The sequence below is a fragment of the Ruditapes philippinarum genome, unplaced genomic scaffold (genome assembly GCF_026571515.1).
Source record: "Ruditapes philippinarum isolate M1 unplaced genomic scaffold, ASM2657151v2 ctg260_1_1_1_1, whole genome shotgun sequence".
Taxonomy (NCBI): domain Eukaryota; kingdom Metazoa; phylum Mollusca; class Bivalvia; order Venerida; family Veneridae; genus Ruditapes; species Ruditapes philippinarum.
This window is the reverse complement of record NW_026861537.1, coordinates 324,540-468,718: the sequence shown is the minus strand read 5'-3', so window position 1 is coordinate 468,718 and position 144,179 is coordinate 324,540. Positions and strand designations below refer to the sequence as shown.

At 32.4% G+C, this 144,179-nt stretch overlaps 1 protein-coding gene across 4 annotated transcripts; it reads right to left on the bottom strand.

Annotated features, from left to right (window-relative positions):
- Positions 1-43,051: 43,051 nt before the first annotated feature.
- LOC132715987 (lactadherin-like) lies at positions 43,052-131,830 on the bottom strand. 4 transcript variants are annotated; one of them, XM_060699111.1, is made up of 12 exons: positions 131,597-131,830; positions 89,241-89,328; positions 69,227-69,432; positions 62,402-62,524; positions 62,035-62,173; positions 61,595-61,729; positions 59,369-59,541; positions 57,452-57,529; positions 54,833-54,977; positions 47,574-47,621; positions 46,808-47,053; positions 43,052-46,540 (listed from the first exon to the last, which is right to left on the bottom strand). In XM_060699111.1, the coding sequence occupies exons 2-12, from the start codon at positions 89,323-89,325 to the stop codon at positions 46,260-46,262; spliced, it is 1,659 nt and encodes a 552-aa protein (XP_060555094.1). In that variant the 5' UTR covers positions 89,326-89,328; positions 131,597-131,830; the 3' UTR covers positions 43,052-46,259. The 4 variants fall into 4 exon arrangements, with proteins under 4 accessions (XP_060555094.1, XP_060555096.1, XP_060555095.1 ...); XM_060699113.1 differs by having other exon boundaries at positions 89,253-89,328; XM_060699112.1 differs by lacking the exon at positions 131,597-131,830 and having other exon boundaries at positions 89,253-89,956.
- Positions 131,831-144,179: the final 12,349 nt, after the last annotated feature.

Here is a 144,179-nt window from a genome sequence, read left to right as displayed (position 1 = left end):
CATGAGTTAGTATGGGTTTATTGATAGGAATATAAAAGCACATTGGTGGATCAGACGAGGTTTCTGAAGCAATTCAACGAAATATTAGATTGACCTCCCAATAAATCAATGATGATCTCTAGCATGCCTACCAAAGTTCATGATGAACAATGTCTTTCGTCCGCCCATTCATAAATGATAAACAATTATGGTAAAATCCAATTAACCACTGAATGGTTTATTAGAATATCTGGTCATCAGATGTCTACTAGTTCATCTTCACTTGCTGCAGTTTTTTTTCGATGCTTTGCTTCGGTGCTTTTCTTGTTATATCATGTTATACCATTTGCCGCGAAACATGTAACGGGCATTTTGGAAAATAAAGTCGATGAAAGTTTTTGTTTAGTGTATATGGATTTTTTTTTTTTCATAATTAAGTGTTGATATTTGTAAAAAATGAGTGGCATTATAGGTGAGAAAGTAAATGTACATGCTTTGATATTTTTTATAATCTAAAATTACGACAGTAGTGACACAAACAGAACAATGTTGCAATGTAGCACTTCTGTCATGTCACATTACAAGTCTTGTAAGTCTTGTTTGTATTGGAATTACTTTCCTAACCAGGTAGGCACCAGGGAAAGCACTTTTTTTAAATTTAATATCTGGCAAGTGCATACGATAAGTATAATTTTGCAAATTTAAATGATTTACAAAACATCCGGAATAATGTATAATAGTACTTAATCTAAATAGAAAATGACCTGTGCGTAGGAATGATTTTGTAACGTATCTGTAATGAGCGCATTTTTTGCGCGGAGCTTCTCAACTGCTGCATATTTCAGCAAAATTTATACTTGTAGAAGAAAAATCAGTGTCAAAAGTTAGGCTGTGAATTGGTGTTTTCTTTGATAGACAGTTTTCATAGAACCTCTATCCCGCAGTGAGGAGAGCTCCAAGGGTAAATTAAAGGCAAAGCTGCATAACAACTTAATTAGTACGAGAGCTGTTCCATAAAGTCGTGAACAATAGCTGTAAAACAAAACTTAAAATAATTTTTCACAAGCGTATCTCTATCAACTTCAAGTAAAATAGATAACGAAATTAGATATTAAAGCATTAATATAGGCCAGAGTTGTGTGTATGCGGCCTAAGCCAGAAATCGTCATTTTACAAACTAAACATATATCAGTGGTCAATAGCATAAGAAAGCTCATATAACAACGATAAAAATCGCGACGTTTGACCCAGAAAATTTCACAATTCTGAAAGCGATGCGGATTCTAATCTTAACAGCCAGAGAACCAATACTGAGTAGGTAATTTTCACGATTTCGAGAACAGACATGGCGTTGTCCATATCGCCAGAAGGTTAACTGTCAATACAATCTTGCCCAATTAAAATTGAGTCTATTATTTCCAGTTTACTTGTTTCAAATTTCTTCAAACAACTTTTTTCTAGCAAAAATCAACAATTTGTTTTACTTCCGCGGACAAAAATAAAATCCTGATATTTGGTCTAATTCCTTTCTGTAAAAATCGGTTTGACTGTATGGCTAAAAATAGCCTTCTCGAGAAATCCGAAAATAGTAAGGCGAAACATATACGGTGGTTATCAGACCTACATGTAAGAAATAATTAGATCTCGACTTAAGTAAGATTAAGGTATCTGTTACACAAACAAACTAAAACACTGTTCAGTGCATAAAGGGTCTACTGCACCTGTGAAATGCACCAAATGTGCATTTGTAGTGCATATCATGTGCATTTTGGGTAACCTTTAGTATAAACCCAACTGTACTTTCTATTGCAAAGAGGAGTATCAGAAATGTATATAATTATGAAGGTTGACAAAATTACTAGTACTTAATTTTCTCTATCGGTTCTTCAAAGGAAGGAAATTTTCTCTTGAAATATAGATGTCATGGATTTTTAGAGTGAAGTCAGATAAAACAATATGCTTTATTAGTTTCTGATAATTAATACCATAACTGATAATTTCACATTCTCTTAAATGTTTAAGAAAGTTAACAGCTTGTTTTGTAAGTATTTTGTCAATGATTTAAAATTAACAGCAATGTTGTAAAATGTAACAATTAAAAGCTTTTAATTAAGCTTTGATAGTAAATATAACTTGATCTCTGACACTTTGGTGTGTACTTACAAAATACGAAATGCAAAGACTGTATCATAATATTATAATTGTAGAATATATGCTATTGTTTTTAAATGTTTCTTTTCGTGTCGTTCTTAAAGGTCCCGTGACCGCATGACACACAAATAAACAAGTCGTTCATTTGAACATTTGCCGAAACAATGACTAAATATAAATCGGCTTCAAAAATTACAGTAACAGTATTACAAAAAGTTTGTTGAAAAATTTGAGTAGGCAGATATTTTTTTGAATTGTAAAAAACACGTATTGTTGATTAAGCAATAACCATGTACATGGTGGTTAGAATTTCTCAATAGAAATAGCGGCGTGTATAGAATATACATTGTATTGTACTTAAAAACACATTACGTGGGTACGTCAGCAGTTGATAACATTTCATTGTTCTGTTGATTTGAAATTAAAGCTTCATTTTGAATCTTTATGAGTTTTTTATGTTTTATTTCTTACCTGGCACATCTGTTTGATGCCTTTTGTATGATATTTAATATTTTGCTTGCTCCAAATAATTGTATAATTCTGCGCGATTCAAATCAATTCAAGTGCGTGTCTTTCTTGTTTCATTCATCCTCTTTAAAAATATGTATTTATTCTATGCAATGCTTGCGTCTTGTGACGTTTGTTAAAGTCTTACTAAATATCCAATCAATGGATCAATGTTGCTTGAAGATCGTTTGATAAGATTTTATTACTTTGTTATGTCTGTGGTACGTTTTTACTTGTGTAATTTCAACTTTTAAATATTAATAAGTGGTTACAATACTCTTGCATAAATTTAATCACCCTCAGAATATGTCGTCTGCTTTATAAATTTGTGTTGTGTTAAGTAGAGTTCATGATTACCTTGTAATTGCTACTGTATTTAGTGCTTCCTATTATATTCTCATTTAGCGTTTCTGAACTTATTGTCGTTTTTTTTCAAAGCATGGGCGTTTCACATTGAATGTTTAATTATTACTGCCGTATTAACACCTCTTATTTCATTATTTCATGTCATTTCTATGCTTCCCTAAGCCGTTGCTAGGTTGTGTGGGAGCTATAGTTTGTGTTACACACTGCCGTCCATGAACGTCCTACAGGACAGATCATAAGTCTTTTATGGAAGTCAAGGTCCTTGTATAGATTATTCAATTAAATATAAGTATACATCCTACATTTAATTATATTTATTGCCTGATAAATGTTCTTTTTTTTAAAGTGGTCCATGAAAATATATTATCATGATATAAAGAATTTTTTATCAATTACTTTAAAGATCATCGTGTGGTTATAAACCTATTTTCAGAATATTGCATTTTGCCTATTGATATCTTTTTAAAAAAAGTCCTTTTATTATCAATGTCCTTGAATAATTGGTTTTGAAACATAATACTTCTTCAAAAAATAGCAAATATATCTTAAATGTAACATATTTCTAATATTCATGGAGTGTTCAGTTAAGTTATGTTTAAGGAGCGAGTTGTTACCACAGAGTAAAAGAAAGCTCATCGGTTAATGTTCATAACGCGAATATAGTACATGGGTTTATGTTCATTATATGGAAATAGATCAGTGATTAATGTCTATTATACGAATAGAACTGTTGATTTATGTTATCTATGCAAATATAAGCCAGTGGTGTATGTACATTATGAGAATATAGATCATTGGTTTATCTTCATTATGTGACTACAATGTATACATTATTAGTTCATGTACATTATTCAAAAAGAGCTCATTGGTTTATGTTTATTAGGCAAATTGAGCTCAATGGTTTATGTTCATTATACGACTATTGCTTATTGGTGTATGTACATTATGCAAATAGAGCGCATTTGTTTATGTTCATTATGCGAGTATAGATTATTTGTTTATGTACATTATGCAAAAAGAGCGCTTTGGTTAATGTACATTATGCAAATAGAGCGCATTGGTTAATGTACATTATGCGACTATAGCTTATGGTTTATGTACATTATGTTAATAGAGCGCATTGGTTTATGTACACTATACAAATACACATTCAGGCAATCGGTGCGTGGATGTATATGACAATGCCCACTTTTTTGTAAGTAATTTCTTTTTCACTTATAAAATATTTTTTAATCACTTAACAAAGGAAAGTTGTTTTTAAAAAAAAAATCCATACATACAATAAATATAGCAAAGGTAAAAATGTTCGCCAGCGAACTACCGCCAGGCTTATTGTACCTCCCATATCTTTTTAATTGTCAACACTTTTTTACAAAATAAAATGCAATCTACTCAGAAATGATTTCTCTTTCGACAAATGTACAAAATTAGACCAGTTGGTACGACAAAAGATTAAATTTTAAAACGAAAATGCACTTTTTGTCTAGGTCGGTCATCGCTTCACCGAGCCGTAAGAATAAGATTTTGAACATAAATCGATCTTTTTCTTAGTAACTAACTAATGTCATGACAATTCACAAATGGAGATGGGCGTTTCGAATTGAACCAAATACGTAGTGTTGTTGAACATAATGTACAGTTTCGGGATGTGAAAGATAGAATAATGTGCACAGATGTCCTTTTCATTGATGTGTGCTCAATGATGAGTGCCAATTTTCTGGAATGTTTAAATGAAGTGTAAAATAAGCAGTGAAAAGCCGTTTGGAGGAATTCAATTTGTGCTTACGGTTGATTTCCTTCAGCTGCCTCCTGTCCCTAATCATCTGTACAATGATAGTGGATTGTTCTGTTTTGAAAGTAAAATATTTACTTCCCTTTTTTCTCACAAAATAACATTGAAGGAAGTACTTAGACAGAAAGATGCTACATTTATTGACATCATACAGCAAGTTTCTGTAGGAAATGTTACAGATGAAGCAGATAGATTTCTGCAGTTGCTATCTCGACCTTTTTCCACATCCAATAGTGTGAAACTGTTCTCAATGAATGAACAAATTGACTCATACAATCGTGGCTGAGTGTGTCATTTTTAAGAGTATTTTATACATCATAACAGCAGGTGTCAAGTGCTTGTGACAGCTGCAAAAGGTTGCCCCGTACTTCACTTTAGTGGTTTTATATTTTTCTGGTCCTTCGGGATCATTGATGCCAGCACTATTAATTGTTGAGAATTGAGTACCGCTCAAGCCAGTGCAAGGGGGAATAAGAGATATTGCACGTATTCATTATCCCTCATGTACAGACTCAATTAAACCAAGTCTGCAATTCTCTTGAAATTTTGTTGTGATAAAAGCTTCCGAGGGATCACTTTGATTCCAGATTTTTTTTGCTGAATATGAAGATGAAAGAAAACATTAAAGCAAAGTATTGGCACCTCGCATATTATGGCTAAAAATAAAATGTTACTGTGATTCTTTTAAAGCTTGTCTGAGAAACTTGTAAATGGACTTAGAGAAGAAGTAACATGTATAAGTAACTCACAGCCAGTTTTTACCTTTCCAACGATACAGAAATCAATTCCACTGGAAAAGGCTTCTTTACGGATTCTTATTTTCTCTATTTTATCGCCACATCAGCGTTGTTTGTGCCGTGTGGAGGCTGTAAAAAGTCGCCCCGTACATTCAATCAGAGATGTTATATTTCCGATCCTTAAAGATCGTTCAGCATGACATTATTGTTGTGCTTGTGGTATTTTAGTTCTTTCTATTTGGCTATTTTTCGTGTTGGGTGGTTCCAGTATTCCTCACTTGAATACTGTTGAATCACCCTAAGGATATGTGGCCTGCTTTTTTAAATTTGCCTTTTGACGTCTTATCTGTGATATGCAGGCTTCATAACCTCAGATCCCCTTTCAAAATTCCATTTTATTTAGTTTCGCCCATTGTTTTCTCGTTTAGGGCACACGCATTTTTTACTTGAAGACCATATGCCGCTTTTCATGGAATGGCACTTACGTGTCGCATTGAAGGTTCCATGATGACCGCCACATGAACACATCTGCGGATGTTTCAAAATTCTAAATTGTACCAGTTCATGTTAAATGTTGAATCTTGCTTAAGCCGGTGCTAGAGGGCGTGGACGGTAGTTTGCACTTGACAGTACCGTCCATGAACAGGGTCAATCAAACCGAGCCTGCAACATTTTTAATTTTGCCGTGTTGGGCTTTCTTTAGGGATTCTTATTTCACTCTATTTTAAATTGAACAAGGTTAGCTTTTATAAAAGCTAGTAGCGACTCGCCTCGTAATTTCTTTCCAGGGGCGTGTTTAAATATAAAAAATGACAGTTCTGTTAGCTGAAAAGACTTCAGCGAACATCAAAATAAAAGTGACATATAAAGTTAAGGAAGCCAGTTCTCTCCGTTTAACAAAGAGGAATATGAGTATATATGAAGATGCATGTAAACAGATAAAATGAAGTCCCTATGTCTATGCACATTTACTATATGGCCTGTTCACCTTGAGCAGAAAAAAATAGATAAGTAGAATTAATAAAAATGTCTCTTTATACGAAGTTAAGTTGTAATATGTTATTTAGTATTGGAATAAGTGACAGATACAACTCCTTAAGTAAACACAAGTTGTCAATCAATTCAGCCAGAAAAGCCGGGATCCTATTAAAAAAATAGGATCCCGGAAATTGACCAGTTCAAGAATATAGTTTTCAGAAAAGCCGGGATCATATTAAAAAATAAAGAGATCCCAGGAATTGGATAGTTCAAGAATATTGTTTTCAGAAAAGCTTTGATCGTATTAAAACATATAGGGATCCCGGGATTTGACCAATTCAAGAATATAGTCTTTGATTTTTCCAATTTATTAGGCATATAATTATAAGTATTGTGATTTTGTTAATAAATAGCTCTAAATATATCTATATCCTAAATTAAATCAATTTAACTTTCATTACATACAATAAAAAAACTTAACGTTTAATGGCCTTTCATTACGACAATAATCAGCACAAATATAGTTTATTAGTTTTTCCTCTATTATCTTATACGATCCCGGATCCCGGGCGTGCCGGATCCCGGCCAGTAAATACATACACTAAATACCGGAAAGGATGAAATGACCGGAAAAAAGGAAAAAGAAAAAAATGCACAGAACCAGATGTCGTTTATGTTAATTAACCAAACGAAAACTTACTACAGAGTAAACAGGACTGGTGAAATCGCTAAATCAAAAGTCAGTGTAAATATGATTTACTGAAAAGAATCCATGAAAACAAACATTTTAATCATCATTATATCTTTGCGCTCAAAACAATACTTGCTGCTTTTTAAAAATGGCGTGAAAATTGAAGGTTTTTTGACGCTATGTAAGATCAAATTTGATTGGCTGAATAATTTTGGATCCTAGCTCTGATAGATAAATTTTGTAGAAAGCTGGAAGCTAAGCTTCGATTAAATTTTTGGATGGATTCGGAGTTTTAGGTTGTTTCTCAGTAAAATCCTAACGTAATGGCGAGCCGGCATAAAACTAACTCTTCAGACGTTATTACATCTTTTTTAGATTTAAACATTTCTATCATTAACAATACTATAGTAACTAAAATCTACGATAAAAGAGATGATTTTGATTTTAATATTGTTAACTACCCACATTTAGATGGAGTTGTACCTCATGCTACGTCATATGGGATGTATATTTCTCAATTAATTAGATTTGCTAGGGCGTGCAGTCGTGTTGATGATTTTAATGAACGCAAGGTTATGACCCAATTATTTTAAGACATACCGCATGCTTGGTGTTCAACCCTTTTACAGTTGGACGCTACGCTTTCCTCTTTTGATTACATCTGACGGACCAAGTGGGAGACTCTTATGATGGACAGTTCTTAAAGCCCTTTGGGGACTGAATTGTCTTGTTGCTCTGCCTTCCTTTAAGGCATCGAGTACCTTGGTAATGGTCATTAGGCAGTAACTTTTTCTACATATTTACATAATTTTGTATGTGTTTTATTTATTTCGTCTAATATAACCATGACCATTGTTAGAATTTCACTTGGCGGGGATTAATTTTATATGCATTTTCGTGTCATTCAGGAACATATTGGGGCTAAGAGTGAGGTTTGACGCGCCTAAAACCGGTTTAAACTCCCCAGTGGTTTAACTACCACTGACCGTTCCAAGGCGGTACCCCTTTGTGTTCCTTCACGTGTTTTTCTTGTCTGTATTGTTACTTGTTTTTGGATGTTTACATGTTTTGAGATGTCTGTCTTGTTGAATTCTGCTTAAGCCGGTGCTAGGGGGCGTGGACGGTAACTTGCACTTTCCAGTACCGTCCATGAACAGGCTCAATCAAACCGAGCCTGCAACATTAATAATTTATTTAACCGTGTTGGGCTTTCTTTAGGGATTCTGTATTTATCTATTTTATGATCACATTCGTGTTATTTGTGCCGTGTGGCGGCTGTAAAAAATCTCCCCGTACATTTAATCAATGATGTTATATTTTCGATCCTTAAAGATCGTTCAGCACGACATTATTGTTGTGCTTGTGGTATTTTTAGTTTCAACTTTTCGGCATTTTCTAGTTGGGTGGTTCCAATATTCCTACTTGAATAATGTTGAATCACCCTTAGGATATGTTGCCTGCTTTTTAAATTTGTCTTTTGACGTCTTATCTGTGATACGCAGGCTTCATAACCTCTGATCCCCTTTCAAAATTCCATTTTATTTAGTTCCGCCCATTGTTTTCTCGTTTAGGGCACACGCTTTTTATTACTTGGGGACCATACGCCGCTTTTCATGGAATGGCACTTACGTGTCACATTGAAGGTTCCATGATAACCGCCGTATGAACACATCTACGGATGTTTCTAAATTCAAAATTTTACTATTTCACGTTTAAATGTTGAATTCTACTTAAGCCGGTGCTAGGGGGCGTGGACGGTAACTTGCACTTTCCAGTACCGTCCATGAACAGGCTCAATCAAACCGAGCCTGCAACATTTTCAATTTTGCCTTGTTGGGCTTTCTTTAGGGATTCTGTATTTATCTATTTTGTCGTTGACGGTAGGTATTTTCTCTTCTCCCCCCCCCCCTCCATTTTTAATCCCCCCACCTTTTCACCCGTCGGCCCTTTTCCCTTTGATTCCCTTATGGGCCTGTTTTTTGTTTATATTATTTAACATTACATGTCCCGCTCCTTTTCGCCTTTGTGTCGCACTCCAAGGTACTTGTTTGGTGCCTTCTGGGTGTCCTTGGTGTGTCCGGAGGCGGCGTCCTGTGAACGTTGCCTTTGCCTTGTTGATCTTTATTCTTGTTATTTTATGGGAATCATCACTATCGAGAGGAGATGCGCATATCGTCGGCTTGTTCCAGTCAGACCCTTTAACTCAGAGTTATGGCCCTTGATTAGTTATGTAGTATGCATATAGAGTAAAAATCGTTTCCGCGCTACTTCTCTGCAACTACTGGCTGGAATTCAACGAAACTTTATGGGAACCTTCAATATCAAGAGGGGATGCGCATATCGTCGGCTTGTTCTGGTAGGACACTTTAACTCAGAGTTATGGCCCTTGATTATAGTGGAATTGAGTCGTGCTGAATCATCACATTTTGTGTTGTAACTGCGTGTTGCTAAAAAGCTTTTTCGATGCACGTATATCGCATTAATAACTTTTCTATCTTGAGAAAATATTAGAAATGATAGTTTAACGTCTCAATTCCGACTAAAAGGGCGCAAAGAATAGAGGAATTGATAAAAGATTGACCTTGATTTTCTGTCAGAATGTTAGCCACTTTCATGGTTTTTCTGCCATCGATGGCAGCATTTAAAATAAGTATCTGCCTACAACGGCAGCATTTTTTCTTCGACCGGACCAGATTGCACGTCTGTAAAACTTTCAAGAAAAGACTCGCAGGGTAGATATTTGGCTTGCGTGACCCCAATGGATGAACGTCTATATTAATAACACGAAATCCTGCCATTTAGTTAAAACTTTAGATATTTTGAACAAGAAACAGACATTTTCTCGGATTTTTCCGAAGCTGTCACTTTTAAACTGCTCAAAATAGTGTAAAAACAGGAAAAACGAGTCCAAAATTACCTGATAGTATATCCAGTAAATGGACAATAGTTTCATAGCAATGAAATGGGCCGTATTTGTGTTATGTAATAATACCAACCAAATTTATAACCTACCTGTACCGGTAAATTTCAGGTATCTGCCATCACTGGCGCCGGTAATACGGTGTGTTGTAAAGAAGGCTTTTTGAGAGTTACATGCAAGAAATGTAAGTTTTTCCCGTGCAAATGTTTTCTGAATTAGGGAAATTAGTTTATCATTAATTAAATTATGTGGTAGTGTAGTATAAGTCAAAGCCTGGGGTTTTTTTTACTTTATTTCTGCATTTAAGAAGAATTGTCTTAGAGGGTAATATTAAATTTTTTGTTATCTTAATTCTTTTAGGGGGCGTGTGTGATGTTGCACTTATTCATTATCACTCATGTACAGACTCAATCAAACCGAGTCTGTAATTCTTATGTTATTTTGTTGTGATTAATGCTTCCGAGGGATCACTTTGTTTCCAGAATTTTTTTCATATGATTGAGGGCTCCTGCAGTACCACTTCAAGCACACATTTATCACAGCTTGAGACCACCTTCTACCACATTTTTTTTCACTGAGTAAATAACTTGATGCTGAACAAGTTCGGCCTTTTCAATGGATCCACAAGGAATTAATTTTAAGATATCATCAACTGATACTGATTTCACTTTTGCATCATTTTTGGCTGCAATAAATTCAGTTCTTGTTTTGTTTTCTTTTTCTTCATCAATGCGTTCTTTTGGTCCAGTTCCTAGTGTCGTTACTTGTTTTTGAATGTTTACATGTTTAGTGATGTCTGCCTTGTTGGATTATCATTTACGGTAGGTATTTCTCACACCCCCTCCCATTTTTGACCCCCTCCCCTTTTCACCCTTACAGCCTTTTATCCCTTTAATTCCCGTATGGGCCCGTTTTAGTTTATATTATTTCACACATTACATGTCCCTCTCCTTTCACCGCCCTTATGTCCACTCCAGGTTTTGGTTTGGTGCCCTCCGGGTGCCCTATTTGGGTGTGTCGGGGCTGCGTTCTGTGAACGTTGCCTTTGCCTTGTTGATCTTTATTCTCGTCATTTACATGCATTTAATGCACATCCCTGAGGTGTTGATAAGGGAGGTAACTTTGTTGCAGAGAATGAACCTCAGTATTCTGCTATTTCCCCCTGCACTGTTCAAGGTCTCCATTACATGATATCTGCTTTAATTTTGTATGACCTTTGTTTTCTCGATTATGGCAAAAGTAATCTTTTACTTGGGGACCATACGCCGCTTTTCATGGAATGGCACGGAAGTGTCACATTGAAGGTTCCATGATAACCGCTGTATGAACACATCTGCGGATGTTTCTAAATTCAAAATTTCACCATTTTCGTGTTAAAGCCACTGTCCTCCAGATGGTAAAATGAAAAAAATGAAATAAAATTTCAAGTAAATGGTACTACTGATCTAGTTAGGTTTATTCATGAACAGGCTTAATCAAACCGAGCCTGCAATATTTTCAATTTTGCCGTGTTGGGCTTTCTTTAGGGATTCTGTATTTATCTATTTTATTGTATAAATCCATCATTACTGACACCTTAATTCAAGAAAGAATGTTGACAGAAGCGTTAATATATCGGGTTTTTTTCCATAATCTACTACGTTACTAACGCAGTAGCCAATATAAATTGGAGAAGATAATTCATTTAACTCGGTCACGTGTCACAACAGTGATCCGGAAAAAATCCGGTATCCGGTATGCCCGGGTCGTTTGTCAATTTTCGTCAGCTAAAGGTTGAATCGTTAAATTGGTCATCATATATATGAAATAATTAATCAATTATAATTTTTAGTGCCATGAATTACTTCAAATATAAAAACAAAAGCAGTTATGTTTGATAAAATTCCGTACGTTCCGGAGCACAGGTCGCGATATTGTCCTGTACGATCACGTTATACTAGAAAAAAAACCCGGATGAAAGAATTCCGTGCTATAATTAAAGAAGGTATTTCCCGTTGGTGGAAAAGCGAACTGTTTGTTTTCAGAGCAATAATGTTAAAATATGAACATTTTGAAGTGTCATTTCGATTTCTTTCAACTATATAATGTTTTTGAGGGGGGATTTTGAAATATTAGCAAGACGGCAGTTTTCCTCCTATCTTCTGGAGCTCAGCTGCTTTAAATGTTGAATTCTGCTTAAGCCGGTGCTAGGGGGCGTGGAGGTAACTTGCACTATCCAGTACCGTCCATGAATAGGCTCAATCAAACCGAGCCTGCAACATTTTCAATTTTGTCGTGTTGGACTTTCTTTAGGGTTTCTGTTTCTCTCTATTATACAATTTCACACATTGGTATGCACTTTACAGGCTGTATAACTGTTCCGAAGCTCTCCTTGTCAATTATGAACTTATTATCAATCATTTTATTAGCAAGGTCAATATCCTTTCCGCTATTTTCCACTTTCCATTCCCCATTTTTGTGCAATACTTCTTCTTTGCAAATATTACCATTGCTTTTATGAACAAATTACACTACTGTGTATGTGTTTTGTAACTCGCATTTCTTCGATATTCAAGATGGCTCTCAAGTTTTCGAAATCACTGTCACAAAACTGAGTAACATGCCTTTTAATGTCTCCTAGAAGTTTTAGCCGGAGTCCTTTGTAATATGTATCTGTACTCTTACGTGTTCTTCTGTCTTTCAACAGAGTTGAAAACATATATCCTAAGTACATTCCGAATGTTTTCTTTGGGCATGGGCTGTCCAGATGTTCTGTTGCTTTAAATTGATAAGCTTCATACAGGGCAGTGAAGTTTATGGAACATTCCGGATCTTCTGAAAGTCGTGACACAAACCTGTAATACACGCCTGGTAAATGATAGAGCAACCTCTTTCAGAGGTATACGGTAAATTGCTCTATCGCTACTTCCAAACTAGTGCATGTCGCTAAAATTAAGTGTCAAGTGTTTTAATTTTTTAAATAATTTGTAAACTCTACACCAAATATCAAAATTCGAAGAATGCTATGCGATGTAGATTTGATTAAAGTTTCCACCCATTGTCATGTTAACAGTGATTCAAATTAAAAACAAATATGTTTCAAGCAGATATAAGGTCTAGAAATGGAATAAGAAAAACATAAGTTAATAAAGAAAATATAGGATATTTGTTCTTGGAGTGTTAATTTATAATTCACAGGCAAATCGCATATTGAAAATAAAGAAGCATGCTGTATGTATCAGGGGGTTGGTTTTCATACTCAGTCTCATATGTCTGTGTCACTGTTGATATATGTTGTTCCTCTTTTAAATCAGCTGATAAGAGTGCCAAAATACTACAGCAGCTTAGCTCTACCTAGATAGTTATGATTAACTGTGAATAATGGTTAATTTACTGTGTTCTGTGTCTACTAAAAGATGTTCATTTTCACCTATCCTGTACAGTAAAGCAGCGAATACATTGACATTAGTAATTTAAGAAACACTTGTAAATTCTTTTATTGGAATTATCTGATAGACATCATGTAAGTTATACCTGGGAGGATATTATACACGGTTATTTTTGTCCGAGGAAACTCTTATCCTATCAAGTCTAGGCCTACAATAGGTTCAATCACAGGCAGTCTGTGCGTGGCTTGTATACTAAATATTTATTTATTCAAAATGATTTTAAAACTTAAGTTTTTTGAATAAAACATCAAAAGAAAATTAGTTTTTATTTCAGCCATATAACTATTAATAAAGTCTTTATTTTAAGTACTATGTGAATAAATAAATACTTAATTTATCAAAACAATGGGAGTTGTCATGTACATGTATAGTCATCCAAGCCACGCACCGACTGTGGGTTCAATTGTGGTTAAATTTGTTTTATTGTAAAACAAACACTTAACATACGCGCACACGCACAGACACACAAACAATAACTTTACATAAACGAGATTATGTATACCTACGTAGTCACAACGGCCATTCTGTGCACTTGATTGCTGCAATGACTTGTTACGATATATTCTGAGATATATCACGGGATTGGAACCCCATATGAATCTCAAAAATGAGCATCGGTAAAAATGATATGTGAATTTCCGCTGCACCAGATGTGAAGCATAACATCAGATGTGACTGGAAAAATAGGCCGATCGCAGTTTAGTTTTCATCTTTTTAAACATTTATATAAAATTCAATCCTTTTTTTAAGAAAATCGAAATGTGATTCTACCCTCCTGACTCTCCTCTATATTGCCCCTCGTTGTTTTGAATTTCTATGCAGTCTTCATCGAGATATTCTTTCCGTCGTGGGTTCTGGAGTGTCCAAAACATGCAATATGAATGAAGAAAATGTCACTAAACGGACTCAAAAACATAGATTTTACGAAATCTCACAACAGGTCGATGTTAAACATTCAAACAAATCCTGGTTTAAATATTTATTGAGATTTGGCTTCATACAAGGGAATCGCTGCTCCAAATTGCATTTGAGCACCAGATGTGCTGAAGAGATTCATAAGTGATGAAGAAAACCATCTACAAAACTACGGACCTCTTCCATATAATCATTGAATAGCCAATGTATAGAAACAATATTTGCATCTTTGACTGAAAGTTTAATTGTAACATTAGTGTGTTTGATTACCACAGTGACAGAGCATACTAGCATTAGAAATACTAAAAGGCTCGAGTACATGAAAATGTTGACGCAGAGCGGATAGTACTCTTATGAGTACCTATCGTGTCATATAATATGTTTCTTTAATAATGTTTACATTCATAAAAATATCTATAACTTTAATATTCCACAAGTTATAGTTAGAGCGACAGACTGTTATGTGTAAATATCATGGCCTGATGCGACATCGATTGTTTTTCTTTACAGGATATGGGCCGAGGACATTGTAAGGGAAGCCCGAGATGCCGCCCCAGGTCATGATATTTCTACATAATAATCGAGTTCGATATATTATAACTGTTCTATCGCATGATAAACAGAAATGAGAATTTAAATAAACATAAAATTTCAATTTATGATTGGCTTCTCTCCATAAATTAAATTTCCCACCCGAAACCTCGGTTACTTTTTATGTAACCCATGTCATCCATAATGTCTATCTGTTCATTGCAACTGACTTTATTTATCTTTGCAAATCCTTTCTGTGGAGAACATTTCATGGGACTTAATAGTTGTGAATTGAATATTAAGCGTTTTTTCTTTGAATTGGAAAAAGTAATACGTGCACTTTCTGGTGAATTCTTGGACTTTGGAGTCTGCGATACGCGGAATCTTTTGACACATGGGGACAATTTAAAAGGCGAAAAAGGAGATGTAAGCGCTGATGACTTCCTCTTTTCACGATACACGTGACGTTTTATTCTTGAAAGTTTTAAACCTTTCTTTTTTGTGCCTAGAAAACGGCCCATTTTCCTGAAAAATAACAAAAGAAACGAATTACGAAAGTGTTTATAATTTACAGTTCCCACTGAAATAACAGTTATAAAGCGTAGAATAAGTTCAGTGATCTTTTTGCGTACATGAACATTTTCAGGAAACAATCTATGTGCATTATGAGCTACGCATGTCCGCTCAATACGGTTTAGATATGTTAAAGTTTCTTTAAAACCATTCAAAGAATTACAGAGCAGACATAAAATTCAGATAGACATTGACCCATAATTGCGACTGTGGGCATGAAGTGAACCATGTAAATATACTGCAGGGACGTTTCTTAATGTGGAAAATAAATATGCAAATCTTCTTTGATCTTTTTTTAAAAGTTTGTCACTAACTTTCTTACAGCATCATATCAAATTCAAACACGCTTCACATTACTCTCCTATTAAGCAGACAGTGCAATCGAGTGAATAATTAATTAATTAATTTAGTTAATGCATGGTGGCATAAAAAGGGAAAGATTGCAGCACACACAACGTCAATAAGTCAAAAAAGGCCTTCCCACCATATCTACGTATTTTAAAAACCTTTCGTATGCAGAATGTCTTATATCTCTTTCTATATGGATACTATGTTATTCAAGCTCGTCTCGTGAAAATGTGTCTATTTCGAATAATAGTATTTATTCTAGATTGTTGCAAATTTTTCATGCTATGCACATATGAATCTCTTCAGCACATCTGGAGCTCAAATGCAATTTTGAGCAGCGATTCCCTTGAATGTAGCCAAATCTCAATAAATATATAAAACAGGATTTGTTTGAATGTTTAGCATCGACCTGTAGTGAGATTTCGTAAAATCTATGTTTTTTGAGTCCGTTTAGTGACATTTTCTTACCCTGCGATCGGCCTATCTTTCCAGTCACATCTGATGTTATGCTTCACATCTGGTGCAGCGGAAATTCACATATCATTTTTACCGATGCTCATTTTTGAGATTCATATCGGGTTCCACCCCCGTGTATATAATGTTTCGAAAATACGCGCTAGAAAGATCCATCGGTTCCCTGTTACGCACAGTAAAAATTCAGTGAAGCTGGGTAACAACGGGGAATCCGGGTTTCTAATTATAGAAACTGTGTCGTCGTTAAAGAGCATGAGCTTGAAGTCTAACCGGGTCACAATTTATGTACATAAAATGGATGAAATGTCGGGAAATTTAAGAAGTTTTTGCAAAACATTACTGAATGTGCCTCCCTATCGACGTTTTGGGTTACATTTGGACCGGTAAGCGATAGTATAATAGCTGCCTTTTCTGTTTGCATGTACTGACATTACTTTGTTACAAGTATTAGCATTTCCAAAAATGCTTGGAATCGCCGTTCAGCCATGAATATAGAGATAATTTGTCCTTTCTTGCCTAATACTTTATTGTATGTGGTCAACACATAAAACCAACAAAAATACTCGAGATTTACTCTACCATTCCGTTCAGATTGTCAAAATATTTCGACGCGCTCAGTTAGATTCTGCTGGGTCAGAATGTAGGAGATACTCAGTATTGCAATGAGAAAATATCACAATAACTTGACTCGTAGACTACATGCGCTACTTAATAAGTACGTGCATCAATCGGCAAAAAGAATGGGTTTCTTGCGTATTTTACAACAGTTACTTGCTACACATCAAAATTGATGTCTGTGAACATGCTAAAAATGGACCGGAAGAAAGCATTTAATAAGTTTTTTTTCTTTAAGAGCAAGTTTTGGAAAGAAAACAAAATATACTCTTTAAGACTACATTCTCTAATCAGAAATGACATGTAGCAAAAAGTATTGCAATTTGCTGTGTTTATCATGCAAGAGACTTAAGACTGGTACTGAGTTCGTTCATTGGTAATGGTATTTTTCAGTTGTACTTATAAGTTACCCGACAAAACATGGCGATTGGGCGAGTCCATTTAAGCATCCCTCATTGAAGTTTTTGACGTTCATTTTGTTATCATGTGATACTGAATTATTCGCTTTGATTTGCTAAAGACAGGTGGTGTACAGGTAGAACTGTTCAAATCTTGTCAATTGTATATATCGCCGTCCAGGAACGGCGATAATTAAGAAAAAGATCGGTTTATGTTCAACATCGTCTTCTTACGGCCCGGTCAAGCGATGTCCGACCTAGACAAAAGTACATTTTCGCTCTAAAATTCCATCTTTTGTCGTACCAACTGGTCTAATAGTGTAGATTTTTCTAAAGAGAAATCGTTTCTGAGTAGATTGCACTTCATTTGGTGAAAATTGGTTGACAATTAATTAAGCTCTGGGAGGTACAATAAGGCCTGGTGGTAGGTCCGCTTGCGAACCTTTCTACTTTACTATATTTATAGTATCATTATATGGATGATTTTTTTAAACAACTCTCCTTTGTTGTTTTATTGAAAATAAGATGTTTTAAAAACAAGTTGGCGTGGTCATATACATGTATACCATCCAAGCCACGCACCGATTGCTTGTGTGCAAATATAGCACATTGGTTTATGTTCATTATGCGAATATAGCTTATTGGTGTATGTTCGTACATTAAGCAAATAGGGCTCATTGGTTTGTCCATTATGCGACTATAGCTTATATAATTATGCGAAAAGACAAGTGACAGGACGTTAAGTGTTTGCATATTTGGTTTAAGCGAACGAACTTGTTGCTGTAAATATGTTTTAATTTGCATGTCCACAAATAAAGTTCCAATACAAAAAAAAAGTTTCAATTGCAAACTTGTTTGTTTGCAAATATATTACTATTATTTTTTAATCAAATATAAAACTGCAGAAAGGTTCAATGAATATCATGTTTATTAATCACAGATATTTCCTTGACAAGTGTATACTATTGTGTTATTAGTCCCATATCGTTTGAACCGGAGGTGATTTTAGGTTTACCCGACTGTCCATCCATCCGTCCACAAAACTAGATCTTATGATAACGCAAAAAGTGCTGAAAATACTAATACGAAACTTGATATATGGATAAATGGCTGTCTGAAAATAATGCACGTCTTTTTCTTTAAAATTCGGTTGCTATGCCAACTAATAGGCATATTTAAATATGGCAAATAGAACAATAATTTTGATTACATAAATATTACTGAAAACAAACTTGAAATATGGATAGGCAGTAACAAAATTATACACATCAATTTAATATTGACTATAGGGAGTACACTGAGAGCTATCCTACACACTAAGCGCCGGGGACCTCGTCACGATTTCTGATTCAAATGGCTACTCTTTTTAACTATAAACACTTTTTTCCTCAAACTTCATAACTTCATATGTATTTTTCGGGTCACCAACCACATCATATGTATTAAGGTTTGCAACTCACGCACAAAAATTATCTGTTAACCCCACCCCCTCCCTTGAACTTACAATGTACATGAAAAAAGGTTTTTTATAACTTCTTTATTTCTGAATGTATCTACCTCAAAATTCAAATATATATTTCTTATAAGCACTCAAATAATACGTGAGAAGATTTAATATTGTAGCTTGACTATTTCCAGAATTATGTCCTTATTGAACTTAGGTTTTTGTTCTAGAAATTATCATTAATTACTTAAACTTCTTCATTTCTTATAGGATTTAATTCAAAGTCCCACATCTTAATAATATGACAAGGTTTATAAATCTAGAGTTCATATTTCCAGAATTATCTCCTCCTTAAACTTCATTTTTTATTCATTCTTTCACTTTCTTATTTCCCCATGTATTTACTTCAAAATTAGAATATACATTCATTTTCAACACTTACATCATATGTGATAAGATTTATTTGGGTTTCCATGATAATTTTCATTTTGAACCTTAAATTTAATTGTTGGTTTTTATGCGCCCGTGCATATAGTAATTAAACTGTCCGTATGAGGTTAACCTATAACAGCAAGTTGGATTTTTCATGTTTTACATGTACCTATGGCTTTATTATTTACTCACTTACTAATCAATACAAAGTACATGATCTAGGCAGGAAACATAACTATTGATCCATTTTTTCAAATAAGTGCTATTTTCAGCACTTTGAAAATGAAAATGGTTAACCTAAACCGGCAAGATGGATTTATCGTAATTCTATCTATACTTACGTTTTCATAATTTCCACACATTCTTATCAATACAAAGTACATGATATTGCCAGTGGTATAACTGTGTCATCCATTTTTCCCAGTTATTTCCCTTTTAATCACTCTGAAAATAGGGCCTTTTATGGTTTACCTATTCCGGCAATTTGAATATTAAATTTCTCCTAATTACTAATTTTATTTAATGATATCTTCCATATTTAATAGATGGATACCATTACTTGACCTATATTTTTTGTGCAGTAAGGAGTAGCTAGAGGTAGGGTCAAGGTGTCTAGTGTAAAACAACAATCATTTTTGCTAATTTGCTAATACAGCCTATATTTTAAGGTTAATGTCTTCATGTTTCATATTGACATGTTAAGGTATGTCTTCTTCCTTTTGGTTAAGTTATGGTTTATTTGGGTCAAGGTCACCAATGTCAAAAATAGAGTTTACCATTTTTACAGGTGTAACTATATTCTATTAACAGTATTTTATATTTGGCAGGAACATAAAATTGAGAAGTATTCTCCTTTGGATTGTGTTGGATGTCAGTGGGGTCAAGGTCACCAGTGCTAAGAATAGATTTTACACGTTTGCTAATACATCCTTTATTTATTGACTAATGATTTTATATTTGGTAGGAAGATAAATTGCATGTTATTCTTACCTTTGATTGAGTATGGGGCAGTGGGTCAAGTCACCAGTGATTAAAATAGATATTTACACTTTTGTCCATACATCCTTTATTTTTTTACTTAATATATCTTTTATATTTGAAAGGAAGATAACTTAGATTAGATTTCTACACATTTACTTATACAACCTTTATCTTTAGACTGATGTTTACCTTGGATGGTCTAGTGCTGGTAGTTACAAGGTCAATGTCATTTGTGCTAACATAGATGTTTTACAATTTTTATATAGCCTTTGTATTTTCGACCAATGTCTCATTTTTATAAGGAACTCTTTAAGGTAGTCCTTTAAGTTTGAATGGAGTCTGGGGTCACTGGATTCAAGGTTAAATCTGGCGGTTATATATATTTGATTTGTTAGTTTATTGGTAGGTTGAATATTTTTCAACTTCATCACAAGTCATAGAAATGACTTACCAACCTATATTTTTCACAATTACAAAACGCCATGACTTTGTCAAATTATACAACTGTGTTTACAATGTTTTGACAATTGTTCTGTCCATACCCATACGATGCGCACGCATCTTCAAAATTCTGATGTCTATATCTTCAATAACGTTGTCAAATCAGAAAGACTCTTGACAGCTGAAACCTAAAAAACGAGTGTGTCATAAACATTGTCTTAAGGAATGGGCATATTCAAAAAATCAAAATGACATATCAACCCACTTATCTGGATAAAAATACGTGCGGACGTTATAAATGTCCATGACTCCATAGTCATTTTGTCAAGTTTGTTACCATTTTGCTAACTTGAACCAAGTGTGCAACGTTATAAGAATCTGACACTGGCTGCCGGTACAGACAGGAATAACAAGCTCGAGGGTAACTGTTTACGGCGATAACGAGGCTCTGTCGAGTTTCCGCTAAACAGTTACCCGAGAGCTAGATATTCCGCCAGTGTTTGAATTCTTTTTCTTGCATATTACATATCAATTGCTTTTAGAACAGAAATTACGAAAACTGATATTCTCATTACGTACTTTTTTCTTATAGTAGCGTATGAACTTACAACTTCATTCATAACTGTAAAATGACGTCATCCTCAGAACGCAATTCATTCATAAAAGGCGCTCGTCAATGACGTCGACTTGTCTTACAAAGGGGGGGGCACCGGTGTAAACGGTAGATAACCCTGTCAGACATGCAAGAAATCATATTCTGCCCCTTGATAGAGGTCAGTGGGTTTTATTCAGTTAGTGAATAAGTATCGCTTAGTGATGTTCATAATGTGAAAAGCGTTAGGTGAACAAAGTCCACTGGATAGGTGTACTCCATGAGTAATGTTTACATAAAGAATGTTTATGCATTAATTTTTTTTTTAAAGGTATATTGATCCTTGAAAAATATATCTTTTTTACGTTTTTTGTTGCCTTGAATTCAAATTAACGTTTCATGAGTTAAAATGCTCTTCATGGAATGGACCATAAAAGTAGAAGTAAAGTTCGGATTCAGCTTATTATTTCCATAACTTATTGCATATTGTAAAAAAAGAAAAGCTCAACCTTTGTGGTCTAGCTAACACATGCAAAATAATCTTATTCTGCACCCTAAGATCATTCATTGATAGTGACTTGCCTTGTTTCTGCAAACATTTTTGAGATATCATTATCTTAATGATACTGCGATGTTACATGCCTGTAACAGGAAACCACTGTATGTAAAAGTTCTTATTGTAAATTAGTCCTTTGTATAGCTACATGTCCGTTTTTACTTAAATTGCATTACTCATAATTCAAAGTTTCCACGGTCATTTTATTATAAGGGACATAACCCTTGTTTCTAATATTCCGTGTTATGTGCATTTGTTAATTCCCTTGGATTACAATAATGCGTCACTTGAATGTAAATAAAAAACTACTTTATATACTTTCATGTTATATTAGATCACTTTTTGGGGTAAAGTACGAATCTTATTAATAGCATTCCCAGAATAAACCCATTAGTAATATAAATACTATTGTTTTAATGGCGTTAGTAACTTTGTTTACTGACTAAATGTTAATTCCCTCGCTTGTGAATCCATTGTATATTTGTTTGACGGTAATGAGTACAAATGGGTTATGCTATCAGTTCACGAAACTTCGAGATATTCCTTGAAAACTTACATAATTATATGATATAATAAAAAAATCTTTATTGCCTTTTGTAATTTTTATAACTAAATCTTAAGGATATGTCGGTTTAATGTCGATATTCTAAATGAATATATTTGAGTGTTTTTTTTTATTTTTAGTTTGCTTGTTCGTCCGTTCGTTCGATTGTTAGTTAGTTGAAATAATACTGACATGTTTATAAAACAAACATGACGCAGCTAAAAGATCATGTAACTCAAATTTGTTATGGTGTTATATCATAAATCTGATGCTTAAATGAAGATTTATCAATATTGTAAGTTAAAAAAAAACATTATTTGTAAAAATATTATAAACTTTGCATTTCAAGGTAATTAGAAAGCTATTTTCGATATAAAGTTTTAGCTAAATTTTCAATAAGAAATGAGTGCATATATTTTAATGATTATTTATAATGCGAATAAACATTTGCAGTACATATTTAACCCATTACCTCATATATACGCGAAACAAAGCACTTTCGACCCCCCCCCCCCCCCTGTTTTAGGCCTCAACTAGTGAAAAAATGTTCTATTTGGGCCCCAAACATACGTTTTCGTTTGTGAAATGTTGCTAAAAAAGTGAGAACGTTTTTTCGGTGCCGCACCCCATGCAAAAGATACATCAGGGGGTTGCCAGGAGGGGGATGTTCCCCCATTCTGTTTGGGGGGTTTGAGGGGGGGGCGATAGTCCCCCCATCGCCAAGAAACTTTTGGACTTGTGAGAGGCTAAAATGACCCCAGGTCGATCATAAGGTAACCTGTAACCAATTTTGAAAAGCCGTTGACTCTATCTCAATCCCTTGAGAAGTTGCAGCATTTGTAAATAAATTTTGATTGAAAAAATCAAGGCAAAATAGTGATTTTTGGCAATTTTGAGACGTCCCCTCGTTGCCATGGTAACATGAAATTTAAGATTGAGCATGTCGTTACAAAGGCAATGGTCCAGTCAACATTTGTGCCAAGTTTGATTAGTATTGAAGCCTTTTTCATAGTTTCATAGCAGTTTGAACTTGGCACAGGAGGCTTTTCAATGAAAACGACCATTTTTCACAATATGCTCATGAGGGAAAGGGTTAATATATTTTTGGATTTTTGGAAATTGTTTAAGAAGAATAATTAATATATACATATATAAAATTTCACTTAAGTGTTGTTACATCCTAAATTACAACATACAGGATCTTTAAACGCAAAAATGCTGTAATGTAATCTTACTTTTCTCCTACTTAGATGTTTTTTTTCATTTGTTTATATGTTTGTCAGCATGTGTACACGCCATTATTATTTATGGCAATAGACATTATGTTTGTGCCTTATCTTGTATTTTCTTAAAAGAACAATGAGTTATTTAGAACTATGCTCCTTTTTAAAGGGGCTGCACCACTGTATGTTACACATATTAATATACCTTTCATCGAAGGGTTTTTTTGTTGTTGTTTTTGTTTGTTTGTTGTTTTTTGTTTGTTGTTGTTTTTTTGTTGTTTTTTTTGTTTGTTTTTTTTGTTGTTTTCTTTTGGGGAGGGGGTGTTTTGTTATAAGTGCAAAAGTAATACTAGTCACATGTCACGTGCAAATCTATTATGCTCAATTAGGTACGACATACCGCAGACGTTGACATTCTCAATGCAAAATATAACAGAAATAATATGTTGATTGAAAATATCGCTTAGGTAATATAAAAAAGTTAATCGGGTGAATGCAGGCGCAAATTGTAACTAATGCAATAACAATAAATATATCAATTAAAACATGGTTATAATTGAAAAATATGCAATTTTCAGACACCTTATTTAAGATATGATTTTATGATTGTCAAATTGATAAGAAAAACTGTGCATTTCAAAAGCATTTTGACACAAACAAACTCAAATGTGACCTTATCAAGTGTCCACGATCTACAATGCATTTATTTTAAATTGAGAATTTTTTGTTCGTTTTTTTTTATTCAAATATTTTAAGTTTGAAATGACTTCATGTCAGATCAAACAAGTCTTGTGTCATAAAGCTACGATTAATTTTCAACCTACATATGCTAGAGTTTAGTAAGTAATATAAGCTCTTAATTCAAGATATATAGCGCTAAGTAAGTAATATAGATATTAGTTCAAGACATATAGCTTTTAAAATTGGTAAAATTTTTAGCTCTTGTTATATATAGCTTATTAGTGAGGGCCCCTTTAGTTGGTATTAGTTTTTAGTAAGTGTTACTTTAGTTTTGTGAAAATTTTTATGAGGGGATTCTTAGTTGATATAATTTTTAGTAGTGAAATTTTTAGTTGAAAATAGCTCTTTTATGGGTTTTAGCTCTAAATTTTTGATGTAGTCTTTGTTAGTGATTGCCTTAGTTAGTGATTGTCTTTTTAGGGTAAAGCTTTAGTTAGTGTATAGACTTATTTATTGATGTAGTCTTAGTAAGTGTAAAAGTTTTGTTAGTGAATATTTTAGTTATTTATTAGGGCTTAGTAAATTTTATAAAAGGGTTAGTTGTGATTAGTTTTTAGTTTTGATGTAGGTCTTAGTAAGTGATAAAGCGTTTAGTTAGTGATATAGCTCTTAGTTAGTGATGTAGCTCTTAGTTAGTGATAAAGCGTTTAGTTAGTGATATAGATCTTAGTTATTGATGTAGCTCTTAGTAAGTGATAAAGCGTTTAGTTAGTGATATAGTTCTCAGTTATTGATGTAGGTCTTAGTAAGTGATAAAGCGCTAAGTTAGTGATATAGCGCTTAGGTAATTTTAAAGCTCTTAGTTAGTGTTATAGCGCTTAGTTCAAGAGAAATAACGCTTATTTATTGATATAGCACTTAGTTAGTGATATAGTACTTAGTCAGTGATATTGCTCTTAGTTAGTGCTGTTGCGCTTAATAAGTGACATAACGCTTAGACGTTATATAGCTTTGATAATTACATAACGCTTAGTTAGTGGTATAACTTTTAGGAAGCGATAAAGCACTTAGTAAGTGATGGAGGGCTTCATTAGTGTAAAAGCATTAAGTAAGTGAAATGATTCCAAGTAAGTATAAAGTTAGTGATAGAGTGCTCAGTTAGTGATAAAGCGCTTAGATAACTACTGATATAACGCTAAGAATAGTGATAAGTTGCTAAGTGGTGATAGAGCGCCTAGTAAGTGACAGAGTGCTTATATAGTGATATAGCGCTGAGCTAAATTAGTGATATACATTTTGATTACTTTACAACAATGTGTATTTAATATACGAACGTATCCTAAATTGACATAAAACTTGTTGTTACATAAGTCAGTTTCAAACTGTTCGATTTACAACTTTCATGTAGTTATTCTTGAATTCTTTGACGTCCTGTTGATACATTTGAAACCATCAGTAATGTCAATACACGTCGAGTATAACCAGTAAAATTAGAAATAATTAAGAATTATAAGATATGGGGAACATTGGACTAATAATGAACTAATTTCTACAATTTAATCTCGTACTGGGCAACGCCATCGGGCAACGTGTCCCCATACAACTAAAGGACATAACACAATATTGCATAGGAAATACTTCATCATTAACCCTGATATCACTATTCAACAATTTTTTGCTTGCGCCATTCTAGGGCCTGGTGCGACATTGCAAGGAAGTCCCCTTTGTTTTTAATACCAGTATCATTATCTAAATAAATTCTCCCGTATCTTTGTAAAACTTGACACAACATGGCATAGGAAATAGCAAAATATTTCCCTTTATGTTACACTAGGTACGTTGTCATTGTATGCTTTGTAACATATCGTTGTAGGATACACCCGTGTTGAGTTTCAAAGGAAGTAGGGGGACACACCCTTTGTAATATATATTCTTTAATTAATTAAATACGAAACGGTACTCTTTTTATATAACATAGCACTATTAATCAATATGAAAAATCATTTTTGATAACGGTGTATAAAAACTGATGAAATTTATGACAAGTTTTTATAATGGTTATCAACGAAATCTTTACGAATTGTAGCGCAAAAATGTTAAACGTTTAAATTCAGGTGTTTTTGGATATAATAGGGGGAAACATTTGAATAATAAGTCTGTTATTCAATCTCAAGTCGTGAAACAGATATATATATTCATTGGGACTAGTTTGAAATTCATCTCGGTATTAAATCTTAATTTGTTGAAAGTTAAACCGACAAAACTTACAGAGAAATTAATGATTTTTGAAAGCTTATATCGTGAACTTGTAAAATCGCTATTATGATGGAATATTTTCGTATACCCTTTATATAGTCGGTGTGTATTTACGACATATAGCATTTTTAAAAGGGGTTTTAAGTCCAAGTAAGGTTAGTGAAATACTGTTAATTCAACAACAGCTTCACAGTCATGTAAGATGTTCCGGTTGGTGATTATTTAGACTGCTGCTGTTAAAAATCTTCTATATTGTTGCAATATTTACTTATATGGTATCGCAATAGAACTTCTTTTTTCAGATTATGTATGATAAGTCACTGGGGCAAGTAAATTCATTCGTGAAAGCAAACTGGTTGCATGAAAGTGGGCTAGTGATGAAAATCCTTCCCCACTGTTTATCCATGATGGTCTGATTATAAATATAAACTAACTAAAAGTATAAAAGGCAAACTTAATATTCATTTAAATGTTTAGCCAAAAATATTGGTTAGTATACGTAAAAGTATAAGATAGCAGCTTTAATTAAATTATTATTAATTATTATATGATATTTATACTAAAGTGACCTTGCTATTTTGGCACAATTTGTAAAATTTACTTATAACTTTTTTTGAAAAATAATGTGATGAATCACTATGCAAAAACTGTTGTTTTAATTAAGTCGATACCAAGTACAGATTTCTCTTTATAATTGTTGAAGCACGATGATTCCACCTCGCCTATTAACTACAAACAATGAGATCTCATTGGCACGGTAATTTGGTCCCCATAAATTAACATCTGCGTATTAATATTGTTTCATCATAAATAATAAAGTTTGATATTAATTATCGATTAAATAGTTTATAATTTGACGAGTTCAGTTATCAGATTTATACGTCATATCCTAGCTATTGTCTTTATTTGGATATCAACTTGTTGATATCTCGCGATATCTCGTGGGCCGTACTCGAGATCATCGTACTGTCAGTGCTTTTTTGTCGCACGTTGTTTATGATACATTCAGAATACGGGACTATTTGATTGTTTCTGATATCAGAATGATTTATACATTTTAAATGTGTTTGATTTATAGAAGTAATGCTAAATTTCATTTAATCTTTGTCGCAAACTTTGAATCATTTGTATTATAAACACCGGTACCATGTTATCATTTTGTTGTGGTTGTTGTTGTTGTTGTTGTTGTAGATGATGATCATCATCATAATCATCATCATCATGCTACTTTTGTAAAACATGCTGTTGTTAATTTTGTTGTTATTGTTTTGTTGTAATTGTTGCCGTTTCTGTTGTTGTCGTCGTCGTTCTTGTTGCTTGTTGTTGCTGTTGTTGTTGTTGCTGCTGCTGCTTTTGTAATAACTGTCGCTGTTGCCTTGCATTGTTCTTGGCGTCATTTTTTTCTGTTGGTGTTGCTTTTGTTATTGCTAACATGTATTTCTTTTAAATCAATCGTTATAACGAACACACTTGATCAACTTTATTAGTGTATCGGCCAATCATATGTAACTCGAAAGTAGTTTAGATCAGTTTCAAATGATTTGTTACAATAAGATAAGATACATTTTTAATATGAAGTTCAAATCAAACTATTGTAAATACAAGGAACATAAGGGACAAAATGAGAAAGCATTTAGCTACTTAAGTACTCTATATTCCAATGACTGTGGCTTAAGATATGTCTATTTATTTGATGGTAAAATACAACTTTTAATTGATTTTTTAGTGTCAATGCAATCTGAAAGCGTGATGGGTTTTTCAAGATTTTCTTATCTCACGGTGATGACGTACATTTTAACAATTCTTCGCTTTTAAATGTATCTTTTTTTCTTTAAATCAAATTTAATTATTTTATCTTACAATCTATAGGCGACATCTAATTCTAAACTTAGTCGAAGATTTTTTTATTTATACTGTTTATAAATTGAACCTTTGAAATTGAGAAAAGAATGGTCCCCATTCTTCTAACTTCACAAGATGAAAATAATACTAAGTTAATGAAATTTCAATGAGATTTAACCGATCGCAGACGACATGGGTAATGAGGTTTTGCGCAATAATCTCAACATACAATCCGGTTTACTCAAGGACTTTTTTTTTGAAATCGACAAATCATCAGGAATTTGATAAACCATGAAACTTGCAAGCTTAATATTCAATGAAATGCTTTTCTACCCCGTATTAAAGTGAAAAACTATCTCCTCATTCGAAAGTGATTAGGGATTTTTTTGCATGCGTTACAAAATACCGCTTGTTAGTTGAATCAAGTGTCAGCGTTTCTCTTGTTTTACTATTTTTATTGCATAGTTAAACAAAATCGGCATATTTATAATTATAGAAATAAAACGAGTCCGTTTAAAGTTTTGAAGAAATAAACGAAAGCATATTAACCAAAGATAAACTGTTGCAATTCAAATTGCTCTGTATATGACATTTATTTATAATCATATAAAATAAGAAATGATAAGAAAATCTAAGAATCACTATCTGCATGGGGTTTAAACACCGTCGGAGACAAGCCGTTGTATCATTTAGCAAGACACTTTACACTCATTGCTCATTTCTCGTGGATTCGCGAGTGACTGTTTATAAGGTACAGTCTTCTATGCAATCGAACTAAAATAAATCATGCATAAACTGTAAGTATGACGTGTAAAAAAAGTGCCAGCAACGATAATGACTTGTCTATACCATCAGTTTGATTACTCGACCAATCTGATTACCCGACCAATCTGCACACCTTAACTGATTATAAAATTTATATACCAACAACTGCTTAGTGTTAAAATCCCTTAAATAAACCATGGAAGATCCATAGTGAAAAGCAGCTTATAAGATAAATGGTATAATTGATAAACTCAATGCAAGATATTAAGACACCTTAATTTAAAAAACAGTCCCGACACCGCTAAATATAAAGTGAACTTGACTCGTTTAGAATTTGGAACTTTCAATATCTATGATTGTAAGAGGATTCAATGTTAAACGAGGCTAAAACTGAACAGATGACATTTAAACGTCCGGTTACCATGTACAAACTGGTCTGGCTAAACAAGTCATTCGAAGAGGAGAAGAGCTGCACATAAAAGTAAAAATTGCAAATCCGGCTTGATTTAATCTGTTCATAAGCAGTTTGGTGGAGGTAAAATGTAAGCGATGATTATTACTAAACAACCACTCATGGAACATAACATTGAATATCAATAATAACTGATCTGAAACAGTTTTAAAGTCTGCGAAGTAATATTCACACCTTTCAAGGGCGGCTCCATGCCTCTTTTAACTATGATTTTATTAGTAAATCGTGAACATTTTGTAGTGCATAGCAATTAAAATTGATTTCGCACAGTGGTTAATGCATTTTAGTTTTCAATACAGATCTAGGTGCCCTGACATCATCAATTTTAATCAATTTCATAGAAATTTTCGAGTATCGTTTCTTTTATCAAGTTAAGTGGAATGATTTTGATGTAAGATTTTCGTAGTTTCTTGCTATATTGTATCAAAAAATTGTTATCAAACAAAACATTGCTTTTTGCTGCTAAAAAAGGTTTAACATAGAGTCGGCTATGATGCACAAAATTGTTGATGATGGTGTGTGTGCTTTTCTGGTGTTCTTGTTTCTTTTTTATTGCCTGTGTAACAAGCCATGAAATTGTTCAAAAATTTCTCAAAACAAACAAAAATAGTCTATTTCCCCCTTTTGTTAGTAATTACTACTGTATGTGATGATGTTTTTGTTGTTGTTTTCTGTACAATTTTCTCCTAAAAAACATAAATTATGTAATGCTTTAATGATCAAATTCTACACGATATCTCATCAAGTTATTTCCCTACTGTCAATGTCCTCCCCAAAGCAAAATCTGAACATAGAAAAGAATGAAATGTAAAATAAACAACTCTTTTTGGATTAAGTCGCGAATGTTTGACAAATTCTGGCTTTTGACAACCTGTCAAAAACAGAATCAAAGATCAGCGGTTGATTGTCAATTCAACTCCACTATCATGATATCAAATACGTGAAGTCTGATATGCTCCACTAATGCGTTAATATTGTACACATCAAGCACGCAATCGTGAAAAATGATATTAGTCCTAGTAGAGTAATACATTTTAAAGTCAAATTTGAATTTAATTGATGAAAATTTATGAAAGGGTTTCACGTCTGGCTGTACGTAATTATAAAATAAATCACACTCTTCCTGGTTTTTCTAGCCCAATACACATACACTGTTGTTTTAAATAATTTTACTATAAAATACCTTAAACAATTATCCAAATTAAGCTGCGGTCTCACTTACTCCCGGCAGAGCCCAGGACCATCCCGGTAAGTTACCGGGATGATCCGGGACGATCCGGGGTTAAATTATTGTTACGGTCACACTAACCCAGGCAGCACTATGGTAATTCCCAACTAACAACCCAGGATGCGCTGCGGATCATCAAGGCAGAGCCCAGGTGAAGCTACGGTTCATGGTCTTTCCCGAATGACGCCGGAAGAGCCCCGGTTGACCCAGGCAGAGCCCCGGTCGATCCAGGCAGAGCCCCGCAGAGCCCAGGACGATCCAGGCAGAGCCCCGGTAGAAACCCGGTGGATTGAAAATGCGCGAAAATGATTACATTGATACATAATTTTTCTTTAATATAATATCTATTGTTCCAAAATATTTTTTCATGATGATTTTCTGAAAAATCATTATGCAAGACTAGATGGAAAGGAAATGGGAAGGGTTTTAATACAAACCAGTGCAATTATCGCAAATTGTCGTGATTCTTTTGAAATGAACCGGGCTTTGCCGGGGCTCTACTGGGATCCACCGTCATCCTCCGGGGCTCTGCCGGCATCCTCCGGGGCTCTGCCGGCATTCACCGGGGCTCTGCCAGCATTCACCGGGTTCTACCGTAGCTCAACCGGCAATATCATACCCCGGATCATCCCCGGTTTGTGCCGGCAGAGCTACGGTCTCTGCCGTGGCTCTGTCGGGATGTCAGTGAGACTGTAGCTTAACCTTTTACCCCATGAGCATATTGCGAAAAATGGCCGTTTTCATTGAAAAAGCCTCCTTTAACAAGTTCAAACTGATATGAAACTATGAAAAATGCTTCAATACTAATGAAACTTGGCACAAATGTTGATTACACCATAACCTCTGTAACAGCACGCTCAATCATAAATTTCTCGTTACCATGGCAACGGGGGACGTCTCAAAATTGCCAAAAATCACTATTTTGCATTGTTTTTTTCCATCAAAACTGATTTCAAAGTGCTGCAACTTCTCAATGAATTGAGAGAGAGTAAAAGGCTTTTCAGCGTCGGTTACTAGTTACCCTAAGATCGACCTGAGGCCATTTTTAGCCTGTCACATGTCCACAATTTTCTTGGCGATGACGGGGACTCCGCCCCCCTTCAAACCCCCCCAAACAGAAGGGGGCACATCCCCCTTCTGGCAACCCCCTGATGTAATATTTGGATGGCGGACGGCGCTGAAAAAGTGGTCACTTTTTATTAACAACAATTCTTAAACGAAAAACAGTGTTTGGGGCCTAAATATGGCATTTTTTCACTGTTTGAGGCCTCAAAAGGGGGGGGCAAAAAACCGTCGAAACACGCTTATATAAGGGAAAAGGTTAAGATTAGCTTTGTGCATGGTATTAACTGTATACTTGTGTTTTGTCAATAACAAATGTTTAAGTTTAGTTTAAATTGGTTCATTCAACAGATATTCATACATGTATCATAGGATGGTTTAGAATTGTATATGTATTTGTGAAGCATTCCTCACCACCTTAAATCGAAATGCTTATACTTTTTCATCGTATCTTTATTTCTATATATTTAATTGTTGTTTGCATTATATTTTAAAGTCTAAACCACTTTGATTAAAAGTCACCGACATCATCAAAAGAGCACGACATTGAAACAATAAAGAGAGAAAATGACGATGATGATTCTGTAAACGAATATGAGCAGTGTCACGACAAAACCAACATAGTGGGTTTGCGACCAGCATGGATCCAGACCAGCCTGCGCATCCGCGCAGTCTGATCAGGATCCATGCTGTTCGCTTTCAGTTTCTCTACTTGTAATAGGGTTTGTAAGCGAACAGCATGGATCCTGATCAGACTGCGCGGATGCGCAGGCTGGTCTGGATCCATGCTGGCCGCAAACGCATTATGTTGGTTTTGTCGTGACGCGGCTCATATGTTATGTTTTGTAACCACATGTTTCTTACACGATTGTATTTATAGAGTTGTCATTTCATGGTATTTAGTTCCACACACCCCATACTCCGACAATTCACCTCGGACAGGCATACTCACATTCTGTGGCCGTTGTCATTGTTAAACGCATTTCAAGAAGTTTCTATTATGCCCCGGTCACATATTTACGGATAATGCCACGGAAGAGCTACGGTCTAATCGTTCACGGATTACTACTTATATGTGAAAGTCCGTAGTCCGCTACGATTCAAGTACGGACACACAACGGTTTGAGAACGGAGTCCGACATATTTACCACCAAAAGCCCCCGGAGAGACACGGTTTGATACGGAGCGACACGAATCAGGACGGACGCACTACGGATACACTACGGTCTGCTACGGTATAAGCACGGGTTAGTACGTATTATTTCGGTCTGATACGGAGAAGAACGTATTGATACGGAGTAGAACGAATTGCCACGGATCTATACGGACCTAATACATCCGTCCACAACCTCTTGCTTGCTCATTTTCAAAATGCCTCAAAAGAAAAGAACACCTAGAAAACGAATTGAAAAGTTCAATGATTTTGGCGGAGAGGATTCAGCCTAATCGCGACCGAACCCCGATACACATCAGGTCTAATTAAAGTGAATTTCTTGAAGGACGCTGGATGCTCAACAAGTTCAGCTATGAGAGCCTCACACTAAACATGAAGCGGTCTTCGTAAAAGCCCATCTCTAGTCCACCATCTCGTCTGTCTTCTCTTACCTGATTAGATATGGACTAGTAATCATTAATAAAAATGTTGATCAATACTGCTTCTCTTTTAATTTTAAGATTTGATGATCATCTTAAAATTACATTAATTATCGTGATGTTTATGTTTTTAAAATATGTAAAAAGATTGTTTATTAATCGTAATATCACTCAATGACCAGTGTCCGAGGCTTATGAGACACTTCGTTTTATGTACATATTTACTCCATTTTCACGATCCAATGTTTGTAAAACATGCAACATTAATTGTTATTTAATTACTTATGAATTGTAGTACGGTATTAATACATTTTAACCTCTATGCATGTCATCAAGCAGCTCGACCACTGCCTCTGCATTCTGAGCCATTTCAATATAAAGTTGCAGCCAGTAAATGGCAATTATCATTAATTAAATGTTCCTGTAAATATATAATATTATGTCTGTTTTAACAAGAAGGTAGTATTTATACCCTTGAAAAAGTACATGGTACTTAATTCATCCGTACTAAACAGTGGTGGGCCGTACCATTCCGTACCGTTTCGTGTTGCAACGCAATAAACCGTATAAGACCGTGCTAATACTTGCATCTCCGTAGTACAACGTATTACGATCGTGGCTTTCCGTGACAATGCCGTATTAATCCGTATTAAAACCGTAGCTTATACGTAGGGTAACCGTACAAATACGTAGTTCTCCGTACCAAACCATGGAAATCCTTGACAAGTTGGTGGACTACTGTAACGACGTTGGTAGAACTGACATAATGAGCATGATAATATGCAAATACTTAAGTTGTTAAATTAACATAAGGGAATAGTTCCCGTATATAAGGACACAAACCACTCTCGGTGGTGAGCTAGCTTTTCACCGACAGGGTTTGTGTGCCTTAAAACGTTACACTGGACTCGGACCGGTGAATTTTCGTACTATTTGTTCTATAGTAAATCAGTCAAATTTGAGGCTTAATTCTGGATTCAACTGTTCTTGATGAATTATATACTGTCTTCAACTTTAAACATTAACACTATCTTAGTCCAATGAGGCCCAAAATATAATAGGTTAGCCATCTACTTTTTTTCAGAACTCTTCATTCTGTTGTAACACTGTTTAAATTCACCTCTTTAAAAACTCCTGACAGCTGGTGGGTACATCTTTAATCCTTCCACCAACAAATGAGTTCCTGGAGAATACACAAAAAAATAACTTTTAAAGTCATCATATAACACACAAAAACTACACACATGCAATAAATACACTTTAATTATGACCAATCTAACTAGAGATGACTTAAACTGGGCCATTTCAAAATTTTAAAGAACTTCTTTCTAGACTACAATGGGTTCGGTCTAATTCCGTACCGGGTTGAGACCACTACGAATCAGTACGAACTATTACGGTTTTCGTACGGACCAAAACGTATCAGTACGGATTAATACGGACTAGTAGGGATACGCTACGGTTGATTTTTCCGTAGCAAATTGTTGTGCATGTTCAGAAATTGTCAAGGATCGCTACGGATATACAAGGACCACTACGATTGATTACGGTTACAATACGGAGAGCTACTTACCAGTACGGGTAGCTACGGACGATGCCGGAATTAATCCGTGGCTCTTCCGTGGGCGTATTCCGTGAATGTGTGACCGGGGTATAATAACCTATAGCAAAACAGATAAACATAGCTGCAATCTGTAGGGGATTTTTATTGCATTCCCTAATTACAATGTAGTTGCCAGTGTTCTAAAATCAATTAAGAAAAACTTGATATTTTGCGTAATTTTTTACTTTTATGTATTAAATACTTAAGAAATATTGTTGAATCATTTGCAAAGAATTTAACTATGTCATATCGCATGGTATACACAAATATTCACAAGAGAAGTCAGATAGAAAAAAGTTTTAAAGATATAAAAAGAGTACCATTCAATATTTGAATAAGTTAATTAAAGCTATGTTACACCGCACTTTGGGGTCAACGCAATTCGGACCCCAAAATGCGTTTGACCCCAAAGTGCGGTGTCACAAAGCTTTGACAAATTGTTGTATTTTCTAATATTTCTCTTCATAAACCAAAACGTCATAACTTCATAAATTTGCAAATTAAACCTCAGAAATGAATGAATCCGTAAAGAAAGGCATGTATATAACATGTAAGGCATTTACAATTTAATTGATAACGCTGAGTTTGGACGTGTAAGTGAAAAACATGGTTAATTGAAAAACAAAGCTGGTATTATGACTTCTATACAAAATACGAAATCGCAATTACTGTATTTATTGTAAAAACATGGTCAGCTTTTAAACATTTATAGCTAAGTAAAAGTGGATGCTACCTAAATTCTAGCCATATTCTGTAGTTACATGGTGGCTTATTAACACCAAAGATGTAAGGTTCAGATCAAACCGTAAATCAAAATTCCTCGAACTCACAATCCATGGGCAAATTGGCAAACCTTTTTTTACCACTAGGGTGTCTTGTTGTTTTTATCGACATATTTACATTAGATAAAGTGGCTGTTTTCGTTAAATCAATCTAAGAGTCGACGCAGAAAAATACTTTTTTATTCAGTTTCTATTAGATCAGTTCCAAAGTCTGATTATTTAAATGATATGAAGTGGTAACTCTAGTCAAAGGTTGTTTTATACCGTCAATGAATTTAAGGTTACATTGCGTTATCGTGTAAATCATCAAGAAGGTATAATCTAGTTTTGCATTAATTGTTCAAATACGTAAAAAAATCCTCATAGTCCATGAGTGTGGATAAACGATATTTATTCAAATACTTTTGTTAAGTTGTTGTTTCACATTTTCTATGTGAAAACAAAATGAGACAGTGGAATAAATTAAATTCATTACTAGAATACGAACTTTCAAAATAATAATATTAATGATCAAAAATGTCTAGATAAATTTTAAATAAAAAAGAAAATACTTTATAATATTGAAGTTTTTGTTTTACTAATTAAATAATTGTAAAAACTTAAATACCTTAAAGAAAATAATGCGAATCAATGACTAATGTCTTTTCTTGGCGATTATTTTTTTCTTATTTTTTCCCTCTAATTTTTCAGTTTGATAAATGTGTTTTGAGTTAGCGTTATTCTTAACTCGGTCTGTTATAATTCTTAATGTGTAACCTTAGACTTCAGGGTAATTTCAACTCATTCTTATGAAGAAAGAAAAGTTCAAATTTCACATTAATAATTTCTTAACCGGCTCTTTTATTTCAGAAACTTTATATCTTTTAACTCTTTGATGTTAAGAAAATGCTCTTTACGCGAAAAGGTAATCAAATGAACAGTTCATTTAGAACTTTCGCATCTTCATCAGGTTGTAATTAACCAAAATACCGTATTTAGAATTTGATACTCCTATGACTGCATTCAGTGACCATGTTGAGTGATGGATCCAGTCAAACCACACAGAAAAAGGCCAAAAGTATAATCACCTTACGGAGACATTTGACTCGTGCAAGGAATTTTGCTGTGTAAATTTAGATGACGATAATTAAAAAGATGAAAAGGTAAAAGAGATAATTACCTATGCTGAGTCAGTCTAGAAGATATTTTTCCAATGGATGATATAAAATGTACATCTTGAAAACATAATTATATACGTTTGCACATACATTTCCAATGAGAGTCGTATATACATTGACTGACGTCATGTTCAATTTTAGTTGTCTGTTTTTACTTTTTACAAATATGCTAAAATGAGTATTCTTAGATAACAAAAGGCAAAAAAGTTAATGTTACTTCATTGAAGAAAAAAAGAAATCTTTTATTTGAGGGAACTTTAATGTAGATTTTATTGACTTAAGCCGGCGGCAACATTTTCAAACTTGCCGTATTGGACTTTCTTTAGGGTTTCTATTTCTCAATGTTTTACGTTCTAGCACTCTAGACTTTGCTACTATGGCAAATGTATCTGCGCTTCCATATTTCAGAAACCATTCACGATAAACATTCTGTTTTCTAAATCTGTTTTTATCAAAATCTTTCAAGGAAGCATTTAACAAGAATGTAACAATGTATACTTCGATATTTTACATCTTCAATTTCTTTGATACCAAAGACCTGGGAACATTTGATACCTGAATTCACGGGATGGGGTTAAAACATTTATTGTTGTAATGTATTTTCTGTCATTGTACATGCCAGACTTGTACGTGAAGCGGTGATATATATGTTTCACAATTGTCATATGATACTGATATACGCCGGCATTATCGTCAGGAGGGTTTTGTATCATGAAACGGCCAGCTTTACCAAATGGCATTTTATATAGCCTCAAATTTTGAGTGAAAAATACATTAAATATTCGTTATTTACTGTACGATAATATACGCTTTTATATTTGTTGTTTTTGCTGGTCATTTGATATAAAAAATGGGTTTTATTGTGACACATATAAATGTTTATGAGTTAATGGGGTACTTGATTATTGTTTTTTAAAAATGGCGGGTGGAGAAACTTTAACTTCAAAAATATTTTTTTCACTTTTTAGGTCCCGCTGAATAAGGATTTTTTTTGAAAAAAAAAATTGTGAATTGGGTTTTCATTTTTAGGTCCCCTGCCCCCTTATATTGACTACACAGGAAAACAATTAGGACATCCTATATCAGTTGATTAGATAGAAAGAAAGAGTTGAAGGTTCTTTCCCTTTCATCGTAGCTTCTTATATTTCATTTTATTCATTTAATAGAATGCATGCCAATTCCCACGATCACAGGAATGCTACATCATTCATAACAAAACACGTAACAGAGCATGTGAAATAATGAGACCCAAAACTTACTTTTCACAGATATTCTCTACAGTATTTTTATGTAATGATAATTTTCCAACCGCTGTCTATTAGAAACATATTTAGTCAGCGCCCCTGCATCTCCTCTCTGTTTAACTTCAACAATAATTTGATTAGTACAAAAACCATTCTCGTCTTTGATGTTCGTATCATCTTGCGTATATAATGACGCGCTTTCTGTTTTAGATACACTTTTTTAAACCCATTAGTTTGGCCATTAATGTTCCATTAAATTTTACAAAGCACTCTACATATCTACAAGGTTTTGTTTCGGACAAATTTTCATACAATCTTGTAATTTGTCTAGACATATTATTTAATCAACCATTTTTATTCTTCAAAGAGGTAAAACAATGATAAATTTCATCTTCAATTTAAAAAAGAACGCGTAGGAGATTTGTCTTTTATGAGCTACCATTTTTCAGTTAAGGAAAATATTTGAAGAAAAGGTATAACAGTAAGTCAATACTAAAATGCGTTTTAGTACGGTACAGCTGCGTTAATTATGTTACCCTACGTTATGTCTTGGGGTGAAATATTTTCAATCCTTCATGTGTTGATGGCAATAAGGATTGACCTATTCTGTCACCACTCCTCACAGCTATAGTTTCATTCTATGTAATTGTTTATATTAAACTTATAATAATTATATTGATATTGCAACAATATTACACTTATTGTATACTTACCTTACACTTACATTACACTTATATTACGCATAAACTAGTTATAAGGTTGGTTTTGTATACTTTTTATTCTTATGTTTCTTAATATTAATACCGCAGTTGACTTAATACATATGAGTCTAATAATACGCGGAAGTTGAAACAACAGGTGGTCGAAGAGATCTTAATTGAAAACAAATTCTTAGTGATTGAAATTGGTAAAGAAAGCTCTATCAGTCATGAATCATTCGATTTTTGTTTAATTTAAAATGTATTCATCGTACTAGAATGAAATACAAACCTAATTACTTTTTCCTCATTATCTTTGATGTTTCAAATCGAAAAGCAGTTTTTCAGTTAGGTATCAATTGGGTAAATCAGGTATTTTTATATATGCTGAGAATACGATTTGGAAAACCCAAAGGTTACTGGAATAAACCCTTTTTTAGGCAATATAAGAACTTCATGATCCAATTTGTATCTTTTGTACACTGCAATCTTATAACGAAAGGACAGTACGTGTATGCCTTTAAATATTAAAAGTGTATAAAACTATATATCTGCTGACGGAAGTTTACCAAATTAATGCTTGTTTGAAAAAGAATACTTCCAAAATAGCTTCCGACAAAAATATTTTTATATATTTCCTTTAGAGCCAATTTTGCATGTACCGAAACATTGCAAAACGATTAAATCCCTACTTCAAATATAACGTAATATTTTGTTACAAACCGTTTATTTTTTAATGTAATAATAATATTAATGGGCGTTAAAACAAGGACATCTTATGTTAAAACTTTTTCGGGAATTGACCATCACATTTTAGAAACAATATAATTTTACAATAATTACATAAACTATTTTATTAGGTATAGCTTTATATCTTTTTAATATGGTACACACCGATAATGCAGATTGGCATAGCTTTATACTCATTGCAAATGCTAGTCTCCTTTAGTTCCCACAGGTTACGGATTAACTAAGAATATCGTTCTTTCTTTTCTCTATCTCTGCTAGGCTTGCCGCTTTAGTCTGTATCGTTTCCGTGTTAACTTTTTGAGTATATATGTCATTTGCAGCATCCTGTACCAGTGCTAGGTGATTCAATTTGTACCCTTACATCATCTCAAGCATGTATATTCCATTATTTTTGTTATGTCATCTTAACGTACATTTTAAATTAAACATCAACTGCTGCAAAACATGAAAACGGCTGCATATATTTATTTCATTTTCACCAATTCTATATCCTGCACCAGTATTATCTACTTCCTTTACTGTTTGATCAAGGTTCATGTGTAACTAGAAATGTAAAAAATGTATAACTTGTCATCCTCATACACTTACCTTTAAGTATTCCCTGAAACAATAGTCATAAGTAAGCTTGTGATTCAATGGAAGGGGCTTATCTTATCTCATGTTTTACAGATTGAAATATTCGTCTAAGTATAATGTTACACATAAACAACAATTTAATTCAGTAGGATGAAATTAAATGGTAACTAAATTAAAAATGGGCCATCTCATGATATCAATTAAAGGAAAAGTTGCAAGTCATTGGACTATAATATTTCATTACAAAAATGTAGGAGAATATTATGATATAGACAATTTTATGGCCACTCATAACATTTCATGATAGGTATAATAAAATTTGAATGAAATTGAAACATTTTACATGATAAAAATAAACGATACGATTTGTAAAGGCCCAGAATGAATTTAGTTGGGCTTTATTAATGTTTAACTGAGCCCTTAATCTGATGAGCGTGTGTCATAGATTTGTCTTGATTTAATTTGGAATATGCTACTTCATAAAGTAAAAATACTAATCGTAAGTCGTTAAGAACTGGTCATACTGTGCGGATGCTAAGGCTAGTCTGGCTCTATACTGGCTAATCACATCGATTCCGGGCAAAATAAAGCTAAAATACAAGTAAATTTGATAATACCAACCTGTAGACAAGTACCTAATCGGGTTTTATTTTGGTTGCTACAGTACCTTGAACGGCTAAACTTAATATCATTCTTCTTCTTTTTTTTTGTTGTTGTTAAATCTCATATATGTTTGATACTTATATATAAATTGCAAAATATATATTCCCCTTGTTTGTAATATTATTGTAAGATGAGCATGGCACGGTATCACTTTGCATGACTTGCAGTCTGTAATTTCCCATCTGGTATCAAACAAGGAGGTCTACTATTTGGTTTATGATTTAATATAAACAGGTGTGAACATACATCTATGGTAAAGTTTATTTTCATATTGACAATTATTGTCGATGTAAACTTTTATGAGTTTCGGAATAATAAGAAAATCATGTAGGAAAGGGAGTTTACGTTTCGGGTTATGGTTCTCACGACAACTACTAGTATTCATGATTTATCTGTTTACTAAATATAGTTTTTAGCACTTTTTGTGTGCCTGTCATCAGCCAGATCGAAGCATACCACTCGATGGCCAATGAATCATAACTTTAGTATATTTAAAGAAAATAAAATGATTGTATACATAGTGCTTTTATTCTACACAATATAATCAAACATTGACTATTTTGTTTTACTTGTTACAGACGTAAATGGATGGCATCTGAATTTTAGTAAAGTTCGTAATCCAATTGACTTCATCGGAAAAAAATAATACAAATTACAATTACAATAACAAGTATACCTACATTCACTACAACAATTTTCACTGTAATTTTAATACTGTGCTTCTACGCTCAAATATTTAGTACGTATTTGGCTCAGGTCGCATACTGGCCGCATTCCTACATGATGAAGTATTTTTTGGGTCATTCTTGACCGAAATAAAGATTTAAAGATACATCAGATTTATTGTAAATTGCAAATTCTTTCGTGTTTTTATTTCTTGTGTATAAATCAAATTTGATAAGAAGACATTAGATGGCATTTGGTGACATAAACTACGTCAATAACGTGCTAAATTGTTAAAATGTTTTTCGTTTTAATTAAACGTAAACATGTTCCTTACAATTATTAAATGTTACGATAGAAAGATATTAAAACCACGTGATATTGTTATGCTCAAATACAGGCATGATATAATCTGACTTGACAGCGTGAACTTACAACTATTTCCACGTTTTATGTGTTGTATCATGTAAGTGCGTTTGATTTATTTTCAGTTGCAATATACCATATCAACAGCCTTCTATCATTTATAAGTGTAAAGCGTTTGTACTAAAGGACATTTCAGTAGTGATAATATGAATTTATGGTGACATTTTGAAAGTTATGCTGCCTGTTGTTTTGCAAGTGCTATTATTTTACAACTGTTAAATGACATTGGAAAAGGCCACATATTTCAGTGTTGAAAACTACTATAAACAGTATTCGTTCTACAGTTATACAAACAAACGACAAAAACAAGCAAAATTATGTGGTATTTCAATTTCTTTTTCACATCGAGAGTTTTTGTCCAAAAAATAAATCGAATAAACTCAGAGGAATTTCTATAGTCTAGAAAAGTTCTTCTAACGATGATTGACTGATTGCTCTATTGGTGGTCTATAGTTAAAAAATTGATGTATGAGTCAATCCACATTTATGTTGTTTAAACCAATAACTTTATTTGGGTGGTCTATTTGTATTACCATTTATTGCATCGATAATATATTGGTTTTAAATGTTAACTCACGTAAACGTCTCTGCGAAGTTTCATTTGTTTCGTTTCAAACACTTAATTAATTTTTGGTTGAAATTTTGCCTTTATTTAAATAAGATATTAGCTATAATAGAAAAGACACAACCAGTTTGCCTTAATAGTGAGAAAAGTCACAGCCCCTTTAAACACTTAATCCTTAAGTTTTAATATATCTATCTAGTCATGATTGTTTGACGGGTGATTTCAATTTAAATATGCCGCTTTAAAGACTACCCAGTACTGCTGTCATGTATGGAAACATGGTCGTGACTCAAGAACAGTTAAAACTAATGGCTTGAGAAACGGACATCTTTATCACACGGTCATCGCCACATTACCTTGAAATATCATACGTGTATGTAAAAGTATAAAATACAAAAGCATTAATACATAAACGTGTTTATAATTTATTTTTACGGTAACGTATTGTACACAAATATAACAGTATATACAAAATATGAAAAAGAACTTAAATCGAACAACACACATTTATTAATTTAAAGACAACATAATATTCAAAGTCATTTGCTCTAGTAAAACTTGCTACGTTTTACATTTCTAAAGCACTATAATTATCCGGGGTAACTATGAAGTTGTCATAAACGTCATTGTACAAATTTTGGCAGAAGGGAAAAAATAGTGCTTAAAAGTTAAATTGTCTGCTTTGTCTTCCAAATAACGAATTCTGCCCAATAATGAATTCTGGCGAAATCCTTACAGGACTAAATAAATATTTTCAGACATTTTATTTTTTTAGCGTTGTTATATTTTTTTGTTCAGTTGAGATCATATTTTAAATGATATTGTTAGATAAAGAATATTAAATCATCTCTTTACTTTGGAAATCGGTGGAACAAAAAAAATGTTTCCGAACAAAGGTCCAAAATATATAAGAATTGACTCTGAAAACAACATAGATTGACTTAAGACAAACTAAATAAATGGAGCAATGTAACAAATTATAAAATATGTTTGTCTTTGCAAAGCAGCCTGCAAGCGTTTGACGTCGAAGTGTCTTCTTAAAATAATAAGAATAAAAAGATGGTTTCATGAAATGATAGAAGAGGTATTCAAGTGACGTGTTGACACTGAACACAGTTATCTAAAATAGGTAAAAGTTACATGTCAATTAATAAAACAATTGTAAAATATCGACAAGACTTAGAACAAAGATTACTAAGCTTTAAACAAATACAGAACTAAAGATTACTTTCAAAGAAAAGTTGTCAAATTCTAAAAAACAGAAATCATTTCTGAAAGAAAAAGAGCAGAAACTCGTCCTAACATTTACTAAAATAAAGCAGACAATTTTGAATGTTTTCCCTAATGATATAGCAGCGCTGGCGACTTGATGAAAAAACTTTACGCGGGAAAACATGTATATGTGTGTATAATATCCAGTACATTATCGATTTATGTCATGGATGCTATATGTACACCTAAAATGGAATGGGTAATGAGAAAAATATGATATTTTCAAAACGTGTAAGAACCACGTGATAAAATGAAATTTCTTTGTTCAAAAATATATAAATACAAGAAAGAAAATTTAAAATGCTCTTTTATTTTGAAAACCAGAAACTGATTTGCATTAAAGCATTATTATACAGAAACAAAATTCAATAACGTCAAATTTAAAGTTCTTAACTTTAAAGAGCTTATAGCTATTTCTTAAAACATTGATGTTTCTAACATGATTTTTGTTCCATTTTAGTTATAACACTTATTTTGTTCTGAAAAAAATACTCGAAATCCTGAGAGGCTTAAAATGATTGAATATACAAAACAAGTGATGAAGATGAGATTCGATATGTTTTAACATGATTCAGAGATTCCGGGGGATTAACCATGATGTTACAGGGGCAGGGGTAGTTTCTACAAAGCAAAATCGTCCTACAATTGTATCGAATTTTACCTTTTATAATACGTTGTCTGTGAAATAAATGAAACTGGATAAACCATAGAAAAATAACACTAACGTTTTTCAAACAATTAACAAAATATATATACTATGTTTTGTCGTAAAACGCTTTGTTTAAAATAGATTCTTGGTTTTAGATAGACAAGTCAAATGTTTGTTTTTGTATCTGATCTGAACATGATTTTGACATGTGTCTGTATACAATTTGAAAGAGTCATTTGTTACTTTAAACATGTCTTGAACTTGTCAGAAAGAAATGATCTGTAACAATGAAAAAAATATACCCAAGACGAAATTTGAGAAAGATTGCGAAAAGGTACAATCACATGTTATATGCACTTTTATCTAAGTTTATCTTAATTTTAAAACGCTTGTTATTTTGACGTTAAGACATGCCAAATTAAGACCTGACATTTACACAATAGTGAAAGCAAGTTCGTTTTTCATCGCGTTTTTACTGACCATGTAATTAATTTAGTAATACACTTACAAAATATTAACTTTTTAAGATAGATGTACATTTGTAAATAACCTGTACACAACATGTGAATTGTAATATATTTTAAACAATTCAACTCCTTACCCAGCAAACACAATTGACATGTGTATGATTTTATATATATTAATCTACTGTCAACAATAACCAATTTGCATACTTAATTAACATGTGACCTATTCATTGTAGGATTAGAATAAAAACCAGTTTTTCACTTATATACTAATTAATATTCAATTTCATACGGAGCATGCTAATCTCTATGTATAAAAACAAACAGGTGAAAGTTTATATAAAAGTCTACTATTATAAACATTGTCCTATAGTCTATGTTATTCTCCTGCACAACTTTGGCATAACACGAAAATTTGAAATAAATCACAAACACATGAACTCTTGCCTTTGAGTTCTCTTACATAATCTTTTTTATGCTAATGTGTAGTATTTATGACAAAATACTGGCATTTTGGGTAATGAAAATGCCCAAACATCACAACGTTTATACTTCATCTCATATTAATATATTTGCTAGATTATTCAAATGGACTTCTTTTTCTCTAACATAGAGTTTATAATCATATTTGAACGTTCCTAGCACACACATCTGTACAGTTACAGCAAAGGCTGTCACGTGTTGCATATATATATCGTCTGCAACTTGTTTACAACTTAATAACCTCAGCACGAGGTTACATGGTAAAGTTTGTAAACATTAAATCGAAATGATAATATCGTGTTTGAAATACATAAACACAAGTGTAAAAACTTAACACTGTTTTGCTGGCCTTATATTAACTTGTTATTTACATTCTAATTGTTCCTTCGAGTAGCCACTTTTCATTTATAGTTGTCCTTGCTACTCTGAACACATTTTCAAGTCCTTTTAAGAAGTCTTCTCTTATTTTATCTGGTTCCTCATCTATGGATAGTTTCCCCTAAAAATTCTATTACCCTGTCATTATTTTTACTTTGGTACCCTACGTATATGTCTTGAAAAACAAACACGAACGTCATGCAAACAGTATTGTATACATTTATACATGAACGCAGAAGTCATTATAATATTTGTTCAATTAAATAAGAATCACAGTTGAATAATCTATACAATACAACCGAGGTCTGTTTGTTTTCAGTCAATGATAGATGCACTTTTTCTTTTTTTACTTTTTTTTCTTCGACAAATTACCCATAGATTTGTACTTCGCATAAAACGGCACTGAAAATTCTATTCCATCCGTTAAGAACATTCCAAGCTTCTATTAAAACTTTCTGTCCCTTCAATGCCCTCATGCAAGGGAAATGAAGAACCGGCCTAAACAAAGCTTCGTTCCGTCTTGAAATATGAGCGCACAATTGGGGTGTGGAGTCCGGGTCTTTCTTTTTATCTTTGCCACCCGTATCATCAACGTAAACGAGCAATTTATCTAGATTATTCATATAATCTTTGTACGCACTTACACCATCTGCAAAAAAAATTAAATACATTCAGATCAATAGGAGTAAAACAAAACAGTTACGGACACTTCCAGTATGAAACAAATGAACAAAGGGTATAGTCTTGCAATTTCACTTACAATGAAAACTTGTTTGTAAATCTATATCAAAAGGATGGTACAAGAGGTATAAAATGTTAAAGTGGTTTGAATTTATCATCTGTCATAAATTATAACGTGTCAAAATATTTATAGAAGAATTCAAACATTTTAACAACTGGATCTATAAAAACTTACCTTCACCTTCACCTTGCCATGTGTAAATAAGAACCCCATTCACATTCTGTTGCCTGCCAAGGTCAATGGTAAAAACATCACCATATAAATTATCTAGGATTGTACAGAATCTTAAACCTTGTTCGAGACGCCCGTCTACCGCCTGGGAGGCTCGTTCCTGTGATACAACCTTTGTGCTGATATGTCTCTTGTTGTGACGTGAACTGGAACTGATTTGAGCTCGTTTCTTGTATGCCAGGTTCTCAACTGAAAAACAAAAGGACTTTAAAATAATTGTGCTACTTCAACATTGTGCTTGGGGTTAGCAAGGGTTGTGGGGTAAACACATTTTTTTCTGTTATGGCTATACGGTTCACTCACTACCGTTCGAAATAGATAAATCAGCGCGCTTTTTGTCGACGTTGTTACTGTAAAATTGTGTTTGTACCCCCGGATCAGCTGGGAAAAAAACAAATATATCCTTAATTCCGGATTAAGTCTATTTGTTATGAATTCTGAAATCTCGAGAACAATTATACCTCAATGAAACAAAGGAATCTGTGACAGTTAATGAGTTAATATAAATCATCTATTATCGAAAGTAATCTATGAGATTACAGACTCAAGACTCATGGTGTTGAAAATGCAACAAAGCTAACGCTCTCTAGCACAGGTAATTGATTTCTACAAAAATATGTTTACTTATTGTACAAGCAAAAACAAAACTTTAAATATTACATCTATAATTTTATCATTTGAATTAAGAAATAAAAAAGTGTCAACGTACCACACGGAGAATCTTCGTTAACCCGCATAAATCCATCTGGGCACTTTCCTGAAATACATTATACTATTTCTGAACTTATGGTCAATTAAGAGAGATTTGCTATTGGTAAGATGTCCCGGAAAAGAACATCGTTACAATTTCTATAAACTAAACACCGCTTCAACATGTTTGCTTAGTCGTTATAAGTGTAAAAAAAGCAGTTTTAGTCAAAGAGTTCGTATAAAGGTGAATAAAATAGTCAAATCCCGTTTTATTATGTCCCCATTTGAAAAAAGATGACCAGTTTTGATTTTTATATCCGTAGCTCAAAGAGCATCATCACCTTGACCATTATAAGCTATCTGGTCCATATCTATAAAAAAAACTCTTATCTTATAGATGTTGAGGTCATGAAGTCAAAGGTCATGATAAAGTAACATCATGTGTGCAATCCTTGTCATGTCAATCACATAAAATGGAATAAATCTACGCTGTTAACTTTGGTACGGACAGTGTACTTGGCATAAAAATGTTATCTTTTAGGTTTTTTTTAGATCAATGGGTCAAAGGTCACAGTGACTCATTGTAAATTCATCGTCATAAGCATGTTTTGTTGCGTTTTTTTTTTATAAAATTGTGTAATGACCTTATCCATGGTCTGTAGGACACCCCTTTTTATCTTACACCGGTAAGATGTTGATGTATCTATACACCAAAGGTAAAAAAATACTAGATGTTGGTGATGTATGAAGCTTGATATATCATATTACTAATAAAGTATTTTAAAAGAGAGTACCCAAGGCAAAAAGACTGACCTTCAATACAGATATACAAATAATAAAATGTGATCAAAATAGACTAGGTAAACATGTTTACAAACTTTACTGAAAGAGAAAGAATATTTTGAAAAGAAGTACTTTAAATTAAAAGGGTAAAACTTGTTGTTGATTTTTTCAAATCATTCAGATAATACAATTGTGCATAGCAACCTCGATTTACGAAAATACAACAATGGGATATTTGGTAGCACTTGGCACGTTTTTTATTTGAAATATGAGATCTTCAACAGAGACGCTTGCAATTTTACCGTCACATATCAGTGCCTTTGTTACTTAGGATTTCCCTAAACGTTAGCATTTGGTTATAAATTCATTTTAGGTTTAAACAAGATATATAAATGGTATTTAAGTCTTTTTTTACTTCATCACACTTTGGTGTGACTATTACATTTTACATATCATTCCCGAGAAGGATGAGTTGGCGAATTTTAAAGAGGATAGAATAGCAACTTTAACAGGAGCCAATTTCCCATATAATTATCCACAGCATCTGGTGGGGTTTTAGAATAAAGATTTTATAGACCAGATATCGGTATATGTGTGACAAAATCAGCACGTGGCCAGGAATGTTATAATAAAGAACTGTAAACAACTTTTATTTAACTATGTCTTTATTTGAAATCGGAACGGGCTATTACTAAAATCAATCTTCTCAATTTGACAGGTGAAAAACCTGATTTTACTAAACTTGTTGACAAAATTTAAAACTTCAAGCATCAAAGACTTCTGTTTGAAGGTCAAAAGTTAAAAAGTTTAATGTAATACTAAAAAGGAAATACATCTTAAAACATTATAGTGTTAAAGGTATTGACTCTAAAGCGTCTGATATGTCATAAATAGTATAAATCCATAAAAGCAATCGTACAATCAAAATTCTAAAGTTGATTTATTCATTGAGGTTTTTTTGATAGGACGGGACTGGAAATATTTTGCGAGAATATGCTAGTACATGTATTACCATTTCATGTAGATCTATAGAATAAACGTATATCTGATATTTTTCGCTCAATTCGTTTTTCAAAAATACTTATTTTTATTTAGCAAAATGCATCAGAAATACGTGGGTCTAATATCTGCTCATAGTATTGACTGGAAATCAGAAACTTTGCCTTTGAAAGATAATATTATTTTATATAATGTTGAACTTTAAACGGTTCAAAGGTCACAAGTTACTTGATATGAATTTTAATAAGCAAATATTCCCACAAATTTCAGCTCCTACTCAGTGTTCGTTTTGAGTATACATAATTTTCTCATAAAATATTATTAAAATTATGAAGTTTGATCGTCGAACTAAAACATTTATTGTATATAACAGGTGTAGATGATTTTAAAGGATCTATAAATAAATTTTTGATTAAGTAATTTGTTCATTTCCTTTACGTTGAAAGATAATTCATATGTTTTTTGTTTGTAAAATCATCAAAGTAAGTGCATAGCTCTTCTTTTATTATTAGTTTTAAAATCGCTTTACATTCCATTAATTTGTACATACATTATAAGTTACAGATGTAAGAGAGAACAAAAATTCTTTTGTTGTATAATATACGGGTTTTCATTTTACCGAATATGTTTTTTTACACAGTGTTTTTTCTGATATTTGATTTTAACTTGGTAATGGGTATTTGATAAAAATATACTCCCAACAAGGTATCTTTCGTTTCAAGAAATTTGTAATTAAGTGCTACTGAAAAAGTGAATAATGATAAATACGAAGTTCTTCTGATACACTTTTTATTGTTTTGTCATCTGGATTCATCTTATGATTGTCATTTAATTGTTATCTAGTAAAATTGTGAAGGAAGGCTCAAAATATCAAGAACTGTGATAGAACCGCAATGTGATCACTGTCAGACCATATAGAAAACTTAGTTTATAATCACACAGAAAAACCAAAATCGCTATTTCCAGACAGGATAAAGTACAGACGAGGGTCCTTCTACAAATAAATTATTGTATTTCTTCACTGTTCTTTCCGAACAAATATGAACTTATTTTCATGCAAAAGGACTTGCTTAATCATTATATTTGAAATTTCAAGAGGGCGTATCACAAACTGTCAAAATAAAGGTTTATTTATGGCTTTTAAAACAAAACGTCCGAATTTTATTTCAACGTAAAACTAGCAAATGTGTGAATACATTTCCGTATAACAAATTATGAATATCATAATATACTATAATGTTTGACAGTGTAGCTCGTAAATTAATAAAAAAACAGTTCATGTTGCAAGCATCATCACTGATAGAAAATGTCAAGAAGGGTGCTGATTGGTAAAGGTGGGTTATATTTAACACAGATCTATCGATGATGTTAGTACATTTTTTCTTGACTGCAAACATAGTTTATTCGAATAGTTTGGCACAAGAAGCACATGTTCAAAGGTAACACAAATTATCCGCACGCAATATATATATTCTTTCTTAGAGAAACATAAAGAATATATACTAGTTACAATAGCAGTATAATATTGAACTTTTTCCTCAACGGAATGCAATGTTGAATGCCTTACATAAAATTCTAGAATGGAAATAAGGGATTATCGTCTCATTCTTCTGTTTTCAAGAATACTTAAATAAACAAAAATATTTATGTTTCAATGTTTGAGTGTGTACTTTATTTAAGTTAATGACGAAAGCAAACTAGCATTAACATAATTTATTTCTGATTTTTAGGTAGAGCATCGCTTTTACTGAATGAGACAGCATACTTTATACAATTAAATCATTTTAATGTGCACTTTACTGTAATTATTTCATAATTCATACGAAATCAGTAATGATTTGCAAACTTTTCATCTGTATGAACAATTTTCAATCACTATACAATAACATATAAAATTTTCCCTACCCCAGTCATCATATTTTATAGATTTTATGAAGTATAACACTTCTGTTTATAACTTTTACTTAGGACGCTGTCAGACAACCTTTGATATGATAATTTGTCTGTTCTAAACTATCTTTTTATTTATTTTTTTTTTTTTCATTTTTTATATATTGTTTTATTTATTTTTTGTATCAGATAAAACACCAAACAATATTTATTAAAAACGAAAATTCTCATAGCATTCATCAAAGTATAATGAGGTGTTGCTTCGGCATTTAGAATTGATTCTTTTTTCATACTTGAAATTTTCCATATGGTATTAATGAATATTTTAATTAGGTGTAGCATTTCATTGTTCATCAAACATAACAGTTTAATTACCATCTATTTCTTATGACGTGTGTACGTAATCATTAACACAGATTGCAAAGGTGTTTAAAAGGTAAGAACAGATTGATTTTATAAGAATATTGTTTTTCATTTACATTAAATTAAAACATGATAGGTAAAGTAATGAAGTTGTTTGTAATAAAGACTACACAAACAGTTTTTTTTCTTTTCAAATTTTTATTATCCAATCATAATAAATAGCGATTAATATCTTATATTTTGCGTTTCAATAATGTACCAATTTGTTAAATGGTCACATGATTGCACACAAAACAATCACAATTTACTTAGCATGGAATGTAGATTACAGTTTATTATTTAAAGCATTGTTAACGTTCATATCGATAAGAATAGTGGGTTCTTAATTATAACACTTTACGTTTTAGTACTTAACAGGGTAAAGTTTCGTTGATCATTATTATCAGGCAATGGTTAGTATTGCGAAATCTCGCCCCCTACCACCGTCTTAGGCCTATACAGTTTGCAGTATTCAATAGCAATGGCTGATAATAGCTGAAAGCGCTGCATTTTTTCATAAACTACCGACAGAGTAACAAAATAACACTATTTTTATTTATTTCTAATTATTCCCAGACGAACTTGATTTAGCCTTTGGTAAAGAAAAATAATTTCTTTTTTTTTGTACATTTTAGGTAGCAGTCCGTGCATCAGTGAAATCGTTTATGTTTAAAGAATCATTGAGTAGGTTAACATGTCATGTTTAAATTGTCTACATCTATTCTGTCACTATGGTATCTTAATCAGAGCAATTTTTGTCCGTTTTTTTTTTAAACTTTATTTCTGACTCATTATTACTTAACAATGCAATCTCAAGAAACTTTTTTTATAAAAATGTTTGTATGAGCTAAGTTATCTTTAATGTATAGGATATATCAAGCGGATATGCAAAATGTTTTTGCCTTATAGACAAAAAGCAGAAAAAACATGGTAGGTTACTTAAATGGACTTACGGTTTTGCCTCCCAAAAAAACAATGGTTCTTTTTTAAACAGATTACATTATCAAAAAAAAACTTTAAATGAACGCAAAACGCATTTTGATCTTGTGCAGTTATTCTTTTGTATTACAACTACGGTATTGAGAACCACAAGGAATCGCTGTCCAAAACTCTGGAAAAGGGGATATCGCTCGGAAGCAACAACAAGAGGGCCATGATGGCCCTGAAGTCGCTCACCTGTATATAGGCCCCCAGAGCGGGGTCAGTTTAAAACTCCAGGGCTTTTATTTGAACAAACATGGTGAACACCCATTAGAAGATGTTTCATGCTAAACATCTAAGGTCTAGCTCGTTGAGTTTTTTCTTTACACATATAGTAAACAAGAGGGCCATGATGGCCCTGAGGTCGCTCACCTGTATATAGGCCCCCCCAACCCCCACTCCCCCAACGTTGCAGAGCCAATTTAACCCAAGGGCTTTTATTTGCACAAACTTGGTAGACACCCATAAGAAGATGTTTCATGCTAAACATTTAAGTTCTAGCTCATTGGGCTTTTTAAAAGAAGATTTTTTTTAGTTTTTACTATACACATATAGTTAAAAACAATGACACCCCTGGGGCCGGGCCAGTTTTGACCCAGGGCTTTTATTTGAACAAACTTTGTAGACACTTTACTAGAAGATGTTTCATGCTTAATATCTAAACTCTAGCTATTTGGGTTTTTTCAAAGAAGATTTAAAGTTTTTGCTAAACACATATAAAGAAAATCAATGACCCCGGGCGGGGCCAATTTTCACCCCTGGGCTTGTATTTGAACAAACTTGGTAGACACCTATTAGAAACATGTTTGATGCTTCAATATCTTAGCCATAGCTCTTTGAGTTCTTTAAAAGAAGGTTTTTTAAGTTTTTACTATATGCATATAGGGAAAATCAATGACCCCCCGGGGCGGGGCCAATTTTCACCCCAGGGCTTTTATTTGAACAAACTTGGTAGACACCCATTAGAAGATGTTTCATGCTAAATATCTTAGCTCTAGCTCTTTGGGTTCTTTAAAAGAAGATTTTTTCAAGTTTTTACTATATGCATATAGGGAAAATCAATGACCCCCGGGGCGGGGCCAATTTTGACCCCAGGGCTTTTATTTGAACAAACTTGGTAGACACACACTAGAAGATGTTTCATGCCAAATATCTAAGCTCTAGCTGTTTGAGTCCTTTAAAAGAAGATTTTTAAGTTTTTACTATATGCATATAGGGAAAATCAATGACCCCCGGGGCGGGGCCAATTTTCACCCCAAGGCTTTTATTTGAACAAACTTGGTAGACATCCATTAGAACATGTTTCATGCTAAATATCTTAGCTCTAGCTCTTTTGGGTTCTTTAAAAGAAGATTTTTTAAGTTTTTACTATATGCATATAGGGAAAATCAATGACCCCCGGGGCGGGGCCAATTTTGACCAAAGGGCTTTTATTTGAACAAACTTGGTAGACACTCACTAAAAGATGTTTCATGCCAAATATCTAAGCTCTAGCTCTTTGAGTTCTTTAAAAGAAGGTTTTTTTAAGTTTTTACTATATGCATATAGGGAAAATCAATGACCCCCGGGGCGGGGCCAATTTTGACCCCAGGGCTTTTATTTGAACAAACTTGGTAGACACCAATTAGAACATGTTTCATGCTAAATATCTTAGCTCTAGCTCTTTGGGTTCTTTAAAAGAAGATTTTTTAAGTTTTTACTATATGCATATAGGGAAAATCAATGACCCCCCCGGGGCGGGGCCAATTTTGACCCCAGGGCTTTTATTTGAACAAACTTGGTAGACACTCACTAGATGATGTTTCATGCCAAATATCTAAGCTCTAGCTCTTATGGTTTTTTAAAAGAAGATATTTAAAAAAATTTCTTTCGGTTGCCATGGCAACCAGAGTTTTGCATGGAATTAAATTCTTTGAACAATTTTTAAAGGTGACCACCAAAGGAACATTCCTGTGAAGTTTGGATGAAATTGGCTTTATGAGGAGATGTCATTTAAAGTAAAAGTTTACGGACGGACGGACGACGGACGGACGCCGGACGAAAAGCGATCACAAAAGCTCACCCTGTCACTTTGTGACAGGTGAGCTAAAAACAATACATACTGATTACTAGGAAAATACAACTGAAGTGATGTATTGGGCAACACTTGACAGCTACAACATGGCGCTTGGCACCTTCTGTGTTAAAGATTGTTTGAAGCATAATAACTACATTATGACTTACCTTTAAACGGACATCCAAGGAGCCCAACTCTCATGGCAATTTTCTTATTCCACTCTATCGGGTAGAATCTAATAAACCTTGCCACAAACGGTGCGTTTAGATAGTGGATCCTTTCCGTGTCCTTATCACTGTTCCCGCCAAAAATCTACAACAAGTATGGTAAAGATATTTGAACATGGCTCTTTCAGTCTTATAAAGTGTGCTGTGAACTTTCCGTGAAAATCTATCGGGGTATATGTGCGCAGTGTGATGGCCTAAAAACCTACGCCATGCGTTTATTATTAACTCGAGGCAATTGTTATAAAGTTGGCGTGAGTGAAAAGGACTTGTAGATAGAGTACAAGTCTTTCTTCCATTTTTTTCGTGTTTGTGCATTTTTTGAATAAGCTGTTAGCATGACGTTAAAAAGTAGTAGAAAAATGTTAAAGGGTACATGCGACTGTTAATAATATCTAGGCATTAGTCATGCGCGTGCTACATGCTACATGCAAATAGTGTAGAATTACCATTACCTCTCCTCTAAAACACTTGCTATTTTTGGATTTTGATTTCTCGAGCCGAATATAGTGAAAATAGTGCTGAAGAAAGAGAGGTACTGACGATTCGGTAGACTGAATGACATTAATTATTTCATTATGGTCTCTTTGTTGTATATTTTGTACCAAACATTATAAAATCGTTAACTTTTGTCTGAGCAATTTCCGCTCTATTTCAACGCTGGCATAGATCCATAATCTGGGATAGACTTTTTTATGTCTTTCTTCTTCTTCTTCAAATTATCTTTATCATTCATATCACTTAATTTTTAGTATATTAGTACAAGCTGTAGGTGCGTGAAGATTTATCTTTGCATGCATTTATAATCAGTCTCATATTGAAAACGAGCATGTTAAAATATTCAGAGCGAATGTCATTTTTATATCTTATAAATGCAAAATGAACTGTAGCGTGGAACATAACAATCTAGAAACATCACTTAAATTCAACAGTTTACCTGTAAAAATGATTGATTATTTTACATTATCAAGGTCCGTGCTGTATATAGCCAAAAAAACGAAAACATATTTACTTCAATAGTCAAATATATATTAAAATAACCAATTTCCAAAGCGGGGTTCTAAATAAATATCTCAAAGAAAATCTAAAAAAGCTATCCCCAAAGCACTAAACCACGTTTTTCTAAGTTATATCTTGGAAATGTTATACCTAAAACCTTGCCTGTTGACTCTCCAACCAACTAGTTTAAACTTTTATGCTATATTGACTGAAAGCTCAAAGAATCTGAATCCCATAAACTGTCTTGACACTCTGTTAATTCAATGTGTTTATATTTTTCTTGATCTTTTTTCGAATCATTTTTAAATATTTGTAATGAAACATTCCTTTTTACTGATATTCAATGGTGTTTCTTTCCTTTATCTAATAAAATCGGCCCATCTACAAGTTTTGAGAAATGCAAAATATGAAACAAAAAAGGAAGTAAAGAAAGAAACATATGCAGTAAAGTATAAAGATTAAAAAACAAATGCAGAACAGTATCAGAAAACAATCTCAAAAAGGGAAAATTTAAAAATAAATATAGCTAAAACCCATATAAACAGCAAGATTTGAAGCAACTGTACGAAATGTCAATGATAAAAGGCAAGAAAATGATGCGTGTTTTATAAACTCATTCATATTCGATCTAAACAAAATGTAGAAGTTAACTAAAATTTCTGCAGATCTTGGAAATCTTTAACCATTGTTAAAAACAGATTGCATTATATGTAAAAAAAAGAATATTTAAAAGTATATTACAATTATACTTAAACATTTTCTGTTCCCGCTCATGAAAATCTTGTGTGATTTATACTTTTCATTGTAGGAGAAATGTTGGAGAATCAAATTTAATTCTTGTTTAATTATTACTTTATTGTAGCCCTGAAATTTTGTTTTACTATTCCGACCCTTCGCACTGAATATCTAACTGCCAACGAAGCCAGTTGAAAATGAATGTAAACCTCCCTCTTTGTTCTGTTGACCAGATGTGTTATGCCGAAATAAATAAAAATGATAATTATTTAGTCATTCTCATAACTTATCTTTCACATTTACCTATTTCCCTTTCTTTGTCTTTTTTTTCACTGGTCAACAAAGCAGAAAGAAAGGAAGAGAAAAGTGCCAGTGTACTAAATAACCACTCGCCATGTTTCTTTGTTCCCTTTGAACTGTTTACTAGATTTCTTTCTCACATCTAACGTGAAGGTTCTATACATGAAAGAGTATCAGAAGTTTCGGTTTGTTTCATGCTCAAAATAATTTCAAAGAAAGTGTGTACATTCTATATATCTTTGTTTTGCGTTTGATATTTTGTTTTAAATTGTTGAGATAATAAAAGTAACATGATCTAAAGTGATTATTTACAACCAACTTCCATTTCGTACTATTATGCAACGTTTTAATCCAAAAACAAACTAAAGAGATTATATACAGATTGTTTGCTTTTGGATTATTGAAGTACTTTTCTTTCTTAACGTTACATTTGACGATGATGAAAGTGGTGATTTTTTGTGGCACTAGACGTAAGAACTGTGAAGAAAAAATGAATATATACCGCACCCATCAATGCGTTAGTCTTACCAGGCCCTCATCCGTGTACTGGTCGGGAATTAATTGTGATGTAGACGCATTATACGTCGGTGTCCATAACCACTCGTTCTAGAAATACATCAAGATTCATCAGGCATAAGAGAGATCCCTTTATTCCAAAGAAAGTGTGTCATTTATGTGACAGACATTGCATCAAAAGGTGCTGCGAAAGCACCAAAGAGGGAGACAGCAATCATGCAGCGATTCTATTTGCACCTTTCAACCTCATTGCAAACCCAGAGGACTATTTTGTGGTGATTTTTGCTATCATAACTTACAAATTGATACAATTTTGCTTTTGCTGCGTTTTCTAAAAATATGTTGGGCTTTTTTTAAACCAAAAGAACAAAATCAGAAATAAACATACACAAAATAACGGAACGAAACAAAATGTTTTACCACCACAAAATCACGTGAAAACCCACAACCACAAAAGTGAACAGGCAAACAACACTCTAACATTGTTAAAGCATGATTTTGGATTCCTTTTAAATAACTCAAAATCTGCTTGCGCTTTATTTAAGTAGTTAAAGGTAGCGTTGAAACTATTTTAAGCATTTTGATATTCCTTATGGTGGCAAGTAAACTCTGCATACATAGGGAAGTTCCAGGGTAATGTTAGTACACAACACCTTTTGGTTACAACGAATAATGATTCCATTTATACAGTATGTTTCAATGATACATTTAACATATATATGTATATACATGTACATAGTAAGTAGTAACATTATTTTAGGGGGTATTTGACAACATTGATCAAATGAGCATTAAACAGGGAGGGGGAGTTTTGTTTGTTTTTAATACAACATTTATTTGGCCACCTATACTGCGTCGTATTTTGGCAAGGGCATTGCAAAAGCGATTCACTCAAAACTCTGCAAATAAAACATTGTATTAATATCACACGGTTAAATATCAAGTTATACAACTTTATATCACGCCGAGTACAAAGTTACTTATTTATATGTAAGTATTTTAGCTTAAGCTATTGTTAAACATGATAAATTAATGCAACCTGATGCGTTCCCGTAAATGTACAAATATATCATCTGCGCAAATGTTTACTTACTTTAACATACCAATTGAATTACAGTGATTGCTCTCAGGAGCAAATTTTGCGTTAAAGCAAATATCTAAATAATGTGTATGTGTTATTGCATATCACAATAGAGTTACTCTTCAAAAGAGAATGGCAAAGTGTTTACTTTGAGTATAGAACAATCAGGTTGCATACATTTGACTTAATTATTAAACAGTATTACGGATATCAAAGCAGATTTGTTATGGCCATTGCGTAGTTGGATTGTATGTGTCGCCATTGTACTGGAGTCGACATAAAGCTTTGTTGTTGAGTGGTCTATGATTTGACCTACTCGGTGCTTCGCTTAAACTACAGCAGTGAACTTTTTATACTTTTATCATCTATATATATAAGTATGATAATAAAACAGTATAGCCCATGGTCAACAGTAAATTAATACTTCATTAGATATGTCAATTAAGCTAAAATAGATTTCACTACAGACATTTCCTTGAAGGCAAAGCTTAGGCGAAGTTGATAAAAAGTTCGAAAAATGAGTGCAATATGCGTTCTTTTGTTTAACTACACCTGGTAATAACATGCATTTACATTTTATTTTATTTTCAAAGGTTTCAACAATCTGATTGTATATTTTGCTGATAGTTCTACAAATATATCTTGCCGATTTTTTAAAAATCGAATTCGAGACAAGCATTTGAAACCAAAACTAGAAATGCACTTGGCTTTCTTTCAATTGTTTGATTTGTAAAAAGCAAGTGTTTCAACTGTTTCTACAAATAGATTTGATTTGATTTTTCATTCTATAAAAAGATCTTGTATCTAATATAGCAGAGCCTTGATGCCATGTTGTGCAGGGCACCTACCTTTGGATCAAGATGGTGGGCATCTTTGTATTTGTACCAAACAGAGCTGTCATTACTGTATGAAAGCATGAATCTTTTAACCCAGTGACTCCTCTTAGAGTCACCTCGGCCTTTAGTAATGACAGCTGTCACCAAAGTCGGTGGACCAATATCAATTTGCAGCCATTGGGCATCTGAAAGTAAAGTGAGTTCATATTTTAGTTATAATTGCCATGATTAAGTATTGCCCATTTACTTTTTTATATTATGTGGTTTTTATACAAAAATATAGTACTCTGGGACTTTGTTATCATTTTAGGTTTTTTGTAGCTAAACCTTACTGCATGACTTGACATACATTTTCTTGGAGAGCATCTGAAATATAATTTTATTAATGTTACATTTGAATAACATGGCAAGGTGGCAATTTAATGTGATTTTCGATGTAAATCGTATATGCATTCCACTTAAAATTGCTTCTGAAGTTTATATTTAAACATGGGAAGTAAACTACATATTACAATATATTGCTATGACAAAGAGTGAAAGCTTGTTGACAACAAGTTTGAAATAGATAATGAATAGACCCCTGAAGGTGACATAAATGTTGTGAAAATATTTGAAAAATTAACATAAAGAGATATTACAGTAACATTAACAACTGTTCGTTATAAGTATGACGTATCCTTTTCTATGCTTTTCCTTTTATATAAAAACATTATTTTTTGTAATTTTAAGATCAAACGCTTCGAAAATACTTAGTTGACTATCAAAGAATGAAAACTATCGCGAACGAATTGTCAATTTGATTGTTTTCGGTCTGCAAGCAAAAAAATGAATGTCTTAATTACATACAAATGATTTGAATCTACAATAAAACGGGAATACATGATAGGCTGACAGCATGCCATGTCTGAAATTTTAAATCATATCTTCTTTTTTTAAAAAGATACAATCTTTAAGAAAAGTAGATAGCATACAGTAGTCTTTAATTATCAATCAGTCCACTGGTTCTAAAAACACACGCCCATTGTTTACAAAAAAGACCTCCCCGCGGCTGGTAATAATTTAACTGATATCCAAACCATAGACACTTATTGGTTCTGTCCGAAATACGATACTCTTTACCTGTTAAAGTTTGAATTGTAATTATAATATATAGCCATATTGTATGCCCTTCTGTTTGGTTACGGTTACTTAACATTTATAAATGTTAAAAACCTTTGCCACTTAACTGTCTCACGTGAAAATCTTTGGCTTTGGCGCGCTATAAAGTATGTTCTTGACATTTTGTCCATTGTCATGCAGATAAAATGATAAACTTAATAGATATCTATTTCATAGTTTTCTACATATTGCTTTCATATATGCTAAGGGAAATGTCAAATTCTTGTCTGATTAGAAAATTAAGCAAATAGTGTTCTTGGGCGAAAAATTAAAATGTTACACAGTTAAAAAAACCTTCAGATTTTAGATTTAGCTAAGTCATGATTAAATAATTATGTATTGCCTACAGAAATAGTGAAAGCTGCAGCGCACCGCCTTGCCGCACTCCTAAACAAGCAGCAAAATACTCTTTACAAATGCCTGAACGGTAAAGTTGTTTATAAAGTAAATAAAAACCACTGCAAACATAGTTTGCGCTCAGTTGTGTGGAAAAATGTTCCGCCTTGGTAAGCAGGCAAAACATATATATCAAAAGGGTTAATATTATCTATTCAAACCACGTGATTCGGTACAAAGGATCACACTGCTCAGCCACTACATCAATTTAAAAGTTTGTCTATCAAAATTGCTGATGGATAAAAGAATCTTAAGATCGCGAGTTAAAATATGAAAATTCGGCATTGTATACCTCACTATCTTTTAAATATGTTTATTTTGTCACCACCTTATCTAAAGAGACGACCTTTGAATAAGCAATGAGAATCGCGTTACCGCGCGTAATAAATTAGCTAAAATTCTTCTTTTAAGAAATGTCTCAAATTTGCCCTACATGAGTTTAAAATAACAAATATTTCTTTAAACCTTCAATATTCAAAGCCGCTGCAATATATTATTGTGAAATACAGAGGATTATGTTTTTTTTTTTCAGTTTCACTTCAATGTCTTATGAAAATGAAATAAGTGATATACAAACGAAACGCCATAAGATTTGTCATGATATTCAAGTTAAAATTGAAGAAATGTATCTTCTTTAGGCGTCAACATTTTATCATAACAAAGTATTATAACTAAATAGGTTACTTTTCTTTTTCTTGGCACACCATCCTTTGTGGCTGAGAATGGTTCCGTCTTCCGGTTGACACGATTGGGCGCTCTTCTTGTAAGATGATGCTGTCAACTTTCCGTATGGAGGAAGTCCTAGTGGCTGCTTACACACTGAAAGTTAAATGTTCACGTAATTTTGCTGTTCTTTATGCTTCCGAGGGTTCTTTTGTTCCAGATATTGATTATTATGTAGGTATTTATAAAGACTTTTACTTGTTTCTCTCTTTAAAACATCTTTCTTTCTGATACACTAGTGATTTACAATACCATTAAAGAAGACATATATAAACAAGCATTTGGTATTCATAAAAATTACCATGAAATGTCATTGACATATTCAAAAGTCATTCTATATAAGTTTATATTCTTTCTAAAAAAGACAAGGCATACTATAAAATATATAATAAACAACTCACATTGGCAACCTAATATTTCTACTCTCATACTAGGATGTCTGTTCCATTGCACTGTATGGAATTTAATGAATCTAGCAACAATTGGTTCGTCCAGATACGAGTGCTTCACAGAGTACGAATCTGTGTTACCTTCAAAAACCTGTAACAAAACAAGACGAAATGTATAAAGAGTGTCCCTTATTCCAATGTACATTTGAATAGTGTTGTTATAATCTTATAATAAAATTTGATGTATTTTTAGAAAATAGTAGCAAAGTCCAAAACACAGGCGGCTGTTCACAAAAAGTATTTTGAGGTGAAATTATGAAAATACATTTTAAAACTCTAATCGAGTGTTTGGTAAAGGTGAACGTAATGACGTCATTACCTTTTGATTGCCGTATTGGTCATTCACATAGAACCAATCAAAACGGTTCATACTGTATGACACCATGAACGCCGTCACCCATTCGTTGCCGTCTGCTCGACCTTGTGTCATAACACCCGTTACCTAGCAAAAGAAATAATAACTATTACAATCAAAGAGTCAAAACGAGGCTGTTAAAATGGGAGCAAAAATCAACGAGGCAAAGCGATGTTCACAGAACACGGCAAAAAAATAAGAAGAAAATAACACTTTTACAGATTATGCAGTCATTTCTGAGCTCCTACGTCAGAGCGATGTTTAGTTATTGAAATATTTTGTTTATTTGTGTGATGAAATTGGCAGTATATAGTGTCTGTTTCTTTAGAATTCGTCGTAACATCAATGAACATGTTTACTTTGCATTTATTTGGTCACATTGTATTTTCTCGTGTTTAGGTTATGTCAGAACTTCTTTATGAATCCTTGATTTGATCATCTATAAAACATTCTCTTTATCATGTTCTTTCTCCAAACACTAAAACAGGGCCAGAAACATTCTTTTCACAGTTATGTGTAACATCTTTAGAATTCAATAATATATATGTTAATAAGGAAAACGTCATTTTTGATGACTTGCGTAAACTAAAATTAATTATATAGAGATAGGCTTTTCGTGGTGAGATGGGTTTAGATTGTATAAGATAGTGGTTTAATGTATTCAGTGACAATTACCATTTTCATAATGATCATTTTTCATATCCGACAATGTCATGGTATTTTTATTACTTTTTAACACTGTCAACGTATTATCGAATTCATGCGTTAACGGAGTCAAAGCGGAACCGAAAATAAAACGTTACGACAACGTCTGTAATAAGTTATATACATATAAAAGTGGTATTGTATTTGATATGAATGTTTGGCCGTGTGGTTAACAATGTCATTTACAAGATTTACAATTAGCAAGAAAAGAGAGACGCTGAACATGATGAAACGTGTGTATCAGCTTATTTACATATAAAACTTTCAGACCAAAACAATTAAGTGGCTTAAATTTTGCGAATATTTTCCTAAATGAGAAGGATATTCGCATGTTTACTTATGGAACGCCTTTGCTACCTTATTCTAATTTTAATTTTCATTTTTTAATTCAGTATAAATAACGTTACGGTGGGAACAAAAAACACGAAGTAACAATGATTTAGCATAAGTTTAAATAAACATTGTCTTTTTAATGACTCGTAAACTGATTTATGTCATGAAATAGAATTAGCCCAAAGGTACATTTTAAACTCATTGATGTAGAAGATGGAAATAGGCAATGTAATGGTGTATAAACAAAAAAGCGTCACTAGACACAGCCGTTTACCTATCTTATATACAATAAAATTTTACAATTTATGAAATCTTGTTGTTTAAAAAAATAATCACAGTCTGTTACGTACTTGCAAAAATGTCCTTATTCATCGCAGGTTGCGGCTTATATAAAAACAAAAATGTCAGGTGTTGTTGTGTGTCTTTACATTTAGTTTACATTTAGAAACAACAAGTTTTAACTAACATTTACAAAGCCGTGTTATGTTAATAAATATTCTATTTTAGACAGCAAACCGGTCTGTGGTCACAAACGTAGTTTTGAATACCATTCTTAACAAATGATTTGAATTTTATTGAAAGTCATTATAATATTTAGGGATTTCAATATCAATATACAAAACTCAAATTATAATTTTTGTTTTAAAAATGTTAGTGTAACGAACGTCAAACTGTATTCTTTGTAACATAACTCGAATGAAGTAAATACAGATTAAAATATACACATATACATTTTTTTCGCTATGAAATCATCAAGCGTTTGAATAACCTAGGTTATTTAATTTATGAAGAACGATCTACGAGATATATTCAAACAGATATTAATTACTTAAAGCAACGGTTCATAAAGACGTGTTTTTATATATTTCACAGTGAAGAACCCTGATGAACATAGATGAACTCAGAGATTTGATGGGGATGTATGGTTGAAACGAATTTTTATGTCATTAAGAGGTATTAGGTTGGCTTAATGATGGGAAAAGTTTAAGAATCTTTTGTGCAGACCATCAGGAGGTATCTACCTATCTTAGAGCCTATATCTGGGTTATATCGTGTTAGAAAACTAGACCAAAATAACGTTCATTCTCCTCTTCTCAATAGATTAAGTTAAGTAAGGGCGGTTTTAATTAAGGTCTTAATATACTTCAATGAATTTTCTTATAATCTAAATAGTTTATGACTTAATCCGATAACGGCAACAACAATCAAGAGGAGAGCAAAAGGTTACGGAGGGTGACACTTTCAACAACAAACCACGGAGGGTTCTGAGGTTAATTTCGGGAATAACTTTGGGTAACATTGGTTAATGATATTCTGAATAAACTCGTAATCTAAAGTTGATTTCCTGACGTGCACACTGTAAAATCTCACGTGTTGTTGGCCTATGTTAAATATTTATTTATTTATTTATTTTCAAACTGCAGATTGTCAGCTAATAGTACTTTTGAGAGTCAAACTTTGTCATTATCTTTTCTCGAGCTAAATTGTCTGACTTCTGTCCTTAAAACACATTTTATATGGCCATGTTCAGACAGTACTCTAAAGTTCATTTCGTACTTTTGTAACGGCGGCATGTCTGACACAAATTTATGATTTGATAATGATTTTAAACATGCTCGTACCGTGCATTAAATTAATAAATATGACATTTCTAATATGCTAAATTACAAATTAATTTTACATTAATTTCGTGGTTTTGACAATACGAACAACGTAAATGACAAACATTTAACACAATTTAGGTGTTTTCAAAATACACCGTCAACAAAAACCATTGTTTTAACATTTTGCACTTGTTTTAGCCTATTTAATGAAGTGTCTTATTTCACTATATTCAATGCACATATCATCCCGAACCACGACTCTTCTTTTTATTCTCTGAAAAGATTAAGATTGGATCCTTGGCCATCACATTTAATTTTACAACTTAACTTTTAGCTTGTGTTTCTTAAATTTAGTCTTGAGTTTCTTAAATTTAGTACGTTAATGTCTTGAAGTAGGCCTGATGGTTTTTACTTAGACGAGATAAATTGTATGACATTTTAAATATGTCACCAAGGTAAGTGAATGAAATAATTACGAGATGGAAATGGCTCGTTCGCTATTTGAGCAATTTATCAAACTATCATGTGAGGAAAGCGTCAGGTAATGGCATGCAAGACTTCATCTTTTAAGCAAATGAAATAGTTGGAAATAGTAAGAAAACTTGAAACAAGAAAGCTCCTAAAACTATTTAAATCTTAGAGAAAAAATGTTTTGAATGAAGATGTAATAAAAAGAAAACCTAACATTGGCATATAAGATGTAAGTTAATTTCTAACAAGCCACAAAATGTGTATTTGGCAGATCTGCTGTTCAAGGGTAAAGAGTTGCTGGATACGTACATAGAACCTGTCTTATGAAACGCCGGTATTGTCTGTAGTTGTCATGAAAAAAATGGTTTTAGTTGTCATGAAAAAGAAAAAAAATTGTGCTTTTTTACTATTTCACTGACAAAAAGACATGGTAAGATATACTTAATATACATACTCAATTATCCCTTCTTACTAATGTATCACTATGTTATTTGTACCTTACTAAATAATTGCGTAACGCTAATGTCGTATGCTAATTGTTTTGCGGCAGTTGTGTCATATTAAATTATACCCCTTTCCCTCCTTAACCTTTTGAACTCCTCCACTTTATAAATGCTGAGAGCTTGTGACGAAAATGACAGTCTATACATGTATATACTATATAGTATAGTGCCAAACCAATGTATTAATCTTTGAGATTTGACAAAAGCCATTTGTCGTCTGCAAATCAGTGATATTTGACTGACAAAAATTGTCGTCTGCTTCATTCTTATATTTTGATCTAAATAGAATTTGAATGCAGGTCAAGCCCATTGCATAAGGTTAGGAGAAAATATCTTAAAATTGCTCTCCTTCTATCAATTATGTCACATTAATGAATGAGCTATCCGGATTGTTATATCCTTCAACGACCCGTGAAATAATTGCTTAACTTAACTCTTTCAATGAGCCGTGTAAGTACACTGTCTAACATGTATTTCTAACTAAATCATAAATATGCTCACGTTTTTCTCTTAAAAGCTATATCGCCTAAGGTTTATATAGCTGAATGTTTAACTTCTATTATAATCAATGTTAGTTTCTTGAATAACTTTTTAGCATTTTCTCCTCCAACAAAATCATAATGTGTCAAATGGACCGGGGACTTAATTAGATGTTAAATTCACTATTCGTTCTTGAACACAAGGCGCCCTAATAACCAGTTATTTTCTTGATTTGTCATGAACCATGTAACGTTATTGTGTCGTTTAAATACTCATAACCGTATACATTAATTAGTCAGTGACCTATTCTATCTCTTTGCCAAGTTTGTAAAAATTAATTAATAAAGATCATCCTGTCGTCACGGTCATTTGTAAGATTTTATTTTCTTGTATTGTGCTCTTATTCTGTCCTACCAATGATGAGCATGATTCAATGGGAGCATGATTCAATGCGAGCATGATTCAATGGGAGCATGATTCAATGAACATGTTTTGGTGCATGCTGATGTGGATGGATTGTGTCAGGGGCTGCGCTCTGTGCACGTCGCCTAGCCTTATTGGTATTGGTTCTCATATGTGTTTATTTTTACTGCGTGAGACTAGAATCTCACCTGGTTGTACATACTTGAAAAATATGACCCTGTCTGCCGATTATAATTACTTTACAATTACTTTAAAACTTTCATCACCTGTTAAAGGAATCATTATATGATAGTTTATATGTTTCTCAATCGGAATAATTTAACTACCAATTGTTCATATGTCATTAAACTTCAACATATTTTTTACAGTCAAATGAATTTTGAATTTTGCCTGAGGTAAAGATTCAGAATTGCCTGAGAACAAAAACAAAATTCTCTGAGGTAAAAGGTAAGTTGAGTTTTATTGAATTAAAGCAACATGTTTCAACTTTTCAAAATATTTTGATTAAATTTTAATTAAGAATAAGCTTATTTTATGTTTTTCTCCTGCATTCAAAAAGCAATTTTAAATGCCTTATTTCATTTAAGATATTTCTTACCACATTGGCTCTCCCTCCGAGAAACTGTTCATGTGATAATGCACGGAATTCCATGCACTCCTAAATGTGTCTGTTTCAAATAGGAAGTCACAATTCAGGAATACCTTTGTTTCAAAAACACGGTGTTTTATGGGTTGCAAAATTCAAATACATTCTTGTTAACAATTTATTTCAGACGTGCAATCAATTTGAATGGTGTTACAAAACACTTCGAACATTCTTTTGGGGGAATACCTGCATATCAGAGCGTTCTAGGTTGGTTTTTAAAGAATGTTATCGTAACAAAATGTATCCCCTTTTGGCAAGAAAACAATTCGTAAACGTGACATTGTAAATAAATTTACTACCAAAGGGGAACCTTTTCTGGCAAAGAAATTGTTGATGTTTTATTGAACAGATTTATCAGTACGATTCTGATTCAACCTCAAACCATCAAAAAAGGTGAAATGGTCAAAAAATTTAAATGAAGTATCATGCACATTTCGGAATTTTTTCTCTCTTTCCCCTTTTTATAAAGAAATTTATTTATTTCTTCTCACGAATTTAAATGTTTAAATGTTGATAAATCTCAAAACATGTATTTCAGATCTTTACAAATCTAAAACTTGAAACAAACAAAGATTCACAAAGTATCCGCATTTAAAAAGTGATTCACACATAGATAAAAAGATGTAGCGAAATGTTAATACGGTTCAAGGAAAATATTTTGTATTAGCTTAACTATTTTAGAAAAAGGAATCAGAATATCTATTCTGTAAAATCTGTAAAAAATAACGTTTTAAATCATTGGCCAAAATAGATTAATGAACATGTAACCTGACCGTAAAACAAGGCCCTTGATCGTGAAATCTTCAAAGAAATTGAAAGTCATTCTCTAGACACCATGTCTACGAAACTGTATCAAAATATACGTTAAACAATTCACATCTACTCTATTTCGTGAAGCTATTCTGAGAAGGTCTATTACATTAACTTCAATTGGACGTAAAATTAGATAATCAAAGTCATAATCGATGCTTTCAAGGTTTGCATTCTTAAATTGACAGATTGAATATCCTAACAAAAAGGTTATAGATTGATTCAATTATGCCGTTGAAAAGTTTAAAATATCGTTAGTTTAATGGTTTAAATTCGGAAACTACAAACGTACGTTTTAGTTTGCGTTATGACGTCATTGATACCTTTGTTTTTGGAATGACTCAGATTTCAGAAAATGTGATACAGTTTTGGTCTGATTGAAATGTTTTACAAGAGGTTGGTTACCAAATTTTTCTTTGTAGTAAAGCCAAGAGTAAATCTCCTGGCAATCCATTTGGCGAGGATTTTTTAACGGTTTTTGAAGATGTTGGACAAGCAATGCTTTCCCTACATCATGATATTGATTTTTTGCGGCGTAACAACAAGAAATATTTCTCGAATTCATTTAATTTTTTTGTGTTTTAAGGACATCTTGTGCATCTTATAAAAAGCTATGATGACAGTTTGATTTCTTAAGAATCACTTAATTTATAACAATATCCACACCAAACTGTTCTAATTTGTCAAGGCCAACATTTGTTGGGTCTCCTCAATAGGAAAACGTCAAAGGAAAGAAAATCTGTCACTCGATGGACAAATTAGTAGTCTGGTCTGAAATGGAGTTATAATTATTAGTAATTTTATAAAGACATACCCTTGAGGCAACGCCAAGGTCAACTTGCAGCCACTCCGAGGAAGATTTATATTTAGCACACCATCCGTATTTGTTTTCTAAGTAAACTCTAGCATATTTTTCCCTGCATTTGTTGTCCCATTCATACGGGTACGCAGATGATGCTGTTATTTGCCAGTCCTTCATCTCTCCTGTAATCATACCCAAAGGCCCTGTCGTCGAACATACTGGAAACAAATGGACAACAAATTAGTTTGACCATACATAAAAATAAACATTATGTATACCTAGTATTATAATGTTATGATCTTACATGATTAAATACTGCATGATATTAGATAAATGTGTTTCCTTTCCAGAGACAAGGAGCTTAGATCTGAAAATTGCTGTCGAAATAGATCTGTTTTCTTTACGGTAAAAATAGTTACTTTAGATGCAATGGTTTCTAAATATAACTCTTCAATTCTTTTAAAATGTCATTTATCTTTTCTCGTTTCCTGTAATTGAAAGTCTTAAAGTGAATGCTATAAGTGTTTAACACAGTGCAATGGTATACAAGATTTCAAAAATATCATTTACTTTTCTTTATATTTTCTTTACTTTGTTTAGCTAATAAATTATATTATTTCTCTCTTGTTGTTGTCTTGTTAACTAAGTCAGTTAAAACAAGAAGTGCTAGCAAAGAAACGAAGGCTTTAGTTAACGTACCAATAACTGGTACAGCCATGTGAGTTTTACATATGGTTAAAGATAAGAAGAAATTGTACTTTTATTTTAAGTAGTTTTAGAATCTCAACAAAGGCATGTTCTTGCAGGAGATTTAAACATAAATCAATTGTTCATATACATTCCGGTGCCAGGAAATTAAAGAGGTACTCCAAAGTTCAGATATTTACAAAAAGGTTATCAAAGCATATCTCTTAAACGAAGTTTATCAAATTCAAACTATTAAAGTTTTTTAATTAGGTAATAAAAAGATCAAAGCAATAAGTATTCATTTAATGACATGCTTCAACCGGGACACTCGAGAATCTCTTGCAAAGATTGAGTCATCACCAATCAAAATGTAATATATAGAAAAATTCTGTTTCGGTACCATCTTCCAAAACATTGGTATTTTAATTGATGTGTTTGTCTTTTTCTAGAAATAAATATTCTTGGTAAACATTTTCGGGAAATATTTTCCGTCGGTAGATTTATTTTCTCTAAAATTTATCTCCAACAGCTATCGAGAATCTTCTTTTGCTACATAAAAACTAAGCACCATTTTTCTCTAGGAAAATCGTGTTTTAATCGTTTTGGAGGCATTTCCAAGACATTTAGACCTTATCGTTCTTCCTTTACAAATTGCCTGATATCTACACCTTTAAAATATTATTAGCGTAGATTCTTTTCAGAAAGTTAACGATTCGAAATCAAAAAAATGCACCGTACAGTATAAAGAATCAAAACGAGGGCTTACAGTATTTCACTAGAAGTCAATAAAATCCTCTACGCAAAATGATATTGCAAAAATTTCTTATTAAAAGTTATCATTACATAATTAAAAGGGCAACGTTTAATCTCGTTTTCGGGCACCAGACACGAAAATTCAGTTCATGCTCAAATTTTTCTTGTGTTCAATACCAGACTGAACTAAAATGTGTTCTACTGAAGTACCGATTAACACATCAATGTCATTTTTAATCAGACGTTAACATTGTTGGCATGGGATATCTAGGTACCGACAACCAAGATTTAATATCATATTTGGTTTTCACTAACCTTGTACGACTGGCGCTATGGAGCCGATTTTCTTAGTTTTATGAACTAATATTGCCATACTTTGACATAATTCACCGTCGGATTATACCTTTTACGTGATAATAGGGGCGTTCCGGCCATTAAATCATAATACATTAAACATTTTTCTGACATAATTATGCACACCCAAGACTATTTCTTCTTTTCATAAATGTAAGCGTTTATGTAACCCTGCATACTGTCACGGAAAAAAAACAGCCTCTTGCAAACGTTTATCGAAACTGGCATAGATTTGGAAGCATCTTGTTCTCAAAATAAAACAGCAATAAAAGTCGACCTGTAAGCTCGGTTTTGTGAATGGGACCAACCGGTGAGGTTTTACGTGATTATTTTACGTCTGCATAGCAAATGTTTTAAGTAAACTCCTGCACATTATAAATAAATGGTGAACAACGTTGTCAAAAAGCCATCGGGCACTGTGAAATCTAGAAAGCAAAAGCAGAACATTTCATCATAATTATCAAGGGTTGTGCTTAAGTGATCACCTCTTTAAAATTTAAATTAGTCTCAGTTACTTGTAAAATCACTTTCGTTCGAATGTGTTTTCCTTGAAATGAAGCGTTTAGTGTGTCTAGCCTGCTTTCGTGAACGAAGTGAATGAAGGTGTTCGTATTTGACGGTTCAAATATTTATAGATATATTATTCTTTAAACCACGGCTTTATTCTTATTTACATTTTAATGGTTTATGTGGACCTTATGCTTGTTTTAAATGTTGAACTAACACTACTCATAATGATGTGATGATGATAGTGATGATGAGAAGGGTGGTGATGATGATGATGATGTGGTGGTGGTGATGATGATGGTGAGGATGATGATGTGGTGGTGGTGGTGCTGATGATGATGATGATGATGATGATGATGATGATGATGATTTTTTTTGCATTGAAAAGGAAAACTTATCTCAACGGTTATAACTTTGAACCCCCAGGAATAAAAAGCTGTCGGCAGGCACTGGTTTCTGATGACTCGCGATAACATATGTCATGATTTTTCTGTTAACTTGACATGACATCATCTATCTTAATCCAGTACACCCCTCCCATGCTATAAATGCTATAATCCATAGCAATAAAACACATTAATCGTTCGCAATCGCTATATCCGATAGCACATTGCCAACAGTGATTTTTTTCTTTCATTATATTAAAGGCACATAGTGCATGATGTTCATGGGTCATTTCTGGTATATCAAAAATATAGGGAAATGTTTAAAAGGCATTTAATGGGTATGTGAGATAACGTAACGTTCTCTATTTCAAGGGTTTTAAGACGAAAGAATAAAAAGTATACGTTAATATAGATAAGTTTACATAAAATCATACAAAAATCTTCAGATAGAATATCTCTTTTAGTCATAAAACATTGTCTCGATTTGTTTTACTAATCTATTTTATGGATATTATCGCCGAACGTCTGAAACAAAAGGACAATTTATGCACGTTTAAGTTCACTCGAGTGCACGTGTGTGTGTGTTTGTACTTGAGAGAACAAATAGTGAATCAGAGTATGAAAACAAAAGATAAATTTATACAGCCAACGTTTTTTTTAATTTCATTTGCTTTGTTTCATTCACTTTCGTATTATTTTGTCTTCGTATTACTTCGTTTTCGCATTATTTTGTTTTCGTATTACTTTTCGTATTATTTTGTTTTCGTATTTTTGTTGTTTTCGCATTATTTTGTTTTGTTAAATGTGGTTTGTTTGTTGTTGTTGTTGGGGTGGTGGGGTGGGGTTTGTTGTTGTGTTTGTTGTTGAATTTGTTGTTAAATTTGTTGCTAAATTTGTTGTTGTTGTTGTTGTTGTTGTTGTTGTTGTTGTTGTTGTTGTTGTTGTTGTTGTTGTTGTTGTTGTTGTTAAATTTGTTGTTGTTGTTGTTGTTGATGATGACGATGATGATGACGATGTGGTTTGTTTTTCTTTGAACTGTTTTCCAAATCAAACTTTTACAGATTTTAAGATATACCTTTCCTCGAATAATCAATCATTTTTTTTTTACTTTTGATAATATACAAAGGTAATTTTGTACTTTTAGATAAATTATAAAAATTAATTCAAAATGTTTCTACAACATAATTTAATTATCAAAAAGTTGAAATAAAAGCTATGAAAATCGCCCTGAACACATTCTAAGATTAATTAGAATTTAGTTTTAATCATTGAAAATGTTTTGTTACAGATGAGGCTACAGCAAACGGATATAAAAGTGTTTGATACCAAAATGTAGAAATAGTTGCACTGCTGCCAAATCCTTTTTTCTCGAAATAACTGATAATTTATTAACGAATTCAAAAGATCGTTTAACATGAAAAAGTGATGTTTTAGCGTTCTTCAAATTACCATAATCTTAATAGAAGGTACATGACAGTATAATTGTTACAATCTTAATTGATTTATGATCCCTTTTCTTATTTTTCTTGTGTGTTTTTCTCTTATTTTTTCCTATATTGCATTCCCAGTAAACAATCTTGGCAAGCATTTTAATATTCTTATTCCAGAAAAAATAAACTCGTTTTAAAATCAGTTCATGTGCATTTATAATTGGCTTAGCATCAGACTAAGGGCACCTTTCGTGTCGTACAATTACATGGCTCAGTATTTTTCGAACAAATTGTTTTTCAAAACCTCAAAGAGATTACGCGAAAGTCATGTTTAATAAAAAGTACGGTGGCTTATTGTTGCCAAAATTCATATCACGAAAGCGCAAAACCACGAAAATGTCACTTTTTGTCGTGTTTAAATATTTGTATTTTGACGATTAGTAAGTTCACAGATGGCATTAAACAGCCACCATAGTTTTATAAGGTTAACGTTCTGTAAGCTGTATTTTACAAAAGTGGCTTGAGTTTAAGTCAGTATTTTCTTTTCATGATTAGTGACACGTTTGTCATTTTTTAATGATTTTGATCGGTGAGCTACTAATAATGACCGTTTAAACAGACATCCTTTATTTAACTTTTAAATCGTTAGTACTATTAGCAATTAAGCGTAATTATGTATTAAAATGTATTAAACTAAATCACTAATCGTACATAAGACTTGCATATAAAATGGTCTTAGCTGTTAATTCGATTGTCAAAAACATTTAACTTAAAGTTAATGCGTTCATTAACTCTTTCCTCTGTTTCAAGAGCTAAATTACAAACCAGTACTAATTATTTTCAGAAGGTGAGCTCTGGTTAACGTATTAAAATCACAGAAGAACATGGTCAACAAAACAAGTTTTACTTTGTGAATTTACGCATAGTTAATATTGCATACATTTTCATTTAAGTGCATTTACCTTTTGTAAAAAAAAACGAATCACATATCGTAAATTACTGACAATGTAAACAGGGATATCTAAACAACATACAATTGCGATGTTAAAGTTCAAACCGCAATAATACCTGATACGATTGAAATGTGGAATGTTTCAATTTGAAAATGTTAACAGTATAAATACTATAAAGTTTCAGACACTCTTTGACTTGGTTCTTATCTCGACATTTTATCTACAAATTATTCCATAAATAATCTTAAACGGAATATTTTCTATTGTTCTGCAAACGTCATCAATACCGGCAAATATTTTACGAGAGGACTTTCTGTCGCGACGCTTAAATCGTCTGTCACTTTTAACAGATCGTATTAGATTCACTTCGATTCCTTCCTGGGGAAATGAGAACTATTTTTGTGAAACATTCTGATAAATATAATGTAATAGAAGACTCGAGAACGAGAAGACTTCAGGAGAAATACTAATAACTTTTTCTGCCACAGTTTCTTCAATGTCTTTATATATTATATATTTATTTTATTGATAATCGTGTATATAAAATATTGATATCATTATGAATATATTAGTCGCTGCAATTCTTTCAATATAGAATGATCACCTATTGTAACTATTATGTTCACACACGTTTTAAGTTTTCATTAAAGCAGATATATTGTTTACAGTATTGCCTACATATAACCTTTAAATATGCAATGTTGTTGACATTTTTTACAATTCACAACAAAAATGTTGAGGGTGAAATTATTTCATTCAACAGTGCTATTTAATGTTATTCCAGGCAGTCGGCTAGACGAGAGGCCAAATCATCCCGAAATGCGAATTTTGGTATTTTGTGTTTGTTTGGATTTTGAAAATTTTTAATCAAATCAAATTTCCTTGTTTTTACCTCTCTATTTCACAATGCAATATAAATTGTTACTACGGTTGTAAAGCAAAATTATAAAAAACAGTTCACCTCTATCATCGAAACATGTGTTACATTTTGCAAAAAGCATGTTATCCTACATTATTCACAAAGTGGTTTCAATACCTTTGTTTTAGATCTGTCGGATGTTGTCTCCGTATTGTCCATGCAAAACTCGTTTGAAATATGCAGCAGTATGCCGTAACATGCTAGGATGACGTGTTCGTAATGATTTTAACATGATGTTTTTAATTTTGTGCTGCCGACAAAAACATTAATTATATTCTACATCATGGAGGCAGACCGTGAGAACAAAAAAAACTAAGTCAAAAGTTAAATTATCCGCCTGCTGTACGTCCCCTCCTTATTCCAAAGTTAGTTTGCTTTTTATTGGGAGTGGGAGAGGGGGAATGAGTGAACATTAAATTAAACAGTCCATGCTTTTGCTTAATTCCTTGCTACTTTTTAGTCTAATGTTATAATATGACATGAAATATCTGTGTAAGAAATTTGCACATTTCATTCATATTATAAAACCATATTTTTTGCTCTTGTACAAAATAACTTTTTTAATTTGAAGCACTATTTTGGTTGTGGTCTGAATTCTATTATGACCTTTAACCCTATGGCATGATATGTATACCCAAATACGTACGCGTTTATGAAAAATAGAGAAGATAACAGCGTGACGTTTTATTACCTGTTATCTTAAATTATCTCATTATTGCAACCTGATACGTTCCGATGACCTCAAATTGAATACAAAAATATAAAAATTGAAGTCGGTGTAAATCCTAATACAAACAAAACTGTCCAGTTATTGAAACGGCGATATCAAAAAAGTAAAATGTTATCAATTTTAGTAGAAAGTGACTTTATTACCTCAAACTATAAAGAGTTTTTTGGCCGAGGGGTAAAAACTTCAGCCAAATTGCACAATCTATTTTTATTTGTATACAATCAGTACCACTAGAATTATTCGACGATCGACATTCATTGTTTATTTTACGAGGTAATTTTATTACGTGAATGAATGTACGGGTAATTCTTATATCCCTGTTTTATTAGCATTGTAAATATCCGTCTTTTAACCCTACACAACACGGGAATGTTAAATAAAATCAACGGTACAAAAAAGGTGCACTTCACTACATGATAAAAATGTTAATGTAATAAGGGCAATATCAGAGCCTTAATATGACCCCCTAAATATAATGCATTTTGATGTACATGTACATTCTTAAAAATATAAGTTTATTGAACAATAAGTATAGTATGAGAGAACACAAAATGGGGAAAAAAACAAAAACAAAAACGACACGAATGAATAAGCAACGCCCCTTATGCACACGTTACAACTGTGAAAACGAATTTCACCGTTGAATTCTGAAGGCATCCGAGTTAATTCCTTTGAGTTAAAGATTCTAAAGGCAGCTTGCTGCGATCGGAAACGCTCTTTTAAAATGGCAAGTAGTATTTTCAAAGGGGTCGTATTGCATAGCCGCTCGATTTGTGGCTAATAAATTTGACATCTTACCAAATTCGTGCTAAAAAGTTGTTTTTGTCTTTCCTTAAGTTATGACCTCAATACGTACGTTTCCTTTTTGCGGTTTCTTCCAAACACAGGCTTGGCCGAGTATTTGTGAAGTTAAGCGAAAAAATACTTAAAATGTGCTAATAAGTTCAAAACTATATAAAATAACTTTAAGTGGTCTTCTAATCTTTCAGTTTACAAATGACCATATTTTCACAAGAGTGGTTTTAAAGCAATGTATACCGGTACATTTATATTGAAAACTAATGTTTTTATACATCACTGTAGAAGCACCGGTTGACGTTAAAGTTTGACTTTCCAAATATTTGTAATTTACGACAAATTTTGGCAAATAAATGTATTGTTGTTGTTTCTGTAATTGATGTTACCGCTGCTGTTGTTTCTACTATTTTAAGATAAAAGAATATACGAGAGGCAGGCTTATCATCAAATGAAAAAAAAATCTTCAAATATCTTCCATGCTATTATAGGCTACGGTTTTTTTTCTCTACGCCGTCTTCTGAAATAGCGCAGTCGCCCCTTTAACTAAAACCGTTGACTAACGCTGTCTAAATATTTATTTTTCTTGTTTGGAATTATTTGAAATGTTTTACGGGTAGTTGTCTTGCTATCATTAGCAAAGTCAATACGTTATACATACTTGAAAAAGGTCATTCCCGGTTGGTACTTAGGTGAATTTGTATGTTGATTCGATTAATAAAAACATTTTTTAAACTTGATTAAAGAAAAATATTGTAATGTTATATATTTATACAAACAGGAGCCATTACATGTCAATGTTGTAGGTTTAATTTAAAAATTGAAACTCAATAGTAACCTTAAACCTAAAATAATGTTACCTTAAGATGTTTATGTGAAGTTATTTAATGGCAGTAAGCAAATTTGAAGTGGCATTATACAGACTAATTCAGTGGGACTGACCGATGGACCCCAACGATTTCTTTGTGGCAAAACAGTTAGTATATTTGCTGGAAGAGATTGAATTTTAGACACAGGTTTTGTATTAGTTTCAAATAGAATAAAGTTGCTGTTGTTGAATAAAGGTTTTTAAGTGTGATAGGCGAGTAAATCTTTTTGTGTGGTTATTGAGCGAAGATTTTGTGAGATTATCAAATAAAGGTTTTGCGTGATCGTAAAGTAAGGGTTTCTGTGTGTTAGCTGAGCTTTGGTGTGTACTGTAAAAGTTTTTTGTTAATATGTTGAATAAAGTTTTAATACAGGTTTAGTGTAATTTTGTGAAAGTTTTTAACTATTTCGTAAACTACAGGTGATATGGGTTATAAATGTTCACAGGTTTCTATTTAAAGGTGTTTTAATGCAATGCACGTGTTTTAAAAGCGTGTGTATATTTAAAACACGGGCGGTGATTACTCAACTACCAAAAACTAATTGCTCGCACATAATTGACTATACCTGTTTTAGAGATTGTAAGTATAAAAGCAGTAGTCGTGTCAGGCAACATGAGAGATCAGATGGATGCGGGGAGAAACTTGATTGAATGGTAGGCAGGGTGAGCATGCAAAACACATTATCTCGTGCAAAATGTTACATATTTATTTTCTGTAAATGTCTTTGATGTTTTGCGGGGCCTCAAACAGGTGAAGGATCTTGCTAAACTTGCTGTAACCTCTAATACCATATATAAGTGGTTCAACACAACATTTCTGAAGCCATGACTGACAATAATAATTGTAAAAGAAATGAAAACCTGAAAAAAATCCATTGTTTTTATACGGATTTTCAGTTAGAATTTTTGTCCAACAAATCATGTAAGATAAATCGGGGGAAAAAATTATCTTAACAAAATAGTCTATTGGTCACCATTGCGAGAAGTATATCGTTGTTGTTGTTGTTGCTGTTTGCGGAAAAAAACGGTATACATGCTATATATCACATACATTAATTCCTTTAATAAGTTATCAATTGAGTGGTTAATGCATACAGTCATACAACGTTTAAGTGCCACTTGCGAAGATTTTCTCTTTTTTGCATGTTTGTGGGTGGTTATCAAATGTTGTTTTCGAAATGTAAAAGAAAATGACTGGCTTATTTTCGTAAGGTATATTTTCATACAAGTTTGAATTATCTCAGTTTCATTGAGAAGGTTGAATTATACTATAAAATGACCTCACTGTCATACAAAATCAAATGATTTCTTATGCAAATCTTCATATAATCTCCATTTAATTATACCATATTCAATAGCCACTTTAATTAGAAGTGTTCTCATTTTTATAATGTCTGACAACACATTCTTCTCCTGTTTAATTTTATCTACTAATGTACTATCTTTTAAAGCCTAATTCACAGCCATTCAAAGGCAGCAGAATCTTATTTTAGACATACAGATCACGTGTTTTTGTTGTTGTTTTTCGGAATGTTACCGGCATAAAGTTTTGTGAACAACCTGTATAAAATATTTTTGCTATAAGATATACTTTGTTTGATGGATCGTAAATGCCTGGAGTATAACGAGAAAGATAACTTTGTGATGATTTCTGTTGCTAGAACCCTGCTGGAAGTCATGGCCCCTGCAGTCTTCCATATTTTAATTGCTTTAACAGATATACTGTTACAATGTATGGTGGGGAAGGAGGCTAGATTAATTGGTTTTGGGATTAACGAAAATACCGCTCCGAGAATTCCAAGATAAGTGAAGCGTTACAAAAAAGAAATTATTTAGAAGCTCAGAAAAAAAATGCAAATAATTTCCCCTATCCACTCTTCTAAAGCAAAAATAAAAAAAATAGTATGATTTTAAATACACCCAATTCACGGAATAATTTGCTGGATTTATTCAGAGTTGTTCTTATAAGTCAATATTGACTTTAACGATTGATTTTTCAATTATTTGATATTTCATTTATGTAAATATACGTGCAGATATAAATACGCTGGGCATTCTTGAAAGAATGTTTCTTAAAATTCCATCGATTAACTTACCTAAATTAGTTGATTGCCAATATGGAAAACATGTTAAATATGTTTAGATGCAAAAGAGAACAGTCAATTGAAATGAGCCGCGCAATGACAAAACCAACATAATGGGTTTGCGACCAGCATGGATCCAGACCAGCCTGCGCATCCGCGCAGTCTGATCAGGATCCATGCTGTTCGCTATCAGTTTCTCTACTTGTTATAGGGTTTGTAAGCGAACAGCATGGATCCTGATCAGACTGCGCGGATGTGCAGGCTGGTCTGGATCCATGCTGGTCGCAAACCCACTATGTTGGTTTTGTCGTGACGCGGCTCAAATATATTACACAGACTGCAGGGCCAGTTACGCCTGTTTTAAGATAGATTATTTTCTTGATTTGTGATCATGTGCGCGTGTATTATAGTCTATGTATCAATCTCTTCTCAACTTAACTGATGAGCCAATTTCGACAAATGAACATGTGATAATTATCATTATAATTAAATGACAAAAAAAACTTTATTGCTTAGTCATAATGACCAACAGTCTGAACATTGAAATGGTGTAACAATTTTATAAAGTGCATTTAACAATATACATGGCACACAATACCTGGTGAAAACTATAAAGAAATGTAATTTAGAAACACTTAAATAAACGTTTTACTTTTATTAAAACCAAGGCATATACTCGTACATTAAACAAATGGATATAACATTAAAGTGTGCACGAAACGAGGCGCATTATGTATAGTCGTGTTGTTTTTGTTTTGTTTTTTTTGTTAGGTAGTAAAAGTTTATTTATTCGGCAGTGTGGCAAAGCAGACTTATGCCAATAGCCTGCGTGCATTTCCAGCAGTCTGACCTGTCAATTGATCATTCCAAAATCAAAGTTAAACGGGTCGTTTTAAAATATTCGGCGGGGGTCAAGGGCTGAAAGGGGTCTCTTGTAAATGTGACACCGTTAAATTAAGCCAACAAATGATGGATTTAATTAAATTAGAAGACGTCTGTTTTAAAACTTGGCCGTGTGCATGAATATTCATGGGTGTAATATGCGACAAGGTTAGGAATAAGCGAATTCATTAATTTCACGGTGTCATCTCGATTTCTTTGAAGATGTCGCCTTTAAATTGCACGTTAGTGACCTTTATATGTTAAGAGAGTAGAAAAACCTAATGTGATGACCGGCCGTTTTTGATACAAACAAATGTGAGTAAGCCCACTATCGCAGAAAATTAAGGACGCATGCGTTTTTTTACGGGACAATCTGGTCAAACGGAATAACAAGAACATGAAGAATGAATAGCTTGTCAATCTTATTAATACATAAAAAGGTTTTGGCGTTTTAATTGAATTGATAGTAGACAGCAGCAGAAATTTTCCAATGAATACCTTCAAAATTCATGCATACGGAACTTAATTGGCAGATTCGTATATGGTTTCCTTGTATAAAATATAATCTGAAACAAACAATGGGTGGACGCCGCAGATTTAGTGTAACCGTAAATAAAAATCGCAATCATAGATTGCTTTTAATATTCAAACATGTATAAAAATAAGTACACCAGTAGTCAGCATCTTAATTTTTTACCACATTTTTTATTCATAGAATATTTTTAAATTAAACTGAATTTTTCCTTGTTTTTTAAAGAACACAAATCTCGGAATTTCCAGAAAAGATCAATTACCAAAATGCTGAGATAAAGTTGTTATATGTATTTTAAGATGTTAAGGATTTAAGATAGAGTAAGTATTTCCTGTCTATGTTTATCATTTTTCTAAAGTGCCTTCAATACTCCACAAGAAGTGCCTCCGTATTTATTATTATTAATTCAAGTTGTATGAGTAATATATTCGTTATTAGCCCCGCATAAAAGATATGTCTTTAAAATTGGCTCGTTATCTTGTATATGTCGTGCAAGTCTATTTATAGATTATAATTATTAAATTGGTTGTTTTTCTGTTTATCTTTTAGACCAAACCATAGTGACCATTTCATGAAGGATGGTTGTTATTATTTTTGATTTGCATTGATTATTTAATTAAGTGAAAATGATATCCAAAGATTAGCCCCAGATTATTGACCAATGGATACAGGATATCTAGTTTTACGACAATCGCAAACGCCATGTACAGCCACGTGTTGTGTATAATGCATTGATGAAAATAATATCATCTCTATTCAACTGATGTATGAAGATTTCATTCAGTAAGAACTACTAGAAAAAACGCTTTCAATTACACACGATGTAAACGTCAATAAATTATATAAAAAAAAAACATCAAACAACTTGTACTGAAATAAGGTGTTGCATTGAAGGGTGAAAATAAGATTTTAACAATTCCTGTTTACAAACATAATTAAATAGCTGACGATTTGATCAATTGAATGTCGTTAAAATATCACTGTGTGCAGGGATAGTTGTTTACAATACAATTTAATGTTAAAAATCACAAACTTGAAGACTTTGCTTCAAGGACAATGTAATGATCTGTCAAAATGGACAATCACATAAAAACAATCGCCTTTAAATTAACCGGACATTGACAGGTGTACATATTCATTGCAAACATAAAAATCATAATGTATATATGAAATAATATTTAATGGCGGGGAATTCCCCATTCAAAATGGCGTACGAGAAATGTATACAAGTTTTGGTTGGCAACACAGACACAACATAAAATTTGCATTTCATTGAAAAATATTCAATCATTCACTGTAATTGTGATCCTGAATAAGAAATTTGCATACATCATAAAAAGCTGTTTCATGATTCTTTTGTTCGAAAAGAATAAACATGGCGCTTCTGTATTGAAGAACATTGAGGGCAAAATAAAAACGATACAAAATATATAAAAGCAAGTTTTAGTGTGAACATAGGGTATTAAAAGTTCTTTGATAACAGAGGCAATAAATAAACAGAAAAAAGTATGAATGCCCAAGGCATAATTCGGTACTTGTTTGTTTGAATAAGAGAACGCGAAGTAATTTGTACTAAATGCGCACCCATTTTTAAAATTGTTAAATCAGGCCAGGAATGTAGAATGGTGGCTAAATTTCAAAATTAAATCATTCAGTATATTCAAATCAACAGTTATTAAACTGATGAAAGCATGCATTTTGTATTTATTCTTAAATACATGATCGTGTCACTTTCATTGTTATGTATCTTTTTTTTACCTTTGTCGACCTAGTTTCGAGAGATATACAGGAAGTGACGCAATAAAAAAGGTGTAAGCGGGAAATGTGTACTTATATAAAATTTCACAAATATATTTTGAAAAGGTTGTTTTGACGATTTATAACTTTTCTGAATGTCATAAATATAACATGTGCATCTGTTTCCCATAGTCAGCATTAATGGTTTAAACTTTCCAGTTTATGCTACCGGTAAAAATCTTGGCAAAGAATTAAAACAGTATGATATTATATATTGCAGAGTATAATTTTTTCTCTCTCATTTTTGCAAATATCTGGCAGATGTTTTTATTTTCCTAAATATCAAACGTTAACACTTTTATACTAAGTGACTCTGGAATTTGCGCCCATTTCATGGCAGGCCTTTCTTTATTCAAACTTGTCTAAAACTCGTTGTGTATCTGATCGTTTTGTAAATGATGAAAAACTGAATCATCTTTGAAAAGCAAAATATTAGCAATTCATTTTCAATAGAAATGACGTAATTACGACTATCAAAAGATCTTAATTTAGATACAAACAAGAAATGAGTATTTAATAATAGTTTTTAACTTCCGGTGTGTGCGCGTTATCTTGATTTTAATACGTTTAAGAAGACAGGTTTTTTATTTAATTTCAATATCTCTCGTGCTTTTGAACTTATTAGCAGTAATTTTAACTTATAAGATAACGCGTTTGATCCACCTTGGTATAATGTTTCCTTGAAAGAATATTGTTCATAGAGATAAACCTTTCATCAAATGAGGCGTTCGATTAATTAAGAATTATTTTCATTTATAAAAAAATCAAACAGGAGTCAGAATTTGATAACGGGATACGGAAATAATGACAGTTGAAATCAAAATTACTTTTACGTATAAGTGTATGATGACTTCCTGAAATATGCTGTCAGATACATTAAAGGAACTCCGCTGAGGTCAAAAACCTTAAAACATTAAATTTGAATTTCTTACATAGATGAGCTGGGGAACTTAAAACGGAAATATATGCAAAAAATAGAAATCGTATTAAAGAAAAAACAATTAAGGAATATACACAGAAATAAATTGAATATCGTATTATTTGTGAGCAATTCGTAGCCGATTTGAGTGAAAAACATTGCAACGCTTTTTAGTTTTGGGTCTTTTTCACAATTACAGTAATTATTCTAGAAAAAAAACGGACTGAAAAAATTCAGTACCGTCATCGCAAAAAAGAAAACCCTCAGTGGAGTCCCTTTAATGTAAGACGCGCGTTCATAATTCTATTTTAGACCTTCTAGTATTCGACGAACGGACACATTCTTTTGGCAGGAAGTGTATAGCTGTAAAAATACTGAAATGATTATTGCCTTGTGATGATTAAGGAAATAGTGGTTATAAAACTCGTTGACTACTTCGGATCACCTTATACTAATAACATAACGATCTTGTTTGATCTCTTATCAAGTAATTGCTTTATTTTATTGGCCTGTTTTTCTGCCCAGAATCGTTTCCATTCCACTATGAAATAGGGATATCTTAATGAGTAACTGTAAGAGGCCAATATTACGATGCGAATTCTGGCTCAATTATCAGTTAAAATAATTTATATTTGATGAATGTTGGGCAGTTGAAGACACATGAATAAATAGACATGATTCAGCTTTTATGTACTCCTATGTTATGCTTGCAAAGCATTGCATATTAGGCATATATGAAAATGAATTTTGCTAAATAAGGGACATAAAAGCGTACTAACGCTTTTAATACAAATCGGGATGAGAATGGCACTGAAAATCGAGTTTTGATTTAATTCTCAGTATTTTTCTATATTATCTATGTTACGTGCCCCAGTTGATCTATGTAATTATTTCAAATGTTATGTTGTTAAGGTTTTGAAACAAAGTGTAACTGCGTTCATTGAAGCCAATACAAATGTATGTGTTTAAAAAAAAACACTAGAAAACATGTCCCTTTGATACTTTAATACCAACGAATGCTTTTGGAGTAAGGGAATACAGCCCCAAATACATTAAACTAAATTTAAACAATCATATTTTAGCCTTATCTTTCGTCACGATTGGCTGCAACATAACAAGTATGCACGCTTGAAATATTCGTATTTTACTTACAGAAAAGCTTAAACAATTTTGAGAAATTTGAATAAAGTAATGCATAATAAAAGGTAACCAGACGCTTTTAAAGAGTTTACCGCATCCATACGAAGACTGGTTTGAATTTTATTATGGTATGGTATTTCTAAAATGTGTCAAAATTGAAACATTTAATTTAGAGCGAGTTCTCGTTTGATATAATAAGTAATTGCGCAAGAAACAGTCGCGCATCTGTTTAATTTCGACCTGTTAAATACTCGATTAACTATACAATTCCACATTTGGCACAATGAAGAATCAAGTTCCTTCCACAAATATGTACTTAACAAAAGGTAAACAAGTACTGCAAATAGTTTATTTTGCATAGATATCAAATTTTGTCAATAAATTGAATAATTATTTCAATCTGAAACTCCTTCATGGCACAATGCTGTCGTAAAATTTATATTGACGTTTAAAGCAGACGACATGTAATTTGAAATACTCGCATACGTAGAATGATCAAAAATAAACAAGTGATACTCGGTTTGATTAGAAGTATTGCATGCAAGTTGTATAGTTGTTGCTGAGAGAGACAAATAGCAGACGACACTTACAAATAAATGTCAGAAATCGTGAGCACAATACAGTCTTTGAAATAGTGCGATATAAGTAAACGGAACTATAAAAGGAAATATGAGTGCAATATGACTTATCTCCTTATTTCAGATTCTTTCCGGAATAATTAAATAATTCATGAGAGAAAAAAAATAACATTTAAAACTTTAAATATCTCCCCCCAGACAATTGCCGACTTTAAATACACTTTTTTGAGCGTGAATAATAAATCTCGCGTTTCATTCTAATTAAATTTTGCATTTCCCCTCAAAAATCTCAACAGTGCATTGCGTGAGAATAGCACATCATGACAAAAAAGGTTGATTCGTTTATACCCTGAATATTGTGAGGTCCATGCCACAAAATCTGCAGGTTATAGACACTAGAGATGTTCTTTCCGACCACAGGGCGTGGTACCAATGTCACGCAATCTTTAGCATCGGGTTAAAACAACATTCACACGGAGTTTTCATTCACTTAAATAACTAATTGACTAAACTAAAAAGATCAGTGGATAGGAAATGCTGATAGAGGAATTCTCGCTGGCGGAATGATCGAGATAGTATCGTAAAAATAGTACTAGCTTTTTCAATGGAATAACTCCCTAACCCCCACTTAATGAAAACAACTACACTTTTTTAACAATTTTTTGCACTTGGTAATTAAACATTACTATATACACTTGCTCATTTACATTTGTCACACGATTTTTTTCCTTTTCGAAGCTTATTTTTGCACCGTTTTGATTTATTTTGTGGCTTGCGGTTTATTCAATTACATATCAATTTTCGTCTCGTAAAATTTAACGTGTTGGCATGTTACGTACTTCAGTTATAATTTGGAAGAAGCGTTTATCTAAAACAAGGAAGAGTTTAGAACTGTCATCATACCTTTGCCGACGGCTACACAAGTTCAGAAATGTCAAGGTCGAACAAAGCATGCAAATTATACTTCTGCATCGCTTCTTTTAAAAATATACCAAACGACATTTTCCTGACCTGAATGTAAACATCAAAGCAGTCTGCTGGCATGACGAAAGAAGATTTTTTTTAAAGAAATAAACTACGTCGAAAATAAGATTTTTACACTGGTTCTGAAGAGCTTTAATCTGAAAATATTAGTAAATTCTTCCATTCACTAGTTACATACACGATTCATGTCGACAGAAACTTGTCAAAACGATGACAAACAGGTGTCTCCGTCGTTCTAAATAAATGCACACGTGCATCTACTGTAAATCTGTCGTGCACAACTCACATCAACGCAAAACTTGTTAAAAAACAACATTTCGATAACAATATGTTTCCAGAATACATGTATATCACAACAGTTTTCATGCATCCGTCACCACTTTAAAAGATAACATTACGCAGTGTAATTCTGGTAGACAATACATGCAGGTAATATACATGTATTTAAGTAAAACAGCAAAGAAATGCACTTCCGGTTAATATTGAGTTATACTGAATACAAAATGTATGAATTATAAAGCTATAATGTCTTCATACTAGATTAAAGCATTCTTTCGATTCAATTTTTTTTATAGTTTTATATTATTTTTCTTCAGCTTGATAAAAAAACGAATGAAAATAAATTAACTTCAAGTTATAAAGTTTTTTATCTTTGTCAATGCTGTTAAAGTTTGTTTAACGGTAAATAGATTTATAGCTAGCGAGCAAAACATCAAAACAAAATTTAATAGACAATAACAACCTTATGTAAAGATAAAAGCTGATAAATAGATACGAAAAATGTGAACACATCTTTATCAAAGATTCACATCACATTTAGTACACTGACGCCTACTTTTTTGTTACTGCCGATAGTATTGTGTAGCCTAAAAATGTTTTACCACACAAAAATAAATTTAAAAAAAACTTTAACATGGAGTAGATTTTCTATAATAAAACAAATACAGGAAATTAGAATATTACTTAGGAGATGTGTGTGAAATATTTGATGTAGTTCGTTGGGGACAAATAAAACGAATATTTTATACTCTTTACTCGATTAACCTGTTGCTTCAACTTTTCGAAATATTTTTGAAAATAAATCAATTGTAACCCTTCACTTTAAAAGCAATAATTTGGGACAGTTTAATTAAAGGCCTAGACATTTTGGATGTTGAATTATTTGAATACCCCTCTGGTATTTACACTGATTTTACAATGTTTAAACAGTTACTCTTATGTACGTATCTACAGCCCACTGAAATACAATCAAATCTTTTTATTAGTTAATTCTCGCTGAATAGCTCTTGTTTGATAAAAAAATTCTAAAGCCCTTCTCAATTTTTTTTTCATGATAGCGGATGAAAAGTACATGCCTGGTAATGACCTAACATTTATACAAATAAATTAAATATTGATTTACCTGAATTTCAAAATTGCACGTGAGTGTTAATGAATAAATTTACTCGTGTAATGTAGATTAATCTATATTCAAACGACGTTATGGGCAGAAATACAATCATGGTTTCATTATATATAGGGTAATAATTATTGTCTCAAGGCTTTGAAATTATAAACTCCATGAAATCATATCGAAAAAATCATGTTTACTATTGTAATTTCAGATATTTAATGTCGAAAATACAAATAAAAGAGATCGAGCCGTTTAAAATAAAAAAAATGTAAACCCGTTTTAGATGGAAAACGTCGAGCATATTTCAAATGTCCTCAAATAAAATTCTATACCAGTTTTCAGCAGTTTTATCTAAATATTTGCTTTTTGCAATTTTTAAGATTTTCGTTTATTGCATACCAGAATTACTCTTTATTACGTTAGATATGTTCAACCTTTGAAACAATGCTCTAAGCGTAGGTGGCTATCTATCGTCTTAATTTTTACCGTGAAATGATAAGTTACGTGAGAGAGAGAAAACCATTTTCAAAATGTTAAAATTCCCATACAAGGCGTGTACAGAGTTTCATAAAGTTTTGAACTATAAAAACGAAAAAAAACTATTTAAGGGAAATTTAACCAACAAAAACACATGTTCAAAATATTTTCACATGATTTTGTAGATACCGAGATTTTGAATATTTGAAAATGATCGTTTATATGGAAATATAAAATAGTTTTGCATTATAAAATTCATCAGTGTATCTGTGCTTTATACCCCGTGTCCGCTCACTAAAAAGAGATGAGCACATTAAAATTATATTGCAGGATTTTTAAAACCCATTTATACGCGCATAAATTCCCCGCTTAAGGGGCAACTTTTCTACAAACGTACGTCTCAAATTCGTACGTTTAAATGCAACGCACGTAATTAAGTCTTCAACATTTAAAACAAAGCTATAAAAATGTAATTTAAAGCGAGCGTTGGCTTCTTTGTGAGCTTCGAGCAATACAACAACACAAAATACATGTACAAAATGCCCTGTCCTAAACATAATTAAGCTCCGAGACATTTTCATAAACACTTTATGCATTAGACTAAAGTTAAAATACTTTTGATTTATAGCGAAACTAAAGAAAATTTACTTTCATTGGAGAATCATTTCAAACTTGATGTAATTTCCCCTTTTTAAGAGTTTTAGACACATTTAAAATATTTTTTTTAAATAAAATGGATTTCATTTTCAATCCGAAACTAGATTCTCGGAGTTTAAGCAGTTTCTTTTTATTTGGGTTATTTGAAACAAACACTATATAAGTAAAAACGGTTAGAAACAAAAACGCAGGCATACATACATGAGTACCCACCAGCTATTGCTCGTGCGCACGTGCACAATCCCAAAACTGCGAGCACGCTTGTCAAGATCATCTTTTGGGTCATCCTCTGTAATTTATTAAAATCCACAGTTACTGAGTAAATCCAATTTTTTTATAAATAATCCAAATAATTAACACAGAATTTATATAACTCCAAAAAACGAGTGCTTAAAATATATCAACTTTGTTCTATTTTGTCTGCTGTTGCTATAATAATATATGGTTTCACATCGTCAAAAACGTTTCCTTTTTGGACACCTACATGTCAAATATATCTACATAGTAATATTTTTCTTCATTAAATATTTTTCTTTTTTGTTTTGATATAATTCCAAATGAAGTCTACGCTAATCCGAAACGAACAAAAACACACAGCCGGTTTGAAATAGTCTTCAATAGTATCCCACGACACTCACGCGCGACTCTCAAAACTTCTGTTTGCTTAATATCCTAAAATCGAACGTTATTCGTTTTATCAAGCGATCATATAACGATATTTCATTAAAACGAAAAAGGAAATTTCGTTTGATTTTATCAGATACATAGATTAATCTTTAATCCGGTTTTATAATCTTGACAGAGCGAAGGAATTATCCTAATCTACAATGTATAGCGCCGTGTATTAAAGAACCAAAAATATATATCTCCTGCGCACAGTATAATGCTATTGGAGTGTTACAGGCAAAGTGTTACCTGTATACGGTCTATATTCGTACTTTACAAAAATAAAATTGTTATGGATCCCGGCTCCAGATAGACTCTTTACATTTTAAACTCGCGTTCAACGCCGCATGAATTTTGACAATCGAGAAGCGGGAACCAGATACTCTTTCGTCTGATGCATTTCATTGCGCGCGCTGAATATTGTCACAGTCGATTTTTTATATTTTATGCTTGTTATATTTTAAAATGTTTAACAGTACGAGTTTTTTCAACACAAAGTATACGAAAAAAAGCAACACTTCCTACATAAAGCAACACTTCCTATGTATTTTTGAAACATGTGTAATGACCGTTCATCTAATCGTTATCTGAACAAACTTTGATGTTATGCTATCACATATTTGTTTTATTATGCTAATCAAACAACTAACTGATTTGTTGACATATTCATTTACCATACAATCAGTTTAATTTGCTTTGATATAAAGATAACTAATAACAAAAGTCGCCGTCCGTTATCATTTTTACAGCATGAACGTATCATTGCAAAAAGTATCTCTCATTTTCGTTTGGCATAAAATACCGTGTATATATCGTCAGCAGCCTATCACTGACTGACCACTCCTTACCTTTTCTCATAGTCTTATTACGCTCTGAAAGTGGACCTGTCCACTATTTATTTCAGGGAATTCAAGAAAAAGAGTGTAAAGTCGAGCAGCTTACACCTGTCAAAAGTCAGAGAGAGCCGGAAGCTCATGTTGGTCTGCCGGTTGAAGCTGACAGGCTTCATCTATGGCCGCTTACGCTAAGACTTGCTAAGCGGATGTGAAAATGTTAGTCTCTCAGAATGTCTGATAGCAGTTAATTCTATGTGATCGGATTTTTATGATTTTAGTTCGAATATATTAGTATACCGCAGCCATTTGGTATCCATCTGAATTGGTCATCACATGGGTCAGATGTAAATGACCGTCGTCCAGCCTGCATTAACCATTAATATCGTGAATATTGATTTCTGAATTGTCCACTTTATACTACTAGAGCTGCAGATATTTAGCAATCAAACGACATTTTCTTCATAGTAAATCTTAAATCAGCTTAACTGACTGTCGGTGGTTTTCCCATATTCACTCTCATGTCTTTATGGAACCAACAGTGATTAGGCTTTGAGTCAAAACGAGGCGATGTACTGTTGGTATCACACACTTTGTATTTTGACATTGAAATTCCCTAGACTTTGAATGGACTGTTCCAAATTTAAAATAGGCAATTCCGTTATATAAATTACGCATGTTAAGTGTTAATAATGGTAGAAATATCCACATGGAACCACTTCCCCCGTAGATGAAGTTAAAATACCGGATAAATAATGTTTTTTTGTTGAGCCATTGATTAACGACATAAACCAAAATGGTGCAAATAATATGAATAAGTACTTTTAACTCTGTAACTAACAGCGAATACGAGGCTGCAGAAAACACTTTGTTAGACCTTATTTCAGGTTTCAAAAACTACATTACAGTGAAAACGAAACGTTGGTGCATAAAAAACTAGGTTTGACCTTATTTTAGAAAAGAAAGCCTGCCATTATGTAAAAAACAATGCTCGAACTTTATCATCTGCCATTTCTTATTGCACATTTTTATTCCGTTTACATTTTTATTAAAGTAAAATGAAACTTCAGTGAAGTTTAACTTTGAGAAAGAACACGACAAAAACTTTTAAAAAACGCACTGATCAGCAAATACCTGTCACTCAGGCATGTTTTTAACTGCGTGCATTCAACCTCATTTAATTAAATTTTAAGTGCAACTTAGGTAACACTATATCATTAAGATAAAATCGCATCACTATCATTAAAATTTCTTCTCCCTAAATTTCTCGTTTGGGTTTTTTGTGTTTCGCCTTGTTCACAAATACGATCTTTGGGTTCGTTATTCCATTCAGCAAAAATAAGAATGAAACGCAAAAGCACAAAAAATATCTTATGAATTAAGATGAAATTCAAGGTCTTTACGGTCTATAAACTTTATGATCAGTTAGCGATCATCTCCATACAGTCGTAACTAAACAAACTCAAAGAAGAAGTTATGGTTTTATTGTAATGAACCTCTAATTTATCAAATAAAAATTGATTAAGATTCTCCAGAAGGCTAGTCAGTGACTGTATCATAATCATATTTATGCAACCTAAACTATAGCTACATATGTTTAAACCATTGATTTTTTAACAAATACTATAGTTACTATTCACCTATACGCAAGATGGTGTTTAGTATGTTACGTGTACTTTATTTTGATATATATAATTAATATATCAAAATGAATACAATGTAATAATAAATATATAAGAATGGATTAGAGGAACAAAATCTTATTGGACAGAAGATGGTTACTGGCATGTTCTCTACGTGCTTTTAACAACGTCTCCACAATTGTGAAAGCTAAGATAGTGACCGATGACTAGAAAACACTTTTACCAGTTATAACCCCATGTTAAAAGAAGTAACAATTGAATCAGTATTTTCATGTATATTTAAAGTACATGTACAATGTAAAACTGTTCGCACATTATTGTGGTTATCATGCTGCAAAACCATACAATGGACAGATTCTTTTTTTTTCCAATAACTGCAAATATAGTCACAAATTTAGTTTCATTTTTACGAAAAGTTGGTTTTGTGCAAGATTTAAATAGAACAAAAAAGTGCTTGAACAGACAGATAAATGTTTTGTCTTTTATGTTCTTATTTCTTTATTTTGCACTCATTTCATGATATACATGACGTAATGAGACAATCTTTAATACGAATACAGTGAGGCATGCATATTGTCAGATATATATACTGAAATGTAAGAACTTAACTCTTAAACAACCAAAATTGCTCACTACCCTCCCTCTTCTAAATTGTTTTCATTTTGAAGACTTCATTGGTTAGTCCCTCGTGTATATTGCCAACTTATTAACAACATAATAACACGTGCAACACATTAAATATTTTCAAAATAATTATTCTAAGTTATTTTAGTATAACTAGTTCATATTGTAAGCCCATTAAAGTCTAAACCATACGTCTTTCATTTAATTCTATGATATTATGTGCACATTTAATCTTTTAAAATTTCATCTTTAAGTTCTCGTTATTCTGCATTAATGCAGTTTTATTATGTCAAGTAATAATTCAAGGCAGTTTAACTTATTTTTATACCCAAGCCAGTTGCGCTGATTTTCGCAATAAGTAGAAGTTTTTTTTGTGAATACGTATATAATACGCCAGGGTTATTCCACAAAGCAGTTATAAATTAAAATCATCTTCACAACCAATCGATAACAGCTGAATACTTGCAGTTTCTTATATAGAATGCTCATCTTTTTCAACATATAATCAAACAATGATGCTAGAAGATATAAAAAAGAAAGCCTTCGTTACACAGCACCAACAATCTTAATATCGGGTACATTTACAATAACTTGCTGGCTTGTATCCATTATACTCTCTTTAATTCTGTTAAATGGCTAAATAGCAAAATATTGCAACTCATGGAAAATACCGCACGATATGCACCAGTTTGCCGGTAAAGTTATATGTAAAAAAGGTATATATAATGACGTAGAATCTTAGAAGATTAAAATTCAGTATTTATGTTTTAATACTTATATATTTTATCCTGTGTCTATGTGTATATATTTTAATGTATAACAAAGTCCTATCCTAATCCTTCCATAAAACCAGGCTGGGTCAGTTTGACCATCTAGTACACGTTATTTTGTATTAACAAGGATTATATACTGCATTGATATATTGACCAAAGATTTACTGAACAAGTATACATAAATATCTGGAGTGGAATTTATATGTGTTTATGGTCCTTCGTAAATAAATATTAGTACGATGAGTGGACTTGAAGGAGGTTTGCTGTCGTAAGATTGGGTCTATTCATTGTAGCATTGTATATTATCTACTTATCTACTTATATCACCGCCTGCTAGACGATGTCAAGCCTTAAAAGTTCTAGTATCAATCTCAATACTATTACAATGTTCAAACATATTTTTTTCAAGAAATTCACAGCAACCCTATTTTTACACCGATGGTTTAGCTGCCATTCCACGACAGTTTATTTTTCATCTACTTGAACAATACACTATCCTGTGTCAAAATCAACCAATCATATTGTTTTAGCTTATATATCTCAAACTAGCCACTGAACATAAAATGTTCGAACCTCACTTAAATTGCAAACAACATCACAATCTATTATTGTTAAAAAATCTACATTTTCAAAGAATCTGGACAAGACAATACATCGGGAACAAATGCTGTCATTGTATGTTAAACATGATGTATATATATGTTACGGTAGAACATAACGGGGGTCCGAGTGAACGTGACTGGGTCACAAAATAGTGACATTATTCTTCAGCCTTTATTTCTGTATGTATATAAATGATATATTGCATCCTTAATTTCTATACGGAACAATTTAATTGTTTGTTTGCACTTCTTTTAGTTGCCTTTATTGCGTCACAAAGACGATGACTTCTTTTCTTTATTGATAAAGGACTTTATAAAACGTCAAGTGTTTTAGAAAAATTGAACATTGCTAAGTTTAGCAACATACTAGCTCAATAAATCTTTTGTATGCAGAAAAAAATTCTCAATAAAGTTTCAAAAATCCTGTACAGTAAAACAATAATGTTCATTATTTTACTGTAGCAATATCCATTTTTGTTACTTGAAGAACTTGTATATAACGTTTCCCCTTAACTGTTAACCAATTTTGCCGAACACGCAACAAATAACACAAGCGCAACTTTATTTCGCATAAATGCTCATTTTTATTTCATCGAAACATGTGGTTTATTTTCTCTATAATTTAGAATCAGCGGTAGATCCACGTCTGCTTACCACATGATACCATTGTAAATCACTGACAATACTTTTAATACTTTCTTCCGAAAATAAGATATATTTTCCAAGTCAGATTACTCGATTAACTTTAAAGCACATGGGGGAAATAACCTAAGTTCGCTGATGAGAAATACAGATGTTCGAGAACAAATGTTTTAAAACTTTTTGGTAAAATTTGCGATGTCCTATTTCAACATATCTTTTCGAATGACCATGTCGAAAAGAAATAGGAGTTACTTTCTGTAAATAAACAGAACCACTTTTTTACTGAGATTTAATAAAATTAAAATATATTTCATATTCGGCTCAGTTACAAAATAGCCATTTTGCGGAATTTCGCAGAACTAGCAAATCTGAGAATTTGTGATCTTCGGTACAGAAACATGTTATGTTTTGTTTAAATAAAAAACAGGGTAAATAAAAAGTTCTTCATTTATCTACGACTTTTATTGATGGAACCATTATATTTTGGATCTAAGATATATCTTACGTCATAAAAATGTAAGAAGTTCTAAAAACAAAAACATTAATAGACGCTCCACATCGAGTAGTTGGGCCAATTGAACACAGCTGTATGTAATATTTTATAATAACCTCTTCATAAAACAAAATTTGCCGAGTGTAAGCAATAGCGGAAGTTAGGGGGATATGACCTTCACGCGTTTGTTTGTTTTCATTCATAATTTATCTATGATAACTTTCTCCCATTAGTTTAGTTTACCCCCTAATAATATTTGAATAAAGAAGACAACTAACTAAGTGGTATAACTATGTTTTCATTATTCAGCCTGTATTCCTATATTCCTTCTCCAAAAACATTCAACGCAAAAAAAGAAGTTTTCTTCATAAATCATAATTTCTCGGAAGGATGAAAATTCATATTTTTTGGTATAACAGCTTTCCACTAATTAAAATTCCATAACACAGTTATCAATCTATTTACTTAAAGAATAACAGAAGTTAGGCAAGATTAATTAGAGTGCGTAAACTTCTATTCTGTGCAGGTTTGTTTTTAGTGCAAATTTATGATTATTTCTGCTGCAGCCGGGAAGCAAAAGCTATTCATTGCAACAAAAAATATCCATACTACATTTGAAAAGATTAAGCACTCTAATTTATAATCCAAAAGTGCAGCAAAAAATGGCCTCATTCATTTATGTCTTCTGAATTTTGTATTGGATAAACCTGACGAGGCTGAGTGATAAGAAAATTTCAATATTCTCGGAAAATAAAAATGCATCACAACAATACTTTTTTATAACTCTCATTTCAAGTATCAATAACCAAGGTGTTACAAAAGCATTTAAAGTGCAAATACAACACTACAGACATCAGTTGCACTGACCAACAATCAACGCCCAGGTTAAATGAGTAGGGACGGACAGTATCGCCCTGGTGGACACCTGTTCTAAGACATTAACCATAGTCACGGTCAGTCCGAGGCGTGAAGACATATATTTGCATTTCTTTCTATATCATTTGAAACCGAGTCTGTCAAATATACGTAAACCTCGTAAATTTCAACTGTCACAAGTATTCTACTTGAGGTATATGATGCTCCTTGATTGACAGATGGGCAATTAAGGTAGAGGTCAATGATTTATAAGTAAAAAACTAACGAGTACTTAACACCTCTAGGTGTAATTGTTGACAGTGGACAGTGTCATCTATTACACCACACTTGTTTTAATATGATATAAATATATTAATAACAAAAGGTCCGGTATTTTTTTTCTATTTACCTGTTGACAATCAAGACATTGATGTATCAATAAGTTATAGGTTGTCAGGACAAAATGATGCTTTCTTTCTACATAAATATAACTCTAAATATAATAGTCCTGATTTTAGGCAAAATCTTGGCAGTAGTCACTTTATCAAATATTGGCGTTTTAAAGAGGTTTTGTACATTTCTGTAAATTATATCTTGATACATTATTTACAAAAAAAACAAACCCTTAAAATTCAGAATTGAGACAAAGTAAATAATAAATAACACACAAAATAACTAATGTCTGCTAATAGAAAACTGATGGAAAGTTATTCTTTACTTTTATTACAAGAAACATATACCTATATTCTTATGCAGAAGCTAAACAACTATACAGCTATATTTGATTAATATTTTAGATGTAAATAAAAGAGATGACGTCATAATTTTCTAGAATTTTTGAGTTCGAGAATTTCACATTTCAAGAGTGTTTATAATTTTAGCACCTTATACAAATAACAAAACATCCATTTAAGTACATTTAACAGAGCAATTGTGTCAGCCTAAAGCCACAGGAGTCACTGTAAAATACTCTGTAGATGACAATAAAGTGTTTTCTAATGATTCTATAATTTATATTCTAATTTACATTTAGAATTGAATATTGAAATACTTGTTCAAACAAACGTCTGTGTGTCCGTAATGTTTTGGCAAAAACTGTAATTTGCATCGCCTAAATGGACAGTTGGACAAGAAAAACAAAAGCAACTTCAAACACGAAGTGTCTAGATGATAATGATGATTAACTGGTCAGGTCATAAAATAAAGAGGTAATGACAGGTGAGATAAACATAACTGGACTTCACACGGTAGCGGGTAAAATTGTTTTTACAGTTATAACTGATATGCAACGTAAATGATACATTTTCATATTATGTAATTTTTTTTTGTAAATAACGAAAAAATTCAGGTGAAAGAGAGGGATTGTGTCAAGTTTGTTGATGACGTTGCTTAACTATATCCCATTCACGTTTTTTTATGAATTTCATCAATCTACTTCAATGGTCATGTACAAGAGAGTGATATTATGCCATTTCTTCTGATATACTAAACTATATTAGTTATTTTCATACATTTGCTATGATGTTACGTCTGCATAAAAATACTTCTGCACGATGACTGACCACATTTTTTAACCATAACCTGATTGTCTCCATACACACGAGCAAAACGTCCAAAAAGTACAAGGTGAATAAATGTTTGTAGCAATTATACTAGCCGGTGTGTTGGTTCTTATCCAACAGGGTATATTGAATACATGATATGAAAGTGTTTCTTGACATTATAAAGACGCTCGAGTTATATTTTGTGAATGATAGATGAGACGGAGGCAAGATTACTGGCGATGTGAAAATAAACACCAAGGGGCAATGTCCAGTAAAAGATGTTTTGAAGTACTCCAAAGTCATTTCACATAATGAAATTAGCGTGAAAATGTGATAGTTACATTCCTTGCGCTTACAATAGCAGGTAATTTCAGACGGCATGAGGTCGGCAAAACAATTTATCATCCTCTGTCAAAACTCCTTAAGAAGTTTAGGATTCGCAAGTATCATGCATTTATACAAGTGATTCAAGTATAGACACACGACTACTCGTAAATGATTTACAAGTAGTTTGCATATTACGCGTGATTCAAGTATGAACACATTTTTAATGATTCATGGGAATCATGCGTTTGTATAAAATGATTCAAGTATAAACATACGATTACTCGAATGCTTTAATGATTTACAAGTAGTTTGCTTATTACACGTGATTCAAGTTTGAACACAAGGTAACCGTTACAGTTTGTATGTGAGATTTTGGACAATAAATCATGTATTTTTATATCAGTAAGATCAGCATTAAAATTGATTTCATCAAAAGGAAGATGCATTTGATGCTGAATTAAATTTATAAGACTTGACTTTGAAGCCGTTTGCTTTTTCTGTTATGGGAAATGGTCAAAACTTACAACGTAGCGATAAATAGTGTATAGTGAGTGACCTTATAAATGATGGTCGTTAAGTTTTAAGTAACCCATCATTTACAGTAAAGTTGTACAACTATCCCGACATGTTACTCAAAAATGTAAGTAAAACTGACATATGTAAAAAAAAGGAAATATTTCTCGCTTAATCAGAAAATGTTATCAAATTATTGAACTATGGCATTGAATAAAATACCTTACAGGACTATAGGAGTCTGTTGGGGGCATTAGCTTTCTATTTCATATGAGTTTTGACTCATGACTTACTCACTGTACAAGATCTTTTAATAATTACACCATTTCTAGAATCATCATGAACATTTCAAAATTATATCGAAAGGGATTCATTGAACTGAAATTTAAAACGACCATTTTATATGAGAGTTTATTTAAGTATGTATTACAAAAGTGACAAGATAAGGTCATTCACCACTACCACTAGAGCCTATCCTATACTTTGGTGTTTCTTATTGTATGTCTTGAGGGCACTAAATCTACAATAGCAATTACCTATAATTTAGAGCGGTTTAAATTTGACAGCAAAATTGTAAAATTAGACCGATTTTTTCAGTATAATGGACACCGCACAAAGCTGGTCAACTGAAATGAAAAAACATAGGTACAATAAAACTGCATGGGGTGATTATGGTCAATGGTAACGGCGAGGTGGTGCTGGGAGAAATAGTACTTAAATTTATTATAAGGAGAAATTGGACTACTAAGATAGTGACGGTCTTGTTTTGATGTGGTTGATTGGTCAAATTTGCAAGTCATGTGATGAGAACACTGCAAGGTCACTGTTGTGTACTTTATGTCCGACAAAATTGTTTCAACCTTCATCTACTTCTTGTTGTCCAGTACAGTTAGACAAACAATAATATGTATCTCTTCGTCAGTATCAATCATTTAGCAGAACAACATGATTTTCAATAGGACTAATATATAAATTCGAGTAAACATAAAACTCGATCATACATGAATTCGAGCATACATCTTTTTGGGGGGAGGGGGATTTGGGGGATGGAGTTTGGGGGAGAAGTGATGTTTATTTTGTTTTTCTTTCTGGTTGTTGTGTTGTTTTTTGTTGTTGTTTTTGGTGGCATTGTGTTGTTTTTTGTTATTGTGTTGTTTTGTGTCGTTGTCGTTGTTATTGTTTTTGGGGGTCGGGTTTTTTTCGGAGGTGCGATTTGTTTTTTTTGTTTTTTTATTATATTTTTTAAATAGCTTTTTTGTTTTCTCTGATTTTTTTGGGAGGGGCGGGGTGTATGTAAAATAAACAAAGTTTCATCTTTTAATGACATTCTGTTTCCTTGACATGCACACTTTAATTTAGCTTAATGCATAATACGCGAGAGACTGATATATAGCTTAATCGATGGAGAAAAAAATGACAAAATATATATAGAAAGCGATCTATTATTATCACAATCGAATGTTAGCTTTCCATGTAAAATGTTTAATAGCCATTACAGCCGAGTAAATACACTACGTGTGTGGGCGTATGATTGTTTATTGTTTAATTACTAATTAAATACATGCCTTAATTACTAATTAAATACTTTAAAAACCCTATCAAATCGTTTAGCTTTTTTACCACCAGACGCTTGTATGCATTTTTTTAGATTTTTCAAAGCAAAATGCGTAGGTTTTGTCTTGACTGTCGCCTAAATGACAGAACTTTGATTAAAGTTTAATATTTTTTAAAACTGATTCGATATTACGTCGTGAAAATCGGTTAACGCCCAAAACACGCGCCAAGACAATGTAAACATGGCATCCAAAAATAAATATTTCGCATATAGGTGGTACCCTTGTCGAAACTATTACTAATTTTCGGTAAACATTAAAATTGAAATATTCTATTTCTGTAATTTATCGCATTCTTTAACACCTTTTTTGTAGATATTCTATTTCAACGCCTCTGACAAGATAAATCAAAACCTGCTATATCATTGTTTATGTCACGTGACGGTTAATAAGTCATTTGAACTTTTATGATGGTATAAAATTTTACAGATTGTGTATCATCCTCTAAAAAAATTAAAACAAGCGTGCCATAATCTTGCGCATTGTTGCGCAACAAGGCTTTGATCATATGATTTCTGAGTGAAAATATACGAAATGTTTTAGAAGAGCAACATTTGCACCACCTTATGATTGAGTATGTTATACGCTTAATGGAGATGGTACAGTATAGATGACATTGACGATGTTGATATTTCATTGTGAGATGATTTTTTTTATATGTGTATCACTTAAAGCACAAGCTATTCATTCGGAACACCTCGTTGCTACTACCTTATCCCGAAATGTGACGGAAAGTACCGAAAAGTTGCCATTGACGAGTTCGAAATCTGTTTACAAAATACTGAAAGTTATAACTTCAAACTACTTAATATACAAACGTTATCTAAACTTACCCGGTGTATTCATTTTTTGTATACGTATAATTATTCACTTATGTTAATATGTTCGTCTTTTCTATCTTTTCATTGAAACGAATGACAGCAGATAAACTTTATAGCTCATTGAAATCTTAAATCTTTGCACTAATATTTCACCAGTCGTTGAACCTTTTTCAGTCTGGAGAACCAGCCTCACACGGTTTCCCGTTTTTAATTTAATTAAACCATAGCCCTGTAGTTTTATTTCTTATTCATTCGATTTTCTGCTAGGAAGTAATAAGGCGGGTATGTATAGGAGAGCGTGGAACCAGAACGCACACTCGTACGGGTATGGTAATGAATTTAAACCTTCACCAAATTGACGTCTGCTTTACTCAACAGGAATTCATATTTTTATGCTTCTCTCCTTTGAAACAGATAAGCAGTTTACCTACTAAAACATTTTTTGTGGAATAAATAATGCATAATGTAGATTTATATATACATAAACTTTTACATATGTTTTATGAAAATTAACCATAACTTTAAAGTGAATTGGTCTATGATGTGATGGAAGGTATGTAGTATCAGACATAAAACAGAAATTATATGTAGAAATTTTTAGCCCATATATTTACGTATATAGTAGATAATAAAATGACCTATGCCCAAACAAGATATTATTATTATGATATCATCAAATGAATGTTAATACTAAATCACAAAAAACATAAGTTTGTCAAGCAATGTTGTATAAGAATGTCAGAGTAATACATTTCTATTGTTTTTATCAGTATTTGAAAAACTTATGGAAAATGTGCCCATTTTAGACCAATCCACTTTAAAGCAAAAAACACTGTGCTTCAAAGTGGAAGAGAATTTTTTTTTAAAGAATGATATAAAATATCTTTTGTTACTTGTAGCTGATTGTCTATATGTAAATTGACCCAAAATAGAACTAAAGAACTATTTTTTTTCAGTCCAGATAGTTGTTATTATTTAAAGTACACTACAGCGTAAAAGATGTCATTGGTTAAATGATAGATAAATGAGTTGAAATGTGATAAAATAAAAATAATAAAAATGAAGAAAATAGAATTGAAAGTGATTTAAATATAAATATACTTGTAAATGTAACACAGTGGACAACAAAAACCTGCCTCCAAGCCATACTGGCATATCATAACCGTGTATTCACCTTTATATATTAAATAGTTTCCTTACAACAATAAGGTTAAAAGTTTTCTTCATCCCATACTTGGGAATGTCAAGGTCATACATGTATAATATGTATGTCAGTATTTGGCATATTTCTGATGGTTCCGTGATTTGAAAAGGACAAATAAGCTTGTATCAATAACGAAGAAAAGCATATAAATCTTGGCAACTGACCGCATATGCATTTAATTATTCCAAGTACAGAAACTACTGAATTTACTACTGAATTTTGATACAGTAAAAGGAATTCCATAAACATTAAGCGACGGTACATCAGTAAGTTTTGAGTAATTTCATGCCTCGTATAAGCATATGCAAGTATGCACGCATATAAACATGGTCATGAAATTAGAAACTGTCTATTAATGTGGTATGACATTTTACATATATCTAATACTTGTCGTAAAATAATACAATATGTTAAGACTATAACTAAAAGTGTTATACTTTTCGGATATAGCAGCAACAGGTTGTATCGTAAAGTGACATATCTTTCGCATATTGCAGCAAATTAAATGAATATCATCACGCGTAATGATTTCTTAATCACTTAAATATAACATTATTAATGACCATTATCTAAAATCATTATACAATTGTTTATTATTTTCCATTAGGACTGATATTACCTCATTTCCGATGCCTGTCCCTTAAATTAACTCTCTTTTTTAAATCTAGATTTAAAAACTCTTTTCATTTGCTTTTCATGCATCTTGTAAATCTAGTACATTGTATAAAGTTTTATGAATTCAAGAAACAGCCTTCAGACATTAAGATCTGCTTGTGCATATAAATTTTAATTGGTGTTGTGCCTCTAAATCCTACCGTCTGTTTAAGTCCTTTTACTGGTTTTGATACATTTTTTTTCCATATTTCATTGTTTGAAACAATACAAATATATAGACCATATCTTATTTACAACGTACATTTATACAGATAAAATCAATACGTTCGGTGATTGTAAAAGCTAAACATACGAATTGCATTCCGGTCTTCCAATTGCCTCCTTCGGTGAAGTTCAACTAATATTGAGCATTGTACATGGTCGATTCTCAAATATTCTAGAAATGTGATCGCCGAAACAAGATCTTTAATAGCATCTGAAAGTATCCGGTCTACTAGTTGCCTCCTTCAATTAAGTTCAACTAATATTGAGCACTGTACATGGTCGATTCTCAAATATTCTAGAAATGTGATCGCCGAGACATGATCTTTAATAGCATCTGAAAGTATCACACATTTTTCTCGTATTTTTAAAAAAACCTTACATCATCATAAAAATGCGATTTTAATTCGTCACCTATCTATCAAGATGAGTCTGTCCATGTATCGTCCTCCATCGCAATGACACCGCACATTTTTTCCCCTAACAAACGTGTCAATATTTATGTATTTTTTATACATGACTAAAAAAGAGCTTTAAAAAAAAACCAACTTATAGTGATGAATTAAACAGATATGTATTAGTAAGTTTACAAGATACTACCTTGTTAGTGTGATAGATGAGTTTTTCGTTCACATTTGAACTTCTGAATTCTGATATACCATTGTAAACTGTTTTATGTTTACCGACTATATCTAATTATCAATCATTACACACGTGGATGATTCTTAATGATCGAAAAATTATTGTCTGAAATTAATGTTTTTCAAGTTTTAAAAAAACTGTTGCTATGGTACACAGTGAACGATTTAAATACCTTGAAATTCCACATTTTTTATATTTTATATACATCATGTTAAAAGATACTTTGGTAAACATCAATACAACAAAATATTGTTCTTAGTAACTAAACAACGAAATCGTAAATGATTCTTTGTTTTATTTGTTTATGTTTTCAGACAAGATTTGAAAGGTTATTGGCAAATTTCATGGTAAAGTAACAATATCTATCCAACTTTAAAAACTGTTTAGAATTTGTATGGTAGAGAAACTATTTTATCTAGTTCACAATGAAACAATGTGTTGTTTTTTTTTTCAGTTGAGAAGAAGTGGTGTTTTCTTTGATACACCGTATTAATAACGAGTATTCTTATAAACTTTAAATGTTTGTTAATACAGAGCATTAAATGCTTTTTGTCATAAAAATAAACTGAACTTTAAGGCAATGACACGGTTATGTGCTCAATGCATTTATCAAAATAGTTCGTTGTATAGAAGGGTTTTTTTTATTGGTTTTAACGTTCTTGCGTGCTATATCTAAATCACTTCTTTTCACTCTTCTAGGTCGATTTTGTGTTCGGTAATTATTCTCATCCCTTTTAGAAAAAAGAAATGCATCGTCACTTTGAGCATTTATAAATACATTCAACTTCTCTATATTCTGAAGTATAATAGCTTCTTAATAGAGCAATTAAAATTAACATTACAAACCGATTTAAAAGTGTTTGTTGACATAGAATATACTTTGCATGGTAAAAAACCGAGTTCATTCATGGAATGAAAGACACGCGCGCGTCTACCCTCAAAATCTAGAACGAAACAGATAATATACAATGTTTCGTGATGATGATTTCAAAGGTTTACCAATAACATGCATTATTCAAAACGATGAGAACATGTATCATTATGTCGAATAAGATATAAAAAGGTTGCTATAGTACAGGAATGCTATAGGTGACTTCCTTATATTCAGAAAGGTTGATTTTTATTTACAATAAAATAGACACGTCAAATATATTTAAAAGAAGGTTTGAATGGTATTTTACTTCCCTGACAAAATGATGCCTATGTCCAAAGGGTCACATTTTGGACTGTTTCTTGATAAATGTTTTATATTTATAATTCAATCATTTTGTGTAGCAGTTTAAACACGAAAACCAAAGAAAACGAAGTGAATTATTACAAAATTTGATTCAATTTAGCTGTTAAATATTCCTTTCGCTTCAGAATCGAACATTATCATAGTTATATCGTTTTACTTTCCAGGCACAATGCCATTCGATTAGCTCAATAGGCAGAGCGTTGTGTGTGAATCGGGCGTCCCTGGTTAGATTTCGGGACAGTACAGGTCACTTTTGTTGTGATATTTTCTACGGTCATTCGCTCTGTACCTTTGCTCTGGCATGTACAGACGTTTCAGCTCCTTGAGAAAGTGGTGGCAACTTATACTGATAAACTGCTTGACAGCCTTCCAGGAACGATGCAGAGGCTGAACTGTGCTCTAGTTAATTCAATGTGGCTCACTGCCGTGATCCGGAGTGAAAACTACCAACAGAACCTACACTTTCCAAGCAAATATTTCCCCCCTTTTTTGCTATGACATCTTTTAAGTTAACATCAAAATTTACAATCAGCATTTGCATGTTAGTAATGATAGAAAATCTATTTAGAAAATACCAACTTTTATGACAGTGTAAACAGCGATAAAGAAAATGATACATTTTACACTTAAATTTTATTAATAAGAACACACTAGTTTACGATGAACCATCAAATTTTACGTCTCTCGTTCTATCAATATTTAAAATTGCTTTAAAAGTTATACAGAAAATACAGGCGTATGATAACGATTTATTACCTACAACGTCCCCCACTAAATCAAATATTTTCTCGTAATATTTATTGTTCATTTATTATTACGGAGCATTTATAGTGTATATTATCTATGTCTGTTTAACCTAGTCAGCACAAACACTTCAGTTTTCTTCTGGTGCTAGTGTGAAGGCTTTCCCTTCAACAATACTTCTTTAGAATACTCAAGTTGCCTTTCTTCACAACGTGCAGATTAAATGACACCGCGTATCATGTCATTAAGATATTTCAAGTGTGAATGTTGATTGCATCATGAAATATTATGACCCGGTGTGCATATAAATTATTCAAGGTCTTCTAGACTTGATAACAATGCCGTTTCACCTTGCGCTGTTTTAAGAGAGGAAAATTCTTTTTATTTTCCCCAATTTTATCAGGTTTTTATATATTTCTCGAAGTTCAAAGTAGAGCAGTGCTTACTTCTCATTATGTATATACTTTTATGTTTATACGAATCGAAAGGAGGAAGAAAAAAATTCAATTGGCTTTTTCATATATACATTTTATAAACATTCTGAAAGACACTTTTCTTATTTAAACAAATCAACGGCTTGCGGATTACAGATATTTGAAAACAAGAATTTTAGATTGTATGCAATTGGAAACTTGTAGGACAAATCTATACACCTTAATGAGTGCCTTTAGCTCATGCAGTATATTCAAAATATACGGTGCAAAATTTTAGATGGTTACTTTTTGTAAAGAAAAAAAAATTGTGTAACATCTTCCTGAAAACAAACATTTGTTCAGCAAAGAAAAAACAACAACAATAAAGCTATAAAACCACGCTAAATTTCACTTCATATAATGTAAAACATTTCTTGTGGCTTACTATAAACAGAACATTTTAACAGGTTGTTGTACGTCGACTGTGTCAAATTAAACCTTGTTGTGAGTTATGGCCACATCTTCATAAATATGTTTTAACATCAACTCCACCATGTCCTTTATCAGTTTTTTTTCGTTTTAATGATATTTAAAGAATGTCCTAAACTCAATCTAAAAATTCCAGCACTGAAAAGAGTGCTCTACTTGCCATTGAAAAAGATTGTTTGCTGTCAAAGATAACAGCAGAATGTTTAACATGTAAGACATCGTGTATCGTTACGTGGTTTTAATGCCGCATTTTATAACAAAAATTACAAAGGCACCATCTATTATAGCTTTGATGTTATCATATACAATTTGTGTACATAACACAGCAAAAAAATCGCGCAAACAAGATATAAAATCCTATATTGTATGCAAATTGAAAAGGGATAGCGCTATGATGGCTTTTAAAGTTGCAGAGAAATAAAGGTGGGCTCAAAATGACTCAAACATCAGTTTTTAGACCTTTTTTTGCTGGGAAGTCGAAGGTCTTTTTTCCCTTTTGTAATAGCTAAAGCTAATAAATTAGGCTAAGGTAAAAGTCACAGGTGCTTCCCGCGAACATGTTTGTAAAACCACAACCAAATGTCTTATATTGTTGCTACATGCTTTCAAATAGGCATTGAGCAACGAAGTCGGTGTGCCGAGTTGCTGGCAGTGCCGTGCAGGAAATACAGGTTAGGCTTGTACGAAAGTCAAATGTGCTTCGAAGAAAACGCCGCAGTTGTACGGCTTGTGAAAGGAAAGTTTCTGATGATTTCTAATGGTCAGAGAAGTTAACATTTTAATGAAAAACATTCAGCATTTAAGTAAGAACGTCATTGACGATTTTATCTATTAAAACAAAATTTGCGTCAATTTATCATTAAAGTAACCTTTAGTCCTCTATTTTGTATTGTTTTCAATTGTATGAAGCTAAATTTAATTTTAACTCGTTCTTGGAAAACTTTTTCTGGCCTAGTTTGGTGGCACAAACGTTTTCGGTCAATAAAATGATTTCTCTAAATTATCTCTGACGCAGTTATGAATATCTGCGTAAGACCTTATAATACCGAGACATGGTTTACAGTGAATTGGAAATGACATTCATTCTAACGTCGGAGAAAGTTTCTAAAGAATAAATTCCCCTCGGTGATGCTACATTTAACAATCATAAGGGTTGCACAATTAATTTTACCCTTTTTGGCATTCTGTATTATTGGCAAAGATTTTTTACTTTTTCCCTTTGCTTTCTTAATGTATTATATGATAAACATCTAGTTCATGAACAAAAATCTAATAACATCTGGCTGGTGAAATAAATCAGAAATTCCTTATAAAACGAACGGAGACAAAAAAAACGGATTGTTTAATGAAATATCTTTTGTTACATCCAGAGCATAAAAAATATATATATGTGTCTTCACGGATTGTTAAAGCTCTATATTAGAGAATGATATATATTTCTATTTTTATTGCTAAAAAAATGAATGTTTTGTATGCTTAAAATAATAATAAAGTGATGTATGATTCTAACACCGCTTCGTTTAATGCTTGATATTTCGGAGATAATGTCATTTTTACACTAGAGCCGCAAAAAACATACCAGAGTCTCATTATAAACTAGCAGTGCAAAAAAAACATGGCGTTAAAACATGTTATAAATCACGGGGGACCTAATAAAACTTAAATGATAACAACAAACATTATGCTTCATCTTGTGCTTATATATTTTTGATGTTATGGGTTTCATGCAATGACGGATGTACGCACTAATGATTTTAGGCTAGTGAAGAAATGACATATGAGATGTCGTAAAATGCAAACGATCTCGTTTACGATAACAGTTGCATCTTTTAATTTTGAAGAATTTTTGGTTGTAACCTCAAAATTAAGATCGCGTTATCTTACTGATTACATTTTTCAATCTAACAAAAAAAAAGAAATAAGATACACTGCTGGTTTCATTGACATGTCGCCATTTTGAATATGTGTTCATTCAGCCTTTATCATGGAATGTGCAAGGGTTTATACGTATTACCATATAAAATGCTTACAATTGTTGAAATCATGTCAATTGTTAAATAATTTAAACGCGTTTACAACATATTGCTAAATGCTTAATAGTAAGTTCTTCGGTCTATTATCACCTTTTTGCGCGTGGCAGAAATACCGCACTGATTTTCCTATTTCTTTCAATTTGAAATTTAAAGGCATGCAGCCTGACCTGGCGTAATACTGGTTATAAAGGCTGATAACTTGCAGTTCCAGTAGAGCAATATCTTTACTTTTTCTATCTTTTTTTCTTAAAGCAAAATAGAACTATGTTTATAGGTAAGAACCATTTTTATTGTTTAGATGTGTATTCTCTTTTCTGCACGTCTTTTTCAATTCTAACATACCAATATAGCATGCTCTTCCGTTAACCTCCAAGAAAACCACAAAATATCGCTACGACAGCAAGTGACACTTTCAAAATTAGCGTTCTGTAAATAAATCTCTATATTTTCTGTTTCCTTTCGATCAGTTTTCAGTTCTAATACATCCCGTTATTGTCCATAAATATATAAATTATACTATGATACTTGAATGGTGTTGGATACTTCCTTTTATTTATAAAAAAAACTCTCCCACAACTTAGTTACTTGCTAATTTTGGACTGTAAATATCATGAAAAAACTTGCCTCCCACTACTTTGATAACAGCCATGGAGATTATGAATACCAAACAAAAAAAATAATTATTTACGTTTACGTACTTAAATTGCGGTTATCATACCATATCATTCTTAAGTTTTCTTTTTTTCTTTTTTTTTTTCTTTCTTTTACATTTTTGGTATGACTCAAACTTTGTTTATGATAACAAATCGATCAGCTATATCATGAATCACGACTGATGACTAAATCTATATGCAGTTTTATTGCATCAATTGGTAGGTATTTATTGCACAAAATAATTTTATCGTACTATAAACATACTACGTAGTGTTATTGTACGCTGAGCAGAACGATAAAAAAATATAAAAAATGGCGCATCTAATTCCATATTTTCCTTGTGCTTGTTTATTGGTTATAATAATTGTAACCCTTAACCAAACGATTTATCCAGCTCCCATTTTGGTAAAGACCGTTACCGGTTTTTGACAATATGAAATTGGTTAGCCAACAGTATACAGTACGGTCCCACTGCACAGATGTACAGGCTGGCCGGCTTTCAGCTGGTCGCAAAAGCTTTCAGGTTTTGGTTTAAACATATTCATTTAAGCTCGATTGCGAAACAAGTTCTTGCAACTTATATTAATCACTTTCGAGTCTGCTTCCTAAAACCAACCAGTACTGGTGTCATATGAAGACATGGTCGTGACCCGAGTAGGGTTGAGAGGCAGACACCTTAACCACTAGGCCGCCGCTCCCCTTTCAGGTTTTTAGCAGAATAACGGTAAAATTTCTTTTAAAGTCGGTATGCAGAAAAAAATGGAAACATTCTGTGACGTAACGTTTGGCTAAAATATGTTTGAAGCATATATGAAAACATTTAATATATCTCTTATTTCTAAAAGGCATGCGATTTCACAGATGCATTAAACCCAACCACTTGAAATCATATAGAAATTACTCAGCACGCTTAGAATAATTAGTTACGTTGGAATGGAGAATGCAAAAAAAGGAAAAGAAACCTTATTGATGAAGTGGCATGGCTTTTTATACGTGTTTTCGCTAAATGTCTTAATTAAAGGCAGATTAAAAGTTATTAAATTGCAATGTGTATTAGCTAACGCATTAATATCTTCATCTGTGAAGAACTAAAAAATAATGATTAAAACTCAAGGTTTTGAACTGATAATTAATTTTCTGAACACTGGCAGAAGTAACAACTTCTCCAGGCAACCAGAATAAATATGTATAAGCTAGTATACGTTATATAACCAGTATATAACAAGGACAATATAACCAGTATAATTATATCAAGGATATTATTGCTGTCTTTCAAAACACAAAACATTTGTCTTCTCAGTATTTCGCAATTTGTGTTCAAGTCCCTTATAATGGATAGTTCCAGTTACTTAGAAAGGCCGGTGTTTTTCACTAATTTAGACAAATTCAGGTTGGAATTACTAACTATTTGACCATCATGTCTGCAAATGTTGATACAAAATATTTACCATTCTAAAAAAAAGTTCAATACATGAAGTTTTTATTGTTCTGTATATAAAAAGAGATAGGCATTACGACAGCTTCAAAGCCATTTTATATCACTGCGTTGCCATGGACCTTTTTGAACGTCTATCTTAAAGAGGAGAATGTACAGAAAGGCCGCGGAGATATGCTTTAGTAATATATAGCCCAGATTAAATTGACCCACCGTGAAGTGGGATAACTTGCTGCATTTAGCTGCATGGTTTATATCACCTGAAGCAGTCAACACTGGACCTGTTACGTTCTTAAGTACAAATTGCTACCCTAAATGACATACTTGGCCACCTTATACTATTGTCCTCCCACCTAAATTAGCACTTCTGTCCGAATAGGGTCAATCTAGCGAGGATAAAACGGTTTGAAATTCTTTTTAAGTGTTTATTATGATGAAATAACTTTCTTACGCTAAGAGAAAGTGAAAATATCGAAATTGATTATCACAAATGTTCAACGCATACGCTTGTTTATTCGTTTTATACATCTTCCCCGCCTTAAATGGTAAGTTGCATAGCGGGATACACATATCAAAGTTTATGTTTTTTCCTCAAACTATTTATATTCGAAATTCATTGAAAAGATTTACAGAACATTGGGGGAAAATCTACTTAACGCTTCTGAAACTAATTTTATTTCTATGGCTTTCTTTCGGTTAGTACATTCACATGTGACCACAAAGGGTAATAGGTTTATAATAATTATTAAAGAGAGCAAAAGTTATCCTATTTAATACGGCTCCTTTTAAATCATCGCATGACTTTGGTAAAATTTGGTCTATTTAAAGTGCGCTTTTGCTTGATTAGTCTCGGTTTCGATCCAATACGATTTCCGGTTTAAGTATTACATTTGAATGTGAAGCAAAACGACCACATAGGAGTAAAGATCCTCTTTTTGTGACTTTAACGCCCTTAAAGGTTATTAAGTGGCTAAGACCTAGGCTTTTAAATGACGCTTTGTCAGGCTTTATGTCACATTTGAGTAGAGTTTGTCTTAGACCAAGTACCCCACACATTCTTGTATTTGATTAGTGGCTTTAAGAAAACACCAACATGAGTTATGTCCGGCAATAAAAAGTCAACTTCGTTTACTTAAACTTTAACAACTTGCCATGGCATCTGTTTATTCTTTATAGATTCCTGCTACATCCATTTACTATTTTTCTAATCTGTTTATATTGGAAATAAATCGTATATTGTTAATGCTTAATGCCTGCATTATTTGTCTGACATATAGGCCTGCCAAAATGCATGTATAGTATTGTATACATGTAATTTATCCTATGTTACACTTATAGCTCTATTTTCATAATATAAGAAAACATGTTCCAATATATTCTTTTTAAGCCGCAGTAACTGTTAGTTAATCTTCAGTTGTATATAATACTAGTACATACGTAGACGAGGCAAAATTGTCTTGAAAACATCCTTGCTAACAAACCCATAACATTCACAAAAGCCCAGATTTAAAAAGACCGAACCTGAATAATGGACAGACACAGAAAAGAAAACAGCATTACTTTTTATCCCATTTTTATTGAGACAAAATGTAATTACTTTATAGCAGCGCTCATATATATGAAATATTGGCATTTATTATTGTATTTTTGGGATAAGTATGTAAAGTATCAGGAAAATCTCTAAATGCACTAACATTGAAATTGATAATGAGGTATAAACGGGTTTTGTCTGGCTTCGTTTAAGAGGTGGAGAGATTTTGGCAAGATTTTCAACCACCATTTTATTAATCTTGAGATTTGAAGTTGCATCAAAATAAATCGATTGTAAGCTCTTAGGAGAGCGTTTTAAGTTATGGCGATGAAATGGCGAGCACCTTTCTTAACCGGCCGGAAGTGATCGTAGATTAGATCATAATTGCATTATAAAATCGGCAAACAATTTAGTTGATGCTAAAGATAAATTTCAGATAACGTGTTTATTATAGATTCATGAAAATTCGGTATGTTTCGCACATTTCTGTGTGATTTCAAAATTTAAAACGCAACCAATATATATATTTAATTACAAGGAGTAAGGAAAATCTTTTTTAAATGTGACGAATTTTTCCGTCTTTCTACGATCGGGAATATTGCTTGATAATATAGTATTTGAAATAAAGGAAACGTGGAAATATTTGCTGACATAAAGCTAAAAATACACCGTAAAATCCTACCATCTTTTGACTCTTTTGCTGATTCAGGAAACTAGGACACACGATCATTTTAATTTAGCATATATGAATATACTTTAATAGTTTGCTTATGATTCATTCGCTTAAGTGAGCTCCTAAAGATATATAAAACTGACAAAATGAAGAAAATTCTTTCGAAAATAGTAACACTTCATCACTCTTAAATTAGTCGATTAACGTCAAAGAACAGATTGAGAACAAATTCTAGAGCTGCTAGTTTGCAGCACTGGGAATACTAATCGAGCATACCCACAGGTGGCGCGCAGATGGCCGCCATGTCAAAATCATCAGGAAAAATCAAAGAAAGCATTTACAAAGGTACAGGGTAATATCTCGTAAAACAGTTTGTGAAGGTATGTTTTGCAGTCTCTTTCTAATTAAAGAACGTTAAATGGGATTCATTTTACATCGAAAATGTGATAGATAACAAAATACAATGCTGCAAAACTATCATTTGAGTAGCAATGAATGAATTATTTTAGATTCAAGCGCAAAATTACAGTTTGATAATTTACGCCCTTTAAAAGAAGTTCTATTCGGAGTATGCTTTACCATAACAAATCCAAAGAATTTCTGTACATTTTATTCAACTGTAGGATCTACAATAAGTATGACATTCCATACAGGAAGAATGTTTCGTATATTTAAAACACGATTTAATATCTGAATAAATGAACAGAACTTGTCTTCTCACTCCTTTAAGATTACCTAATAAACAAATTATTATAAAATGCAATTTGAAAAAAAAAGATACTGAAACTTATGTTACATAAATAAGGTTAAAGTATGTCAAGCATTATTTTGTAAAATGATAATAATGGACAATAATCTATACAAGTGTTTAGGGAGAATTGACAATGAGATGCACAGTAAGTCGATATAAGGCTGTTTAAATTTGTTTGAAGATGATGTACGGGCAGCCACGCCTTGAAATACGTAATTAATCTGCCATGTTTGATAACAATCACAATAGTTGACATAAAATTTGTACACAATAGCTGCTTTTTAAAGGCTTTTATAACATGTCTACTGTTACAGATGCCTGTTTCAACATAGTTAATTGAAATGAATATATTTATTTAATAGAAAATAAAGAACTAAATGTAATTTTGTTAATTAATAAAGAAAACAAACTTCTAAGAGTCTTGACGCAAGATGTGATGCTCCTCATTTTGGCATGATTAATAGTACGGTGTAATCTTTTAAATTCTAATTCAAACATCAAATTCATTTACTTATCCTTGTATATATTGGTGGTCACTTTTAGATTTCTTATATTTATTGGTATACATTAAATATTAGATTTGTTGCATTTTTTTCATTCATTCATTCATTCATTCATTCATTCATTCATTCATTCATTCATTCATTCATTATTATTATTATTATTATTATTATTATTATTATTATTATTATTATTATTATTATTATTATTATTATTATTATTATTCTGCAATGTACTTCGTTATATATCAGAATGTTCGTAAAAGTTGCTGGCATATAATAGGAGTTTGATCAAAGCTATATGAACTTGCTGTGGTGCAGGAAATATGTAAGTGGTGAACAGCATAAATCATGAGAATCGCCATGTTTTATACGCGGCAAGATATAATGCTACATCCAATATCCTATTGAATGTTTTGGGGAAATGAAGAATAGCCGATACATCGGAATGTAACACCCATGTGTCAAAAAGATAATTTATACTTTAATACTCAAGCCTGAAGAAAAAGACAGAACAATGCAGTATCTAAAGTAGCCTGTCAAATGTTATAATATATTCCGAGTACAAAGGCAGTTTTAATGCTTTTCGCCCTTCAGGGAGTCCGGTAGCGAAAGATTTAAACTCATTTCGATACATTCTTCCTTTTCTTTACATGTCCAGGGTTAAATTAATCAAACAAGGTCAATCGGTTCATATAAGCAGACGACAATACAAACGACAACGCTGTACGTGTCAATGTATGTAACGCTGGTCTCAGGACACAGCGGGGTATCATGGCCAAAAGAAGAACGCTCTCACATTGATTGACAGAGACATCCATGACGTCGAGAAGTAGGGGAAACTTTGTCCGGCTGCCACATCACGTGAATGATCAAGTAAAATCAATATTTTCCTCTTGTTAGGCTTGTGTTGAATTGCTTAAAAAATAAAGTTTGCCAAGACTTTAAAGACATTAAAGAGCAGGAGAAACATTCGTTTGGCAACTGCATCACGTAGATATTTATGTAAAATTTAAAGACGAAATTTCTCAGATAATTTTACACTTGTTCCGAAACCTTGGTAGGTCTGTTGTAAATTACTTAATGATGGTAAATAACGGAATTTACCAAGTGACAACAAGCTTATCACGAATGCATGATTTTCCCCTCTGCACATTATCTCTAATTTACGTAATGTGGCATTAAAGTTGAATTAATCAACAAGACTTAAGGCGAAATTCTCCCCACCTCTTGATGCATTCTTCTGTATTAAATGTATGATTACAAATAAAGTGACTCTTCGCCCCTTGTAAAGTGTTTACATTTTAAATAATGTGGTAGATTTGAACATGTTTTTGTATAATTATCAACGCAAGCATCTTGTTTGTTTAACTAAGTTTACTGATCTAAATACATTTGAGTTTATCTCAAAATAAACAGGTGAAATAAGAAGGAGATTGTATTAGATAGTAACCTACGTTCCTATAGTTGAAGTATCGAAATTATTTATGAAAAAAAAATAATCATAGGAAGTTATTGCATGGATCCGATACAAATTATATAGATTAAGGCTCTTCAATTTTTCATCCCCGCCCTTTTCAAACACATTGCTGTGAGGTATACTCGTACTTTAGGCTAGAGCTGCATTATTCAGAGGAGCAAAAATAGTAGTAGTAGTAATAGCAGTAGCAGTAGTAGTAGTCAAAAGTTCGAATTTTGTTATCATTTGTAATTCAGGCCAATGCATAAAAATGTATGTTGACAAAAATGTAAAGATGATATTTGGAGATCAAAGGCCTTTCACAAATATGACATATATTCATTGTTGAAATATAATTTTAAATCATTTCAGAAAAAAAATAGCTTCAGTCTTGCTTAGCTCGCTATAGCCATGTGTACCGTGAAACAATCATTTTTATTTTGGAATTCTGGGGTAAAAATACTTGAAACACTTAAAGTAAAAGTCACACAAAACAGTACATAAAATAAATATGAGCACTTTATCACTTCCAAGAGATCTTCTTGCGTAGATTTAGAACATGAATACAAATACTTTTGTTTTATAATATTATGATATCTACTTGAAAAGGCTGCGATTTAACGCTTTATCACAAATGATGAAAAACTAGATTTGCTTTCGGCACGGAAACAGTCCGGACACCTGTCAAAACTGAAACCGTGCCCGTAATTCCCAACGATCGTTTTGCTTTAATAATGGAAAAGACAAAATTAAGAAGAAATTTTATTGTCTATTGTTTAAATCTTTAATATATATAACTTTATTATAAGGCATTAAAAAAGAAATGTGTATTTTATCTTATTTTCAGTTGTTTCTAACATCTTGTAAACTGAGTTTTGGTTTTTAAGCAGCAGGATTGGTATCATAATCTTTGATCAATACAACTCTCGTGTGATCACAACATGTCAATGAAAACACCAGAATCTGCATCCTGATAACAATCAATGAAACACCATCAAATTACACCCAGTCACACCCCGATGAAAGTATCAAAGTTAACTTCAATATTTTATCCATGGGTGTATTCGAAGATATCGTGGAAGAAACTGTTAACCATCAAGGCAGGTGTATGTTAAATGGAAATTATACATCTAAATTGGAATACGAAGAAGATTTTATCATAAAAAAAAATATATATTATTATTGGAATATCCGTAAGCCAAATCGAAAATAGTAACTTCCGGTTATCTTGGTGCGCTTTGAATTCTTTTTGTGTTTGTGATTCATTTTCCAAAGTAACAAACGTCATGTATGAAATACACAGTCACAATATGCATTATATTTTAATGTAAAATGGTGTTCAAAACAATTTTTTACTTGCAAATAGAGAAAACCCCAGTTGTTATTAATGAAAATATTAAAAGATAAATTAATAAGGCATGTCGATTTTTTTAAACTTAGATATGGATTTGCCGAAATCAGTTCTTCTCATACTGACAATTCAAGTAAGTTTCCCCTTTTACATGATTCCTAACTTTAAGAAGTACATGTGTATAAACATTTTAATTACACCAACCTCCTATCCCCAAAGCGATGCTGTCTTTGATTTTTAATGTAATAAATTTTTCTGATCAAGTGATCTTTGCTTCCAACATGTTCTATATTTTCTGTTATATCAAATCTTCAAACTCTGCATTTGTTCCATAGTTTTACATAAATGTTTTATTTCTTTTGTTCGTGTGTGGTTTCTTTTTAAGTTTAGTTTTTACTGTATAACTTTGAAATAAATCTTATTTCTGCTTGAACTTTACATCTATCTGTTTGAACCGTAGCTATTAACATCAATTGAATCTATGGAGAAAACAGCGATTCGCTAATTTTGAATTTGTTGAAAGGAAACAACCAACCAGATGATTACTTGTATAAAGCAGACATATTTACCTATTATTTTATAACATCGTCTGCGAATATACATCAGTATTTACACTAAGTGAGGTATTAATCTATGATTCTTCAATAATACTATAAAACGAAAGTAAAATAATAAAATTCAATATGTCTGCAAAATTGGACGCGACAACATATCAGTACTGTACTTTGCGAAATTTCAATCTAAACACTCATTCTTTATCCATAAGTTTTTACTTTTATAAAAAGCTTTATACTTTTGATAAAATAAGACTAGAATGCAATATTTTTGACTTAATTTGAAGATATGTTATAAATTTATGTAAAAAGCATAATAACTACATAAATCAAACTTAAGCAATATCACACCGTACGTTGCCCTTAGCAATAATAATAATGCTAATAATCAATTCTCAATGATGAGCAAAATGATAAGCTTTGCAATTAACAACGCTAATATTTTGCTAATATCTTATTGCTTACTGAGGGCGATGTAGTTATGGTTATATACCCTCCCCGTGTATTTTAAGGATAAGTAAATGACTGCCACAGAACAGGTTGGTACTTGAAAATAATGCTTGAGCTCTCGTTAGGTGAACCTTCAAGTAGAAATGTCTTCAACAAACGCATTCTTTCTCTCATGTTAAGTACCCGGTAATCCGGTATTGCATAAAAATGCACATGAACGTCGGAATGTTACGGATTTAAGACATTGCACGTGCAGAGCATATGGGTAGATTATCGTAAGATTTGTCCCTACTGTTTGTTTGTTGTCAATGAAAAAATGATTTTTAAGAGAAATGTAAACACAAGTGGCAACGACAATAAAAGGTTTTTGCCCATATTTGAAATTTCAGCCCAAATTTTATAATCAGGCGTGTTAAAATGAATCATGCATGTACTTTTTCAAAACAAGTGTGTGCATCCGCACGTTAGAAAATATCCCACATTTTTCTTATATAGCAAAAGTTCCAAATCCCCACATGAGAGCTTAAAATCACCAGTCAAATTACGCAAACAATAAATCAAAGACCGTTTTATTTTAAAATTTAACAAAGCTAAAAGGAATCAAAAAGAAAACCTCAAAGTTTATTGCAATAAAAGAATTTTGGGATTCACTTGAAGCTCAAGACTTCAGAAGAAATACAGAGAATTTAAAAAGGAAATAGAAAGTTACAAACAATCAAGAATTTCAAGGATTGTAACGGAAATGGAATAATTTCGTAGGACAGATTCTGGGTGGTTTATAATAACGCGGCTTTGATTGATTTTATTGCAGCAAACTGCATAAAATGCAAACTGAGATAAGTATTACAAGATGGTAATATGTTATCAAAATATATCATAATTACAGAACTGGTTAACTTCATTTGTTGCAGGAAATTGAATAAGGTTGCCGGAAATTTTGTTAAAAGTATTGCATCTATCAAATACTCTTACGGATTCATTCAACTATAGTCTCTTTCCGTAAATAATATTTCTTGAGAAAGCGGGGAATTCTTCTGACTCTAAATGACAACGTTGGAACCCACGGGTACTGATTCCGTTGATCTATTAATTGTATACGTAACGAGCACGCATGGGTTACCAAAGATGGTATATGAAGAAAAAAATGTGCTTCTACATGTGTTCACAAATGGAAAGCCCGGGGTGTTCCAAATTCAATTTGAAAGACTCTGGATACCTTAAACATTCATTCCAGACTCACATTATGACTGATGACTGTTCAGATTTTATCTTGATATTTGAACATTCTTGAAGAAGTGAAATATAATTTAGAACAATTTTTCAAGAATATTTGGCCATGGTAAATCCTAGTGACACTATTGCTCGGTATTTTTTAGTTTTCTAATAATGCTTTTATTAATGTTTTCGTATTATTTTTTCGTATTATTTTTAAGGGATACATTTACCAAGTTAATTGTTGTCGGGGCTTTTTTTCTGAACTTGACGATTGATTTGTCCACATGGTAATGCTGATGTGCTCGGGAATGTTGGATGTAAGTATAGCTATGGGAATAATAAACAGGTATACGGAATGCTACTGTATCCTATTAGCAAATTTACTGAAATAACGTCCATAATGAAGCATGAAATTATTAGTTAGCAAGTTGTACGACTAAACCTATCAGCACAAAATCTAAATTTCTTTGTCTGTTCAGATCAAACACTTATTTGATACCAATATTCTTCTTAATCTAATATTTAGTAATGATACAGGCTAGTCACATGGATAACTTGTCTGGTTTAATGCTGGCGAGTAACCGTAATCTTACCTGTCCGGCTCGAACTGGAAAATGGGTCAAATTTCCGGAAACCTACAAGGTGAAAACGAACTGGTAAAGGCTGCAAACATACCAGTGTTTCAAGTGACAAGGGTACATAGTTCAAAAGGTTGATATTTCGTCATAATTGTAGTCGCCCTTTTAGCAAAACGAAAAAAGAGAGCATCTTTACCCCATCAATGGATACCAGAGAGATAACTGGTGCGAAACCGTTTTGTGTACTGTATATTATGTTTTCTACTTTTTTTTCTTTCAAGCTATCTTGAAGTATTAAAATCGCGTTTAATAGGTAGGCATCGTAATGAAATTTATCTGGAAGTGGAACAATGGTTATGAAAATCTTAATCTATATTGAAACTTGAAAATTTTGAATGCATTTTCACTTTGATGAAGATAAATCTTAAGAATTATTGAGAAGTTTGGCAATGAAAAAGATAAATTTTGTAGATCATTGCGCTTACATCACTTGAGAAAACCTCAAGGTCGTGTGAATATATAAAGGTTTAGTATCTGAAATCAAGATTTGAAAAAACTAGGCTTTTTCAATAAAGGAATACCTGTGTATCAAAACAATTTTGTAAATGGGACTGCGTTACTATATTTAGACCGATAGAAGTAACCGGTTTGCCGCCAAACAAGCGCTTTCTATATAAGATGTCTATTTAAAAAGACTTTGCTTTAAAGTAAAATGAATCAGTCAAACTAGTTTTTATTTATCGTGTTTACAATCAGCTCAGAATGGTTTTGATGATGATTTTGTAATTATTAAAATAGTCGAGGCGTTTGATTAGATGCGGATTGATATCATTTTGAGTTCTCGAACTGACACATTAACCGGAATGAACTGTAAAAAACGGATTGGTTTTTTTATAGTGATAATGAGCTGGGATTTGTTTTAAAGTAGAATTACTTATTACAGTAACCACTTAAATCTTCTTCTGTTTCGATCATAATTTTATAATCTAATGACTTTGTAGGATTTCTCACTTACAAAGATTATTCTGATTCTTTTCTCGGCAATACCTGGTCTATTTTCGGGTTAAACTATAATTAAAACTCACATAAACACGTGCTTTAAGTAGATTAACACGTGCAAAATAATTAGAACAAAAATAGACAGAATATTATATGGAGTTTAAGGAATTAATATTTAGACAGGGAAACGTTTGAACACACAAAATAAAGCATTAGGTGCTCTATTGTTCCCTGGCTATAATAAAAAAAAAAAGAGAAAAAAAAGAGGGCAAAAAGAGAAAAAAATTAGTGTAACAAAACTAGATATGAATTTAACGGCAAGTATGACTTTGTTTTATTTAGTCAGACAGTCCTTACGATTCAGTTTAAACTTAAAAAATTATTGTGGAAATATTCTTTTTAACTATTATATATTTATAAATAATGATAAAGTGATTTGAGGATTTAAATAAGTAAGTGTTTTTTTTACATAAGAATGTTATAAAAGATACAATACTTTCAATATGATGGGGCTTTATTATTCGGCAATAAACGACAGAACGTAATTGGAAACTTAAGCAGGTAAAATATTTCGAGGGTAAAATTCGTATTGAGAGCTATAGACTTAACAAAAAAGTAGTCGGTAACGAATAAAAGATTCTAGAAATCATATTGAAAACTCATCTATCTGTATTTTAATGAACACAGGCAAATTGGATAACCCCTGTTTTGATTGACACGTGCACGTGAAACTGATTGATACATCGTATGAAGATGAGTAGATCTGTATTGCACGAGTCGTCAAAATCCTAGTAAGAAGAATATAACATTCTTTTATCCCCTTTCCAAAGAGGAAAAAAAAACAAATATTATTATTTGTTAACCGTATGATGGATTTTGTGATGGGTTAATAATATGTTCTCAAAAAAAAAGTTAACAGGCTCTACCAGAATTGATCTTTTCACTCAAGAAGACAATAAGAATAATTCTTTTCTTGTAATGATCATCGTCCATGAAAGATTAAAGAAAAATAAAGAATGAGATAAAAGAATATCTGTATATCAAGTGCTGTGTTAAATGTGCCGCGAATTCTGGTTGCATTGGTCCGGCGCAAATCTGTTTCCCGTTGTATTAACAACGTCGGATAAAGGAAAGTTTTCAGATTAAAGTAATTGTACTTTAAGATAGTAAAAGTCCAGGTGTTTTAACCACAACTATTTTAAATTAGGCACTGGTTTTCTTTTGATGTTCATATACATGTGTTTTAAGCTTTAACTTTACTTTATTTTTCTAAACTTAGAATCCTAATTGCAATGGAAATACTGAACTATGTATACAATATATCGATATAAAATTGCATGAATTTAATGAGAGAAGATATTTAGTAAACTATACTTATAATATCTGACTTTGTGTAATAAAACATGAAAACATTGCAGAAATCTTTTCTAAAGAGCATTCAGCTGAAGTGGCGACCTCGTGAAATACGCGCAAGTATAATATACAAAGGCTCTTTAAAGGAATACATCTAAGAATTAAAAACAATTATTGAGCCGCGTCATGACAAAACCAACATAATGGGTTTGCGACCAGCATGGATCCAGATCAGACTGCGCGGATCGCGGCTCAATTATGTTCTCAAGACCATCAGCAGAGCTCTATTCACATCGACTATTACCCATATGACCACGAACTAACACAAACTTTTTTCACATATTATAAGAAAATGAACATGGAAAGATCAGTAATCTTTTAAGAGCCGCCGATGATTAGAGTATACCTCTTAGGGTCCAACAATATCAAAGTGACTGAGACATATTTCGCACATGCGCAATATGCAAAGGGACAATACTCTCAACACATTTCTGGCTCTTTCTTGCATGTTAATTGTACATTTACACTAAACAGTTACCATCAGATTTTAAGGAATGGTTTGAAAAAGAAAATAACACTTTTCGGTTTAGACTTTAAAGCAGTATAAATATTGGATAACCATCTTATTGCGAAGTAATTTGGCGCAAATATTTAACGGTCTTAAGAATAATGGCTTAATATTAAAAGATCAGAAGTAATCCCCGACAATGCCGGAATCAAGTGTTTTGTGATTTAGCGGTCACTTAGATCAAATTATGACTTGATAGTTGATATTTTCTTTATATTGTATTAACTTGTCTTCAAATGTCGGCTGGACTTAAAAAGATTTCAAGACGGACTTAAGAATTCCTGCAAAGGAAACTTGCGCCATCGAAAGAATTATTCGATTGAACTTTATATAAGACACGTTTTATATAAATGAATATAAAAAAGAAATAATAAAAATAAATTATTAAATAAATAAAATTATTTTTGCTCTATTCTGTTCTATATAATGTTGGCGGTGAGAGAACGAAATAAAAATATAAAACAATAGGAAAGAAAACAAAATTGCTGACAGATTTTTGCTTAAGCATTTGAGAAAAGGTCAATATTTCCCTTATGGAGTGCATACGGGGACACACTAGCACCACATAAAGGGCTGGCGTTAACGCGCCACCATGGTCACAAAATGAAGACAAGTCACTCTTTCATTTGGAGTCTCTCGGCTTAATATTTCAGCTATATACATTGCTAAAACGGACATAATCTCTTGCAATAATTCATATAAAGGAAAGGTGTCAAAAAGATACAGATTGGCATTCCAAACTAATCTCTAATCCAAAGCTGATTAACCATATCGTTTGTTGTAGATTAAGTCTAACGATACATTGTATGCCAGGAAGGTCACGGTTGTATATATCAAATCAACTGAACAAAATGCTGACCATAACACCGTAACCTTTCAGACCATTTCCTTCAGGGATTTAAAATTTCAAATACAATATCTTGAACACCAATATACTTTTTATTTAGTGTTTTTCCCCACTTAGGACCATGTGCTGAATATTACATCATCTACAGCACCATAGCACCCGTACCGCAACATTTTACATGACAGCTCTATAGCTGTAAATATTGCCTGTCTACCAACTAGTTTCCGGAAATGCCTGAAGCCTCGCGATTGCACAAAAATTTTTTTTAGGGATATCCCCGATTATTTCATTTATCAAGTTATACAAAATTCTGTAACCACAGAGACTCATTAGCTAGACATTCAAGTCGACAAATAAAAAGTTTTTATCATATTTCAAATGATAAACCAAGGGTAAAGTTACAAAACTGTGTCAAAACAGTGTTTAAAAAAAGAACTAAATATTTGTCAAAGTATATTTTCATATCTTCCTTTAACCATATAGCCGTCGTAAGTAAATTGTCAAGAAATAAATAAAAATCCATTCTTTGTTATAAATACAAAAATAAAATTGTCTTACACATTAACACTTATATATACATGGTTACCACGAACATAACTCAATGTGGTATATACTGCAGCTTGTGCGAATAGAAACAGTATTGGAATTATTTGTCAAGATTTTCATAAGGTCTCCAAGTTGGAAGTTCTCCACATTAACAACACCAACAATGTTGAGATTTGCAAAACCAAAGTACTGGCAATACTGCAGTACGGCTCAGAGCCGTGGAAAATCACCAATCAAGTATATATCAACAAATTGGGTATTTACCAGAGAAGATACCTTCACCGGATACTCGGGAACTTTTTGTCAAACAGTATACTCAAAGCAAACATTCAGCTTATCACTGAAACAACGCCTATTTTTGAAAGATCGTAATAGATTTGTCATGTACTCCGCAAAGAAGACACTGCCATCCCCAAATTGCCAGGAGGTGGGCACCAGTTGAAAGGGGGGAAAATGGGGAAGACCAACGAAACTTGGAGAAAGTTTATGGAGAAAGGTTCAAAGGCTGAAGAATGGAATAGGGTCAAATACAGACCTTGACTATGGTCCGGCTACGTTGGAGACCGCCAGCACCAGCCTTATGCGCACAACAAACGAAGATTCAATGTCATTGAAATGACGTTTTTAAATGAAGCCCTCTATTTCTCGTGCAATGACATTTCAAATTTTTATTCATGTTTTTTTTGTCAAGTAACTATCAGTTAAAACAAATTTAAAGATTATTATTTTTATTATTATCCTTTCCATTTTTGCAACTTCTATGGTTGATCTTCAATTTGAAAATGTCGGAATTAGATACCTTATTGACTTTCTTATATATACGAATGCAAACGAGCTAAACACTGCTATAAGATGGTCCGGATCAATGAAACCTGGCACGCCCTAAACCAACATAAACCGCTGGATTATCCAACTATATTTATTGTATCCGACGTCCTATAACAATGACCGCATTCTCAATCATTCAAACTTTTCTCATACAATTATATACCCACGCATTCGAAGAATTCAAAAAAAATGTAGAACTATTTTAGTTCAATAAATTTCTCTCTCAGAGAATTTATCATTTTGAAATCTCATTGAGAATGAAAAGAAATAAATTTATGTATTTTTGTAGTTAATAAGTGTTAGAGATCGAACGAAACGTTAATCGCTATTTCATAATTCGGTATTAGGCGGATAAAGGTCATTTTGTAGAACAAGGTACCATTTAAGTATGAATGAATAACATAAGTGAATATTCGTTTATGAAATTAACAAGTTGTAATAAGTTCGCATTTTCCGAATTCGTATTTATATTTAAATAGGTCAGAAATGTTTACACGTTTAACAGTGGATATATATATATCAGTGTCAAAGCCAGATAACGTAATAATTATTCAAGTCCAAAAATATATGTCATATATCTAACATAAATTATATAAATTGTTGAACTGTCTTACAGATAAACAATTACATTAAAATATTCTTCTTACGAAAAAGCACACGATCACATGAAAAAATCTCGTACTATAGCACAGAGGATGTTAAAATTCTTAAATTGTAATAACGATAATATATAGAGAAACTTAAACATTTGCAATTAAAGTATAAATGTAGTATTTCAAACAACAGTAAAGGCATATGTACTATTTAGTACGAAAACCCGTTGGGGACATTACAACTTCGCGAATTCAATATTTCATCTCCACGGAGTTGAAATCGTGAATTCACGAAGTTGAAATCGCGATGTTCAAAACGTGAATAGAAGTTGAAATCGTGATGTTGAGATCGCGAATTCTAGAAGCTGAAATTGTGAATTCGTGAAGTTGAAATCGTGAATCCACGAAGTTAAAAATCGTGGTGATGAATCCGAGAATTCAAGAAGTTGAAATGTCGCCACCGGTCTTTCGTAATTTAGAATGCAAAATGTCTATGAAACATCTGCGACGCGTGCTTGTGACATTGTAGTAATCTCCGTGACAGTGCCATTGTATTTTACTCTGTTACAGTGACTGAGACAATGGCATTGCTTTTGAATACGTGATTATTAAATTTGCAACTTTCGGACAGTTATATTTAATTGTATTCAGGGATACTGACCTTAACTACTTGTCGAATGCACAATGATGATTTTTATCCCTGTCAGAGGTACAAAGGTTTAAATTTTTGTAACAGTTACTTTAATTCTGTCAAGATAACTTAACAATCAAACGGCTTTAAGTATGTTAGCTCTACAGAGAAACTTGTAACATATGCCAAGGTGTCAAATCATACATGACATTGTCAAATCACTGACTTAATTGTAACTTATTCTGTGACTTGCATTTTACTGCATGCCTTTGACGTAAATTGACCTTGACTCACACTCAATAAAAGGCTTTCACACCATGGCGATACATTTTGCTAGCAAAATTTCTGTGAAACAGTATACAAAATGTTTGTGAAACATTACTGTGTGTATTTTACCAAAATTTCTGTGACAAATTGACAGTGTATTGTAAACAGCATGCAGTAATAATATCTGGGAACAGAATGCCAAATTTCAATGCATGATAAGGATGATCTGGTTCTGAAGTTGATGTGTAAACAATTATAGTGAAAGCGTTTAATGAAAGATGTTAAAACACAGTGTATACTACTGGTCTTATAAAACAACAAGACATTTCTTATTACTTAATAAATTGTCCAAATTTTCTTCCACTTATAGGGATATCCGTCCGTCCCTGTCCCTTCTCCCCAATTTTCGCTTGCACGAGTTTTCAAATATCTTCTTATGTTTTATCTGTTTTTATCTGTCCAGATTGGTCAACGAATCTGCCTTTTCAGGGTCTATATTTAACATTGATGTTTGATACATCATACAATGTATAATGATTTTATTAAATCACATAACTTTATGCTAAAATAAAAACTTAAGTTACGTTTTTCAAACTTGTTTTCATATATACCCATCTAAAGAAAAAGTACCTTAACAGAGAGTTTAGTGACAATGTACATTTTTCACCCTGGCCTAAAGCCAGGTCGTTCGTGTGAAAGTTTTGTTTAAACAGAGCCCGAAATGTTCTTGTTTTAATTCGGTATTTATTTAGACACTACATTCTTCCAAAACAACCCCATCTTTCTGATATCATTTAAGATTAATTCTAATTATTTATTCAACTCCACCCCGTATATCAAGTTACATGTATATATTAGATATCAACAAAACACCGAGGGTCTTATTCAAACTTGAAGCGTCAGTATACGTGTTCGGTTACCCTTTGACAAAATCGGTTGCGGTATTTGTTTGGTGAAATCGACATCATTGAAACTAGGGCAAAAAAAAAAGAAAAACGGGATAAAATCCTATCTATCTTTTAAAATGTTTAAAAATGGATTTAAAACTCACGTACACTGGTTACATATTAACCTCTTGCCGTTTGATACATTGTATTCTTATATCCAATGCCCAATGTGGAATAGCGCAGGACATTTTTGTCATGTACACTATACAAAACTCAAAGGGTATTTTGAACTTGTTTATTTACTTTAAAAATAACAACAAATTCTGTATAAATTTGATACTTGTATCTATGATGCATGTAACGTTGACGCCATATTTTATTCATATATGTTTTTGACACATGGGTCTGAGACCTTCTGGATGAATAATAAATAAACTGGTATATTCTTGTGAAGACATTTGAAGACATTTAGCAACATAACAGAATTATTAAAATTGCTGCTGTAGCTGCGGCTGCTGCCTTTAGACTCTCTTTGTGGTCGGTTTATTAAAATCTTAATTGATAGCAATGTTATATAGTGGTTAAAACCTGAAGGTATACTGAATGCAACTTGTCACTTTAATATATCATTTTATATCTTTATCAGCTACGTTCTCTTATTCTTCCACTGCGGTCCAACAGCCTAAGAACATAGAATTTGAAATTCTTATATAGACCAACTGGGGTATTTATTCAGGAAGATTTGCAAAAGATAAATAAGAAACAGACTCAGAAATGAATAGAAATCGTATTTTTGTGCTATTTTTAGCCCGATTTAAGTGAAAAGCGTTGCATAATTATTCTGAAAAACAACGGATTGAGCAAATTATCTGAAATTTTGCACACAATGTATTGATGTAGATCTACATCAAATTGAACACTTATCTCAAAAAATAATTTCCTGTCCATTCATGTCAAAAGAAATCCTCAGTGAAGTCCCTTTAACCTTTAGCCTGCTGGAGATAACAGATTGTACCCATACGACCAGTGCAGACTATGATCAGGCGGTACAGTCGTGTCTTCTGTTTATGGTCTGCACTGTCCGGTATGTTTTCAGTCTGTACTTATTTTGAAGATATTCCTACCAATGATGATCGATTTTTATGGAAATTTAAATATGAAAAAGTATATTTTAAAGGCCCATTATGCCTCAGAAATGCTATCAATTTTATTTCCAAAACAACTTTTATTTTTGAAATCTTGCTGCATTTTCATGAAAAAAAACCTCTTTTGCCATTTAAATGAACTATCTTTTGCAACTTCTGCTCTGTTGGCAATCGGTATAATTATAGTGATTAAGTAATTTGTTTGGAAGTCAAAATACTTCTTTGTTTACATTTTGCTACCTTTACGGCACATTTTTGCACATTCAGCACTACTTTCGTTAGTTGTTAAACATTTAATATGCACATGTTTTATATTTTCAAAGAATTAAAAGAATATGAATTCCTTTGGCATAATTAGCGTGGTAATGGTTAAAGTTTGTACCCACTTTTAATCACGTTGTACAATAAATGGACACTGTGCTACTGATTTACCGTAGAGATAGTTCGTCAAATGCACAACGATAGCTTTTACTGTATAACAGTTAATATGGTTTATGTTTTGTGACAGTGCAAAAATTAACTATTAAGCTTTAAGTATTTTACAATAAAACTAATTAACTATGTCACGGAGATATCGTCACACAATAGTGTCATTCCTCCTTGTCCACCAATGACGTTTAGTCCAATTTTTGTCTCGCCATTTCGTCAATTGAAATCAAATTATTGATTTAGATTCTATGATCGCATTCAAAAGAATTGACATCGATTTAAATTCAAAAGTATCAATTTGCTTTGATTGCATGCAGATACTTTTAACATGCAAGCATTGGCGGTAACTGTTTGACATGTCATTGTCTGTGACGTTGATTTCATGGCAGTGCATGTGACTTTGATTTCATGACATTGACTATGACTTTGATGTCATGGCATTTTTTGTGATTTGATGTCATGGCATAATCTGTGACTTTGATGCAAGGCATTATCTGTGACTTTGATTTCATGGTATTGTCTATGACTTTGATGTCATGGCATTTTTTGTGATTTGATGTCATGGCATAATCTGTGACTTTGATGCAAGGCATTATCTGTGACTTTGATTTCATGGTATTGTCTGTGACTTTGTTTTCATGGCATTATTTGTGACTTTGATTTCATGTCATTGTCTGTGACTTTGATTGCAAGGCATTATCTGTGACTTTGATTTCATGGCATTGTCTATGACTTTGATGTCATGGCATTTTTTGTGATTTGATGTCATGGCATAATCTGTGACTTTGATGCAAGGCATTATCTGTGACTTTGATTTCATGGTATTGTCTATGACTTTGATGTCATGGCATTTTTTGTGATTTGATGTCATGGCATAATCTGTGACTTTGATGCAAGGCATTATCTGTGACTTTGATGTCATGGCATTGTCTGTGACTTTGGTATAATGGTGTTATTTGTGACTTTGATTTCATGTCACTGTCTGTGACTTTGGTATAATGGTGTTATTTGTTACTTTGATTTTATGGCATTGTTTGTGATTTGATTTCGTGACACTGTCTATGACTTTGATATAATGGCGTTATCTGTGACTTTGATTTCATGGCAGTGCATGTGACTTTGATTTCATGACATTGTCTATGACTTTGATGTCATGGCATTGTCTGTGACTTTGATTTCATGGCATTATTTGTGATTTGATGTCATAGCATAATCTGTGACTTTGACTGCAAGGCATTATCTGTGACTTTGATTTCATGGTATTGTCTGTGACTTTGTTTTCATGGCATTATTTGTGACTTTGATTTCATGTCATTGTCTGTGACTTTGATTGCAAGGCATTATCTGTGACTTTGATTTCATGGCATTGTCTATGACTTTGGTATAATGGTGTCATTTGTGACTTTGATTTTATGGCATTGTTTGTGATTTGATTTCGTGACACTGTCTGTGACTTTGATATAATGGTGTTATTTGTCACTTTGATTTCATGACATTGTTTGTGATTTGATTTCGTGACACTGTCTGTGACTTTGATATAATGGTGTTATTTGTGACTTTGATTTCATGACATTGGCTGTGACCTTGATTCCATGTCATTGTCTATGACTTTGATTTAATGGCATTATCGGTGACTTTGATTTTAAGGCATTATCTGTGACTTTGATTTTATGGCATTATTTGTGATTTGATTTCGTGACATTGTCTGTGACTTTAATATAACATTGTCTATGTCTTTGAATTAATGGCATTATCTGTGACTTTGATTTTATGGCATTGTCTGTAACTTAAACCTTTGACATTTATCCATCCATGTTAAAACATTGAAATATCACAACTAGTCATAATAGTCAGACTGATGTAACTTCTTTGATATCGAAAGCATGATGTTTCAAATTAAATAACTCTGTTCCAAACGATATATTCCCGGGTGAACTCAATCCACCTTTATACAGAACTGAAGATCAATGTTTATAATTGTTTAGTAACAGACAATCTACTGAATTACAACACAACATGCTAACACCAACACCCTGTATCTGTGCATTGCAGAATTTCCCGTCAGACATAAACAAACTGGCGGTGGTCGGAGATAGTTCGTAGAATTTCATTTATTTTAATGTTTACTTCAATAGCTTAAAGTATTAAAATACGCTAAGCTTACCTGTAAAGTGGAATATTTGGAATTGACTGCGTTTTTTTATTTTAAAAATATTAAGATCAAAAAGTTATCAACACCCTAACAGCAGGCAGGTATCAACTGTTTAAACTAGCGTTGTAAGTTTGATATTCATATACAAAGAAATTGATTGTTATCACCTTCAATATATATACAGAGGTCAATTTTGCTGAAAGTGTTGCTTTTGTTTCGATATTTTTCATTAATTTGAATTAATTATACGCACATTTCTGGTCGCACACGCAAGGACTCGAGTCACTAGAACGGTTTTGTTTCTTTTTAATATCCACGATTGTCCAGAGTCGGGAAAAGTTTTTCGAAAATAAGGCTAAAGCTCTTCCGGTTTGCAGTAATGACTCGAGGACTACTCGAACCATGACATCCCGGTACAAACGGTATAGATTCGTGAATATCTTGTATTTTGCGAAATTATCGTTCATTTTACATTTGTCAGTTTCAACTGAATAATAGGGATACCTCAGTATACAACAAACAGATAAACACGTATAAAATACATACATGATATGTTTACACTAGATTAACGTACCTTTTTAACTTGGATGGCCTCAAAGTGGTAATCCGAATATCAGAGAAGGAAAATTAATCGAAAATCCTGCATCACCCGAATCTGGAAATTAACATTTTCGTACTATTTCACTTCTGTCTGAGAGAAATATAGCTGAATTTTGTATATTAAACTAATCAAATATCAGTTAAAATCAATAACGAAAAACATATGTGAAATATTAACGATAGACAAGTAGACGAACGAGTTATCTACCATCCGAAAATATACAGGGAAGATTCAGTTTTTACTGCGCTTCGTTGGTTCGAACGTTTTGTTAAAACGAATCGACATTAGGTATCATTTTTCGTTCATTTCAACCGTTTTATTATTTCAGCATCTTCCCGGTGATTGAAAATGATAGTATCGACATAAATAATCATGATGAGAGATATCTTAAACGGCCATTTAGCAGTCCACTTGGGAAGTGCACCGATGTCACATGACCTCGAGTTCAGGCCCCTGACCTTAAGTTCAAGAAATACCCCCCGGGTGAAAGGTAGCTTGGACGGATATATTTGATATTTATGGTACTTAGTTTACTTATGCGTTATAATTCAATTGTTCGCACTTTAACATTTATGCCCGTGAAAAATGATGTATCAGTTGCTTTGATTTAAAATCCAGCTTTGGTTTGAATTCAGTTTCTGCAAACATTGCACTGCGGAAGATACACTGTGCATGGGTAATTCAAGAAATTAACACTAGATGAAAGGAGAAGAATTCTATATGAATATAATGGACATTTATTCAATATTGTAAATGTACAAAATGTACATGTAAAGGTTAAGTACATGTAAATACATGTATAATTACTGATGAAACCACAATTAGCTAAATCATTAAAATGCAGTTTGCAAAATAACAAATGTTGTTCAAACATCATGTTATATTTAATAACTATGATTTATGATTTAATTATAATTAACACCGCTTCATCAAATGTCATTAGCTTATTCGGCTCCGCAGAAAATTATAGCTATGCCGAAAGTATGCATTTAAGGCATTTAAGAACGCGCGAAAATGAAAGGGCGTGAAAATTTTTGCTCGGTCAACTTGCATTTCTGTGAACTAAATAACCTTGTTTGAAAATGTCACGGTGTGAAGCAGGCATTTCAAAGAGACAGATAAATAATCGGTTATTTTCATTACAATTCGTAAAGCCTATTTAAGTAGAAAATTTATGTTTTACTTAAAAATTGTCACGATCAACTATTCGCTGAATCCTCAAATGATACTATTTAATACCGAAATAATTAAAACCACCGCCTCAGATCGGAAGGTTATTAGATTTTTCAAATACTTTTATGAATTGTAAATGTATTTTTTATCAATTTAACGCTACTTTTGTATCATGCAATAACGCTATATCTATGAAGGATCCGATAAAATATTTCCCCTTAAGTCTTCGTTTTTGGTGATATAGTGATATTGCGGTCATAGTGACGCACAACTAAAGTATTTTAGAGTGCATGGCTGCACATGGTATTATATCTTGTCCTCAATTTAATTCATGTATCATTGTCGACTTATTACCACTTTTTTTTTACGATTTACAAAAAAAAAGAAAGAAAGAAAGAAAGAAAGAAAAAAAACTGTATGATAATGTATTGTATTTCACAATGTGATTCATAATAGCATCTTCCTGCAAATTTGTCCAGTTATACAGCCAGTTTTACTTGTAGTAGCGAGCACAATGCAACAAATATTTAGTGTGTTGCTTCACCAAATATTACGCCTGAAATACTTAAACCTGATACCCCACCCATGAATTATTGTATTGACACTGTGAAACCGTCGTCCAATTCTAAAGTTCCACCATTTTGATGCTGAACGCCAAGCGAAAAGAAACCAAGAACTTATTTTGTTACAATCTAAAGAAGAGCACACAGCTCAGGAATACACGCGATCCCCACATTCGAAGCGACCACTCCTTCAGTACGGCCACCGTAGGACAGGAATAAAAAAAATCAATGCGCATATTCTTCAAATTAAGGTATAAAATGCATCCGCTATGTTTCCAGTACTTGGTTCGTTAACCGTGACATAAATAACTTAATTTATTAAATTTATTTATTAAAAATAATTATGTAAAACAATTACAAATATACGGTTTTATACGGATTCAATCCTATGACTGAGATGTATAAAATGTGATATTTAAGGCTATAGATCTATTAATGCAGACACAAAAATAGATTTACTTGAGAAGTGTTTCATATGAAGAAAAAACTTTTCAAGATAATAACGCTTTTAAATTAAGTCTTAATTCAAAATTATTAGGTACTAACGTAATTTAAATTCTGGACCACTTTAGAGAAGAAAATTGTCTTGACATTGTCACCATCACCTTATTATAATCTAACATGGTAAGTCTTCACGGCCATATAAAGTTCATGTTGATGATCTCTTGACGTTCCCATCTGCCGGCTTTTTTGCTGACCCGATTATGTTCTAATCAAATTTTAACCAGCTAAAACCACGAGCAGATCCGTACAATGGCTAGAACGAGATCGTGAAAGATCAGCGGAAACCTGCTGTGAGATTTTATGACCAACGGCACATTTCTGGTTCTTAACGGAGGCCTATCAGCTGGATCGCTAAGTTTTATCTCTTAATTTTGCAAAGAAATTGTACGAAAATAAAAACAAATCGGATTACCTCGGACCACTTGATAGCATCCATGTTAAATCTCGCACTTTAAGTCTCGCGCTATGTGTGGTAAAGATGTTTACAAAGCCGTATCTATTTTGCCGATCAGTGAATTTCTTTTAATACAATAAACGATTTAAAAGAAGAATTCAAGTGGGACTAAGTGTGTGTTTAAAGAATGTTTACTTCCTTTATATATTCTCGTTCATCAAAGTAATGTTCTGCCAACTCATATTTTTATGCCTTTGCGCAATCAGTAATTGAACCGTCCGTCCGTCTTTCTGTCTGTCCGGGCCAACATTCAATAGTTTATGAGCTTCATTTCGTCTAACTTTTTAGTAAAAAAGAAAAAGTGAAATAACATTCTTCGCCGGTTTTTCACAAGTATATATGAAAAAATGTACCAAAGAAAAAAGAGATTACATAAGACACAAACTGTTGGTACGTCCGCACGAGGTAATCTTGAACCGTACTCAAATTAATTAAGTATTCTACTGCACTGGACCACCTAGGGTTAATGAGATGAACATATGATCTTATCAGATGACCAAGCAGAACGCTAAAAGTATCCTATCAGAGTGACCGCAGTTAATTTCTCTTAATTTATGTGTTGATGTGTTATTACTAGAATTAAGATTTATTCAATTATTCTTGTTAAATGGATTAATACAATTACTTAATAACTTTTGTAAAATGGATTAAATACCGGATTTATTTGTTCATAATTTTATTTAAAGTGACAATATTCTGGATATAACAATTGACTTCTGTTTTTGATTTGATTATCCATTTATATTTTCCACATGGATTGCTACAAGAATGGGTAAAGTGTTCAGTTCCAGTAGGGAACTCCACTTTTCAAGAAGCCCAACAGTCGCTATATAACCAGTACAGTAGGTACTGAGGCGTACTGCGACGACCCCAGAGTTTGCGGACAGTAGGTCCAACATAACTCTGCAACAAAATTTGGAATGTCTAGAGTTTGCAGACAGTAGGTCCAATATTAGCTCTGCAACAGATTAGGAAAATCTGTTTCGTCATCATGGAATGATGGACAACAGTATGAAGCCTTGGCCAGATGATTGACCTTCCAAGTTTTTATGCTACAAATACTACTACAACAACAAAGACAATATTGCTTTAACTTGAAGTTATCAAGACATAAAATTATTATTATATTATTTAACAATTTAATTTCTTGAGCCACGAACATACCAAAGTCATGTGTCTTAGGCCAACGAAATGCACATATCACAGCTTATAATTTATAAGACTCTTATTCTATTGGTTAAAAAGATCTGCAGTATCTTACTGTTTTAAATCTTACTTGATATAAGAAAATATCAGCTCTTGCTCACAAAATATAATTCTATGTTTAGTTGGGTAACTGTATGATAAGTTAAAATAAAAATTATTTGAATTAAAGATATAATATGCTCAAATTCATTGTATTTTTAAATATTGATAATTGCTACACAGTCTCTTTTTAAATATAAAATAAACATGTTTTGACTACACACTAAGAAGATATCTTATGTCTTAAACTCTACACAATTTAGAGGCACAATTAGAATGCATAGTGTCAAGAAAAAAAAAAAATTAAGAAAGGGTCAACTTTACTTATATGCAGCTTCCCAAACACAGTTTGTACATTCTTTTATTCAAATAAGACATATTTAGAAAGAAATACATAGATTTCAAATAATTTCTGGGATAAAAATATTTTACTCTGAGATGAGTATAGTATATCTTTAACATGCTTTGGGCGGAAAAACAGTAAGTTGCATTTTACAGTATCATCCTTGAACAGGCTCATTCAAACCAAGCCTGCAACATTTTCATTTTTGCTGTTTTGGGCGTATTGAGATTTTATTTGCACAAAAATGGTTTTATATTAGAGGAATATTCTGGAGTAAGTTTTGCCTAGAAATGTCAAGAACTGTATACTCCAAATTTGTTACATTAGAGGGAATATGCTGGAGTAAGTTTTGCATGGAAATGTCAAGAACTTTGTACTCCACATTTGTTATATATGATGGAATATGCTGGAGCTAGTTTTGCATAGAAATGTCAAGAACTGTGTACTCCAAATCTGTTATATAAGAGGGAATATGCTGGAGCTAGTTTTGCATGGAAATGTCAAGAACTGTGTACTCCAAATTTGTTATGTAAGAGGGAATATGCTGGAGCAAGTTTTGCATAGAAATGTCAAGAACTGGGTACTCCAAATTTGTTATATAAGATGGAATATGCTGGAGCTAGTTTTGCATAGAAATTGCAAGAACTGTGTACTCCAAATTTTTATATAAAATGGAATATGCTGGAGCTAATTTTGCATAGAAATGTCAAGAACTGGGTACTCCAAATTTGTTATATAAGAGGGAATATGCTGGAGCTAGTTTTGCATAGTAATGTCAAGAACAGCGTACTCCAAACTTGTTATATAAGATGGAATATGCTGGAGCTAGTTTTGCATAAAAATGCCAAGAACTGTGTACTCCACATTTGTTATATAAGATGGAATATGCTGGAGCTAGTTTTGCATAGTAATGTCAAGAACAGTGTACTTCAAATTTGTTATATAAGAAGGAATATGCTGGAGCTAGTTTTGCATAAAAATGTCAAGAACTGTGTACTCCAAATTTGTTATATAATTAGGGAATATGCTTGAGCTAGTTTTGCATAAAATGACAAAACCGTGAACTACAAATTAGTTATCTATATAAAAGCGAATATGCTGGAGCTAGTTTTGCAATAAATATCCAAACCTGAGTTTCTCCAAATTTGTTATATAAGATGGAATATGTTGGAGCATGTTTTGTATAGAAATGTCAAAACCCGCGAGTACTCCAAATTTGTCATACGAGAAGGAATATGTTGAAGCAAATTTTGCATAGATTGTCAAAACCTGAATACTCCCAAATTTTTTATATACGAAGATCAAATATGCTGGAGAAAGTGTTTTGCTGGAGAAAGTGTCAAAAACTGTGAGTCCAAATTTGCTCTTGGGAAAACGCACCATTTGGAGCTGATCTTATGAAGGAATTGTTACTTTCCTTACGGAAAGTAAACACATATTAAATAACATTGGTTGTATATAGTGTGAGGTAAGAATCTCAGGGGCAACCATGAGTACATATACAAGAAAGCTAACAGAATGTGAGTATGCATTGTTTTTACAATACTCTAGAAACACTTCGAAATACCCTGAACATTGTAAGTTGATAACTTTCAATATTGGTACTTGCTCGAGACGGTTCAATAATGAAATTTATATTGAATAACTCTTTACCTGTATATCTCAAGTAAAGTACACTGACAATGTCGATTATAAAGAACTTGCTTTTATTTTTAAGAAAATGACATGTCATTCGAAATGGAACATGAAATAAGATATGAAAAGTTTTAGTGAAGAAAATAAACATTTAATCACTAAAATATTTTTCTATCCAGAATTTTCTTCGACTGAAAGGTGTATATAGACATAGCTAAATGCATAATTGAATACATGTTTGATATACTTTGTATGCATTGAAATTTTTGCTCAAGCTAACTACAGTAAAACATAGAAAAGAAATAAAATGAATTAATGAATATAATAAAATAAACTATTAAGATGGAAAAAAAAAAATCATTTGCATTTGCCTTATGTTTTTCACTGTTGGACAAACCTATGAAACCAATGTTTTACCATTCATTACAATAATGATAGTTTATACAAAGTTGTAATGTGCAGTATTTTAGATGGTTTAGATAAGGTTGATAATTTGGGATTTATTATATACATGTACTACATCTTCAGATAAATCTCTCACTGGACCCTCTCAGTGAATTGTTTTTGTTAGGGCTTATCATCGGATTTATTCCTGGGAAAACAGCAGGTATTAATAGCTGCACCTGGTTTTTAGGTCAAACACATGTCTTAATTTGATTTGTTTGTTTGCAAGGAGGGCTTGCTAATTAACCTTCACTGTGTTATGATCCATGGCACTATAAATCACTCAGAGAGGGATTTGTGTCGGACCTATCACAACAGTAGGCAAACAAAATCCTGATTGTGCTACGGCTGTCAAAGTGTCATTAAAGTTTTGATTTAAATAATTGAAACAACTAGTTTCAATAAAAATATTAATTATATCATGAAAACTGCAGTTTAGTCTATGAAACATTTCTACGGTTGATGAACGCATTTATATTTGTAGACTGCATGTTAATTAGTCAACTAGAAATGTTATAAAATTTGAAAAAGAAATGGCAGGTAAATTAATAATATATCATTATATGTAGATGTGGTACCCTTCTCGTCATTGCCCGGGGAAAGGAAAACACTAAGCAGATTATTCTACCAAATGGCATGGTCATAGAATATTACTTGTTTGGGGTTTTGTTTTCAAACAACTGAATAAGTAAGTGGTGATAAGAGATTCAGCCATTTGTTTTGGTAGTTTTCATTATCGTTTTTGAAATAAATCAGTTGATGACTTAATTAACTAATTAATTGATTGATTGATTCCAAACAAAAATGATAATAATATTAATAATTCAGGAAAAATGAACAAATTCATTTGTATGTTTCATTATATCATATCCTGTATCAAGTGGAATCGAAAACGTGAACCATAGAAACATGTACTGTAACTGCAATACAGAGCTGATTTGGAAAATAATATACATGTGTTTATTGAAGAAAACATGCATGGAAAAAAAAATGTAAATAATATAAATGAATAATGGCAGGTTTAGGCTTAATGGCCCTTTAACCGCAGATCAGTAATTTCAAAACACTGATTTTGCAAGATATCAGAAATCGAGCCTAAAGAAATTATAATTAAAAACATAAATGTGTTGCTTTAAAACCACAGAAAACTTCGAATATCACTACATGTGAAAGAATTTTGTGCTACACGTATATGTGTGTCAAACTTGTTTGCAATTTTCTGTTTACAATATACGATACAATGTATCAATTTTGCAATGTAACATTGCAGCAGGGGTCAAGCCTAATGACCTTTAATTTCCGCACAGTAGAAATAGGGAATAGTATTCTTTTATAATGATTGTTACTTTTACAGCATTTTATGTATATGGCAATTGCATACTTTATTTTGTACATTACATTTTCAGTTTTGAAAAGTTAATAGTCGTAGATTGAATGCATAATCATTGTACTTGGTTATGAAGTTTTAACGACTTATCAAAATGCGAGCATGGTCTCTAAAATCTCATTAACCCTAGGTGGTCCAGTGCAGTAGAATTAATAAATTAAACGAGACTTACCTGGAAGTTGAAGTTCAATTATTATTCTACTGCTACTGGACCACAGGGTTTAATGCCCACCCAATTACCCCTCCCATATGTATAAGCCATTGTCGCATTTTGCATAATTATGTATGCTCTGAAAGTCTGCTTGGTCATCTGATAAGATCATATGTTCATCTCATTAAACCCTGTGGTCCAGTAGCAGTAGAATAATAATTGAACTTCAACTTCCAGGTAAGTCTCGTTTAATTTATTAATTATGTTGCCTAGAAACGGTATTTCAATTGGTTTCATTAAAAGATAAAAGTAGAAATACTAACGTTTTTCATAGAATTATTTTTCTGGACTTGGGCCTTTTATTATCATCAGAGCTAGCCTTGCAGTATCATCAACACCTGATGATCTTGATACATACCGTGTCGACCAATCATTGATGATTACAAATGTTTAGGATAAAATGTAAAACTTGCCTAAATATGAAATGACTGCCCCACCCTTTTTATCGTCTGAGCGTTACCGTACATTCTTAAGGATATTGTTATAATTTTCTATGTGCAATATCTATGTGCCACCACTTTGGTTAATAGTAGAATGTGAAATTGGAAAAAATGCGTACCTGTTCAAATTAACACCACGAAAAGCTGCTAGTCTTGATCAGTTTTTTACGCGTTTACTACACACACAAAATGATATATCAGTCATATAGACATATAATTACATAATTATATAAGATACTGGAAAATGTAGAATTGGAAGATTATGCATGTCTGTAAAGTATTAAGCTTATTTGGGTTGGGAGGGGGCGGGTACGAGATTACGTCGTAGTAACACCTGAGTAGAAGAACCACTGACGTTCCGTAAGAAAGCACGATATAAAGCTTCTTCGTGCAAAGAATCTAAAGTCCCCGGCAGAATTGGAATCTACAGCGGTGGTGGGTAAGTGATTTGAAGTCAACGACCTTAACCACTCAGTCACGTACACCCCTCAAGCATCACAGGCTCAAAAAGCGCTCAATTGACAAAATTTAGATATGATGGAAGAAGCTAAATAAGTTAAGAACATGTAAGTACAATTACCATGGTGTTGGTAAAAACGGACAAAACAAGGCAAATTTATATGAATTAATGATACCACTTGGAGGTTTAATGTTTAGGTTAAAAGTGATGCTCATAAATAGCAAGTTTCTGACGTATAAACATGATTTAATGTTGTCACGGAAATAACTAGATAATCTCCACACTAAACTATATCATTTGTTACGTTTTTGGATGACCCCATCTTCATTATCTAATGTCAAAGCGTGTAACGCGGCATTAATAAAATATACACGATCAAACGCAAGATTTAGAAATTTAAGATTCACGAAATATTATAGATTCAAAAACATAACGAGTCATACAAAGTAAACAAATGTTGGAAGAATGAATTATAATATCAGACGAGTTCATCTGTGACATCATAAAACATGGAAGAATGGGCCCTACCACAGAGGTGACATGAAACGCTATCAATCGTTCCTGTTTTGTTCCTAGATGTTTTAAATGAGATATAGAAGTTCTTTACTTATGGGCAGAGAAGAGATGTTAAATTGAAGAAGTAGTTTCGCTTTCGTCTTTAAAACTTCTTCGTATAAGTATTCGTTCTTCTTTCTTTTCGTTGTCATCGCCACCGTCATCACTACCACCATTACCATCAACATAACCATCATCTTCTTCGTCGTTATCACAATCAACATCGTCATCATAGTAACCTTCTTCTTATCCTTTACCAGCAACAACATCATCGTCGTCATCATTATCGCAATTATTTTCATCATCACTTTCATCGACATAACTATCATAAATTACCAAACCGTTGACCGGGACTATTTTATCTTTAATGAAAACACGAAAACCATCTACTCATTGGAAATATGTAAGAATGTTGTCCGTGATTTTTAAACTACCTTTCTATGTCAAGGTTTGTGTAACTTGTAAATATTTTCCTTCGCTTTATACACTACCTGAGTGGTAAAATAGAATTCAAATAAGTACTTTAGGACTATATATATAACTGCAATGCAAATATTTGATCATCTAAAAAAACATTATTACATGATGATTGAATATTATTGTTTATAAAACTAAGATAACGTAAAATTTTAGGTAGATGAACTCAGTTAATAAGTGGTGAAAGGTGGATAGTCATACTGAGATAATAAATTATAATGGTGATATAAAAAGAGTTATTTATAAAATGTTTGATTTTTTTTTTCTTATTGGAAATTGAATCCGGTAAAGGGAGGCAACTCAAGATTTAAGGTATGAAATGTAAAAGGTCGAGCTGTTGTTGAGGCTGAATGAGATTTATCTATGTGACGAGTATGGGGCCATCCCAGCTTAGACTCACCGAACTCTATCAGTATGGCTGCCCCTAATCCAAATTTAAAGCGGGGCAGGTCAAATACACAAATTCAACATGGTTATGTTACTGATGTACGAGGTAAAAAATGTTGCTTTTAAAGGTCGTGCCAGAAAGAAAAAATCTGAAAATTTCTCGGAAGTAATCGATGGATAAAAGCGTAAGAAATGTAAGACAAAATTAAAACGGTTAAGAAACAGAAATGTTATTTCTTATAGTTTTCATCATAATGATCTTGGCATCAAAATAATTGTGTCGATCTGTCTAAACATGCACAGGCTACTAGCAAAAATATTAAATGGTTAGACGAATTCACAACAAAAATTACTATAAAGTCAACTGCAAACTCTTAAGATTCTCTTTAATATAATTATCAACGTTTCGGCTGAACAGACTTCTTCGGGGTAAATAAATATATAGTAAACAATAAACAGGAAATCATGCCAGCGTCACATGACGTTAAAAAAGATTAAAGTTTACTTAAGTAACTTCAAGGTAATTTCATAAGGAAGTTACTTACATTAAACGATGCTGTTTCAAAGTTAAAATGCAACAATAATACATTATCTAATATTATGATAAATCAAATGATTTCTAAAAATAAGCTTGAAATCAAAGGACAAAAGTTTAATAAATTACAATAATGTGAATTCTATTTTCGTTAAACTAAACCCGTCGTCATTGCAATCAGATCACTCCTACAAGCGACCTTTCCTAATTAAACCTTAAAACGTTTTAAACCATCTGACAATGATTCTTTTATTTTGAAATATGAGAAATGTGTTAAATTGAACGTATAATGAAGTATGCCTGCTATTTCTGACGAATACGTGTTTTAAACAGACAGCTTTCACTGTTTACCCACGTAAAAATAACAATTTCAATGAAAATAAATAGCATGGCTATTCATCTTTTACAGAATAATTGGCTGGAAATGAAAATTGCAAACACTACGGAACACGGTCGGGGATATAACGATTACTTTTCTTGACATTTAGATCTTGAAAATACTTTGCAAACGGTTTGAAGGATAAGAGTGAGTGTATAACAATTTTACAAAGCATAAAATGAACTGTTTGTGGATGCAAAGGACGTTGGCAAAAAAATCAGTCCTTATCAACATTTTAAATACGTAAGAAAAATTGCAAATGCATCTGAAATAAAATCTCGCCCTTAGTCTGATTCGAACTCGCGTCTACGACCCGCTTAGGCGCAAATGTTGTCAGAGTCATCACAATACTCTAAGTTATCAAAATAAGCGTGCAGTCATTGACGTTGGTGATCACTTTTAAAAGGATCATACAAGAAAAAGATCAGTCTATTGTTGCCCTTATTACTGTTATGATTTAATTTGTATCCCTTTTCAGTAACAGACGGTGTTGATTCGATCTTAAGTGCATTTCACTCCATTGCTTTGATCTTGTAGAGACATTAGACTCAGTTTGACTCAAAAAATCACTAGCACCGTCACGAGCACAAATAATGACCCTTAATAGTCATAATTGTTATGTCTCTCTTGATCCACCATACATTAACTCTTTGAAAATATTTGCCTCCTCTGCATATCAAACAGCTAGTATGGTTCATTGAAACACTTCACATGGAAGGTCAGAAAACAGAATTAAAGTAAATGGCTGAGAACTTTGATACTAATTTTCGATCCTGACTCGGCGCCGTATAAATGGACCATGCTTCGCAGTTTATTGTTTTGATCTTTAAATAAACTTAGTAGCCAATAATGATGACCCATCATTTAATGCAAGAGCAGAGTTACTCACGTATTAGAGAGATCAGACTCCTTATGTAATAACTATACATACATAAATAGAATATACGTGCCTTTAGAGAATCAAAATGAAATTAGCATGGTAATCTAGTAATCTGCATGCTGTTATAATGCCATTTAAAAGTGATAAAAAGTAAAGAACGTGAACTTCAGGAGATATTGGTGATAATCATATATTGAATACTGTACAAGAAAATATCGTGCAGAAAATATCTTGAATCACCCATGTTCTGTGTTCTTTGAAATTTTAACGATTGTGATCTCTGAAGCGTATTAAAATTTAGATAAAAAATTGAAAACGCAGCACGTTGAACACAAAATGATTCTCATCTCCGATACTATCGCATAAACTACATTTTTTTCAGCAATCAATTCTCATAAGATTTCTTGGAGATTTACGGAGTAAAACGTAAGTCTATAGTCAATTCCGAAAACGTGCTTTCAAAAAAACATATTCTGGCATATAT

Excerpts from the sequence above, each read along its gene's own strand:
- LOC132715987 (XM_060699111.1), bottom strand. The coding sequence starts at position 89,325 with ATGACCCAAAAGATGATCTTGACAAGCGTGCTCGCAGTTTTGGGATTG. Across the intron at positions 61,730-62,034 it reads AGAAATATTAGGTTGCCAAT|TGTGTAAGCAGCCACTAGGA; the intron begins GTGAGTTGTTTA and ends TTTAACTTTCAG. Across the intron at positions 47,054-47,573 it reads TAACGAAGATTCTCCGTGTG|TTGAGAACCTGGCATACAAG; the intron begins GTACGTTGACAC and ends TTTGTTTTTCAG.